The sequence below is a fragment of the Phocoena phocoena genome, chromosome 11, assembly GCF_963924675.1.
Source record: "Phocoena phocoena chromosome 11, mPhoPho1.1, whole genome shotgun sequence".
NCBI classification, from domain to species: domain Eukaryota; kingdom Metazoa; phylum Chordata; class Mammalia; order Artiodactyla; family Phocoenidae; genus Phocoena; species Phocoena phocoena.
Window position 1 is genome coordinate 92,596,167 of NC_089229.1, and position 144,179 is coordinate 92,740,345.

A 144,179-nucleotide genomic window follows, 5' to 3' on the forward strand; every position below is an offset into this window, starting at 1 on the left:
GTCTGGGAGGGTTGGCAGAGGGGTGTTCACCACCTCTGCCTAAATCCCACACCGGGGCGCATCTGTTTCAGGCCGCCAGGGAAGAGGTCAGAGTCAGTACGGGAGGCAGGGCGAGCAGAGGTCGACCGGCTTTCCCACCGATCCGCGACCCCGGCGGGCGGCCGCGAGGAGGCAGGGCGCGGCCCCTGCTCCGCCCCTCCCGCCGAGTCCCACCTCCCCGAGCGCGTTCCGAGGGGCGGAGCCCGAGGCGCCCCGCCCACCCACCCCGCGCCCGCCTCGCCCATTCGACACGCTACACCCTCCCCGGTCGCCACGCCCATCCGTCACGCCCCGCCCTCCCCCCACCCACTCCGGGTAGACCAGCTGACGCCAGCCGCAGCGGCCACCCAGCTTCTACCCGTGCATCCAGAGCGCCGCGGCGACACCATGTTGGGCATGATCAAGAACTCGCTGTTTGGGAGCGTAGAGACTTGGCCTTGGCAGATCCTGAGCAAAGGGGGCAAGGTAGGCCCACAGGGCTGCCGGGGACCGGAAGGGGGCCGCGCCCACCGCACCCTGTTCACGGCTGGAGCGTGGACAGGTGGGGCAGGAACGTGCCCGGGATTGTGCGTTCTGGCGTCTGCCGTGGCCACGGCCCTCCGATGCCCAGCGCTTGGACTGGGAAGGAGGGGAGTAGGAGGTCGGGTGCAGCGAGGCGAAGGGCTCAGCTGGGAGGAGGGGAGACAGTGAGGCAGGATGGGTTTGACGGGAGAATCCCAGCTTACCGAGATGGACTGCGCCTCTTGAGTGCATGCGTCCATTTAAACATTCCAAACTTTATGAATATTTGTTCGCTGAGAGGCCTTCGGTTGCAGGAAAGACTGGAAAAGTGCTTGTCCTTGAGAAACTCCCAAACTGTCCTTGGTGGAGAACTGAATATAAAAGAACAAGATCTGCCCTGCGAAGGAGGAAACTGTTCAAGTCCGGGAGCGCAGGCGAAGGAGCAGTGCGTTCAGCCAACGGGTGATAGTGGGGCCTGCGCAGAGAAGGTGCCGTCAGCTAGGCCTCCGGGATGTGCAGGAATGCACAGAAACAAGAAGAGCCCGTGCAAAGGCCCAGAGCTGTCAAATGGCTTGTTGGTCTATGGGAGTTGGAGTCCTAGAATACAGGATGAGTGAGGAGGGCATCATTGCAGTTTTCCCCCAAATTAACATTAGTGCTCACCCAGGCAAATTGGACTGCCCCCTGAAAACAAATCTGCCACTAGATGATAATCTCCTGTGGACAGGTACTTTGCGCACCTCGCGGCTGTATACTCAGCTCCCTGCCCAGTGCTTCGTCTGTTAAAGGACCGTGTTGTCTAGGGGGCCAAAGTCAGGTGCCCATTACATTGATCATCACACAAAAGCCCTCAACTAGAGTCTGGACTCTTGAAGCAGCTATAGCCAGAGACCTGTTACTTCATCTGTCTATATCTGTTTCCTTAGCCTTACATAGAATAAGCACTTTAGCCCTGATCAAAGGTGACCTATTCAGGTGCCTACAAGCAGCCAGGCACATAATGAAAATGAGTGACAAACTATAAGGCAGGGTGCGAACTGAGGCAAGTTGGAGACAGAGAACTCAAGTCCCCATCTGCAAAGGGTAATTCCAGGCAGTTGTCATGCAGTGATGTGAACCAGGGTTGCTGGGTTTTTAAGGAAAACCAGCAATCCAGACTCTTCATGTGAAATCTCTAAATTTAAAATTTATTCATTCAACAAATAACTGTTGAGTGGGCCAGGTACTCTTATAGGCATCGGGGATAAAGCAGTGGACAAAACTGGCAAAAATCCCTGTCCTCATGGAACTTCTCTTTTAGCGACTAGTGAACAAGTAAGTCAAATGTTTCATATATCAGGTGGTGATCAGTGCTGTGATCAAAAATAAAGCAGGGGGGCTTCCCTGGTGGCGCAGTGGTTGAGAGTCCACTTGCCGACGCAGGGGACACGGGTTCGTGCCCCAGTCTGGAAGATCCCACATGCCGCGGAGCGGCTGGGCCCTTGAGCCATGGCCGCTGAGCCTGCGCGTCTGGAGCCTGTGCTCCGCAACGGGAGAGGCCACAATGGTGAGAGGCCCGCGTACCGCATAAATAAATAAATAATTTTTTAATTAAAAAATAAAATAAATAAAGCAGGGAAGGGGAGGAGGGACTAGAGAGTGTTAGGGGTGAGGCTACGGTTTTAAGTAGGACAACTGTGTCAGGTTTTTTTTTTTTTGTGGTACACAGGCCTCTCACTGCCGTGGCCTCTCCCGTTGCGGAGCACAGGAATCCACGTGTTACCCACAGCTTGCAGAGAACTTTCCTTTCTGTAGTAGAATTGGGCTCACTTTGTCTTTGGCGTTAACAATTATTTGCAGTGCAGGCTGAGGGTCTGGGCTCCCAGTGGGAGGCACTAGAGGGAGATAGGAGGGCTAGAAGAAGGGAGAGGCCAGGGTATTTCTTCCCTGTCAGGTCTCTGGAAGCAGGAGCTTCTCTGGGGCTCCAGTTCTTGCTAGCCAGGCCACCATGGTTTGGGTTCTCACCAAGTGATCCAGGTATCTGAACTCAGGTAAAAGATCACCCTCCCTCTACCTCTGTAGGGCGCTTACTAACCTCAGGGTTGCTTCACTGTCCCTGTTGGGCATCTCAGCTCTTTTATGATCTGTGAAATCAGTTCTCTGAATCAAGGTGCCTCTGTTCAGAATACTCCAGCCATTTGGTTTTCTGTTAGCCCCTTATAGTACAGTGTCACCTGCCACTGATTTGGTGTCTCCAGGGATAAATGCAGCTCCCTGATCAGCATCTCCCCTCAACATTTGATAAGAATATGGAGCCATACGGGATATTGTTACCAGGCTGAAGCAGATCATTTAACCTGAATGAACCTCAGTTCCTGCAACTGTAGAAAGGGTATCAAAATATCTTCCCCATCCACTCCCAGAGTTGCTAGAAATATTAAATTGTTTAAGAAACATGAAAATGATTTGTAAACTAATACACCCTACAAATGTAGTAATATTATGTTGGAACTCATTTCAGCTCCACTCTTACTAGCTTCGTGGTCACAGCTCACTTAACCTCTCTGATGCTAATCATGAGAGAAAATAATAATCCACGTCTTATAACATTGTTTTGAAATTTAAAGGAGAAAACCAATTATAAATTGTTCAACAAAATACCTAGCACTTGTTAACTTGCCCTTAGTTTTCCAGGTAATTTGGGTTAAGTTACTTAACCTCTCAACCACTCTGAACCCTGAAATTCCTCAGCTGCAAGATGAGAATGACAGTGCCTTATGTGACAATTAATTAAACAGTCGAAGATTCTTGTAATCTTTTTTTAAAAAAAATATACAAATTCAGGGTGTTGTTATTGTGAAGAGAGCCTCTTTCTGAAATGATCTCTCTCTTCCTGGAAAGAGTCTGGGTCAGAAACCATTGTTCACTTTCCTGGGTAAATGAATATATTACACAGGGTGCCCCACGTAGCTCAAAGTCAGACTCAACCAGATGTTCAGGGCTGATTCCAGGCACCTGGTGGGGAGGCCCAGGCTGCTGCAGACCTTATCAGGTCCTTCTGCATTTCTTGGGGAGGGAGAAAGATGCACAGCTCTCTGTGTGGGGTTGGGTGGGTCTTGTGGGTACTGAGAGTAGGACTGATATTAGTAATGGACATCTTTATGGGATTTGTTTCCAGCCTGTGCACATCGATTAGGACCCCACTGCCTGGCTTGGAATCCTTACCCCACCTCTTGCCACTGTATCTTGGGCACGTTACTTAACCTCTTGTTTTCATCTGAAAATGAAGATAAAAACACTTACTTCTTCACAGGGTTGTTTAAAATAATACGTGACACATAGAAAGTACTCAGTTAGGTTGATCATTATTATAATAATTACTGTTGTTTTCTTAGAGTGAGAAAGCTGGCTTCCAAAATCAGCATGTATACCAACCACAGCAGGTGGCAAGAGAAAAAAAAAAACAGCCTTGCAGGGGACCTTGCGAGGCATTCTTGCAACATCTCTGTCTGGGACTTGAACTTGACCAGGGTTCCAACTGAATGCTGAAAACTTCTATTTGTGGCCACTGGCTGACATCCTCATCTAGTTACTGACGTGGGAGCACAAGCTAGCTGAATGTGGGGTGAGGGAAGGCCATTATGCCATTATTTTGTTACACGTAACAAGGAAATGCAGTCAAGATGTTAAACTTGAAGAATCACATGTGCTAACCGTGTTAACTTAGGTGCTTTGTTTTCTGCAGAAATAGGACTCTATTTAAATTCAGCTCCCTGGAAAATCAGAATAGTTGGATAATATCCATCTCTCAAAGCTAAATTTTCATAGTGATGCAGTGGTTCAAATGAGAAGTTACAGACACAGATGCTGTGAAAACAGGCAGTACCTGTTGGAGAACCACCTTCAGACAATGTGGCGCGACCTTCCTCCAGGATGGATATATATAGTTAGGCTAGGTTCTCATCTCTCCAGCCAGCTATGGCTACCATATTCCTTTTCATTAGAGTAAAGCCAGGCTTCACTCCACGGCCTCCTTTCCCACAAATCCTTAGAGAGGGCCTACTATATATATGTGTAAGACGTGGTCTTAGATGCTGGGAGATACAGCGGTACACAATACAGACAGTCCATGACCCCATGGGGCTTACGATTGCAGTTGGAGATTAAACACACTATTATTCCATTACAATTTCCACTGTAATTATATTCCACTATAATTCCATTGTAATTACAATTACAATATACTATGTTGTGAAAATACAAGGGCCTATAAAAATATCATGGGGAACCTGTTTTAAACTGGGATCCTCTCTGAGGAAGTGACTTTTAGGTTGCGACCTGTTGGGTGAGTGGGGATTCATTGGGCAGAGACAGGAAAGGAATCCCCCAGGCAGAGGAAGAGGCAGGTACGGAGGCCCTGGGGCAGGAATGACCGTGGCATTGAAGCAAATAGCAGAAGGCCAGTGAGGAGGTGCTCTGGGTATGGCCGGCAAAGTAGGAAGAAGCTCAGTGGTGCCTGGACCATCACAGATAAGTTAAGAACTTGGTGAATGACAGCATTTAGGCGGGGGATTAATTAACGTGATTAATTTATATAGAATGCTCTGTGTATGTTCCCCGGGCAACACAGCCTCATTCACAGCTTTGGTTGCCCTTTATGCTGATGCATCCTAACTGAGCCAGGCCCCTGCTGAGTCCAGACCCATGTGTCCAACTGTACAATGGACAGTTTGCTCATCTGTAACAGGAGACAGATAAACCAGTGGATTTGTAAGCACCCTTCCAGCTCTAGTGTCACCTGTCTTTGAAGTTCATGGGAAGGCAAGATCATTCAGGAAGAAGAGGTAGAGTTAAGCTCAGCCTTAAAGGATGGTAAACTTATCATGGGGGCTGGGCTCCCCGAATCAAACTGGATTCCTTTCTCTGCAGCCGTTCCTTTCTGGCCGTGGACTTTTCTGCCTCGGGGAACAAGCTGAGAACATGCTCACTCAAGACTCAGACACACCTGCAAAACCCTATATTTAGATTACAAAAGTAGGGTGAACTAATTTGGGGTAGATGAAATGAACTTGCTGTCAGATCACCATCACTGGACTAATGGTTCCAAAATCCAACTCCCTGTGAGAGCCTTCAGATGTTCGGAAATCTGGGTCCTGCCAGAGTCTCCGGCCTCCTTTCTGGCCATGCCCTGCTGGACCGTTCTTGCTCCAGTGGCAGTGAATTACTTATATTTTTCACCGTCATCATAAAGTTCTTCAGCTCTTTGCTTTTACCCCTAGGGTGCCCGCTACCTGAAATTGCCCTCCCTAAATTATCAGAGCATTTACTACACCATATAATAATTATGTAATGCTTCTCACCATCCAACGAGACTGCCCGTATCATATTAATCTCCAAATCTGTAGCACTTGGCAGAGGTTTTCAGTAGATGTTTATTCGATGAATCAATGCATCGGTGACTGAATGTCCAGTTGGATGATCTGTAAGCACCTCAAATTCAGCTTGGCCTACCCAAACTAGTCGACAGACACCCATGTCCCCCAGACTAACCTAGGTGGTCCTCTCCCATGCTCCCACACTGCCCTGGAGCGCCTCTCCCCTTAAACATATTATCAGGTTATAACCTGTTTTCCTGGCTACTTCTATTAGACCATGCCTCCTGATGTCAGGGACCATGTCTTTCATCTCTTTAGTTGTTGGTTGAATGAATAAAGGAAGGAAAGAAAACAAAGGAGAGAGCCAGCCAGCTCTTTCTCCCGTGAGAATTGGTCATTGGTTTCTTCATTTGTAAGAGAAGAAGCTGCATTGAATGACTTTTGATGGCCCTGTTCTGAGTGTGACACGAACCTACAAATGTCTGTCGTAAATAACTACCTCAGTAGCTACAGAAAGAGGTTTAAAAAAATACCCAATTCATCCCCTGTGGAGCATAGAGCCTTGTGGCAAGCATTAGACCAGAGTTTGGGGATTTGAATTCTGGTTCCAGCTTCACCACCCAGCAGCTGTGTGGTCTTGGGCAACTCAGTCTCTCTGGTTCTTCATTTCCTCTTTGGTAAAATTAGTTTGATTGGATGAACACTGAAACCTCTTTCAGGCTGAAATCCTGTGACTCACAGAGTGACACTTCTGGAATTTAAAACATTTTAAGTGGCAAAGACTCAGTGGGACCACCAAAGAAGGCTGGGTCTGGTCTCTGCTATGACAGAAGGAGCCAGAAAGAGCAAAATACCCCGAGTTTACGTAACACAATTTGCTACTGAAGGCTCTTTGGAAGTGTCAGACTCACTAAGGGGAGGGCCTCATAGCAGTCCTCAGAATTAGTAGGCACAGTGCCCCAAAGTCGAGGCCAATTTGTGGCCTCTCGATTCTTGGTCTGGTGCAATTTCCCCTGCCCCATGTGGAGGGAAGTATATAAAATCGGCACTCAGGGTTTATGTTCAGATTTCCCTGACCCTTTCTCACTACTCTCCTTCAATTTTGCATTACAAAAACAATAGGTGTTTTTGCATTCTAGGTATAAGATTATAATATTAAGTGTACTTTTTCAGACTGTATAGGCCACTCACAGTCCTACCCTCCTCTAGAGATTCATTATATCCCCTTGGAAGTTGAATCTTCGGTCTAAGATGTAGGAAGGCCTGTTTGACCAGCCCAGGGCAGCCAGGTCCTCTATCATGTGTCTATTTTTTATAATCATTAGTAAGAGAGGCACCTCCTTAATCAATAAATAAATATCTTTTGAGCATCTAACATGTAAAGCTCTGGGATATAGTTTCTGTCCACAAAGACCTAGCAGATTTTTCAAACTGTACTGGTGTTCCATTGCCAGATAGTAAAATTAATATAGATCAAGGTTTTTTTTCTTTTAGTGGACTAGACTAAAATTCACTTGAGTAGAGCAGAATAGAAATAAACAGGATAGAAAGAAAAGGCATGTCACTATGGAGAACCGTATGGAGGTTCCTTTAAAAACTAAAGATAGAGCTACTATGTGATCCTGAAATCCTACTGCTGGGCATATATCCAGAAAAAAACATAATTCGAAAAGATACATGCACCCCAATGTTCACTGCAGCACTATTTACAATAGCCAAGACATGGAAGCAACCTAAATATCTATCGACAGTTGAATGGATAAATGAGGTGTAGTGTATATACACAATGGAACATTACTCAGCCATAAAAAATAATGAAACAATGCCATTTGCAGCAACGTGAATGGACCTAGAGATTATCATACTAAGTGAAGTAAGTCAGACAAAGATATACATCATATGATATCGCTTATATGTGGAACCTTTAAAAAAATAATACAAATGAACTTATATACAAAACAGAAATAGATCCACGGGCACGGAAAACAAACTTATGATTACCAAAGGGTAAGGTGGGGGGAGGGATAAATTAGGAGTTTGGGATTAACATATACACACTACTATATGTATTAAATAGATAACCAACAAGGACCTACTATATAGCACAGGGAACTATATCCGATATTTTGTAATAGCTTATAAGGAAACAGAATCTGAAAAAGAATATATATATATATATATATATATATATATATATATATATATATCTGAATCACTTTGTTGTACTAACACAACATTGTAAATCAACTATACTTCAATTTAAAAAAAAAAGAAAAGACATGTATCATAATGCATCTGGTCCATAAAGGTAAAGTACTATTTTGTGAAACTTTGCTTCAAACGTGTATGTTCATGATAGGGTGTGGTGTAAAAATATATTTCTTGTTATGGATTGTGTTTTTTTTCTTAAAGTTTGAAAGCGCTGCCTTACAGTATGTTCAGGAATACAAAATTTTTTCATATGAGACATCAAATGGTGAAGAAGAGGAAGAGGGGTGAAAGAGAGCTGTGTGGGTCTATAGGGAAAGGGTAATGACCTTAGGACAGAGACTCAACACAGAGAGGGGATCACTGCCAAGGAGGAAGGGTTTGGGGGGGAAGTGACAGTGCAGCTGGTCATTGAGGGGCAGATTGGGAAGAGGAATTGCATCTGGGAGTACAGTGTGAAAAGAAGTACTCTGATTCTTCTTGAATTGCAGCCCTTCTACTAGATTGAGGCTAATCTTGGGGCCATAGAGTTTTGTGGGATGGTTGCTGTATTTCTTTGTTTCCTCCTTCGCAATTTTCTCTTCTCTTTTCCTGGGTCTCCTATTATTCAGAGGTTGGATCTCTTGGCTTGATCCTTTGATTTTCTTTTCTATTTTCTACTTCTTTGCCTTTTTACTTGACTTTCTAGAATATTTCCTTCAATATTCTCTTCCAGCCTTTCCACTGAATTTTTCCTGTCTGTTATATTTTTAATTTCCCAGAGCTCTTTGATCTCAGAACGGTCTATTTTTATAGCATTCTGGGGATGTTCTCGGTGGTTTGGGTTGTAATATCTTCTGTTATTTCTCTGTGAATATTGATTATATGAAGTTTTTTCTGCTGTCTCTACATCTGTAAGAAATCTCAGAATCTGTTTGTCATGGCCCTTCATACTCTGGCCTGTCTCTTCCCTGTCACCCTAGTTGGGCTCTTTATGGAAGGTGCCTTAGCAGTGTGTGCCTCTGGTAACTGGACTTTCACTGTTTCTAGAGTCATCACAGGTTGCTACTTTATATCTCTTAAGTGCTGCATATTCTCTGCCTCTAGGGAGAGGTCTCCTATGAGGAGAGGGCCTGTGAAGGTGGGAAGTTTGCCACAGTGGAAGTGACTGATAAGCCTGTGGATGAGGCTCTACGGGAAGCAATGCCCAAAGTCATGAAGTATGTGGGAGGCACCAATGACAAGGGTGAGTATCCCTGAAGGATTGGCTCTGGTCTCATAGGCCAGGGCTGCACAGTCTCACGTCCTCGATGGAAAACACAGGGAGGGACCACAAGGCCCCTGTCACTACCTGTTTCAGTGGCACGCGAACTTGCTGTGCTCCGTGGGCAGGGAGGCTCTGGGGAGACCCACGGACTTCATGCCAGTCTCCCCCGACTTTGTGGGATCCCCACTCAGTAGCATTGAGTTCATGCTTCTCTTCCAGGTGTGGAGACACAACGCTGATTGTTTGTTTCTTTATTTGTTATTTTTTAACCCTACAGTGCTTATCATGTCTTTGGGTTAGTGGACTGGGTAAGGTGTGCCCATGATAAGCCAGGCCACAGAACAAGGCCAGCTTCTGACATGAGACCTCTGCCCCCACGCTGGAAATCTCCAGAGTCAGCCCCCTGGTAGCTCAGATTGTGTGGGGATACTGAGGATCAGTGAGTGATGATTATGGAGGGTCCCTGGCTCTGTTCTGGCAAATAAAGAGCCTGAGAATTCTTAGGCTGCTCCCCCTCTTAAAGTCTTGGCAGTCCATGGGAATTCCCTGGCGGTCCAGTGGTTAGGACTCAGCGCTCTCACTGCCGGGGGCCCAGGTTCGATGCCTGGTCGGGGAACTAAGATCCTACAAGCCGTACGGCATGGCCTAAAAATAATAAACAAACAAACAAACAAATAAATAAATAAAAAGACTTGGCAGTCTGTGCTGGCTGCCTCCTTGTTTTTAAAATGAGAGGCCTGAAGTTTCAGTGTGCCTATTAGCATGTAAACCATATTTAAATACGAATTTAACTCTTTAGGTCTCTAATTTGTCCTGCACTTTGGAATCAGTGCAAACCCAAAATGGGTCAGAACACAAGGTGAAAAAAAGAGAGAATGTGTTGAATTTTTAGGATATGTCTCCAGTTGATAATTGAGAAAGTTAGAAACTAGTATTAACCTTAGTAACATTTACTAGGACCACAGTAATCAGGCTTTGGACGTAAGTTGACCAGCAGGAGGTCAAGAAGAAACCTCTTCCTTCTTAGCACTGTCATAACATTTTCTTTAGAAGAAAGTATGTGTAAAAATTATAAACTCATTAAAAAATTTTGAAAATAACAAAACAGCACCCCTAATCCATCTTTTCTAATATAATCATTGTCGTCTTCAAATGTATTTTTTAGGGCTTTTTAATAGGTTTTTAAAATGTAATCATAGTGTTCGTGCAATACATCCTGCTTCTGTCACATATTTCATAATTATTTTATACTGTAGCTAAACAGTCCTAAGCATAACCATTAATAGATAAATCAAATTGCATCATGTGCCTATCACTTACTTAGACATATTCCTATTTTGAACATTTATATGAATCCCAATTTTTCACAATTATAAATTCTGCCGCAAGGAAAATCCTATTACCTATAGCCTTTTCCGTATCTTGGATTATTTCATTAAAATCAACAGTTAGATAGGAAGTAATTAGATACTGATATCTTTACAGTCTTAAATATATGTTACCAAATAATTTTTTCCAGACGAGTGGAATCACTATGCTCTTACCTCCAATATATACAAACAAGAGGCATTTTGTCTGTGTCTGATATGTTTTAATGCCTGAAATACTTATTATGAATTTCAAGAACAACAAATATCGTCTTGGAAGAAGAATGAGACCAGCAGATGGTCCACGGGCCTGAGCAGGTTCTGTCTCTAACACCCACGTCCCTCTGTGGGGTTTTGTGTTTTCAGGAATCGGGATGGGGATGACAGTTCCCATTTCCTTTGCCGTATTCCCCAGTGCCGATGGGTCCCTACAGAAGAAATTAAAAGTCTGGTTCCGGATTCCAAATGAGTTTCAAAGCGACCCACCAGCTCCCAGCGATGACAGCATTAAGATCGAAGACAGAGAAGGCATCACTGTCTATTCCACGTAAGGAAAACTATTCTTTAGGCGTAGGGTAGCACTTGAGTCATCTGCAGTGAGCATTTGCATTTTCTTTTTCCAGTTTTGAGACGGAATTGACATATAATATTGCATTAGTTTAAAATACAACATAATGCTTTGATACATGTTTATCTTATGAAATGATTACCACCATTTAGTTAACATCATTCATTAAACAAAGTTACAAATTTTTTTCCTGAGATGAGAAATTTTATTTTTTTTTACAAATTTATTTATTTATTTTTTTACTTGGCTGCATTAGGTCTTCGTTGCTGCATGCGGGCTTCCTCTAGTTGCGGTGAGCGGGGGCTACTCTTCGTTGCGATGCGCGGGCTTCTCATTGCGGTGGCTTCTCTTGTTGCGGAGCATGGGCTCTAGAGCACAGGCTCAGTAGTTGTGGCGCACGGGCTTAGTTACTCCCCGGCATGTGGGATCTTCCCGGACCAGGGCTCGAACCCGTGTCCCCTGCATTGGCAGGTGGATTCTTAACCATTGTGCTACCAGGGAAGTCCCCATGAGAAATTTTAAGATCCACTCTCTTAGTAATTTTCAAATATATGATACAATGTACAATATTGTTAACTGTGGTCACTGCTGTACATTACATCCCCAGAACTAATTTATCTTATAGCTGGATGTTTCTACCTTTTGACCACCTTTAGCTAGATCTCCCACCCTCCACCTCCCCACCCTCTGGCAATCTCCAATCTGTTCTCTGTATCTGTGAGTTCAGTTGTTGTTTTTTTAAATTCCACATATGAGTGAGATTATACAATATTTCCCTTTCTCTGACTTATTTCATTTAGCATGATGCTTTCACAGTCCAGCCATGTTGCTGCAAATGGCAAGATTTCCTTCTTTTTATGGCTAAATGATATTCTATTGTATGTATGTACCACATCTTCTTTATCCATTCATCTGTCTATGGACCCTTACGTCATTTCTACACCTTGGCTATGGTAAATAAAGCTGCAGTGAACATAGGGGTGCTGATACCTCTTCAAGCTAGTGATTTCATTTCCTTCAGATATATACTCATAAGTGGAATTGCTAGATCATATGGTAGTTCTATTTTTAATTTTGTGAGGAACTTCCATACTGTTTTCCATAGTGGCTGCACCAATATACATTCCCACCAGCAGTGCATAAGGATTCCGTTTTCTCCTCATCCTTGCCAGCACTTGTCACTTCTTGTCTTTTTCATAATAGCCATTCTAACAAGTGTGAGGTGACATCTCATGTGGCTTCGATTTTCATTTCCCTGCTGATTAGTGATGTTGAGCACCTTTTCATGTACCTCTTGGCCATTTGTATATCTTTTTTGGAAAAATGTCTATTCAGATCCTCTGCCCACTTTTTAATCTGATTGTTTGGGTTTTTTAATTCTCGAGTTATATTAGTTTTTTATATATTTTGGATATTAACCCATTACATATATACGATTTGCAAATAATTTCTCCCATTTAATATGTTGCCTTTTTATTTTGTGGATGGTTTCCTTTTTCTGTGCAGATGGTTTTTAGCTTGATGTAGTCCCACTTGTTTATTTTTGCTTCTGTTGCCTGTGTTTTCAGAGTCAAATACAAAAAAAAGTCATTGCCAAGACCTATGTCAGGGAGGTTACCCTCTATGGTTTCTTCTAGGAATTTTACAGTTTCAGTTCTTATGTTCAAGTCTTTCATCCATTTTGAGTTGATTTTTGTGTATGGTGTAAGATAGTAGTCCAGTTTCAATCTTTTGCATGTGGCTGTCCAGTTTTCCCAACACCATCTATTGAAGAGACTGTCCTTTCCCTATGGTACATTCTTGGCTTCTTTGTTGTAAACTAGTTGACCATGTATGCCTGGGTTTATTTCTGGACTCTCTGTTCTGTTCCATTGATCTTTGTATCTGTTTTTATGCCAATACCATACTGTTTTGATTATGATAGCTTTGTAATATAGTTTGAAATCAGGAAATATGATGCCTCCAGCTTTGTTCTTCTTTCTGCAGATTTCTTTGGCTATTCAGGGTCTTTTGTGGTTCCATACAAAGTTTAACATTGTTTTTCTATTTCTGTAAAAAATTCCATTGAAATTTTAATAAGGATTGCATTAAATCTGTAGATTGCTTTGGGTAATATGAACATTTGAACAATATTAATTCTTCTAATCCATGAGCATGGAATATATTTCCATTTATTTGTGTCTTCTCCAGATTTTCCATTAATGTCTTAATAGTTTTCAGTGTAAAGATCTTTCACCTCCTTGGTTAAATTTTATTCCTAGGTATTTTGTTCTTTCTGATGCAATTGTAAATGGGATTATTTCTTTTTTTTTTTTTTCTTTTTTTTTTTTTTTGTGGTACATGGGCCTCTCACTGTTGTGGCCTCTCCCGTAGCGGAGCACAGGCTCCGGACGCGCAGGCTCAGCGGCCATGGCTCACGGGCCCAGCCTCTCCGCGGCATGTGGGATCTTCCCGGACCAGAGCACGAACCCATGTCCCCTGCATCAGCAGGCGGACTCTCAACCACTGCGCCACCAGGGAAGCCCAGGATTATTTCTTAATTTCTCTTTCTAAATTCATATTATTGACGAATTAAGAAATTCTGAGTACTGACTTTCTTCTTGAATTTCTTCAGCCTACAGCACACAAACATTTGCACTGTATCTAAGTAAACGCCTTTGCTAGTTGCCAAACTGATTTGGATATAGAGAATATCCCCTCAGCCTAAGCTGAACATCTACATTAGCCACAGCAGGGTTCTGGGAGATTCAGAGAATATCTAAGTCAATCTGTAGTTTGGGGTCATGAATATCTGGGGAGCATAAAGGGCTAGAGATACTTCGTTTTTACCCCACACTCCCCTTGAATGGCAGAAGGGCAGGGAGCATTTGCCAGAGCCGGACTGCTACCGCCTTAGTTATTCATGGTCTGTGGGCCTTTCAGCAGAGCACATGTGCCTCCTATTGTTCTAGTTCTGTTTCCAGGGCTTTACTTGGGGTCCAGTTCCCTTGATTTTAGAGAATAGCAGGTGCAAGTGGTTGCATGATTTTATCCTTTAGGCCTCAACCTCCCTTCAGAAGCCAGGTCTCTTCTAGATAATCAGTGACTCCCCAGTTGTTAAAATCCTCCTGTGTGACAGCAGCCTCCACCTCTTCTGTTCCAGCCCTCATTCAGACTTTCCAGCCTTCACTGCAGAGGCTGCAGAGAAAGCAAACTCTATTTAAAGAATACCTAGACTATCTTTTCCCAGGGCTGGGACTAGGGTAAGGAAGCGGGCGCACCTGTTGTGCAAAATTTAAGGAGACACTCAGTCTCACAGTTGTCCAAGTGTATGTAGGGGTGGCCCTGAGAGTGAGTACCTCCTTAAATCTTGAGCCCCAGGCGTGTCAGCTATCTCATCCTAGTTCCCACTCTATCCTCTCCATCCTCTTTCCTGCATCTTGGGAGGCAGCCTGGTGTAATATGATGAACAAGTATATTTTAGTTTGAATCCTGGATGACGCTTGGGAAGTTACTCAGCCTCTATAAGACTTGGTTTTCCCATCTCGTAAGTGCTGGTAATATCATCTACCTCATAGTATTATTGTTAGAGACTATCTTGCAGTATTTACTGAGATGCTATTTATAAACTGCTTAATGTGTATGACCTGTAGTAGGTTTCAGTAATTCTTTCTCTTTGCCCCTTCTTATTTCATAAGAAAGGAGGTTGACATGATTAAATCAGGTCACATAAGACTTTAAGCAGAACGGACTAGTTTCTAATCAATTTCTTTTTCCAAACCCAGGATAATAACTTGGTCCCATTTTTTTCTTTTGCCTTTTAACTTTTTAGTAGGGAAATCTTCAAAGTTATAGAAAGATAGAATAAGAAAATGAAACCCTACGTACCCATCACTCATCTTAAATGATAATTAACTCAAGGCCAATTTTGTGTCATGTGTATCCTCACAATTTCAACCTGGTCCCGACCCTAAATTATTTTTAGGCAAATTCCAGGCATTATATTTTTCATTCATAAATATTTTATTGTGACTACTGAAGACTTTTTAAAAATAGAAAAATAATATCTTATTATTCCTAAAATTTTAACAATTCATTACTGTTATAATCATTTTAAATATCCAGTGTTCGGTTTTCTCCTACTGGCTCATAATTTGTTCCTACAGTTTGTTTGAATCTGGCTCCAAATAAGATGCATCCATTGCAATTGGTTGGTACATCTTTTAAGCTTTTATTTATCAGTTGGTTTTCTCACCACCACACGTTTTCATTTTTCCTTGCCGTTTATGGATCATTTATCCTAGTGTTTCCCACAGTCTGAATTTTGCTGGTTTCCTTACTGTGGCATTTTAACATGTTTCTCTGTCCCTGTACTGCCTGAAATTAGTAGTCAGAACTAGAGGCATAATCAGATTCAAGTTTGAGTTTGGGGCAAGGATATTTCAAAGATGGTGTTGTGTATCTCCATCAGGGGCTCATGCTTGCCTCTGTTTTTGTGATATTAGTGACCTTAGATCACCATTTCCCAGACGCCATGTTTCCTTAGAGGTTGTCAAATGATAATATTCTCTGTTTTTCCTTCTTCATTTATTAGCCAGAGTACTTTGGTAAAGAGAAACTTCCCTTCATCCACTATTTGGTTTCCCTGAGATAGAGTTGCAGAAAAAAGGCCAGATACCTTCTCTTTAGCTTGATGCCTTCTCTTTATCAGTTTTCAGAATAATGATTTCATTTCTTAACATCCTCCAAAGGGGAGGCAGTGTTGATCTCTGGTTTTTGAGTACCAATATAAACATATGAATTCAAACATAATTGATGTGTTTCAGTTCTTTGCGGTTATTCTTCTCACTGATGCTCAAACTGTCCCATCTTTGGCCAGTGGGAACCTCTTCAAGTTGCTTTCTTGGTCCTTTTGACATGACCCTGGTAATCTTCAGTAACTTCCTTGGTTTCTGGTAGGACAGGATATTTCAAGCGCATCCTGACATTTCTTGCTCTAGAGCTGGAATTAGCCATTTCTCCAAGGAACCCTGGTTCCTTATAGTGCAAACGGGAATCTCTTTAAAAGCTACTATTCAAGCCAGGTCTGTCGAAGTTTCCTTTACTGCAACCTAAACAGAGAGGAGAGTGACAAAGGCGGCATCTAGCCTGGCTCAATGAATTCTTTTTAACCTGTTAGCATCTGCTCCTAAGTTAGCATCTGTTCATTCCTCAACTAGCCACTAGGTGTCACTGCACAGTCAAGTGTGCGTTTAAAAGTACCTTCCTGTGGAAGGCAGAGTTGACATAATAGAAGGCACAAGTGCTGTTTCAAATACACAGTGCATCCTTAACTCAGTCTTCCTTTTTTATGACCTTGTGAAGGGATGTCCAAAGTACTTTACCAAAGTACTCCGGATAATAATTTAAACAGTATTACCAATACTGTTTAAATGAATAGAAGGCTATGAAAAATTAACGTGATCAGAGTTTTTTCAGTATTCACAAGAGGCAACAGAGTTGTCCTCACACTTCGATGAGTGGCCTCATTCCAGACCACTGTCCTCCCTCTGTGCTCTATAAAGGCCACTTAGGTTAGAGCTCAGCCTCCTCAGTGCAACTGAACAGAGACCCACAGCCGGAGACGTTCGATGGTGTTAACAGGACTTTCATGATCTTAATGAAATGTCTGGTATAAAGGAAAGAGTTGGAAACAAGGAGCTCATTGTCGGGGTGACCTGTGCTCCAGGCTCAGCTCTACCGCTTAATGGCCAGAGGACCTTTGGCATCTCACCGAGCCTCTGTGTGACTCAGTGTCCTTATCCGTGAGATGGGGATAAGAGTAGTGCCCCAGGGCTTCCCTGGTGGCGCAGTGGTTGAGAGTCCGCCTGCCGATGCAGCGGACACGGGTTCGTGCCCCGGTCCGGGAGGATCCCACATGCCGCGGAGCGGCTGGGCCCGTGAGCCATGGCCGCTGAGCCTGCACGTCCGGAGCCTGTGCTCCGCAACGGCGGAGGCCGCAGCGGTGAGAGGCCCGCATACCGCAAAAAAAAAAGCCCCAAAAACAAACAAAAAAAAACACAAAAATGTTGGTAAATAAGGGGAATTCCCTGGCGAGCCAGTGATTGGGACTCTGTGCTTTCACTGCCGAGGGCGCAGGTTCAATCCCTCCTCTGGGAACTAAGATTCCACAAGCCATGCGGCCAAAAAAAGTAAAACTAAAATAAAACAGAACAAAAAGGGGGATTTGAGGGCTCTTTAAAAAAAATTTTTAAATTAAAAACAGAAAAGTTGATGAATAAGTAAATGAATGAAAGTCTTGGACCTTGCCTCCTGCTCTCCTCCCTCAAGATCTCGGCCCCTCCCGATAGCTTCAGCTGTCACCCTTCCATCAGTAACTCTCCTACCTGACCTCCATCCAGCTCCCTTAAACGTCTTACCATTCCTCAGACTCAATGTGAAGACAAAGGTGAGGCCATTTACGCATTCATTCATTCATTCAGAAAAATCACATCTTCATCATTCACTTACTCTGTGCCAGGAAGCGTTTTAGGTGCTGAAAATATAGCAGGGAACGAGCAAAGCGTCTGCCCCTTGAGGTGGGAAAAACATTGTAGTGGGGAAAACAGACAACAAGCAAATGCCTCGAGATATTTCAGGACAGCGTCATTCCAGAGATAAGAAGTGGTATCTGAACTGAAATTATAGGAAAGCCTCTTTCTACTCAAAAATAAATACATTCGGGGGCTTCCCTGGTGGCGCAATGGTTGAGAGTCCGCCTGCCGATGCAGGGGACACGGGTTCGAGCCCTGGTCTGGGAGGATCCCACATGCCGTGGAGCAACTAGGCCCGTGCGCCACAACTACTGAGCCTGCGCGTCTGGAGCCCGTGCTCCGCAACAAGAGAGGCCGCGATAGTGAGAGGCCCGCGCACCGCGATGAAGAGTGGTCCCCGCTTGCCACAACTAGAGAAAGCCCTCGCACAGAAACGAAGACCCAACACAGCAAAAATTAATTAATTAATAAACTCCTACCCCCAACATCTAAAAAAAATTAAAATAAATAAATAAATAAATACATTCGGGACTTCCCTGGCAGTCCAGTGGTTAAGACTCCACACTTCCCATGCAGGGGGCTCAGGTTTGATCCCTGGTCGGGGAACTAAGATCCCACATGCCATGCGGCATAGCCAAAACAAAAAGTAGAATAAAATCAATAAATACGTGTGTAGATACCTTCTGGCATAATCTGTCTCAGAGTGAAATGGACAGATGATGAGGTGCTGAAGCCCTAGCCCTGGAGGAATTCAGATACCATCTGAACGGATGTGCGACAGTTCTGCACGCAACATTTGTCCCAAGTGGCAAGTTTGGCTGATTTGACAAACGTTTATTGGGTACCTCTGCTATTTAAGCCCCTTCCCCTCTGAGCGCCCCGCCAGGGATAAGATTCTGTAACTAAAACCTAATCCATCACCGTTCACTCCCCCCACAGCTGCTCAGTTGTCCCTTTAGTCTAGTACTTGGAAGGGGCTTCAGTCACTATTTCCAGGTGGCTGAACCCGATCACCACGGTAGTGCTGCTGCCTTTTATCCCAAGCTCCCTGGGCAGCATCGCTGTGTAAACCTCCTGGGGCGGCTCCCAAATCAGCATGTCCGAATGGAACTCACATTCCTTCCCACATCTGACCCCCAGTGTTCTGTCTTCCCAGAGGCCCCTCCATCCTACGCATCCCGTCCACATCCATCCTGACTCCTTCGTCTTCAACTTCAGTGTTGGCCGAGTCCTGGTCACCTCCTGGCTGTGCCTTCCCCTCGATCCGCACGGCCACGGCCCTCATCACCTCTTGCCTGAACCGTTGACGAGGCCTCCTTAGCGTTTCTCGTCCCTCCAGCTCTGCCTCTGCTGAGAGGTCCTTTTGTCTCCGGCAGCCCTAAAGCACAGGACCGACCGCACTACTTCCCCCTGCTGTTGGGCTCTGCCCGAGGCACATCTGAGGTTTGGGACCAAGGCCAAGCTAGTAATAAGAAGGGGGATGGGTGGACTTTGGGTTGGGTCCCCAAATGTTTGGCCGCCGGGCAGTGAAGCCTAGTAAAATGCCTTGTTGTGGCGTGTACTGTCCTCCACAACACAGCCCCACTCCAGGGGTCCGCCTAGCCTCAGAGCATCCCACCCACACCTCCCAAGCCCTGCCTCAAACACACACACATACGATATCCACTCCCAGACCTTCACTCACTCACTCGCCCAGCTCCTCTCAGCCCTTCCCCAACCTCTGCTCATTGCAAGCTCTGTGAGGGCAGGAATTTTTGTCGTTGTTGTTCATTGCCGCCATCAGAAGAGACGCTCAAGAGATAGATAGCAGCTTGATATCACGTCCGTAGCATCCTCCCCTTCATGTTCTAAGTCAGAACCAATCCGTCCCTGTTCCCTGCCCCCAGAGCGTTCTGTGTGTACCTCCGTTCTGGTGTTTTCTCCTGCCCTGCCTAATCTTTATGTGTGTCTCTGTCCTGGCCACTACAGTGAGACCTTGCCCGGGTAGACAGTCTTCCCCGTCGTCTTTACGGCTCTATGGCTCTCGAGAGCGTGTGCTTCCCGCTTGAGCGATGCTCAACTCGATAAGCCTGGTTCAATCTGACTGAATGAAATGCCACAGGGTGTTAAGCTTCTTTCCTGTTGATGCGGAATTACCAGCTCTTCGGCTTATGCTTCTCCTGCTTTGCACAGGGCCATGTACGTGGCAGACTCTCCACAGATCTGTGCTGACCTGTTGATTGTGAAGGTTCTAGGCCACGTCGGATGGTCAGGCTCAGAGTCATTCCATCTCTCCTCTTCCTCGCTGCCTGCCTGCTCCAGGCACTCCCTGAAAGATAACACGTTCTGATTTTTTGGACCTCGGACCAAAGTCTCCGTCAGTTAACCCGCCTCAATGACACCTGCATCATCCCCCCCACACCTCAACTCTTCCAGACCTGTTTAGACAGTTCCTTTATTTTTTTTTTCATCTTTATTGGAGTATAATTGCTTTACAATGGTGTGTTAGTTTCTGCTTTAAAACAAAGTGAATCAGTTATACATACACATATGTTCCCATATCTCCTTCCTCTTGCGTCTCCCTCCCTCCCACTCTCCCTATCCCACCCCTCTAGGTGGTCATAAAGCATCGAGCTGATCTCCCTGTGCTATGCGGCTGCTTCCCACTAGCTATCTACCTTACGTTTGGTACTGTATATATGTCCATGCCTCTCTCTCGCTTTGTCACAGCTTACCCTTCCCCCTCCCCATATCCTCAAGTCCATTCGCTAGTAGGTCTGTGTCTTTATTCCTGTCTTACCCCTAGGTTCTTCGTGACATAGACAGTTCCTTTTGTATTTCTGGAATCCAGGGCATGTGTGTCCTTCCTCGGTCCCCATGGTAACCAAATTCTTGGGAATACTGAGCTCTGACTACAGAGCCCTGGTGCTGAGCGGCTTTGAAGAGGGAGACTTAGACACTGGTTAACAGGCTCGCAGAAATGATGTACAGACGTCCTGTTTCTTTCCTTTGAGAAGCTCAGAGCACTTTACGAGCATTCCTTAACTCAGACTCAGATGTGCCCGTGGACTTGGAGAGCTGGGGGTGCAGCATGGTTATCCTCCGAGCGCTGCGTGGAAGCTGAGCCCTGGGGAACGAGGCAGCCAGAGCTGGGCCTCCTTCACATCTTAGGGCTCTGCGCCTGGGAGGGTTTGGCTTTCTGGCTTGTTTGTGCGGTTCTGTGTTGGGGGTTCGGGTCAGCTGGTTAGACTGGCAGCGGGGAGCACACGCGGATCTGTTCCGCAGCTCATCCAGCTTTGCTCGTTTCCCAGTAGAATGCTTCCTTGATGAAGCAATAGGGACATTTTCATCCCATTATCAGCATCTTAGTCAGCCTGGGAAAAAATAGAAAAAGTCAAGGGTTTTTTTTTCTTTTTTGTGGTCATGGATTAAGAATCCCTGAACGATGACGTTCTCCGCCTCACTCTCTGACGGGTCTCCTTGGACTCAGGCGGGTCCTTCTCAGCGGCCTTTGCGAGTCTTCATCCTCCTCCCAGCAGCGGGGGACTAGGATCTCTGAGAACAGCCTGCCGACTTTCTGTACGCTCACCACCTGGGCCCCATCGCCCTCTTTGCTGTGACCAGAGCCGGCACCTACTCACAGGTGACGCCCAAGTTTCTGTCGCTAGACCCGTCTCTTTCCCCTGTCGTATCTCTGACTCCAGTTCCTGCCCAAGTCTAGGGAGATTTCGCAGTGCCCAGCACACACTTAGGGGCTCAATAATTGTTGCACGAATTCGTTTCATCGAGGCACCTTCATAGAAATATGCCCCAAACCAGATGAAAAACCCACCCGCCCCATTCCCTCTTCTGGTTGGCGGTGTCAGTTTCCATTCAGAGACTTAACTGGAAGCCCTGGAGAATCCTTGACTCCCTCCACCCCACCCCCGCCCTGGCCTCTCCCCACCCCACGCTCACCTCCCACATTGGCCTTTGTCCAGGCCTTCGTCATCTCTCCGGCAGCTGTTCCTGGCCTCCCATGACTCCCTTCCCCTCATCCCTCCACCGCCCAACCCCAGAGGGGTCTCTCCAAAATACAGTCCGATCACGGCAGTCCCTTAACTTTAAAACCCCTTCCTGAGTCCATCTCTGCATCTAAGGTCAGGCTCAGAGTCCTTAGCGTGCCCTTCAAGGCCCTTTCCAACACGGCCCCAGTCCATCCACTTTGTTTGAATCCCCACCACTGTGCCCTTAGTAGGTGCTTCAGATTTTATTCTGTGGGTGAGTGAAGATGGAGGCCAACAGACTTTGCCCTCATCCTTAGGCCTATCAACATGAAGACAGCGACTTCCGTCATTTCTCCCAGACGGTTCATTTAGCCAAGAGGTCTAATATGTGTGTTAGGTGCTCAGAATACACCAGTGGCCAAAGAGTGACAAAGATCCCTGCCCTCCTGGGGCCTGTATTCTACCAGGGGCCTCAGATCATAAACAATGAATAACTTTTATATAGTATGTTAGAAGGTGAGACATTCTGAAGAAAGAAAAGGATAGGAAAGGACGGAGGGAGGAAAGAAGGAAGGAAGGGAGGGAGGAAAGAAAGAAGGGAGGGAGGAAGGGAGGAAAGAAGGAAGGAAGGGAGGGAGGGAGGAAAGAAGGAAGGAAGGGAGGGAGGGAGGAAAGAAGGAAGGAAGGGAGGAAGGGAGGGAGGGAGGAAAGAAAGAAGGGAGGGGAAAGGAGGAATGGGGAAGGGGAGTGGGGTTACAAGATTGAAAGCATTTTTAGAGGAGACCTTATGGAGAAGATGAGGTTGTTAATTGAGCCAGTTCTTCATCATTAAGCTCTCTTGCTAGTTACTTTACATCACCATTATGTCTCTCACCTCGGGCATCAGGGAACTGAACGACTGTTCTGAGCAAATTGCAAAGTAACAATAGCTACTGTTTGCTGTGCGTTTCCCACATGACAGCAGGAGGCCACATGACAGCAGGAGGCTGAGTGAGGAGTTTGCGGTTGTTTTCTCTTTTTTGATCTTTACAACAGCCTTCTGAAATTGATGCCCTCATTCCTACTGAACAGATGAAGGACCTGAAGGTTAGAGAACTGCAAGCATTTGCCCAAGACCATGAGCTAGACGGTGGCAGAGGTAGGATGTGAGCACACAACTAGCCATTTTGCCTCTCAACTGATGAATGAAGGTATTTGAGGACCACTCCTTTGGATGTTTGTAGAAACCAGTAGCTAAAAGAGCCAACATCATCGATTTACACAGAAAACAGCTTAGCATCACAGCGTGAGAGGGGGCTGCAGAGGCATTTAACACCTGATCACCCCACCCCCATCCAGCATCTGATTCGTTTCAGACAGGCGGTCCTCAATCTATAGACATTCTTCAAAAATAAGCCCAGTGTCTTACAGGCTTTTATTGTCAGAACAATCCTTCCTTAATATTCATCCCCTGCCTCCTAATCCAGTTTTATCTCATTTGAGCCTCAATGAAGCTAGGACTCACCTTTCTCCATCTGCCTTATAATCTTTCTTCAAAAGACTTGAAGGACCAAGCCTCCTGTCTCCCAAATTGGTCTCAGCCCTGTCCATGTTCTGTAGCTATTGTCTAGACATTAGAATAACCAACTCCTTAGAGATGAAATCCTGGGTATTTTCAAAGCAGTAACCCTGTAATCAATGTGCTGAATGCTTAGCGAGCATGACTAACCGCTTATAAAAGAGCAAAGCGTGAGTCAGAGAACCCCACCCAAAACAGTGCATTTGGCCGAATCTTGGCTTGGTGCAGATTCAGACCTTTGAGTCATAAAGCTCGTTAGAAATGGGGATGTGTTTGACGCTAGTAAAGACTGTAATGCAGCCCCAGATTTAGAGTGGTATGTTTAGGGTAGGTCACAGGATGAATTTTGGAGCGAAGGCAGGTGACGTAGAGAATAATGGTCGTGAAAAGACAAACTTTATTGCTTCTCTATCTCCACCTTCTGCCATCAAGAGAAAGCCTGATTTGGAAAAATCATCTTTACTTACTAGAAAAAGAAGGCCTTCCTGATTTGAGCAGGAGAAGGGATCTATTAGAAGTGATTTCTCTTTTGCACAGGCTCCGGACGCGCAGGCTCAGCGGCCATGGCTCACGGGCCCAGCCGCTCCGGGGCATGTGGGATCTTCCCAGACTGGGGCACGCATCGTGTCCCCTGCATCAGCAGGTGGACTCTCCACCACTGCGCCACCAGGGAAGCCCTGAAGTGACTTCCTTATTTGGGGTAGGCATGCTTAAAGCTTGCCTAGGGGCCCTGCCTTTGGTAGCTCTGTTTTCTTTTGTTTGTTTGTTTTTTAACATCTTTATTGGAGTATAATTGCTTTACAATGGTGTGTTAGTTTCTGCTGTATAACAAAGTGAATCACCTATACATATACATATATCCCCATATCTCCTCCCTCTTGAGTCTCCCTCCCACCCTCCCTACCCCACCCCTCTAGGTGGTCACAAGGTAGCTCTGTTTTTTAACAAAGCTGCTACTTGTCCTTAGAACTGCTCTGCAGTGGGAGAAACTTGAGCTCCAGCTCCACCTTAACTCCCTTGGTTCTCCTCCCCGCCAGCTGGCTACAGGAAGAGAGGCGACTGGGGCAGCAGGGGAAGCTAGAGAAAAGGGTAAAGACATGGCTTTGGGAAAAGTCAGCCTCCCATCTCTTCAGGAAATTTCAGAAAGGGAAGGGAAGCTCGCCTATAGTACCGACTACAGTACTGGTTCCAGACTGGTTCCAGGACCCACACAGATACCAAAATCCAAGGATGCCGGAGTCCCTTATCTAAAGTGGTGTAGTATTCGCATATAATCTACATACGTCCTTCCACCTACTTTAAATCATCTCTAGATGACTTATAATACCTATTACTGTAAATGCTATGTAAATAGTTGATGGCACGTGGCAAATTTAAAGTTTTGCTTTTTGGAACTTTCTGGAACGTTTTTTTCCCCCCAAATATTTTCAATCTGCAGTTGGTTGAATCTGCGGGTACAGAACGCCCCAATGCAGAGGGCCGAATGTAGTGTGGTTCAGGCCCTGCGTTAGAGTTTTTTACATCCGTGATTGTAGTTAATGCTCATAACCGATTGGAAGAAAAAGGAAACATATCCCTGTTTTACAAACGAGGCTCACGCTCGGTGAGATTCAGTCCACCCCTGTAGGAAGGGGCAGATCTGAGGTCTTAACAACTAGAGCATGCTTGTCATAATAAGAGTAGTGAGTGACTCTTTTGAAGTCCCCCCATCTCTCTGAGACCCTGTTCTTTCTGAACCAGTGACTTGCTTTGTGTCCTCAGGCAGTTTGGCGGTTATGCCAAGGCAACTGACTACGTAGCTCATGCCGCGGAGCTGCGCGCCACCCTGGAGGGTACAGCCACCTGCCGGAGTGACTTCTACTTCTGCACTGGGTATGACCCTCCCATGAAGCCCTACGGACGTCGCAACGAGGTCTGGCTGGTGAAGAGCAATGAATAATTGGCTGAACTAGAGCTCCCTGGATGCTTGCGTCTGTGCCCACTTCCTCCAGGAGGAAATGAAGTTCCCTGTGCAGCTCCAGCAGGGCCGACTTTCCTTCAGAGCCAATCAGTCACTGCCAATTTCCTGAAATAAGCACGTTCCAGATCCTGAGGCTCCTGTTCTCGTGGAGAGAAATAAGGCACCCACGATACATATGCGTCCTTCTAAATGACTTAGAAAATTCCGTGGTAGACCAGAAAAACCCAGCAGCATTTTCCCCGCTCTCTGGATCCCTAAAAACTGATTTTTAAAAATTATTGAAACCGTATTTTTGTTATTGAGGAAGAAGTGTGATTTACGTGTGATCTTTCATCTCTGATTCTTATAAGAACTTTCTTTAAAAAGAAACTGGAAATAAAGGTCTTTGACTTAAACAGCTGAGACGAATCCTAAGTGTAGTTATTTTCCAAGATTCCACAGGTGTATAGATACTATTGATGGTGTTTACTGTCGCAGGAATCCCGTGTTTACAGTTCCAAAGTCCTTCAGAATAGAAGCCCAAAGATCCCAGGGAAGGAGGACACGCACCACATGCTTGATCGTCTCTAAACCACAGACACTTACCGTGACCGTGTCACAGTGGTTCCACGCTCTGAAGTTGAGGAAACTGTTTGCAGCTGTGGGCCACAAAGGGTTCCAGGGACCACAAAGATAGACCAAGAAGAAAAATCACTACCCCAGATGCATAATGGGTTGGAGACCTGCCCAGAGGGTTTATGCAGGATGATGAGATGAGGTTAGAAAATCTGGGGTCCAGTTTCATTAACTGAAGAGGATAGAAGTGAAAGAATCAATGTGCATCTTGGCCAGAAGAGAGGGAAAGGGGACTCGAGGCTGTGAGGGGCGGTGGGGAAAGTAGCTAAGCTGGAACCAAGTGCCTGGGTGAGCCAGTAAGGATGAGAGCCAGTGGGTCACAGCACTGGGAGGGCGTGCCATCCTTCCGGGGTGCGTAGGACCACCCCTGTCAACAGCTCTCCATGGGGTTTGCTAAAGAGGAATGAGAGCTATGTCTTCACCTTTCCTGGCCACCTTTCAAAACAGTGTTCTCTTCTAGGGGATGGGCTTCCCCCTTTCTGAAGATCATTGGGAAATCACAGTGGCTACCGGCCTTGACTGCTGTCAGAGGCCATGCTGGGTGCCTTCCATGCACACTTTATGAGGGAGGTGCTGTCATGACCCCCACGCACATGAGGAGCTGAGAGTCCCAACATTTGTAATGTTTGGACTTACTCATTTCCTTTTTTTCCATCTCTCACACTTGATAATATGTTTGATAGGAAAGAGGTCCGCACCTGCTTTGTTCTCCATTATATCCCCAGCACTCAGTTCAGGGTCATCCATCGTTTAAGAATGAATTAAGCTGTAAGTAACAGAAAACTAAACCAGCAGTAGCTTAAGCTAATAAAATTCTATTTTCTCATGGAGCAGGACATCTAGAGATAGGTCAGTGGCTCAGTGCTTACGTCTCTGTACTCGCCTTGCTCTTTCCCTCATGATTACAAGATGGCTGCAAGCTCCTGCCATCCCATCCATGTTCCAGGTTGGAAAAGGGGAGCAAAGGAAAGGCTGTATTAGCTGCTTCTGTCCCATTTTATGAGGAAACAAAAGCTTTCCCAGAAGTTGCCCTAGCAGATCTCCACCTACATCTAATGGACCAGAACTGACACTTGGAGCCACCCATACCTGCCACGGAGATGGAGAAAGTGTGTGTGTTTGGCTTTCCAGCCTCTATGGTGGGGAGCAGCAGAGGAGAATGATTTTCAGAATGGCTTTGGGGTAGCTAATCTCCAGGGTTTTCTGCAAAGGGATGATGATAGGTGTGTACATCTGGAATCAAGAGTTAGGGAAGGTGAGAAGTGAGAGACAGCTGGAGAGATGGGTTGAAGCCAGGTTGCAGAGGATCTTAAAGGTTTTAATTCTGCATTTTCATTTCCGAGCCCATGCAAATGGCTCGGGAGCACTTTGCTGCCTCTCTTCCAGTGTCTCCTGCTCCTTCGCTCTCGTCTATCCCTAAAAACCCCAAACAGTGGAGCATCATAGGGTGGAAAAGGGAGGGCTTCCAGGCTCCTGCCCCACAGTGAGGACACAGGCGACTGACGGGACGGCATCAAACAGTGAATTAAGAAAAGAGAGGGACAGGAGCCAAGGAAATAAGTTGTTTATCCTCATTCTGGATTAAATCATGAAAACTAGAACATCAGAGACCAGGGTTGCTAGTTGCCAATCTATGGACCAATGAAGCAATCTATTTTTTTTTTAAGATTTTTTTTTTGATGTGGACCATTTTCAAAGTCTTTATGAATTTGTTACAATACTGCTTCTGTTTTATGTTTTGGTGTTTTGGCCCCAAGGTATGTGGGATCTTAGCTCCCTGACAAGGGATTGAACCCACACCCCCCTGCGTTGGAAGGCAAAGTCTCAACCGCTGGACCGCCAGGGAAGTCCCTAAAGCAATCTTTTTTCCCAACTCCAACCCACTTTCTTGTCCGTATCTTTCCTAAAATAGAGGTCAATGAAAAGACCCCCTGGCCCCATCCCTCTCCTCCTCTCCCTAGAGGAGTAGAACATATGGCCGGTATTTTAGATTGTTGTATAATTAAGTTTGAAAACAGTAAACAGTAGAGATATTAGCAAATATTCAAACTGTGCTCTAGGTGTAATGCTCGGAATCACAGCCTCAAGGCGGCAGCCTGCCTGGAGCTGCACGTATAAGGATGCTCTGCCTTCCGCCACAGACCATCTTCCCGCGCCATTAGTATTCTTGTATGCAGCTCATTGTGTACGTGTACACAATGGAATACTACTCAGCCGTAAAAAAGAACGAAATACTGCCATTTGCAGCAACATGGATGTGACTAGAGATGATCATACTAAGTGAAGTAAGTCAGAAAGAGAAAGACAAAATATTATATGATATCACTTATACGTGGAATCTAAAATATGACACAAATGAACCTTTCTACAAAGCGGAAACAGAATCACTGACATGGAGAACAGACTGGTGGTTGCCAAGGGGGACGGGGTTGGGGGAGGGAATGGAGTGGGAGGCTGGAGTTAGCAGATGTAAGCGATTATATATAGGATGGATAAACAACAAGGTCCTACTGTATAGCACAGGGAACTATATTCAATATCCTATGATAAACTATAATGGAAAAGAATATTAAAAAAAGAATACATATATGTATAACTGAATCACTTTGCTGTACAGCAGAAATTAACACAACACTGTAAATCAACTATACTTCAATTTTTTAAATGTTGATAAAATTTTTAAACTTTTTTAAATGTCCCTTGTATGTTCTGTGAGCGCCACCTCATAAATTTTGTCCTGCACGTACCACACCACAATTCTACACCTTCCTGCTTATGTGAGCGCTTACAGGCCGTCAGGAGATTGTGTATAAATACCGTGAGACTCTTGGCTGAGCTCAGGGAGTTGGTCATCACCTGTTTAAGGAAGACCTCCCTCATTTACATTTGGCTTCTCCACTCTTGAGTAATGTTACATTGATCTTGAACACAGTAATTAGAGCTTCATAGCATGCCACGTGGATGGGTATTGATTTGGTCGAGTGCCATGGGTTTTGCCTTTGAATTTATATCCTTGACAAACTTTAGGTTTTTCCTTTGAAGTATTTGGTTTCTATAATAACCAAAATTCTCTAGGAATTAGGGGATAGTCTCAAGCAGTATCCACAAATGCAGAATCAAGAACCAATCCATGGGGACTTTCCTGGTGGCACAGTGGTTGGGAGTCCGCCTGCCGATGCAGGGGACACTGGTTCGTGCCCCGGTCCGGGAAGATCCCACATGCCGCGGAACGGCTAGGCCCGTGAGCCATAGCCCCTGAGCCTGTGCGTCCGGAGCCTGTGCTCCGCAACGGGAGAGGCCACGACAGTGAGAGGCCCTCGTACTGCAAAAAAATAAAAGAACCAATCCATGGGGACTTTCCTGGTGGTCCAGTGGTTAAGATTTCACCTTCCAATGTAGGGGGTGCGGGTTCGATCCCTGATCGGGAAGCTAAGATCCCACCTGCCTCGTGGCCAAAAAACCAAAACATAAAACAGAAGCAGTATTGTAACAAATTCAGTAAAGACTTTTAAAAATGGTCCACATCAAAAATATCTTAAAAAGAAAAAAGAACCAATCCATGTAAGGTGAAAATGGCCAGAGTCGACTGAAGGTGTGGCAGGAGTTGGTGTGGGCTGTGTAGAGCTATTGCATAATCAAGCATCAGGTACAACTTGAATTACCTTTTCCCTGGCAATGAATTAATTAGACCCTCATCAAAAAGTCAGTTTATGAGCTGGCCCACACAGCCGCTTCTCATACCATGCCTCTTCCTCTCTCTTGGGTTCCTTACCCTCCAGCAGAATGAGAATAAATGCTGGTTCCCCTGCACTGTCCCCCATTTTACTCGCCTTTACTCGCTCTGTTCCCACACCTAGAATCCCCCCCCACGTCTCCCTATCCATCCTCTACCCATCCCTCGAGTCCCAGCTCAAGAGTCTTTGAATTCTTCCCTGATCCCTCCATTTACACCCCTCTTCCTAGTGATTTAGAGTCCCCACGTCACCCCCTAGCATAAGGGAATGTGTACAGTAGACGCTCAGTCTTCTTAATGTAGATCCATTTGAATTTTTAAAAATAAGAGTTATTGATAGCTAACATTTATTAAGCATTCACTGTGCAAACTCATTACATGAATTACCCTATTTATTAGACACCACAGTCCTATGAGGCAGTCCCAGGCACTGTCATCTCTCCCCATTTACAGATGAACTGGAGCAGCTCAGAGAGGTTCATTAACACGCTCCAGGCTACACAGATGGTACCCAACTGAGCCAGAACTGGAACGCAGGCAGTTTAACTCCAAGACCAAATACTACTAAACACTCAGTTCAATGTCTGTTTTCCTTGTCTGGCAAGATAGGAAATGAGGCAGAATGTGACTCTACAAGTGAGTGTACTGGGTGGGTGCTCCCTCTTCCCTGTATCATTTATTCTGAGGCTCAGCCACAGGGGCAGTGATATAATCCCTATGTCCCTAGGGCATATGCCACTGCCTGGAATGTAGATAAACAAACTCCATGAACTTACAACTCCAGAAACAGCACGGAGACCCAGCAGCAACCTATTTGCTCCCTGTCACAGCAGCAGCCCTGTCTGTCTTCTCTCCCTCTATAGATTAAAAGTGAGGGCTTCCCTGGTGGCGCAGTGGTTGAGAGTCCGCCTACCGATGCAGCCGACACGGGTTCGTGCCCCGGTCCGGGAAGATCCCACATGCCGCGGAGCGGCTGGGCCCGTGAGCCATGGCCGCTGAGCCTGCGCGTCCGGAGCCTGTGCTCCGCCACGGGAGAGGCCACAGCAGTGAGAGCCCCGCGTACCGAAAAAAAAAAAAAAAAAAAAAGTGAGCTAAAAGAAGTTCTGGTGTACTAACACAGGACCATTGTCCCACCTTAAATAATGTCTACAAAATATGGACTCTTTTTTCTTCAGGTTTCAGTGAGATATAATTAATATACAGCACTGTAGAACTTTAAAATGTACAGCATAATGACTTCCATACATCATGAAATGATTATTACAATAAGTTTAGCGAACATCCATCATCTTATATAGAAACAACGTGAAATGGGAGCTCCCTGGTGGCCTAGTGGTTAGGACTCTGGGCTTTCACCTCCGGGGCCCAGGTTCAATCCCTGGTTGGGGAACATCCCACAAACCATGTGGCACAGCCAAAAGAAAAAAAGAACCAACGTTGAAGAAATAAAAATATATATATTTTCCTTGTGACGAGAAAACTTCAGGTTTACTCTAACATCTCTCCTGTGTAACAGACATCAGTGAGAATTATATTTATCCTGTTGTGCATGACATCCCCAGGACTTACTTAGAACTGGAATTTTCTACCTTTTGACCACCTTCATCCAATCCCCTCTCCCCCCACCCCACGGCATACGTGCCTCTGAACATATAATGCGTGTATGTAATCATGTTGTCTCCACTCCCAGAGTCCTTTCTTCCGAGCTGCCACGCTGTGGACTCACGCAGGGTATTTGCCGTGTGCGCAGACCCACAAATGAACGGGGTCTCCTAAAGCAGAGGCAGAGCCCAGCAGAGCCTCAGCCACTCTAAGAATCCGGAGGATCCTTCAGCACTTGGATGCATCTGCAAGGGCTCCGTGGAGGAAGGAGGGTTTGGGGAGTCGGTTTCATTCTTAGGAGAAGCAGCTTGGTACACAGTGGAGTACGCCTTCCTTGCCTCCTTGCCTCTCTCGAGGATGAGGTGTCCCACCTGCCAGCCAAGGCGAATCCTGTCACTTGTGCTGGGAGCCAGTTCTCTCCCTTCCCTCGGAATTCCCGTCTGTTTTACTCTGTCCTCATGACTTCAGTCTCTCCCTCTTCCGTGGCGCTTTCCTCCTACCACATAATCATGCCCACTCGCACGCTCCAATGTGAACAGACGAAAACCTTGCCTCAGTCCCATCTGGCTTTCCAGGCACCATGTCAGGGCTCTCATTTCCCCCACAAATTGCCTAACAAGTCACTCCGTGCACAGAATGTCCGTCTCCTTCGCTCCATTCATAGACAGGTACTTCCTCTGAAACTGATCTACATCCACAAAGTCCAGCAGGCACATTTTGGTCCCCACTGGGTTGAATGCTCCTCTGTACCAGCGGACACTGACACCTCTCCTTCCCCCTTGAGTTCCTCCTTTGGCACCTGTCACCTGTCAATCTCCAGGTGCACCTACCTCTGACCACTTCCTTACTTCCCTCATTGGCTTCTGTCTCCCGCCCAGCCCTTAAATGTTGGCGTTCTCCAAGGTGGGGGAAGGGAGGATGGCATACTCTGTCCTCTTATTACCGCATCACATCACTCTGCACACTCTCCCAAGATGAGCCCATCTGTGACGATGCAGATCACACCCACTGGTTCTCTGACCATCCATGTCCCGGTGACTCCCAAGCGTTCATTTCCAGCCCATCTCTTTTCCTGACTTGATTTTTTTAATGCATCCCATCTCCTTTCAAAATGTGACCCTCAGGCACGCAGAAATAAGAAATGGGTTCATTGCTCAGACATACTCTGAACTGTCCCTCAAGTTTTGTCCTGCATGTTTTGTGACAAAAAGCATAAAAACTTTGAAATAACCACTTGTAAGGTCTCATAAGGCACTGCTAAGATCCATTCTCTTTTGAGGGTCTCTTTCTGGCAGGAGGTGGAAGTATTAATTTATTCTTTAAGTTACGCACATCTCAGAGTACATAAATCTCAAGTATTTGTCAGCAAGTCTCACCAACTCAATGTGATTTTCCTGAGAGCTGATACTCAGTAGTATTCATTTTTGTTCTCTCAGCTCCCAGTAAAAGCTCAGTGTATGACTGTGGGATGGATAAATGAATGATTGTATTTCCCAATTCTTGCAACTGCTGAAAGCAAGCTGGGAAATGAGGATGGAGAGGGATAGCCAGTCCACCTGTGTGCTATCCAGCTTGGTGTATATCTACCATGCCAACAGGAAGTTGGACATAAAAAAAGTACAACAAGGCAGAAATAAATCTATAAGCTCCAGACGCACAGATCCAACGAACTGCTTGATGTATCCACACAAGTAATTCACAGATTTCTCAGACTCAACATGCCCAGAACAGAAAGTCTCGGTTCAGACTCTTCCATCCCCCCAAACCTTTTCCTCCCTCCATCTTCCTCGACTCTCTAAATAGCACCACCATTCATGAACTTGCTCAAGTCAAAAAACCAGAAATCAGGGCTTCCCTGGTGGCACAGTGGTTAAGAATCCGCCTGCCAATGCAGGGGACATGGGTTCGAGCCCTGGTCCGGGAAAATCCCACATGCCACGGAGCAACTAAGCCCATGCGCCACAACTACTGAGCCCACGTGCCACAACTACTGAAGCCCACGCACCTAGAGGCCGTGCTCCACAACAAGAGAAGCCACCGCAATGAGAAGGCCGAGCACCGCAACGAAGAGTAGCCCCCGCTCGCTGCAACTAGAGAAAAGCCCGCGCGCAGCAACGAAGACTCAACACAGCCAAAAAAAATAAGTATAAAAATTAAAAAAGGGCTTCCCTGGTGGCACAGTGGTTGAGAGTCCGCCTGCCGATGCAGGGGACGTGGGTTCGTGCCCCGGTCCGGGAAAATCCCACACGCTGCGGAGCGGCTGGGCCCGTGAGCCATGGCCGCTGAGCCTGCGCTCCGCAACGGGAAAGGCCATGACGGTGAGAGGCCCGCGTACCGCAAAAAAAAAAAAAAAAAAAAAAAAAAAAATTAAAAAACCCGGGGCTTCCCTGGTGGCACAGTGGTTGAGAGTCCGCCTGCCAATGCAGGGGACACGGGTTCGTGCCCCGGTCCGGGAAGATCCCACATGCCGCAGAGCGGCTGGGCCCGTGAGCCATGGCCGCTGAGTCTGCGCGTCCGGAGCCTGTGCTCCACAGCGGGAGAGGCCGCAACAGTGAAAGGCCCACGTACCGCAAAAAAACAAAAACAGGAACTCATCCTAAGAGACAAATCTTCCTTATTTGCTGGACTGTCCTCAGGCAGTTTCCCCTCCCCACGCAGCTATCATCTGAGGTCAGAACATTCCTCCTGCCAACAGGGCCATTCCCCGCCCCCCTCCCCGGGAAAGCCCCCATTTCACCTTGATGGCTTGGCCTCCCAGCGTCTCTTCCAGGAGATGGAGGGGCGGGTGGGGAGGAGTGGGGACCCTCTCCTGCGGCAGGAAGTCAGCCGCAGGGCCTCCAGACGTGCCCGGTCAGGAGTGGGCCTCTGGGAGAGCGAACGCGCGCAGGCCTTTTGCTGACTCCGCCTCTAAGTCTTCCCCCTTCGCCCTGCTTTAGCCTGTGCTTATTGTTTGTGATGTTTGGCTTCGCCCTCTGGCTAAACACCTTCTGAATTCCTTCTCAGCATTCATTCATTTCACGGGTATTTCCCGAGCCCTTGCCATAGGCCAAGCACTGTTCTGGGCGATTAGATTTATCAGTGAACAAAGCAGACAAAGACCCTTGCCGTTGTAGGGTAGGGAATAGAGAGAGTGAACAAGTCTTTGTTACGTTATATTTTAGAAAGCAATAAAGGCTGTGGAAAATTAAAAAGTAGAGCGAGGGGCTTCCCTGGTGGCGCAGTGGTTGAGAATCTGCCTGCTAATGCAGGGGACACGGGTTCGTGCCCCGGTCCGGGAAGATCCCGCATGCCGCGGAGCAACTGGGCCCGTGAGCCACCGCTACTGAGCCTGCGCTCCAGAGCCCTGCTCCTCAACGAGAGGCCACCACAATGAGAAGCCCATGGACCGCAACCAAGAGGAGCCCCCACTCACTGCAACTAGAAAAGCCCTCGCACAGAAACGAAGACCCAACACAGCCAAAAATAAATATAAAAATAAATAAATAAAATTTTTTAAAAAGTAGAGCGGGATAAGAAATTGGGCAGCGTTAGAGAGTACAGGATGGAGAGGGTTGTGTGAAACTTTGATGCGTATGGTCAGGGGAGGCCTCTTAGGGAACAAAGCCTTGAAGGCAGCCCTGTGGGGGAAGGAAGTACATTCTAGGCAGAGGAAACAGCCAGTGCAAAGACCCTAAGAAAGGCGAGCCCGTGTCATTATGGAACAGGTCAGAGAGGCTGAAACGGCATAAGCAAAGGCTAAGGTCAGAAAGGTAATGAGAAGGGCCTGGTCATTTAAGGCCTTAAAAGGCTACTTCTTCTTCTTCTGTTTTTTTTTTTTTTTTGGTTGCACCTGCAGCTTGTGGGACCTTAGTTCCCAGACCAGGGATTGAACCCAGGCCCATGGCAATGAGAGCACCGGATCCTAACCACTGGGCCCGCCAGAGAACTCCCTTAAAGGCCACTTTAAAGACTGGCTTTTCCTCTTATAAAATAGAGAAGCCTGCTACTGGATTTTAAGCAGAGGGCTGACATAATCAAACTCAACTTTTTAAAGAACCCCTCTGGCTGCTGTATTGATTATACACTGTAAGAGGTCTAGGGTCAGGGTTGCAGTTGGGAGACAAAAGTGGAAGCAGACGGCCAGTTAGGAGGCCACTGCAGCCATCAGACAAGAGATGGTAGTGACTTAGGCCCGGCTGGTGACATCAAAGTGGTGAGAAGTGATCACAGTCTGTATATATTTTCAAGATAGAACCAACAGGATCTATACATGCGGCATGAAAGAGAAAAGTCAACATGAGTCCAAGACTTCTGATTTGAGCCACTGGAAGGATGGATTTACGATAAATGCTGGAAGGCTGCTGGTGGAACAGGTTTATGGGTATCAGGAGCCCAGTTTTCCTTCATTCTCTGTCTCCCAACCACCAGCCAGACAGAGAGTCCATTTCCAAAGTGTCTCTTGAATCTTACTGGCTCTCTCTATCATCCCCACGCAACCCTAGGAAACTCATAGCCGCCATCACAGCTCACCTGGACTCTTGAGACAGCCTCCTGCCTCCTATCCTGATCCCCTGATCCATTCTCAAATGCCTCGTGTTTCTTATGAGGTTACACAGTCTGCAGCCAGAGTGATTTTTTTCACAGTACAATTCATCTTCCCTACTTAATACCCTTTAGTGGTTTCCTGTGACATCAGACTCTATTCCCTGGGTCGCAAGTGCCTGTAGCATCTGATGCCCACTTCCATCTCCACCCTCCTCCTTTGCTAAACCCTCCGTGATGCAGACAATGGGCTTCTCGCAATTTCTCAAATTTCCACGCTCTTTGGCACCTCCAGGCTCCTGCCCATCTTGACCTCTCTGCCTGGAACGCTCTTTCTCCCCCTCTGCATGGGCATGGCTGGTTCTTCCCCATCCTCCAGGTCTCTGCTTCTCAGAGAGGCCCCCCCGACCCCCCCAACAGAGGCACCCCTCTCCATTTTTCCCCATCACAGTATCTTTTATAGTACTTTCCACAATCAGTAAATATTTATATATAAATATATACATACATATACTCTTTTTTTTTTTTGCTGTTTTATTGGCTGCTCTCCCACCAAACTGTAAAGCTCACTGAGCACGAGAAACATGTCTCTTTTGTTCATCACTATAGCCACAGGTCGGCAGAATAGAGATGCTCCATAATGATGTGTAAATAAACATATATATAAATAAATATATTAAATGCAACGCAATATAAAGCTTAAACACAATACATAAAATTACTCTCCGAATAGCATCTGTACTCCTTAAAATACAAGGCCTGGGACCCTCTGTCTCCATCTCTCTCACCCATTGGTGCTTCCTCCACACTCACCTACTCGCCATGGCTCACGTTGGTCATCATGGGGGCTGTTTCCTCTGTCTGGAGCTCTCTTACCCCTCATTTCATATAGCTTCCCTCAGCTTAGACATCTCTCCCTCTTGAAACGTCTTCTCTGACCCCCTCACTGGTGTACACACAAAATATTTGCTGTTTTCATTACCTGCTTACCCTCTACTCACCCCCAGTCTGTAAGCAACTTGAATACAGGTGATGGGCCCTAAGCCTCATGTGATGTGATATTGTAATAGGGAAGAACCTTTATGTTCTATTACAAGTTAATCACTAAAGGGATGTTGCCTATGAGCTTAAATTACATAAAATGGCCCATCTCTTGGAACCCTGCCTCCCAGGTAATGAACTTATTTAAGCTAATACACCTTTGTTTAGCTTGCAAGAAACATACTAACCAGGCCCACATCTGAACGGCTGCAGGAAGAGTCTGGCAGGCACCAGGACTTTACCTCCACCCCTTTTGTATAAAGCCTGAATTCTAACTTGGGGAAGATGTTTCTTTGGGACACTTGTCCGCCATCTTCTTGGTCTGCTGGTTTCCAGATAAAGTCGCTATTACTTGCCCCAACATCTCGTCTCTCAATTTATTGGCCTGTCATGTGGCGAGCAGTATGAGCTTGGACCTGGTAACAATAGCTCAAGCACAGGCATGGTGGCTGGCACAAAATAGATGCTCATAAAAAGTCATTAGAAAGGACTTCCCTGGTGGCGCAGTGGTTAAGACTCCATCTGCCAATGCAGAGGACGTGGGCTCGAGCCCTGGTCCGGGAAGATCCCACATGCTGCGGAGCAACTAAGCCTGTGCGCCACAACTACTGAGCCTGTGCTCTAGAGCCCACGAGCTGCAACTACTGAGCCCACGATGAAGAGAAACCCCCGCTCAACACAACTAGAGAAAGCCCGCGTGCAGCAACGAAGACCCAACGCAGCCAAAAATAAATAAATAAAAAATTTTTAAAAGTCATTAGAAGAATGAACAAGCCCATGAGTGAGTTAATGCCAACAACACATTTCTAGGGAGAGGTTCTAGGAGTAAATAAATGGGCTACTTTAATGTGTAAGACCTAACATTCAAGTTTAACATAATACTTTGCACGCTGATAATTAAGGTATAAAAGTCCTTTAAAATTCGTAGTACTCTTAGCCTAAGCAGTCTTACTTAACTTTTGGTGTGGTTCATACCATCATGTTGCTTTCAAAACTCTAACTCAGCCCAGATCAAATGATCACAAAAATCAGTTTTTCCGTTATGTAGATATACCCACAGGGAAGAGGAAACATTTATTAAGCTTAAAGAAATCAAGACACTTGCCTAAGATCATAGCAAACATCCAACTCAAGTCAGAGGGTGAGCAAGTGCTCATTTGATGAGACTAGTATTTTTCAAGCTTCTTTTTCATCCCAACCCAGCATCAGAAATACATTTTACCTTTCAATCCAGAACGAGCGCTCACACACACACGTAACACATGTTTTATGAAAGGGTATTTCCCATTGCTACCAATGGTAAAGTAAAAGCAGAGTAGGGGAGAGAGGGAGGGATGAAGAGGTGGAGCACAGGGGATTTTTCGAGCAGTGAAACGATACATATGATCCTGTAATGATGGATACACGCTATTATACATTTGTCAAAATCCATAGAATTTACAACACAAAGAACAAATGTAAACGTCAGAAACAATAGACTTCTGGTAATAATAATGTATCGATATTAGTTCATCAATAGCAACAAACGTACCATATACTATTTCAAGGTGTTAATAACAGGGGAAACTGGAGTAGGAGGCGGGGAAGGGGGAGGATGGGAACTCTGGATTTTACACTCCATTTTTCTGTAAACCTAAAACTGCTTTTATTTTATTTTATTTTTGCGGTACGCGGGCCTCTCACTGCTGTGGCCTCTCCCGTTGCGGAGCACAGGCTATGGACGCGCAGGCTCAGCGGCCATGGCTCAACGGGCCCAGCCGCTCTGCGGCATGTGGGATCTTCCCGGACCGGGGTCACGAACCCATGTCCCCTGAATCGGCAGGCGGACTCTCAACCACTGCGCCACCAGGGAAGCCCTAAAACTGCTTTTTCTAAAAAGTCTGTTAGGGACTTCCCTGGTGGTCCTGTGGTTGAGACTCCGTGCTTCCACTGCAGGAGGCGTGGGTTCAATCCCTGGTGGAGGAATTAAGATCCCACACGCTGTGCAGCATGGCCAAAATAAATAAATAAATAATAAAAAGTCATTTAAAAAAGCATAGCAGGGCTTCCCTGGTGGTGCAGTGGTTGAGAATCTGCCTGCCAATGCAGGGGACACGGGTTCGAGCCCTGGCCTGGGAAGATCCCACATACCGTGGAGCAACTAGCCCCGTGAGCCATAATTACTGAACCTGCGCATCTGGAGCCTGTGCTCCGCAACAAGAGAGGCCGCGATAGTGAGAGGCCCGCACACCGCGATGAGGAGTGGCCCCCACTTGCCGCAACTGGAGAAAGCCTCGCACAGAAACGAAGAGCCAACACAGCCATAAATAAATAAATAAAAATTAAAAAAAAAAAAAAAAAAAAAAGCATAGCAGAGACAACATTGCATAGTATTTTATTCATATAGAATATAAAAACTTTAAATAACAACACAGAAACAAAAATTTAGACATGATTTTTATTTAGTGAACAAATGTGCTTACCTGCTTGTAAATTCATTCTGTGGACTACCAGAGGAGAAAGCAGTGTGTACATCTGGTACACTGTTGGACCTGGTCCTTTCCCTTTTTAAATCCAACCAAAATTGAAAACCCTAAAAATTCACCCAGATAGGTTGTTGTGATTAGTAATATAGTAATACTCTCTATTTAGCACCGGAAATTTTTCTTTAATCTTAATCCACGTGATAAACATAATGTCTTTTTATCATTCTTCAGTATAAGAATTAACTGCAATCATTTATTCTCTTCATTGTTCAAGTTTAATTCAATTATTGATTCACAGTTTTGAAAAGCAAATGGATTTTTTAAAAATATTTATTTATTTATTTGGTTGTGCCAGGCCTTAGTGGTGGCATTCAGGCTCCTTAGTTGTGGCATTAGAACTCTTAGTTGCGACATGCATGTGGGATCTAGTTCCCTGGCCAGGGATCGAACCTGGGCCCCCTGCATTGGGAGTGCGGGGTCTTAACCACTGCACCACCAGGGAAGTCCCTCAAATGGATCTTTTATTCAAACATTTTTCTTTCAAGCTTCATATTTTCCTCGAAAAAGTAATGATTGTGACCTTGAGAGAAAAGCAAAATGTAGCAATGCATATCTCTAACTTTATTTCATTCAAACTGACTTTATAACCTTCCATTCTATGTGTTACAATTATGTTGGGAACATACAGCAGCTAGAATTACCTTCTTTATAAGGAAAATTTAAAGACTTTGGAATGAACTTCCTTTTGATGGAATGCTGGTGCCTCTGAGATTACCTGATCCTATAAAGATGTGTGCCTTTGGCTTCGACTAGGCTATTTTAGAACTCTATAGAAATAAACTTTAACTTGTAGAAAACTCAAAGCAATGCAAGTAAGTCTTGCATTTGACATGTACATAAATCCTGTTTAGAGAAGGTTTAACTGAACCGCTGGAACAAGAGGATCCATTTCCCAACTAGCTTTTCCATTCCCACGTCTGGTGCTTTGGCCACGATGGCTGGAAGGCTGGACTCAGCTGGTGCTGTTGACCACAGAACCTACATGTGGTCTCTTGTGTGGCTTGGGATTCTAAGAACAAAGCAACTGTGTCTCAGGAGAAAGCAGCCAGGGACGAAGCATTCTAAGGGACCAAAACTGAAGCTGCAAGGCATCTTTTGACCTAGCCTTGGTAGAATTTGCACATCATCACCTCCACCCCATTTTATTGGTTACAAGAGAATCACTAAGGACAGCCAGGGCTTCAAGTGGAGGGGAATTCGACCCCATCTCTTGATGAATTACAGCCATCTTTTAAAACCACCACATCTTTTGGAATCCTTGAATGTGTTTGACATGTTAAAATATATCATGATTTTCTTCCAAAATTGTACTTAAGAATGTCCCAAAATCAGTTAAACGTGCACTTTTATTATCCGAATACCATGTACAAATATATCTGCCAAATGAGACAGTTTTTCAATCCAAGAAATCTACATCTTATTTCTGAGTGTATGTATTATGCTTAGCTTAGTATTTTACCTTCTAGCAACCAGGAATTCCACCATGTACGTAAGTGGATATAGCCAGCTCCAACATCTGAACAAAATATGTCTAAAGGTTTTGCTCACTGGCATTTCATTTGATTTCAATAAATTTGTGAGGTTCAAGTAAAATTTCTTTAGGTGCCAAAGCTTCATGATGAATAAACCATGGTTGTTAGTCCTTTTTTGTGGTCATATTTGTTGTCTAAGCTTGTAATTCCTCTACAGTTTTCCAGTTTAAACAGCTGAATTAACAACATACTTTTGGGCTTCCCTGGTGGCGCAGTGGTTAAGAATCTGCTTGCCAATGCAGGGGACGTGGGTTCGATCCCTGATCCGGGAAGATCCCTACATGCCACAGAGCAACTAAGCCCGTGCTCCACAACTACCGAGCCTGTGTTCTAGAGCCCGCGTGCCACAATTACTGAAGCCCGTGAGCCACAACTACTGAGCCTGTGAGCCACAACTACTGAAGCCCGCACACCTAGAGCCCATGCTCCGCAATAAGAGAAGCCACCACAATGAGAAGCCCGCGCACTGCAACAAAGAGTAGCCCCCACTCACTGCAGCTAGAGAAAGCCCGCACACAGAAATGAAGACCCAACGCAGCCATAAATAAATAAATAAATTTATTTAAAAAAATATATATATATATTTTCCAACTCAGAGACCATATCTAATACAGTTGCGAGTAAAGTTAAACACCACAAAAAAAATCCTTTTGTAGGAACAAAATTGTGTTATTTGTAATGAGGTGGGTGGACCTAGAGTCTGTCATACAGAGTGAAGTAAGTCAGAAAGAGAAAAACAAATACCATATGCTAAAGCACATATATGGAATCTAAGGAAAAACGGTACTGATGAACCTAGTGGCAAGGCAGAAATAAAGACTCAGACGTAGAGAACGGACTTGAGGACAAGGGGAGAAGGAAGGGTAAGCTGGGATGAAAAGTGAGAGAGTAGCGCTGACATATGTACACTACAAAATGTAAAATAGATAGCTAGTGGGAAGCAGCCGCATAGCACAGGGAGATCAGTTCGGTGCTTTGTGACCACCTAGAGGGGTGGGATAGGGAGGGTGGGAGGGAGGCTCAAGAGGGAGGGGATATGGGGAGATATATATATATATATATATATATATATATATATATATGTATAGCTGATTCACTTTGTTGTACAGCAGAAACTAACACAACATGGTAAAGCAATTATACTCCAATAAATATATTTTTTAAAAAAGAAAAAAATCCTTTTGTCACTCATATCTGATCTAATTGAAAGTGTTGGAAATTTATATCAGTGTTTTTATCAAGCTGAATCACAAACTCTATATCAGACTATAATTGCATTAAAGCGTTGCTTCCCTATGTTCTGCAGTAGTATGGATTTGGTGAGATATTCTGAGATACTAAGAGGTTTAATTTTCAACATGTCAGCTGATGTATCATTTTACCCTCAAAAGTCATACGTCCTATTCCATACATACTGGAAGAATAATCGTTAGCAGTTGTGTGACCCGTTTTCCTTTTTGCCACTTAATATGTTGTTAAATAGATTATTAGAAGTCTCTTTCATTCATAGCAGATGACAACTTAGAAATCATTGATAAATTTATGTATTTTCCCTTCGGAAACGTGAGGGACTTATTGACAGGTTACCATGTTATTTTCTCGGGTGTGTTTTTAATTTTGAAGATTTTAAGTTTTCGTTTGTAAAAATTTCATCACAAATTATATGTTGTCTCTCATTTTTGTTAAGCTCTGCATGTTTTATTAAATCACGCTTAAATAATGTTCATTATAAGACTTTGCATCTACTTCTTCCTTCTCAGAATGCAGCTCAAATAAGCTCTGCATGTTTTATTAAATCACACTTAAATAATGTTCATTATAAGACTTTGCGTCTACTTCTTCCTTCTCAGAATGCAGCTCAAATAAAATAAAAAATTTTATTGGATAGTATTTTTCTCAATATTGTCATGTTTACACTTCCAGATCGAGAAGTTGAACTTGAACATACCTCTACATTTCCCCCATCATCTTCTACTAATAATGATAAAACAACCCAGTATAAGAGCAATGTATATTCGTTCAATTAAAATGTTATAATAGGGACTTCCGTGGTGGTGCAGTGGTTAAGAATTTGCCTGCCAATGCTGGAGACACGGGTTCGGTCCCTGGTCTGGGAAGATCCCACATGCTGCGAAGCAACTAAGCCCATGAGCCACAACTACCGAGCCTCTGCTCTAGAGTCTGCAAGCCACAACTACTGAGCCCGTGTGCCTAGAGCCACGTGTGCAGGGCCCAGTGCACAATGAAAATGTAGGACCCTGCTTGGACATAAGTCAATCCCCCGTTTCCAAGGGCCCATCACCCCAACCCACGTCAGACAGGTGAGCCCAGTGGAATGTGGCAGCAGTCGAGAGACAGGGGCAGAAATGGGGAAACCAGGTGACCCAGTGCACCTGGGGTGGCATGGAGGGGTGGCTGAGAACCTGTCCCAGAGAGGCAGGGAGGCGATGAGACATAGACACCGTGGAAGGCAGGTCATGTATGAGCCGAGGCTCCAAGCCCCCAGTGCCTGCTTCATTGTCCCATCTGACTTCACTGATACAACACAAATTCAAAGATTAAATTAATAAGAATTTCAAAACAGTGACAGCAAAGCATTAGATTCCAAGTACAGGACACTTCTGTGTGTTGGGCCCTGAACAATGGCACTGGTGGCACCCCCATGAAGCCAGCCCTGGAGAGGGCAGTGAGCAAAAGAGTGAATGGCGTTCCCAGCTAACGCACCCCATCTCACACAGCTAGCTGGTCCTCACGTGGTTGCCATGACAGCTGTTTTGGGATGAAGGGTATGTGATGCGCTCTCCTAATCTTTTTTTTTTCTTTCACGTCATGACCAACTCATCACATCTAAGGGCTTATCTCTCTTAGGGCCTGTCCTCATGAGGTGAGAAGTGTCAGGAAAGCAACCTGGTACAGCAGCAAGAATGGGACCAGGAGTCAGACAACTGCTGGTTGTCTCCCTCTAACATTCCACACCTTGGGCATGTCCCTTTGTCACTCTGGGCCTCTGCTTCCTTATTGCTAAGTTCCTCATGTTACAATGGTGGCTTCCTTATTATTATTATTAATGAAAGGGTTAGACTAGGTCACCTCTAACATTCCCTCCAGCTCTGTTTCTGGGAGAAGGAAACAATGCAAATAGATGTTTGGCAAAAGGCGTTTGGCCTCTTGACTGTTTTATCTCCCTTTTCAGTGGACTCGTTGTAATCAGTATAATTTGATTTATCAAAGCCATATCTGAGCTGTGTGGTGTGGTGCTGTCACCACATAAAAGACAAAAGTAAGGAGGTGTGAGTAATTTGGATGTGTGTAGGCAAAGGAAGCTCTCATTTCCTTAGGGCCCAGAGCAGATAGGCTAATTCTATGACTCCAGATTTTAAAATAACAATAATTAGTACCTGTGACAGTTCTTTTATCTAAGGTGCTCATAGGGCTTTGTTGTCTTTAACTCATTAATTCACCTGCCTCAAGCCATCAGGGGGTCAGGAGGAATCTCCTTAGCAGACTAGCACACCAGGAACTCAAACCTCACAACAATGAGGAATGCCGTGACCAAAGGCCAGTCAGAACTGGGTGGGAGGAGAGACAGGGTCACCAAAATAGTCCTCTTGGAAGAATTAAATGGGAAATCTTCCTGTTGGTCTCCTAACAGCAATTTTACAGCTCACAGGGTCTTTGAGTGAATCCTCCTGGATGTCACATTTTAGCATCTGGAGAATTCCTTTACGCTTAACGTAAACTTTAGATTAGCTTTTACAGCTTCAGACAGACCGTGATTATGCCCAAAGCAAGTAAAGGGGAGGACTCTTCTTCCTAGAATCATCTTCTCTCAGAGGAAAAAAAAGCTTTTTAAAGTTAAGGACTCTTGGGACTTCCCTGATGGCGCAGTGGTTAAGAATCCGCCTGCCAATGCAGGGGACACAGGTTCGAGCCCTGGTCCGGGAAGATCCCACATGCTGTGGAGCAACTAAGCCCGTGCGCCACAACTACTGAGCCTGCGCTCTAGAGCCCGCAAGCCACAACTGCTGAGCCCACATGCCACAACTACTGAAGCCCGCGTGCCTAGAGCCCATGCTCCACAACAAGAGAAGCCACCGCAATGAGAAGCCCGCGCACCACAAAGAAGAGTAGCCCCCGCTCACCTCAACTAGAGAAAGCCCGCGCACAGCAACAAAGACCTAATGCAGTCATAAATAAATAAATAAATAAGTTTTTAAAAATAAAGTTAAAGAGCCTTTATATGATAGAACACCACTGCAGAATGAATTTGTCCAGGGTTTGTTAAGATTCTGATTTATTTGCAGGTGGTTTCCATTTAAAAGCATTGGTTGGAAAACCACACTGCTAAAAAGTAACTTCACATGGCCTGGAATTCTATCATTAGAATCCTTCAATTAATCAACCCATCCATCACCTAGGAGGTGCTCCCCACGGGGCCAGGTGCTATGGGGACATAAAATGTGGAGCCTAACCCCCAAGCAACTACAAGTCTAATCAAGGGGATGAGACCATTACAAATAAAAGTAATTAATAGATGTATTATTTAAATTCATTTATTGCTTATAGCTATTAATAAATTGATTAATACAAATAAAATGGGAAGAAAATATTATTTCCATAATTTTGGACAGCACAGACCCTACATGTTGTAGAGTTCCTGGCAGGAGTGATGAGTGAGGGCCAGAGTGATCAGGGAAGCTCACAGAGGAGGTAAGATGAACTAGACCTCAGAGGTAGGGAAAGTATATTTGGGTAGGAAGCAGGATCAATGAGAATTGAGCACAGAGGATAAGTGGGAGGAAAGCAAAAGGCAGTACAGGACAGGGACAACCCCTAAGAGAAGGCAAGCAGATGGGAGCGAGAAAACCAACCTGAACAAAACACAGGGTCAGCAGACCTGAAGGAAATATGGTTGGATGGGGGAGGGAGGGGCCAGATCACAGGGACACTTGAGACCACACTAACAAGCACTGATTGGGGTCTTCAGGAGTCCTCTGTCAAATGCAAATATCCGTATATTCAATACCCTGTAATAAGCCATAACAGAAAAGAACATGAAAAAGAATATATACAAACAGCAAAGATATATATATCTCTGAACCGCTTTGCTGTACACCAGAATCTAACATAACATTGTAAATCAACTATACTTCGATTTTTAAAAATTAATTGTAGATAACTAATAGGGACCTAATGTCTAGCACAGGGAACTCTACTCAATACTCTGTAATAACCTATACGGGAAAGGAATCTAAAAAAAGAGTGGATATATGTATGTGTATAACTGATTCACTTTGCCGTACAGCACAAACTAACACAACATTGTAAATCAACTATACCCCGATAAAAAAAATTTTTAAAGTAAAATTAAAATAATAGTTCATTTAAAAAATGAAAGCAAGGAAAACCTCCAAACATTTTTTTAAAAGGCAAATATCCAGGAAAAGAACCAAGGAGTCAAGTAAATTTGAAGGGGAGCTTGGGGGGTGGCCTGCAGTCAGTATAGCCTGGACCCTGTACTGCATGCTCTATTATACGTCACCACAGAGAAAAAGAATATGTTATACCAATATCAGCTGGAACTTTTAACTGCAAGTTCGTCTATCTTGGGCCCTGGGAAAGCCCCAATGGAATGAGACCCAGAAAGAGTACGTTCTGATGGGGGTGAGGAGAGCAAGGAGAGTGGGAAATTATACCAAAGGCTTTGGCAATCCTGGAAGAGCTGGTCCAGGTAGGGACCCCACTTGATGGGCAGCCGAAGCCTGAGGAAGCATCTCCACAGGAGAGGAAAAGAAACGGGCAGAGCAGAGAAGACAAATTTCCCCTAATTCACAGTGATGCCAACCACTGGCCCTTTTAATGTGTGTAACCCTTCTTTATGGCCCAGTAAACGTCTTATTCCTCTGGGATGGATGCTTTTTTGGATCTTATGATCAAGATGTGGGGAAGACTGGAGATGGCTTTTTAGGGAGCAGGTCAGAAGAAGAACGAAGTGTCCTCACGTGAGCCCAACAGAGGGCCTCTCGCAGCCTCCAAGTCACATCGGAGGCTGTGGGGAGGGGGCGGTCTTTCCTAAAGCCACACCCCTTTGTAGGCCCTGCAGGAACCCGAGTGCGGGCCTCCATCCTTCTGCCCGTTTGGGGACAGATTAAAGACGCTGAGGTTGTCTCCTTCTTACTCATTGGCAGTTACAACCTCGCAGCCACTACAGTCTCAGCCTCCAGCGTGCACACAGAGGAGGTAAGTGGGACTGAAGGGGCCATGCCCTCAGCTGTCAGCCTGGGTCACTTCAGGTAGCTGGCTTGGGAATAGCTGAAGGGGAGTAGAGCTAGGGGTATTCAGCTGCAAGGCACTTGTTTCCAAATGAATATATGTGATGTTTTTCTAGACAACCCCAGGCAAGGCGTAGAGTTTGGTGCTAAACTCTCCAAAAAGTTAATCGAAGGCAGAGACCGTTTTGTAAAATTCTTCGACAGACCAGCAGTGGGTATTTAACTGTGATGCGCTGTCTTGGATTGACTTGAATTAAAAGAAGGAAGAGTCATTAAAATGACTGGGAAAAATCATCTGCCTGTCTCCTTCGAGCAGTGCCTCATGTCTTGAATGATCAAATGGTCCAGTAATGTTGACAACCCTTGTCCTGGAGCCTGCTATAACTGGAGTCCTAACCATCATGCGAACGTTGTCACATGCCCGCTTTTTATGAAAAAGATCCTGCCTTAGCCCTCAAAAAGCCTTGGTGGAAATTATGACGTGAAAATTCATGAGTTATCTGGAGCCCCTAAGCGAAGATGGTTCTCCTTTCCCAGCAGGATAGAGCTAGGATAGTTTGGAGGGGTTGATAGTTTTGAGCTATTTCATTCAGTAGGTCCAGGTGTCTTCATGTGGGAATCAGAGACATTATAGTGTCCTGCCCAAGACTACCCAACAGGGGTTCTTGAGGGTGCAGGTAAAGTTATGAAGTTATGTTTGTTCCTTTTTTTTTGCACGGGAGCAAAAGACCATTCTCGTGAGGTCCACCTACAAGTCACCACGTATGAGGACTGCAAAGAGTCCACTGGGGACTATTACTTCCTCTGTGACACCACGGGAGCATGGGGCATTGTTCCGCAGTCCCTGGCAGTAATTGACATAGCAGTTACAGTTTTGCCACCCTGGCATTTCTCTTCCTCACGAGAAGGGTTCAAGACCGCAGCCAGTGGAATGTCCTCCCCACCCAGTTCCTCTTCCTCCTGGGTGCGCTGGGGCTCCTCAGCCTTGCTTTTGCCTCCCTCATCCAGCTCAGCAAGCAGACTGCCCCATCCGCTACTTTCTCTTCGGGGTCCTCTTTGCTGTCTGTTTCTCGTGCCTCTGGACTCATGCCTCCAACCTGGTGAAGCTGGTCTGGGGTCAAGGGTCCTCCTCTTGGACGACGATTCTGTGCATTGCTGTTGGTGTCAGCCTGTTGCAGGCGATCATCGCCACTGAGTATGTGACTCTCATCATGACCAGGGGTACGATGTTTATGGATATGACACCCTGTCAACTCAACGTGGACTTCGCGGTCCTCCTGGTTTACATCCTCTTCCTGCTGGCCCTCACGTTCTTCGTCTCCAAAGCCGCCTTCTGTGGGCCGTGTGAGAACTGGAAGCGGCACGGAAGGCTCATCTTCCTCTCCGTGCTCATCTCCATCATTATCTGGGTGGTGTGGATCTCCATGCTCACGAGAGACAGCCCAATGGGACGACCCTGTCCTCTGCATCGCCCTGGTCACCGACGCATGGGTTTTCCTGCTGCTGTACATCATACCAGAGCTGTGCTTTCTCTATAGATCGTGTCAGCAGGATTGCCCTCTGCAAGGCAATGCCTGCCCACTCCCAGCTTAGGAACGCAGCTTCAGAGCGGAAAATCAGCAACTCTCAAGAGGTACTTGCCTGGGGAGCTTGGGGAGGCTCTCCCGTAAGAGAAGCAGGAGAAAAAACAGGGCAAGAGGAAAGAAAAGGGAACGGTCAGAATTTAGGTGGGTGACGACATAGCTCAAGCCTGGAGACGGGGACACTCAGAGTCAAGGTTAAACTTTTCTAAATAATCAGTTCCTCCGAAATACAGAGATTTATGGGGAGAGGCCAAGACAGAAATGACTCAAAGGCCCTAAATAGAAAGGGTGTGGCTCTGAGTATTCGTGCTGGATAAAGAAAGGCACCCACTATAAAATGAGTTAACCAGCCCCAAATTAGGCTTGGGCCATGCCATTGCATGACACACCGTGCTAAGTGCAGATGTTTTGGCCATCAAGTGCGAGTGCAACCCTGGCACCGGTGACTGACGTTTTTCAAATTTAAGTCTCAAAGCCGACTTGCCCAAATATCATAACAGACCAATCTGCACGACTCATCACCTCATTAGAGTCTCGAAGCCCAACAACTTCTGGATTCCTACTTTGTAAATCATTCACTCCTTGAAAGCCTTCGAGGTTTACACAAAGTGGCAGGATGAGCCATGAAGTCAGAATTGTGAGCTAGAGTCTCAGATGCGTAATCATTAATAGAAATAAAGAACTTGCTTATGTGACATTTTCCTCATAATTTCTGGGTCGGATTTGTATCCTTATATAAGACCAAGCCACCTGACTGTGTACCGTTAAAGAATAAAATATATTATCCACGATAACAGGGAGGCTTGGACCCCAATAAACCGGGGCAATTAGTGGCTAATTTCAGTTATCTGGAAATACGTCAAAACTCATTGATCCCTGTCTGAAATATCTGGCCTATTATTCATAACCCAGCATCACAGTTTTACATCAGATTTTGTGTCTTAATAGGCATCTGATTTCTCACGGTGTATTTCTAATGTGCAAAGATGATGTTATATTATATATTGTATCACGCACATTATACTCACCAGGCTCAAAAACATTAATAGAAGGTTTCCTTTTAAATCAGACACTTTTCTGAGCTGTAATCTATGGCTAATTACATACTCAAACTCAATCCTGTTCAGAGGGAAGCATCCATTAATTCTTTTCAGTTCAGTTGACCACGAGTTGGAAATTGACACTATACATCCTTCTTTTAAGAGTTTTTCATTGCTTTTGATGATGTGAGGTTTGGGGCAGAATTGCAGAGTCTGTCTTTCTTTTTTTTTTTTTTTTTTTTGCAGTATGCGGGCCTCTCATTGCCGTGGCCTCTCCCGTTGCGGAGCACAGGCTCCGGACACGCAGGCTCAGCGGCCATGGCTCACGGGCCCAGCCGCTCCGCAGCATGTGGGATCCTCCCGGACCGGGGCACGAACCCGTGTCCCCTGCATCGGCAGGCAGACTCTCAACCACTGCGCCACCAGGGAAGCCCGGGTCTATCTTTCTTGAAACTACTTCTTATAGTTCTCACCGAAAAATGGGATAAAACTTCTTCTGTTTGCTTTGTTGCTGTTATGTTTCCAGGAAACAAAAGTCAGAGAGAGAGAGAGAAAGTTCTTAGAGTTTCATAATACCCAAAACCCACTGGGACTTGTAATGATCAATTTTCCATACGCCCAAAAGACCAGGCAGGTGTTTAAAGTGTTCTAAGAAGTGTCTTAGTGGAAAAGCAAGAGCTTTCAAAAGCACAGTGTTTCCTTATAACTATCCTTATTACTGGAGCATGGTTAGAAAATCCATTTCTGCCAGTGATAGTCATTGTCAACGTAGCTCAATATTTTGTGGCAGAAAAAAAATCGATAGTGTAGAAAAGAACATATAGGTTGCTCTCCAAAACTAGGCAGAATAACCAGAAACTTAAGCTTAGAGAAGGAAATCAGAATTTAGGTCACCTAGAAAAAGTACAAATATCAAAAATTAGAAGAATTGGGCTTCCCTGGTGGCGCAGTGGTTGAGAGTCCGCCTGCCGACGCAGGGGACACGGGTTTGTGCCCCGGTCCAGGAAGATCCCACATGCCGCGGAGCGGCTGGGCCCATGAGCCATGGCCGCTGAGCCTGCGTGTCCGGAGCCTGTGCTCCGCGACGGGAGAGGCCACAACAGTGAGAGGCCCGCGTACCGCAAAAAAAAAAAAAAAAAAAAAATTAGAAGAATGATTAAAATGCAAGAAAAAGTACAGGATGACACCCAGCTAGGAAAAACATACAAAGAGATACAAAATAAATAAGAGTCAGACCAGTACAGTATAATAACAGTAACAAAAAAAAATCCTAAGTGTTGCTGTAGGTCATGAGCTGACAGTGGGAGCGCAGCTCATGGCTGTCTGTTTTTGTTTGCCCGAGAAACAATCTTAGTGCTGTGTAAACAGACAAGTGGTCAGCGGGAACAACCAGGCCATTGTTCTCAGCACCTGTCAGTCTCTGACAAGAATACCCTTTCCAGCACTGAGATCCACTGATGAGAAGTGTGGGAGAGGCTGGGTGGAAAACCACAGAGATGATGAAGGGATTATAACGTCACACCTACGTGGAAAGGTTAGGACAATGAAACTGAGATGGCGGTTCTTAAGCTCTATGTGTCTTTCTCATGGACATTCAGGTTCTCTCTAAATTCTGTACTGAAACACAACAGTCCATGAGGCGTGCATCTGTCATGTGACTCTTCTGATTAATAGCTATGACTCCAGTCATATAATTATTTGATTTACCACTGGGTTGTGAGACCAGAATTATTCAGTTGAAAGAAGAGTTAGACAAGAGGGGATTAGCAGGGAATTTCACACGTATGAATACCTCTCTCCAAGAGGCTGCTGTCCTGCTTTCTGTCTCCAGCTAAAGACGAAGGGTGGAAATAGACTCAAATCGAAGCACAAAGCATTTAGATTAAATACGAAACTAAGAGTTGGTACACACTGAAATAGATGAGCAAAGCGGATTAAGGACTTCATTTCCTTGGAAGTCTTTCAAAAGATTAGTCTTTATCTCTCGGAAGTGGCTTAGGGACTTAGTTCGAAGATATAAAAACATCTTGATGGAGAATGAAAATGAAATCAGGTATATTACTACAAAACACCAAACAAATGGGTATAAATATTCCTTGCCCCATGTTATAAATGTGTTTCTTAAAAACTGTAGACTGGGGCTTCACTGGTGGCACAGTGGTTGAGAGTCCGCCTGCCGATGCAGGGGACGCGGGTTCGTGCCCCGGTCCGGGAAGATCCCACATGCTGCGGAGCGGCTGGGCCCGTGAGCCATGGCCGCTGAGCCTGCACGTCCGGAGCCTGTGCTCCACAACGGGAGAGGCCACAACAGTGAGAGGCCCGTGTACCGCAAAAAAAAACTGTAGACTGATTGAACTTTTAAAATCAATTGCTCTTTTAACTGAGAATTTTCAATGTGATATAATTTTCAAACACCTTAAATATAGAATATCAGCCATGAATCTTTGTTTATGAAGGGAAACTCCTGTTCTAATTATTGTCTGCTTTATCTGTTTTAGATGAATTAGAATATTGTTATATCAAGACCCCTGTATATTTTAAAGGATCACATAATTGTGGGCATTTTTTCTATCTTGTGTTTAAATATCTACAGACAAATCTAGTATGATTTTTTGAAGGTATTAAGACAGAAATAATGAGGCTATGAAATGTAAAAATGGGTCAATGAATATCAAATGATGTAAAACGAGAGAAAAATGTTCTTACAAACAGAGGTCCTTCAGATTGTTTTCCTTACAGCAAGTACCAGGCATACCAAGTTCTGGCAAACATAGCCTTTTTTTGGACAATTCTCAACATTTTTTGCTTCAAGGTGCCCACCTTACTAGGAGAAACCAAATTTGGATGGTCTCAGGCAGTGTCATTTTTGTTTGTTCTTTCAGGGGGACAAGCCTGAAAACCTCTCTTTGTCACCCTCTAGAGCTACAGGTCACAAAGAGTGAACTGGCGTAAAGTACAGAAGAAGACGTGGTCTGGGCAAGATTTGCTTGGTGTGAGGACAGACCAGGCAAGGATAATGACATTCTCCTTGTCATTATGCTTGGGTGACAGCAGAAAGGGTGCAGACCCTGTCCTCACATGCCCTGTCTTTGAGGCTCAGCTCTGCTTCTTACCAACGTTGAGACCCAACCAAGCTCCCCAACCTCTGGGAGCTCAGGCTCTTTGTAGTGAAGTGATGGTCATAGTGTCCCTGCCCCCTCCAGGTATCAATGTAAGGTCTTACTTACTCAACTCGGATCCATACCGGGAGCTGGTGGCAGGATTAATAGAGAGAAACACTCGACGGTTTGGTAAATTCATGAACAATAACTCAAGTTGGAGAATTAGGCTTCTCTGATTTATGATCTGGTCTGATGAGACTATTGGAGGAACACGGGTTACCAAGGGGCTGAGTGGGAAGGAGTCTTGTTATGCTGCAAGGAACAAAGTTAAACCAAGGATTCAGCTCATTTCTGCTGAAAGAAGAATGTTTTATCTTCACAGGATTCAATCTCTCTAAAAAACACCAGTAGGAGAAGGATGTCGGAGCATCAATTATAACTATACCACCAACACCACCGCCAATAATAAGATACAAAGGGAAGCACTGTGGTGCTTTCTATACTTCATGTACTATTCCAAGGGCTTTATAGATACTGATAGGTTTAATCTTCAAAGCAACCGTACGAGATAGATTGACTATTATGATCAACAGGAAACTCCCATCAGGAAACAGAGGCAACAAAACATTAAGGAACTTGACCGCAGGTAACGCAGCTAACAAGTGAGAGGGCAGAACAGTCCATGCTCGCAGCGCTGCAGCCACCAAGCAGGAACAAAATGACACGGCTACGTCCCAGACCATTGAAGGACAGCTATGTATCGAGCAAGGACCTGGTCTAAGAGACAGACACAGCTCCTGTCTTCACAGAGCTTACAGGCTTGTTGAGGAGACAGATATTAAACAGCCATGTGTGATTATTCTACGACAGTATAAAATGGTCTTTAAAAATTATGTCCAGTTTTTTTCTTTTCTTTTTTTTTTTTGACCACACGGCACAGCCTGCGGGATCTTAATTCCCAGATCAGGGGTCAAACCCATGCCCCCTGCAGTGGAAGTGCAGAGCCCGAACAACTGGACCGTCAGGGAATTCCCTATGTCCGGTTTTTAAAATTGAACCAAAGCTTGCAGAGTATCAAGCCTAAAGGGACTTTAGAGATGATGCAGTGAAGGCCTTTGATTCTACTGCTGAAGACAGTGAGATGCCCAAGGTCACGAAGGTGCCAAGACCCTGAGCCCGTGCTAATGCTCTTTCTGTAGAAAGTGATGATAAGCTTTCAGTCTCTTCAGTTACTAAACACAGATGTGCTTCTCCTGAGCACACAAATGTGATCCCTAGGCAACCTTCCTCAGAAGCTTTAAAAACACTCTTTAAAAATCACAGATTAGGGGCTTCCCTGGTGGCGCAGTGGTTGAGAGTCCGCCTGCCGATGCAGGGGACACGGGTTCGTGCCCGGGTCCGGGAGGATCCCACATGCCGCGGAGTGGCTGGGCCCGTGAGCCATGGCCACTGAGCCTGCGTGTCCGGAGCCTGTGCTCTGCAATGGGAGAGGCCACAACAGTGAGAGGCCTGCGTACCGCAAAAAAAAAAAAAAAAATCACAGATTAAAATACACACACACACACACACCCTCAGTGGAGACTTCCTTTTCAAAGGGTCAGGAGCCTCTTTGCAAGTCATTGAGTCTCTTAGTCCTCCTGTGCTGTTTCCAGGTGAATCCGTGACACTAAGCCAGCCCCTTCCCTCCTTTGACTTTCAGCCCGAGACAGTGATGGAGCTGAGGAGGGTGTAGCGGTAACTGAATATGGTACCCCCGACTCAGCAGCAGGTAAATGTGCTCATCTGCATTCTCCAGGGAAGCAGAGAGCAACTCACTCCTTCCTTAGGAGAGCAGTCAGTCTTCATCTCCAGTGGCTGAGCTGAGCGAGGAGAGGCAGGGCAGGGTCATCCCTCCAGGCATGGGGAGCTTGAGCCATCCAGACTGAATCCACACCAGGGCAGTGCAGTAAAGCTAAATCATGCCTTTGCCTCTGCAGGAGGCCCTCCCGATCCCCCATGGCGCTATATTCTGTTGCAGGTGAATGTCCCTGAAAGAAAAGGCAGCTTGAAGGGTTTGTGTAAGGGTGAAGAGATGCAAGCTCACGGCTTTTTGCCTTGGGGACAACAGGGGATTATAAATATGTATGAATGTCAGATCTGTTCTTATTATCAGTTGTATAAATGTATCCTCTGGGCCATGCTGGCTGCCTCTCTGAGTCACTGTCTAGCTCCAGCAGCCCAGGCTGCCCCAAGAACTGGGCTGCGTCTGTCAGCATCATCTGGATGCCCAGATGGGTGTACCAATTTTTTTAATTTTTTTTTTATGGTACGGGGGCCTCTCCCTGTTGTGGCTTCTCCTGTTGCGGAGCACAGGCTCCGGACACGCAGGCTCAGCGGCCATGGCTCACGGGCCCAGCCGCTCTGCGGCATGTGGGATCTTCCCGGACCGGGGCACGAACCCGTGTCCCCTGCATCGGCAGGCGGACTCTCAACCACTGCGCCACCAGGGAAGCCCGGGTGTACCAATTTTAATCCTTGCCTGCAGAAACAGAGGGACACTGCTGAGTAGGACTGGAAGTAACTTGGATTTATGCCGTGATGGCTTGAAGACACACAAATCCGAACAGTTAAAAATACCACTTTGGGACACAATTGTTTTATTATAAGAATCACAAGTCACTAAGATCCGAGAGGGAAAGCCATGCTCAGGCTGTTTGTTCAATGAACTGTACTAGGCAACTGTAACTAGGTTAAACCCTCTGGTCTGTTATCTGAGAATTTGCCTTTTCCTGGAATGACACACAGACCAGGACATAGCTATATCATTTGCTGTCATTAATCCTCCAGAGGGCCTTTACAGGACGAGAAAATCTTTAGTATCCCCACCAAGAATTTCTCGGATTATTTTCAGTTTCCAGTAATCCTGCAAAAACATTAATGGCTAAGAGGGAAGATGGTAAAGTAGTTGTGATGTGGATAGGTTCAACATTTTTTTCTTTTTTTTATTATCAAAAGATTAAATGATGGTGAGATGATAATATTTCAAGCATAGTTTTGGAGAGTATTATCCCCTGTGTTGCCTCAGAAAGCTGATGATGGCATTTCTTCTTTTGCAGACTGTTGATCCCACACAGGAGGATTTCATCCCTTGGGCTAAAGTAAGCCCTCAGCAAGATGCAGAATTATAAAGTCCACAGGAAACATGGGTAGTGAAAACCCAGCAGATCATCCTAACGTAGCCCTGATGGGCCACCGGGAAGCCCATCTGCCAGCAAAACATCGGCTCATCCTTCCTTCCCTTCCACACGGTCCTCTCCATCCATCTGGACCCTTCATCAGGAGACTGCCCCTTCAAGCATAATTACAATCTTGCTGGCCACCCTACTGTGACTATGTGTCTCTTTCTTCATTCTTTTTCTTTTTTTTTTTTTTTGGCTGCGTTGGGTCCTAGTTGCACATGGGATCTTTGTTCCGGCACACGGGATCTTTGTTCCGGCGCTGGAGCTCAGTAGTTGTGGCACACAGGCTTAGTTGCCCCACGGCATGTGGGATCTTAGTTCCCCGACCAGGGATCGAACCCGCCTCTCCTGCATTGGAAGGCGGATTCTTAACCACTGGACTACCAGGGGAGTCCCTCTTTCTTCATTCATGTAACTGAAAGATTCCCTTCCCTAGTAATGCTAGGACAAATTGGCACCTCTTACTAATGCGACCGAAAGACCTCAGTTTGATGAAATTATGGTCATGCTAATATGACAAATTATAGATGTCAGTAGCAGCTTAGTACTGGATTACCCCTCTAGTCATTTTTATAAAGGGCCCCTAAATATGATTGACCCAGAATTTGCAATAAAATTACAGCAGAACCCTCAGGATCCCCACAATTGTGCATCTCATGGGCTTGCAATCTGGCAGGTTTCTCCCATGATGTTAGCACCCTCATGACAGTGAGTACGGCAGCCGATGTGACTGAGGTCAATGACCTGCTTTCATGAACTAAAAACAGCAAAGGAAGAGCCACCCGAGTTGTTGCTCATAAAGGATTTCAGGTGTACATGAAAAGGAGAGTCCACCTGTCTTGATGTTTCTAATGCACTGATGCCTCTGCCCTAATTACTTTTCCTTCATCCCTCATGCAGCTTCACATCCTTCCCAGTGGATATATACATCCTTAAGACCCATTTGTTAGATATAACAGGTATAACAGGACCAGAATCAGAGGCATGTTGCCCTAAGGGTTTTTAGAGTCTAATTCAGCCTCCCACCTCGCAGATGAGAAAACAGAGCCTCAGAGAAATGGAATGACTTGTCCAAAGTCACACGGTAGTTTGTATTGGGCCAGGTCTTCTGATTCTCAGGCCACTCCTCTCTCACTCTACAGGCTTCTCCATGCCTGTATTTCTGTATTAACAAGTACGGCGTGCACCCTTGAGAATCAAATGTGATATTTCAGACCAGTGACTGTTGAGCGCCTGCTATGTGAAAACACTTTGAAAAGAAACTAAGACTCCATATATCAGGGGATAAAGCCCTTTTAATGACCAGTGCACAGCACGGATGAGTATTTCCCGAGCACCTGCAAGGTACCAGGAATTGTCCTCGGACTCAGTCCTCGGCAGACAAGGCACACAGCGCTGCTCTGACGGGGCTTACGTTTTTCGTGGGGGAAGATAACACAATGCAGAGAATTTCAGGAACACCACTCCCTCTGTTATCAAGTCCAGACACATACTGCTCACAGCACAGCAGCCCAATCGGTCCAGAGACGAAGTGCTGGGGCAAAGAACGGCAACTTTATTTGGAAAGTCAAAACACCGAGAAGATGGAGGGCTAATGTCCTAAAGACCATCTTAACTCAGAATAGAATTCAGGCTTCTTTTATGCTGAGGGAAAAGGTTCAAGATTAAAGGATAAAGGTGGATTGCAGGCTTCTTGGGGCCACCTGGCCTTCAAGGGAAGCATAACTTTGTTCTGCTTGCTCACGTAGGCTGGATCACGGGGCTTCTGCAAAACTTCAAGTTGCTAGCAGTGATTTTTACTTTACCATTCTTATCTCTGCTTAGTTGCAAGGTTTCTAGGCTGAAAGAGAACTTGTCTATAAGTAATAGCCATAACTAATTCAGATCCAGTCCGTGGTATAGAAACTTTCTTCAGGAACTTAATGAACTATTTGGGTACAAGTGACATTTCTCTAATGTTTAACTCTTGATGTGCGAGGCTAAAGTAATGGAATACACAGGCTGAAGAATGAGAGAGGCAGTTTCTACAGGGTGTTAGTTCTGTTCTTCCTCTGTTACACCTCCTTTTACAGACAAGGAAAGGGACTTGCCCAGGATAATATGGCTTGCTAGGGGCAGAACCGACTAGAATCCAGGTCCCCAGCTGCTGTTCAGGGGCTCACCCTCTACACAGTGTTCCAGCGATTTCATGTATTTTTCTGCTGTGCTCAGATGACCTGCTCCCTTTTAAAATCTGTGCCCTGAGCAATGTTCTCAGCACAAGCAAGCACCTAGGTGAACGACCAAAGAGTTTGACCTTCTGCCCTTACTGGTAATAAAAGAACAGAAAACGTCTAAACATTAAGGCTCTGACCGGTGGCATACTATTCAACAAACCACATAAGAAACCTAATTTGAGACAGAACAGCAAGCCATGCAGGCTTACACCTGCTCTGGAGGAAAACTATCATCACTGATCCTCCTAGATTTTATCCCCAAAATGATGACAATGACACCTTCAACGTAATTTTGTTTTGTTTAGTTTTGTAGGTAAGAGGTGTTTAAGTCAGCTGACAAATGTCAATCAACCTATTAAAGTCACATAGGATGGCTAATATTGTTTCCCAAAATGTTTTCCCTAAAATCAGTAAAGGTAAAATTGAACCTCTTTGTACCAAATTGCCTCCGAGGTTTATAGCACAATATTATCAAATTTTGGACCATGCATTAATATTAGTTAGATTTGGGGGGTTGTAAGGTTGCAAAGTATCTCCTTCAGGCTGTTTCAGGAATGGAGTCGTAAGGTTACATGTGGGAGGAGGGAGCGAAAACTCCCTCCGGGAACGCACTATAGCCGCCGGCTTCATGGAGATGGAATACTGTCAGGTGTTGGGTGGACCCTGTTGTCTCCTGCCCCAGCCCCACAATCCCCCTCAGCCACTTTGATACTTTCCTCACTATTTCCTTTTGTGGTATCTTCACATGTCCATCCACCCACTAGCCGCTGACTTATTCTCTCCCCATATGTCAGATTCCTGAGAGGGAGTCCGCTTGGGCCAGCTGATCATCATTGTCTCCGATTGGGTACTCCTTTGCCTTGGCCAGCCTCTTCATTTACATTCAGCCTGTGGATTGGATGCCCTTGGATCCCGTACCCACCATTGGTCCATTCGGCTATGTGTGGCTTGGTCTTGTGGCGCAGACTTGATTGTATATGTCTGCCCCCTCAGTGAGATGCTGGGGGCAGGGAATTATCCTCTGGGCAGCTAGGGAAGGTATAGCATGCACGATGAGTGACCTACTCTGGAGAGATTAATCCAGGAAAATATAATTTTATGAAATTATAGAATATTTTAGTGAAAATACCATTTCTTTTGAGTTTATGCAGCAATTCACGTAAAGCTAAAAACCTCAATAGTCTTCTAAGTTGGGATCCATGAGGAGCCACTTAAAAGAGGAGATAAAACTATTTGTGGGGCTCCCCTGGTGGCACAGTGGTTGCGAATCCACCTGTCAATGCGGGGGGCACTGGTTCGAGCCCTGGTCTGGGAAGATCCCACATGCCACGGAGCAACTAAGCCCGTGTGCCACGGCTGCTGAGCCTGCGCTCTGGAGCCCGTAAGCCACAACTACTGAGCCCGCGAGGCACAACTACTGAAGCCCATGCGCCTGGGACCCGTGCTCCGCCACAAGAGAAGCCACCGCAATGAGAAGCCTGCACACTGCAACAGAGAGTAGCCCCCGCTCGCCGCAACTGGAGAAGCCCGCGCACAGCGGTGAAGACCAAACGCAGCCAAAAATAAGTAAATAAAATAAATAAATTTTTAAAAAACTATTTATGATACGCATATTATACTCAATTAATTCAACATGGAGTATCTGAAGATCTGTCATTTACTGAACGCAAAAGCTGTTTATTCACTTAAATATTTTAGATCATCCTCTTCTGATTTTATTTTTCTGATTTTATTCATTTACCAAAAGAAAGGATATCAATGAAAAAATTCATTACAAAGTACCTTCCTGCTGGAGGGAATTCCCTGCTGGTCCAGTAGTTAGGACTCCACGCTTCCACTGCAGGGGGCCTGGCTTCAATCTCTGGTCAGGGAACTAAGATCCTGCATGCCACGCGGTGTGGCCAAAATAAATAAATTAAATAAATAAATAAAATAAAACAAAACCCCTTCCTGGTATAGCATGGCTGGTTTGCTCAGCAGAGCATGGTGCTAATGAAATACCTGCCCAGGTAGAATTAATATATCCTTCATCTTGATGAATTTTTTCCTCATCCAGAGCATCAAAGATTTGTTTCTCTCTACATTAAATTTCATGATCTCTCCATAAGCTTAAAGCGTCTTTTACTTATGCCTTATTTCAACCTGTGGTCTGGTCAGGTTAAAGTTTCCTCATTCTCTCTACCCATTATTCCTTCTTCTTTCTTTTAAACAAAAGCTCCCTTTTCCTAGGATTACATCTACTTCGTATTGGCCAGATTCATGCCTTCTTATCATTCTTTTCCTCCTTCCACAATCAGCTCCGAATCTACCTTTTCCCAGAAACTTTCTCTGATGACATGGAGACACAGGGCTGTCACATACCAAGCCTTACTTAACTTATGGCAGAATAAAAGTCTCTTTTTTTCTTCAAACTCAGATGGTAAACAAGATACTTCTGTTGCATCTTTCTCTGAATAAGCCTAATCATCTATTTCAAAAGTACACAATTCATGAGAAATAAACTAGAAAATCTTGTTTTTTCTTCCTTGGTACAAAAGCCTCTTTTTTGCATCTGAAAGAAGTGCTTCTCAGTTAACATTAAATGGGAGTGAACATCCTTAACTTCTGAGAAGTCAAGCTTGACACCTGAGTAAAGAAAGACTTTTTCTCGGAGTTGTTTAAAATGTCTTTTATTTTTAAAGGTATTTATTTATTTACATATTTTGGCTTAGTTGGTCTTAGTTGCAGCACGCGGGATCTTTCGTTGTGGTGCGAGGGCTCTTCACTTTGTTGCGATACACAAGCTTCTACTTGTGGCACGCGGGCTTAAGTTGCCCCGTGGCATGTGGGATCCTAGTTTCCCAACCAGAGATCAAACCAGCGTCCCCTGCATTGCAAGACAGATTCTCAACCACTGGACCACCAGGGAAGTCCCCGGAGTTGTTTAAAATGTCTTAATGGCTCAGACCAGTTTTAAGCTGCTGGTCTCCAGTGAGAGATCATGTTTGCTACTCTTCAAAGATAGATTCGTTAGAATTATGTTTGCATTTTAACCTATATCAGAACTTACTTATTCAAAGGACTTCAAAGTGACTACCTCAGGAGGCATAAAGATCACCATTACTTAAAGCATTATTAGAATGCCTTTCCTGGACTGCTTTCAAGAATGTCTCAGGGGGCTTCCCTGCTGGCGCAGTGGTTAAGAATCCGCCTGCCAATGCAGGGGACACGGGTTCGAGCCCTGGTCCGGGAAGATCCCACATGCTGCGGGGCAACTAGGCCAGTGCGCCACAACTACTGAGCCTGCGCTCTAGAGCCCGCAAGCCACAACTGCTGAGCCCGTGAGCCACAATTACTGAAGCCCGTGCGCCTAGAGCCCATGCTCCGCAACAAGAGAAGCCACCACAATGAGAAGCCCGTGCACCCCAACAAAGAGTAGCCCCCGCTTGCCACAACTAGAGAAAGCCGGCATGCACCAATGAAGACCCAACACAGCCAATAAATAAATAAAAAATAAATAAATTTATTTTTTTTTAAAAAAAAGAATGTCTCATTAAAATCAGAGGGATTGGGTTGCTAGGATGGCCAAACTGTCAGATCAGAGAGGTGAGTTCAGGAATGAATTTCTACTGCTGATCTCATCAATCACTCAAAGAACTACCAAGTACACTTTGGAAATACCACCTGCTATCTTTCTGGATTTTTTTGTTTAATCCTTATGTGCAGGCAAGGTACACACTTGCAAGGCATGTTGTTATCTTGCAGATGAAGAAATTGAGGATCAAGGAGATTAAGCCACTTGACCAAGGTTTTAGACAGTAAGAACCCAATTCTGGCCACGCCACGCAGCATGTGGGATCTAGTTCCCCAACCAGGGGTCAAACCCAGGCCCCCTGCACTGGGAGTGTGGAGTCTTAATCACTGGACCGCCAGGGAAGTCCCTGGATTTTTCTAAAGATAGTGGAGCTATTAGAACTTGAACCATATTTAGGATGTGGTTAAATCAAGTCTGGGTTTGGAAAAGAATCCTCTGGGCAGACTTTTTTTTAATGTGAAAATTTAGAGGATTATATTGACTTTTCTATGTTCTTAGAGAAACCCATGCCCATCTAAACGTCTGATATTTGATCTGAGATTTATTCACATTTTTACACATGAATTCTTTAATTGGAGGTTAACGTAATTTTTCATTTCAACAGAATTTTCACATGATTACTGTCACAAATTGTGGGGTCACAAGTTCTGTGTCATCACAGGATTCAAGGTAAACTAAACTGGTAGGAATTTCAGTTGCCATCCATTACTGTCCACTAACTGTAGGATAATGGAGTCTATGCTGTGAAGCAGATAGAGAAGAAGCTATCCATTTTAAAAGGTGTCAAACACAGACAAAGAAAAGATACAAATTAGGGCATTGCATATATATTTCAATTTGTAGAACTGACACTTCTTAACTGTAACATGTTCTTTATATGATATAAATGCACTAAGGGAGCACATTGCGCTTTTAAAATTCCTTTTTGAAATTCACCCCTTAATTGTTGTTATTAAGAGTCGAAGGCTTTGTAAGTCTTCCACCTGCGTATAAGGAAGGGGGCTGGGCTTTTTAAAAATATATGCCACAAAGGGAACGTTTGGCTGTAGTTTCCACCTGGACTTTATTTGCACGCAGAAGAAACTTGTATAGACTTCATCTTCAGCTCATTTTTAAATTCCTGACTGTCTAATTCAGTGGCCTCATTCCCAGGGCAATTTGTTTCTGGAAAAACTGAGCTTTCCAACTTTTGTTTGGAATATATAGCTGACTCAGACTGAAAGAATGTTTTCTGTGGTTCTGTTCTTATTAGGGGTTTGTTTTAAAAGCAAAGGAAAATCTATGGAAAAGAAATGAGAAGATGAGAAGACACCCATAGCAGGAGGAGATCTTAGAACATAAAGATTTGGCTTGACTGGTGGCAGTAGACTAATAATGCCTTTTTAAATAGAACTTAGTTTTTAGCATCTTACGATTTGCAAATGGATTTCACATCCACTGTCTATCTCATGTGATCTACTGGATGGATTAGACCATTTATTTATTTATTTATTCTTAAGATACTAAGAATCTAAAACTGCCCTTGGGCCACCATCACTCGGCTGTTTTGTACAATACAATCTGAACTATAAAATAAAATAGACACATACGTCCAAAGAATCCTTACTTATGGACAGAGATGTCACTGAAAGGTTTCCAAAACAGGCTGTGCTTTGGCTATAGCCGTTATTGCCATGTCCTGCTGTTGATTTTTCTGAAGGCCAAAACAGCTGGTAGAAATGGCTTATTTAGGAAATAAGAAGAGTCAGTCAATTTTATGGAAAATGTCAATTCTGGGAGTCAGCCGTGCTGGTTGCCAAATGTTTCCAAACTCTCCTGCCGTCCAGGCCCATGATAGGATGGCACTTTTTGTCCCTTTTGAGCTTGGGTGGGACCACACATTAATTCTGGCCAATAAGTCGGAGCAGAAATGATGTCATTTCCAAAGCTGATTCCAGGCAGAAGCAATTAATTGTTGGTCCAACAAGGTCAAGAACTTTTTTCCTCCACCATGTGGCAAGCAGAGCTTCAAACAGTGGCTACCGCATCCATCTGGGTTCCATGATGAACATAACGGTGTGAGCAAGAAATAGAACTTTCTTATTGTAAGCTGCCCAGATTTGGGGCTGTTACCTCCGCCTGCCCAGCCCAGCCTGACTGACTGTCGTAGCCACTGAACAAATTGTCTGGTACCTTAACGTAAAACAAGGAGGTACTTGTCTGAATGTTTTACTTTACCACTTGTTCTTCCAGTGTTCTACAAAGGCATCCTTAGATTAAAGAAAAACCATCCTGAAGTTAACTGATATAGGCCGGACCTCTCTGCCAGGCGTGTGGCTTTACAGCTGTTCACATAATTACACTTCACTGGGATAGCTGCCGTCATAAAAGCATGCAGAGGGCGAGGTGGTAACTTAGAGTCACTCTGTCTCAGAGACCGAGGGCAAGAAAGACTTCCCAGTAGAGGTCAAAGCTTGAGCTCTGTCTTACATGGGAGGTAGGCAGGAATTCATGGGGCAGATAACGTTGGGAATGATACTATGAGCAGCCGCTAACAGGGCGTCTTTGTTTAAATTAGAAAAATGTGCCCCCTCTGGGTGGATGAATCAGAAAACATGCCCGCAGCCCCCAGGGATGCAGCCTATGCTAAGGCCACGGAGCTTGGTAAGCGGAGCAAGGCTGAATTCCAACCCCACTCACCACCTCAGCCAGGTGTCTTGGCGCAGTGCAGAAAGCAACAACAACTATGCAACTGACTGCAATGACCCAGATTTGCAGAGGGCAGAAAACATGCCAGTGCAAAGGCGTAGCTGCAGAGAAAACCAAGGTGTATTGGAGAACTGCAAGGCATTCATTATTGCCAGAGCAGAAACACACAAAGCAGAAAGCAGTAAGAGATGAGGCTGGAGAACTGGGCTTCCTCGGCTCACACCGGGCTTATATCCCAAAAGCAGGAATCTGGATGTGGGTGTGAAGGCCGTGAAAGGAGCGGCCGATCAGCCTGGAAGCTCGGGCACGAGGCATGTGTACCCCTGAGCACGCTTATCAACAAATCCTCCCACATTTTGAACCTAATGGAAAAAGTTAACCAAAGCTCTCCAGTCAAAAAAAAATCTAGAGCCCTTCATAGCACAATCTGTTTACACGCCTTTGTCAACCCTAAAAAACCCCTGGGAGGGAGCTGACAGGCACACCAACCCCGGGAACCACAGCCTGATTGGAAAAAATTGTTCCTGTTGCAAAATAACGCGGGGTCGTGAAACAAACAAACCGTGACAGCCTGTTTTTTATAAAATGTCTCTGTGTTGTTGATCATGGACTTTTTGCACTAATTTTGGTTTTTCAAAATATTGTAATTTATCTTGATGACTGAGGGTTTTGGCGCTCCCTTGAATTTTGTGCCGGAGGCAAGAGCTTCGCTCTCCCCACCCTGGCCCCAGCCCTGCCGATGGATCAGATTTGCCTGGTGGGAAAGGGTGGGACTGTGGCTGGAGAGGGAACCCTGGTTGATGTTAGAATTACTTAGGAAGTTTTAAGAGCTCTCCATGGCCTGACCTCACCACAGACCAATTTAAATCAGAATTTCTGGGAGTGGAGCCCAGGCATGGGTATGTGTTTAAATCTTTCCAGATGATTCTGTTTTGCAGCCAGGCTTGCAAACCACTGCAGTTAAACAGATATTTAGGCTTCGAGGTACAGAATGAGGAAGAGGAAGGTGCCAGGATCCTGACCTGGGTAACTCGGAGGATGATGTTTCCACTTTGTAAAAGAGGTGACCCCAGGTGGAGGGTCCAGGAGGAGAAACAGATCTGGAAATGGAGAGGACAGCAGATGAGTTATTTTGAACCAGCTGAGTTGGAAGTGGAAATGCGCGGCTGAATACAAGGCCGTGGAGTTCCACCAGAAACAGAGAGAGAGTTTCGGGAATGAGCATAGAGGTGGAGGTGGGTGTTGTGAGGGGAGATGTGCTTTTATGGGGAGCATGAGGAAAGGGCCCCAGAATGCTTCGTGGTGGAGAAGCCTGCTCCATCCCTAAGGGGATTCTCTCCTGATGCCGGTTGCTTTCATAGCCACTTCCACCTTTAACACTGGGAGGTCTCCACCAAGATCCCTCCAGAGACGGAACCGGAGTCCTGTTTGCAGAATCACACTATAGCTCCAAAACAAGAGAGCAGACTGAGAGTCTTCCTCTGGATTTGAGTTCAAAGGTGGGGAAGGCAGCTGCTGGGGCTTGCCTGGAAGATTGGTGAATTAGAAAATGAGGACAAATGTGGCTAACTCTCCAAGGCCTTTCCCCAAACCTGCCCAATCAGAAGAATCATCCGGGATACTTGTTACAAATATAACTTCTCATACCTGGATCCGGACCTACTAAATCAGAACCTCCAGAGAGGGCCCTGGGACTCTGCCTTTTTAACAAGTTCCCATGTGACTCTTAAGATAGTATGAGTTTGGGAAGTCCTGCTCCGTTGACAAGAGAAGGCTTCCTCTTTGCTCTGGTTTGGAGCAAAGACTGCCTGGGCTTTTCCAGTTTGGCCCGAGAAGGCAGAATGTGATTGGCCTGATATGGCATAATCAATGGAAAGATTTTATGAGTCAGTCCTGTCCCTAGGAACATTCAGCTTCCAGTTTGCATCTTCTTCTCTCCCCTTGTCCGCCGACCCCACGCCTGCTGCATCCCTGCTGACCCTCGTCCACTCCCATCCAGTCCCCACCCAGGACACACTCACCCAGTTTTCCTAAGAGAAAATGTTGCCAGAAGCAGCTTACTGCCTTGAAATTTAAGAAGATAAATCCTTTCCGAGCCTCCTTGCTGACACTCTCATCTATTTCCAGCAGGGTCTATACAGTCTGAAAGGTCCTTGTTCATCCATTTGGTTCAAGTCAGTTTAGAAAAGGAATGCACTTGAAAAAACAACGGTTGCCATCGATCTCGGCAGGGCTGGGGAGGGGGGAATCAATCTAAAATGCTTCTTTGATTTTTGCCTTGGGGGCTGCTTTTCTCTTTTCTCATATTTGAAGTTTGTTCCTAGTAGTTCTCCTAGGAAACAGCACTTTCCCAAGCTTGACAAAGAAAAGCCTCAGGGAAATAAAACTTGGATGTGATGAAATGCACTCAGCCCAAAAAGTAAAGAATTTCCTTTCTTTCCTCCAAGCCTCAGGCTTGTGAATAGCTTTTATCACATTGGAGTTAAGTGTTCTTGTACAGAAACAAACAAAAAAAAATCGGATGGTTGATCAGCTGAAATTCATCACAATTATTTAAAGATAAATGACACCGAAGACACCAGAGCAAACTAGAGGGAATCTGACAGCCGGTCGGGCTCTCTGAGGGAGGTGCCATAATCCTAATTAGCCTGTGACACACAAAAAAATTACCTTTCTCCCCCAAAATTTATTGGTTCCTACAACAAATTCTCCTATGTGTGCAGGCACTGTGCTAGGCCCTGGGGCTACATGAGGAAACAAAACAATTTTCTGTCCTTCTAAAACATTCAGAATAGTGGGAGAAACACAAGTAAAAACACAGAAATATAATTGCAAATTATAAGCGTTCTGAAGCAAACAGACTGATGACTCAGAAGACCAGCTGCTAGGGGAGACCAGCATTAAATAGAATGGAGGTGGGAGGCCTCACTAAGGAAGCGACATTTGAGCTGAGATGCAAATGTGAAGGGGAAGAGCTGCGGCGGTGAGGGCAGGGAGACTCCAGTGAGAGGAGCTGGGCACCCTCGAGGGAAGAACTGATGGAGAAACTTGTCTCAGAAATGAGTGACTGAAACGTTAAGAACTCGGGGACTTCCCTGGCGGTCCAATGGTTAAGACTCCACGCTTCCACTGCAGGGTACACGGGTTCGATCCCTGGTTGGGGAACTAAGATCCCGCATGCTGCGCGGCACGGCCCGGCCGGGGTGGGGTGGGGGGGCGGAGGGGGACATTAAGAACTCTACCTGGAAGGGTCAGAACCAGATAGGACAGAGGCATTGAGTGGAACGGATGACAAGGGTGGCAAAATGTTGATTCCCTAGGCACTGGGGCAGCAGGCAGGGTTTGGGGAGACCAGAGACCCAGACTGGCTATGTGGGACAATGTACAGCAGTGTCCATTTACCCCTGTGAGCCTTAAATTATTTGTACCACTTCTAAGTGTCCCAATAGGTGAACTGATTTGAAGGCCCTACTTAATTAAGGCTTTAGGCCCAAACCGAACCATCTCGTGAAAACCTACTTGGGATTAACCTTGACTAGGTATTTAGGTTATATGCTCAAATTTCTTCACTGTATACGGAAAGGTTTTTTCAGACTGGAATGCATTTCTGGCTGATGGGACACTCTGAGAAAAGCAGGGGTCTGGGAAGCTGGAGGAAGTGGGGTAATGCCGTCTGGCTGTGGCCCAATCCTTAGGGTACGTGAGATTGTGGAGACCAAGGTCACAGGGATGGGTCATGCACCCTGAGTAAGGGACAGTGGTTGGCATGCATCCCTTCTCAGCTACGCACTCAGCAGCCTTCTGACCTGCTACTGATTTGAATGGAAATGTTTTCTTTGGGTGATAATATGTACGCATACAGGCAGCCACTGGGATCAAGGATAATCGTTTCGTCACGCTTGTGAGAATGGCTCTCCATACCTTACAGTTCCATCTGATCTGTGGCTATAGGCAAGGGTAGATTTGTGTATTGCCGGGGGGAGGGCTGGGGTGCACATGTGCTTACACAGGCAGACACCTCACACATGTACTGGGATTTCAGAGACTCCCATAGGCTGCTGGAAAATATATTTGGAGAGCATGAAAACTCTTCCATTTATCCCTTATGTGGACTTGATAAAGAACAATTTTTTTTTTCTTTTTAAACCAAGGCCATCTTTTTTTTTTGGCCGTGCCATGTGGCTTGTGGGATCTTATTTCCCCGACCAGGGATCAAACCCAGGCCTTGGTGAAAGTCCTAACCATCCTAACCACTGGACCGCCAGGGTATTCCCAAGAACACTTTTTCCCCTTATCCTCTTGTTTTCTCCTGAAATTAAATGCAACACACACACACATACGCATGCACACACCCCAGTGACCTGGGGAAAATAAACGGGTTCCGGTTTGGTGTGTCACTGCCTCCAGGTGTGGTGTGTCAGGGAAAGGAGGGGACAGAGGCCCCAGCCAGTGCCTTTGAAGGGGGTGCGGAGGGGAGGGGGGAGGGAGGGTCAGTGCAATCAGAAGAACCACATGCCGGGGTCTGTGCCTTCAGAGGCTGCTTCTCCTCACACCGTCCCCGTCTTTCATGATTCAGGGAACTTCTGGGAACTTAGAGGGAAAAACAGCCATCCTTCCTAGGAGGTTCTGTGATGAGGTCAAACCCATCTGCCCAATATCACAGACAGCTCATGACACTCTGGGAACTGGAACTTAATGTTTTCCTGAATTTCTGATTCTTAAGTCCTTAACTTTTATTTCACCTTACAATGCTTTTTTCTTCATTATTTTGCCATTATTTGGTTGATGTTACAACCCTTCCTCCTGCCTTTCAACCCTCTCTCCCCATCTCCTCACCCCCACTCCCACACTTTCTCCCCAACACAGCCCTGGTCCTCCCCCTCCCCTCTCCTCCCACTTCCTCCTCCTCCTCCTCCTCCCCCTCCCCCTCCCCCTCCTCCTCCTCTTCCTTCTTCTACCTCCTCCTCTCCCTCCCCTCCCCCTCCCCTCCCTCCCCTCCCCCTCCCCCTCCTCCACCTCCTCCTCTTCCTCCTTCTTCTTCCCCTTTTTCCCCTTCTTCTCCTTCTCCTCCTTCTCCTCCTCCTTCTTCTTCTTTTTCTCTCTCCCTGTCTCTCTGTCTCTGTCTCCGTCTCTGTCTCTGTCTCTCTCTCTCGACTAGCTAAGTACAATCAGATGCTCCCTCTGACCCTCATCCTGGTTCCCAAGTGTTCACAGACTTCATGGGCTCATGACTCAGAGGACTAAGCTCATGCTGTACAGGCGCAACCCACAAGCCTCTTTGATTTTGCTGAGCAATACGGATCATAGCGTTCTTATGCCATGAATCCCCCTTGAAGAACAACATGGACTAGTAGTTTTTGAACTTAAGACATAGTAGCTTTTGAGTAAAGAACTAAATCAGGCAATATTTCGGGCATGGAGTGCATGTACCCGAGGCAAGGGGTAGGGGCACACTGGTTTTTATAAAGTTCAAGTATCGACGCAGAGGGTTCTACATCATCATTATCACGTCCACAGTAATGCAAAATTAAACATAGCACAGACTCTTCACAAGGCACCTTCCATTCTAAAGCAAGGCTATGAAGAAGGGTTCTGTAAAATACAACTACCAGCCAGGGGATGGATTAAGACCCCCAGTAATAACACTTACTAAAAGGTGAGGGCACCAAGAACAACAACGCGGCAAGTAAAAGTCCAGAGCCCAGAGGGTTACAAGAGGTTATCTAGTCCGGCCTCATTCCTAACACAGAATTCCCCACATCGTCCTCAGCACCCTTGACCTTGAACACTTCCAGCAAGAGATAACCCACCGCTTTGCAGGCAGCTCTTCTGGGATACGTCTCCCTCGGATTTCTAACCCTGGAGCCGTCTGCTGTGCTGTCATGATTACAGGTAGTTGAGGCGGGCTGGAGCTGTGCATAGGAGATCCAGAGGTGGCCCTCCAGCTTTGACTCCCAGCCCTCCCACTTGGCAACTGTGTCACCTTGGACACTAGTTAACCTCTTAATGCTTCCATTTCTGCAGCTGTTCAGTAAAGGGAGATGATGATCCTAATAACTCATATGGTTTTTATAAGTATTAAATTATATGAAACAAGTAAAGCACTTAAATGGAGCCTGGCATAGGGGAAGCACACGATAAATGTTAGCTGTGGTGATGGTCATACACCCTGCAAAGTCTTCTCCTTTCCGGACGAAATATCTCCAATACCATCAACCATGCTGTATCTCATGTCGTTCTAAAAATAGCTCCTCCGTTAGAAGCTCCTCCATTACAGTGAGATGCACGGGAATGGATTTAATATTCTGATGTGGTATAACCTGCCCCGAGTTCAGTGGGAAGAGCACCTGCCTTGACCCAGATTTCACGATGGTATCAGGGCTGCCTTCGATTGAGTTGGCTTTTTGTCTGCTTGGTCCTTATCAGTCTTATAAACACCTAAAACTACCAGGCTTTTTTCATAAAAATTGCGGTCGAACCAAGCCTTTCCAACCTATACTTATGTAATTTATTCTGGAGGCATGAATACATTTACATCTATTAAACTAAATGCTTGGTCTGGGATCTTTATTCCAGTCTACTGCAATACATTTGTATTCTGGTTTCATTATTCAGTCTTTCCTAATTTTGTGTCATGTGCAAAATTTGAGAAATATGCTTTATTTTTATCCAAGTGGTCAAAAAAAATGTTACCCAAACAGATCCAAAAACAGAGCCCTGTGGGACACCACTGGAGACCTCAAGCTAATAAATGACCTTTTCTTGGATGTTTGACTTATGACTCAACCTAACTCTATGGTCATTAGACCTGCTTTTTTCATGAAGATAGCTTGTTCATAAAGATATCATGCTAGACGCAAACTATTGTATGTAGAATGGATAAACAACAAGGTCCTACTGTATAGCACCGGGAACCACATTCAGTGTCCTGTGGTAAACCATAATGGAAAAGAGTATGAAGATGAATATATAGATGTATAATTGAAGCATGTTGCTGTACGGCAGAAATTAACACAGCATTGTAAATCAACTATATTCCAATAAAAAAAATTTTTTTAAAGATACCTGCTAAAACAATGTATGCTTTTACTATTTCAATTTCTTGTGGGTAAAAAAAATAGTCGATCTGGAATTATTCCTCCTTAAGTGAAAGGAAGTAGCTTTACATAATCGCAGGGTATGGTGCGAACTTCTACCACCATGTCCCAGAGCTCAGGGCATAGCTACATGGGTTTCTCAGAGCTTTTTAAATTGAGTTGATAAAAATCCAGCAGGTTTGGTAGATCATATTGTGGAAGGGGATCTGACTCAAAGCAGCTGGTAACCAAATTTCATTCAAGTTTCATCTTCTTTTCTGTTGAAGATCGTGGTTGGATCTGGTGCTTGAGATCCACTACACACACAACAGCTCCTTGCAAAGTTTTCCTAAGGACTGCCTCTGAAATCTGCCATCAGAAACCGCATAGGGTGGTGATCATTTTGTAATGAATATAAATATGGAATCACTATGTCGCACGCCTGAGACGAATATATCGTAAGTCAATTATACTTCCATCTGAAAAAAAGAAAAGGAAATCGCATAGGGAGTGAGAGATTGCCAAGGGGATCTATAGCTCCAGGCAAAGGAAAAGAACAGGGGCTGGGTACGGGTTTTTGACACAGGCTGGGACTCAAGGAAGTGGAAGGATTATTACAGCAACCGGGAAGATGAACTCTTGCCTTCCCTTGCAGCCCCTCCTTTGACAGAAGGAGGCTTGTGTGGCTTGGAGGTTGCAGAGGAGTGACCTGGGGTGACCCAGAAAATGTCAGTCCTCATCCGGTCCCTCTCCCCACAGCTTCCATGCCCCAGGGGAGGGATGCCTGGAGGAGAAATGGGGGGGGGGGCGCGGCAGGAAAGGCATCTGGGGAGGCAAAGGAAGATGAGAGGAGAGCTTAAAATATATGCTGACCACAGTCCTTTTGTCTGATTCTTTCCTCAAACACCCCCTTTGGGGAAAAAAGTGTCTAAAGCAGACCACACAAGTGTTGACAGTAGAAGGAGCGCAGTACCAGAAATCCGAGCCCAGTTCCATTAAGTCCTTCAGGACTGAATTCCTTCCTCTGTAAAATGAGGGCTGTGGTTACCAACTACGGAAGCTCTGTGACCTTCTCAAACGCTAACGTTTTAGGCAGTGGAGTGTCCCACTCTGAAGGGTCAGGGAAGTGGTGGTAATAGGAGGTTGCAGAAACCGGGGTGAGGCACCCATCCTCTACCACACAGACTCCTCTGCATACCTGGAAAACCTGAAGCCAAGGAGGCAAATCATTATCTGCCCCGATGGAAGGGATGCCAGAAAATGACCACAGGTGGACCACAGAATTTCCAAAGGCAGCTGGCTATATACCCTGGAGGCCGAGTTCCCAGATCTGGGATCTCAGCAATCGACACCTGAGAAAGATTTTTCTGAAGCTGCCACCTCCAGTTCTAAAGTAATCTCGTGTTTCAGGTTGGGGCTGGAACAGTGGCAAACCTGCAAACCCGGTAGCAACAGGAGGAAGTGGAAAAGGAGAGAAAGATTGGCGGGGCTCAGTTCGGTTCTCAGGGACACTGACAAGTCTAGAAATGACGGCAGAAAACCCAGAATGCATGGGGAGGGGATTTCACCGCTGCATTTCCGGGGCCAGACCGTACCCTTGGTTTTGGCAAACTTTCCCTGACAAAAGCCAATGTTCTCACCACATAAATACTCTTCGACATTAATAACAACAGCCTATGAGACCAATATCTGTAAAGATGCCAGGCTGCATGCAGACGAGCTGGAAATACCTTGGAGAGTTTCACAAAGATGAGACACAGGGCAATGAAGCTCCGGGAAAGGAGATGGAGCGTGGATTCTTTAAAGAAGGTGGGAGGGAGAATGCAAACGGCTCACACGTTCAAGCCTTTTAAAATGGGACACATTTGCCTCAAGCCAGCTGAGTAGCTGCAGCCCTGCCTCGTACCCTTCACAGAAGAGCAGCTGTGGACTTAGGCTGAGTCCCCGAGGGCCGATACCTGAGGTGTCACTGCCATCCAGTGGAACCAGGGGGGATGGCCGCTGTGGACGGCCTCAGCCTAAAGTGAGAGGCAGAGGCGACACTCCGTCTATTTCTCAACTGACAGTGAAAGATGAGGGGAAGGTTGTGAGCTTCATTTCATTATCACCCATTTAGTCACAAGGGGATGCCGTTCTGGTTTCCAGCCATCCATCAACTGACGTCACTCAAGGACCAGGCTGGGCTATGTCAGCCCAGGTGGAGACGGGGACTTACAGGAGGGCTTTGAAACACTCTTCTCCAGTAGCATAGCGATCCTCAGATTCCCAAACCTCCAGTCCCTGAGATGTCCCTATTTTAATAAAAGCATTTCATTATGTCCGGAAGACAGAGACCTGAAGTCAGGTTAGCATGGGTGAGGGGACAGGGGTGACAAGTGCTATTTGAATGGGCAGCATTCTTCTGCCACCTGGAAAGTAAAAGAACTCAGTGAGGTGATGATCTACTTGTCCAAACTGTACTCCTTTCTTTTTTTAAATTTTTTAATGTTTTTGGCCATGCCACGTGGCACATGGGATTTTAGTTCCCCAACCAGGGATCGAACCTATACCCCCTGCAGTGCAAGCGTGGAGGCTTAACCACGGGACTGCCAGAGAAGTCCCCAAACTGTATTTCTTGGAGGAGAAACCAATCTCCAGCGATGGGTGCCACTTCCATGCCCTCTCCTGTCTTTTGTTTGTTTGTTTGTTTTTAATTAATTTATTTATTTTTTGGCTGTGTTGGGTCATCGCTGCTGTGCGCAGGCTTTCTCTAGCTGAGGCGAGCAGGGGCTACTTTTCGTCGTGGTGCACAGGTTTCTCATTGCAGTGGATTCTCTTGTTGTGGAACACGGGCTCTAGGCACACAGGCTTCAGTAGTTGTGACACGTGGGCTTAGTAGTTGTGGCTCGCGGGCTCTTGAGCGCAGGCTCAGTAGTTGTGGCACGCGGGCTTAGTTGCTCCGCAGCATGTGGGATCTTCCCGGGCCAGGGCTTGAACCCCTGTCCCTTGCATTGGCGGGCAGATTCTTAACCACTGCGCCACCAGGGAAGCCCCCCTCTCCTGTTTTTGAAGAGGCTTGAGGATGGCCATCATGGGCTACAAAGGCCTGGCACATTCTTTCCTTAGTAAGAAAGCAAATTCACAGTATTTTGTGGCTTTACCTCTCCCTCAGCCCCCTTTGCCTGGTTGACAGGCCAGAGACAGAGAAGGAGAGAAAGGAGGGAAGGAAATACATGTTTCTTGAGTATCCACACTGCAATAGATAATATCCATGAAACGATATTGTTTTCTCTTCAGAACAAACCTCACTGGGTTATGGCCTCTTTGGGAAGACTTGAATGGTCTAGAAGGATCCACATCATCATTTGTAATTCCCCTTTTCAATACAAAGCTGGGCTAATGTGAGTGCGAAATCATATGGGAGACAATCAACTAAATCTCCGTGGAATGTCAATATCCCTAATTCGGCAAGCCATTAATTCCTCTCCAACCTCTCCCCAGAAAACTGGGTTTTCTTTGTGATGAGAAGCCAAGCGTCAGGCTCTTAGGCGGTAACTCCCTAACTCAGCTATAATCTCGTAAAGGTCATTCAGTTTCTGTGCATGGGGATTTCGTTTTTTCTTCTTCACCCAAAAGCGAGTTTCAATTGCCCCGCCCCACAAAGCCGTTTCTGGGATTAAGCAAATGATCATTGTTAGGTACCCTTGTCTTTTCCGAGAGATATTATGAACCAATTCTGTCAAATTAGGGATCTGGATTTATCCCCTCCTACAATCAAACCTCAGACGAAACGAGAAACTGCCTTTGAGGTCTCCTCCCTGTCTGACCCGGGCTGCCAAACCCCATTCCGAAGTTGCCACTCCTCTGTTTCCTGGAGCAAAACCTCAGGTCCGTGACCCTTCCCAGCTTCCCCCTCACCTTTGCCACTCACCCCCAAAACTGGGGAACACACACTTGTCGTAGACGTAAGGAGGAGGAAAGAAAGGTCAAGTCCACACCCAGTGGGACTGAACCTTGAACGTCAGCTCCCACGTGAAGATGAGAGCGAGCCTGCAACTCTCCCCGTGTCCGGTGTCCACCGCTCACACTGCCACAGCAACAGTCCAAGAGCTGCCACCACACCTTTATTGCATCTCCAGTGAAGAACAGTGAGTAACTTATTTTACAAGGCACGCTCCCCCGAGTGGACAATACCCACTTCCAGAACACGGGGGGTGAACACGGTCTGAGGAGCGAGGGGATGGGAGAAGAATCAGTGCTTAGAGCACTGAGCAGAACTTAGAGCAACCCAGTGCCCACATTCTCCTGGCAGAGAGAAACTGGGCTTGTCCATGCTGGTGAGGGCTGGAGGGAGATCTCCCGGTGAAGCACAGGGGGCGGGGAAGTGAGCCTGGGGACCAACGGTGAGTCTGGGAGTGAATTGGCGCTGGGGACCCTGGTTAGGCAGCATCACAGAGGTTAGCAAATTTCGGGTGACTTTTAGCGCCTGCCATCCGGGCCTGAAGGGAGGTGTGGGTAACTTGGCTTCCAGTGTAGACGTGGGTGGGGTGATCTGAGAGACGGGCCTTTGCTGGTTTGCTCAGATAGGCAGCTCTGCTCTGAGCCAAGCGATTCTCACAGAATCAGCCCACAGTTGGAAAAGTTGGCTTCTGAGGCTGAATGAGCCAGTGTGTGGTCAGATGACCAGAGCCCGAGTCATGTGTAAGATGGCAGGGATGGTTAAGGGCCACCCTGAGTTGCCTGAGACGCCCACTCGAGAGAAGCAGCCTAACTATGGGACAAAGGAAACAACTACAGTGCTGCTGAGGACTGCCGGTCCCGTCGGCCCTCATTAACCCCAGAACAGAAGAATCACGGCTGAAGGCTGCAGGGAGGCGAGGTCTTCCTGTGATGTTCTGTACAGCTTCCTGGGAAGACTCAGGACTCAGCCCGCATCCCATGAACTCCCCGCTGGCTCTGCTGACTTGCTGTGTTCATCCCACCCTTTGGGACGTGTTAACTGACATCTTTCCTTCCTTCATAGTCACTGTAAGGGCTAACCCGAGACTGGGCCCGCGGAATGGAGAAATCCTTTGGGGAGTTCCGATTCTGAAAAGAAAACACTCGTATTGTTCAACCCACTCCACTTCCCGGCCATTTCCACAGCACTCTGCACTCCAACCTGGGCAGGAGTCTAACTTTCCTTCCCTTCCTCTAAGCCCTCCCCTGCCCTGCACTCCAGTCTCCTGTCCTAATCCCATGAGGCAGATTACAGGAAAGTAGACCCGCAATCCTTTCTAGGTGGCATCTAGGGGCCATCAGAGTGGCAACATCATCTATTCCCAAAGGACAAATGCTCCTGGGTTGCTAACACTGGTGAGGAAAAAAAGAGAAAGAGCTCATTTACCTGCAGCTGGAAATGGGTGGAGTACGGGGCATAGAACGTGTCACCTGTCTCTTCAGTACCTGAAACAGACAATGCAGATTAGGTCAATGTCAGGGTTCCCTCCTTGACAGCCCCCAATTGTGCTCGCCCCAGTTATTTATAAAGCACGATGCTTTATCCCTTTAATTTTCTGTCTCCCTGGTAGATGGTCAGTTTCATGTGGAGGAGACCGTGTCCTCAAGCCCAGGCACAGAGTCAGCCCAAAACTGGTTGAACAAATGAACAACTAGCTACTTATAATCACTAGGGAAATGCTTTCCAAAACCTCTCCAGAGCCCTCCTCATCCTAGGACCACTCCAAAAGCACATCTGACACCCATCTTTTCAGACATAGATCCGGCTGGAGGTGTACCTAGAGAGAATCTCACTGGAGATTTACCCACTTCCTTACCTGCCCAAACGGGGGGGGGGGGGGGGGGAAGTCACGATTTTCTTTGTGAAGGGACAGAACCTGTGAGTAATTGTTTTCTATGTATTTAGGGGAAATCAGAGGGATTTTTTTTTTTTTTTCGCCACACCACACAGCATGCGGGATGTTAGTTCCCCGACCAGGGATGGAAGCCATGCCCCTTGCAGTGGAAGTACCGAGTCCTAACCACTGGACCACCAGGGAAGTCCAAAATCAGAGGGATTTAAACTCAGGAACAGACGAGTAAACACATACGCTCATCATGAATACGATTTAGGGAATTCCCTGGCGGTCCAGTGGCTAGGACTCGGCGCTTTCACTGTCATGGCCTGGGTTCGATCTCCGGTTGGGGAGCTAAGATCCCTCATGCCGCAGGGCACGGCTAAATAAATAAATAAATACAACGTAAAGCAATCCATTTATTTCCCACCAAATTTACCTGTTCAGTTTACTCAATAAATACCTAAACACCTTCTGTCTGTAAGATATTGTGAGGAATAGAAGCATTAATCAGAATGATTCCTGCCCTGAGGGTGCCTCTGGAGAGTCCGGAATATATGACAGCTACACAAATAACTACGCAATGAGACAGACTCTGTTAAGGTCATCTCAAAGGTCTAGAGTTAGGCGGGCGGAGCAAAGACTGAGGGAGACTGGGGAATAGGGACTCTGCAAAAGGGCAAGAATAAGGAGGGACGCGTCAGGCGGAGGACAGACGCTCTTTGAGCCCAGACAAGCAGGCAGGAAATTGCAGGGACTTGGTTTCTTTGAACTGAGAGCACAGCTTCAGGGGTGGTGGGTTCAGGCTGTGAAAAGCCTCATCAAGGATTCAGGAAATGCAGTGGATGCTGGGGCGCCAGTGAGGCGTGTGGGCAGGAAGGGGCGGTGGCCAGAGAAGTATTTTAGGGAGGGGAGGCTGGCAATGGCCAATGGAATGAAGGGAAAGAAGGATTAAAGGAAGGAAGACTAGGGACTTCCCTGGTGGTCCAGTGGGTAAGACCCCAAGCTCGCAATGCAGGGGGCCCAGGTTCCATCCCTGGTTGGGGAACTAGATCCCGCATGGCGCAACTAAAGATCCCATGTGCCGCAACTAAGACCCTGCACAGCCTAAATAAATTAACGAATTAATAATAAGGGAAGGAAGACTAGTTAGGGACCAATAACACAGAGTCCAAGCATGAGGTGACAAGAGTGAGAGTGTCCATTGGGGATTCACAGGAGGGAGTGGGTGGTAAAATCTCCCCTCCGGCCCTCCCCCTCCCTTCCACCGCGCAGGAGAGGGACCAGGGCTGCAGAGAGAAACACCGGCAAGCTTTGCACTGAAGGCTTCAAGAGCAAAGAAATTTACTAGCTGGAGCTACGAACCTGGCCTTGGAGGTCCCTCACTCCTGTCCCGTACCCACTCCCCTCCCCCGATTAGACCCAGAGGCTGATATAAACCCAAGAGATCTATAGTTTCTGGCTATCAGTGCAGCCTGGCTGCTCAGGACTCCAGACAAGAGCAAAACTCCCTCCTGTGGGCCACGGATGGGCGATAAAATGTATCTCTTCAGGCTACATCGAAATCCTCAGTAAATTTATGGAGATTCCCACTGGTTTATGATAAAAGAGCTTTCTCCCCACTCTGTGCTCTGTGGTCACTGCACGGCTGGGTTCTGTGCACTCAGATCTACGAAGGCTCCACATTTCTGGAAGGATTGCCTCGTTGACATGTATAAAGAACACTATCTCGCCCACTTGTCTCGGGGAATTTATCTAATCAATCTTTTTCCATTCCTTTGCTCCATCTTCTTTTGATTCAGAGAAATCTACATGGTAGAACATACTAGATAAAGACCACCAAGGCCAGCTTCTAGTTCTACTTGTCTCTAACTAGCTGGATGATGTTTTCTTTTTTAAATTTTTATTTGTTTATTTTTTGGCTGCGTTGGGTCTCTGTTGCTGCGTGCGGGCTTTCTCTAGCTGCAGCGAGCAGGAGCTACTCTTCATTGCGGTGTGCGGACTTACTGCGGTGGCTTCTCTTGTTGCGGAGCACGGGCTCTAGGTGCATGGGCTTCTGTAGTTGTGGCATGTGGGCTCTAGAGCGCAGGTTCAGTAGTTGTGACACACGGGCTTAGTTGCTCCGCGGCATGTGGGATCTTCCCAGACCAGGGCTCGAACCCCTGTCCCCTGCATGGGCAGGTGGATTCTTAAACCACTGCGCCACCAGGGAGGTCCCTCTAGCTGGATGATTTTAAGTAAGATCTGAGCCTTGGGGACCTTATCTGTTCTATCGGGAGTATGACCTGATAATCTTGCATGTTCCTTACAGTAATAATATCTTATGGTTCTCCCCCATTTTCCCACAAGGGATTCTCTACCCAGCCCGGCTCTGTACCTTGAGTGATTCCCTCTTGAGAATAAGCTATGTTCTCCACACCATAGTTCTGTTTCATGAGCTGAGGTTTACAGAAAGCATCCTCCACAGGGTAATCCATGGGGTTCCGTTGCTTTGTGAGCAGCTGCAGCTCGGGGGCAATGTAAGCCAACAGGAAAACCCAGCCATTGGCCACCAAGGCTGAACTGAGGATGGTGTCATCCCACTGGGGGCCGGGGGTAGGAACAAAGAGCAGGGTGATCCACGTCACCCAGATGGCAATGGAGAGGAACATAGTGAGGTAGATGTGGGCCCCGTGTCTCTTCCAGCCAGTGAAGGATCCCCGAAAAGTGAAAGAGGCCGTGAAGAAGGTCAGCATCATCAGGAAGAAGACGTAGATGAGCAGCATGACAAAGTCCTCGTTGCGCCGAGGAGGAGAAAGCTCGAAGAAGATGTTGACGTTGGTCCTGTTCATGGTGAGGACCACATACTCGATGGCGATGACATCCTGCACCAGACTGAAGCCCAGGGCCAGGCCCAGCATCGCCAGCATGGAGAGGGGCTGCCTCCCTTGGACCAGCTTCGTCAGGTTGAAGGCGTGAACCAGGAGGCAAGAGAAGCAGAGGGCAAAGAGGATGCCGAAGAGGAAGAAGCGTGTGGGCCCCGTGCTGCCGTCAAGGCTGATGATGAAGGCGAAGGGGAGGCCAAAGATCCCCAGCACACCCAGGAGAAAGAGGAACTGGGTGGGGAGCACTTTGCGCCTGTTGGAGTCCTGGACCTTGCAGATGAAAACCAGGAGGGCGATCATGAAGGCCACCGAGGTCACAGCACCCACCGACGCCAAGGCCTCTAAGACGATACCCCAGGCTGCCTCCTTATCGCAGAGCCTGTAGTACCTGGGGTCCAGGTTCGAGCGGCAACCATCGGGGGCACCTGTGGACATTCTCGTCCTGCAAGAAAGCAAAGTTGCAGGTGGGGGTGAATCTCCCCACAAACTCAGGCACAGAGGACCAAAAACGATTCAGAAACTATCTTGTATATTTAGCCAGGGTTTTGCCCCTGAACTTACAACGTTAGATCAAGCTACTAGCTGTTCTCCACCTCTCATGGCAAATTCTAAAGGCTGATGAAGGGAAGAAACAATCTCATACCTTCCTCCCCGCAATTTAACTATACTAATATTTACCCTGAAGCCAGAGGGCCCAGGGCTCTGATGAGGTGTTTCAGAATCACATCTCAAAAAATACATCACAAATAACTTGCCAGGGTTCCTCATATGTTTGGCTAGTGTTTCCTTAGGAACTGGTGAACGTGGAAATACGTAACCATAAAGTTAACACTTTGGGAATTCCCTGGCGGTCCAGTGGTTAGCACTCAGTGCTCTCACTGGCGGGGTCCGGGTTAGATCCCTGGTCAGGCAACTAAGATCCCACAAGCAGGGCAGTGTGGCCAGAAAATTTTTAAAGTAAACACTTTAAACATGATTTGTCAGTCTCCAGTTTTTTGCCACCTTGGGCCCAGCCTCAGATATTATTTGTAAGCATCCCATTCTCTCATGGACAAGAGGAGTTATCTGAACTGTGGATTTCTCTGCGGAAGGCCAGCCTTCCCCTCTCAGCCGCTGGGTCCTCTTCTTCAGCTCTGATGTCACATATTATTTTCCCTTCTTAATTAAGGTTTGTAAGGATGGCTCTGCTAATCCAGAAAAGCAATGGAAGGGGTCTTCCCTGTCATAGGGTTGGCCACGCGTTGCGGCTTGTTGGATCTTAATTCCCCAGCTAGGGATCGAACCCATGCCCTCGGCAATGAAAGTGTGGAGTCCTAACCACTGGACCGCCAGGGAATTCCCCAGAGTGAGCTCTTAATTAGCTACCTGTAAGGAGGATGGCCTGGATGACACAAAAACAGTGGGTGACCCAACAAAAAATATTACCAATAGCTAATGCTCATTTTTACTATGAATCAGAAACCCTTCTAATCACTTCTCATATATATATTTATTAGTTTAATTTGATAGCAATCCTATAAGGTAAAAATGATTATCCCTATTTGACAGATGAGGAAACTGAAGCAGGGAGAGATCAAGTTACTTGCCCAACATCACACAGCCAGGAAATGGCAGACGCAGGATTTGAATCCAGGTTACCTGGCTCTAGGTGAGGATCCCTGGTCTTAACTACTATAGGTGCTACCTCTCCAGGGAGTTCTAACTGGCCTTAGAATGCAATCTGAGATATTCCCTCCCCCTTCTTTCCCTCATCAGATGCCCCATAAACCAGCTATTTGTGGTCCTAATTCTACTCTCTTAGTTCAGCCCCATGAAGGATAGGCGCTCCCAGGTGATAGATGATCCACAAAGCAGGTAATCTACTCACCCACTCAGGGATAATGAGAAATCAGCTTGAGGTAGAGCAGCTTACTTCCTATACATCTGTCCTTAATCTCCCAGATCTGCTGCCTTTTTTCCTTCCACAAGTTCCATGTCAATTTTAGACCCAGCTGATTTCCCAAACCCCATGAAATCAAATTCCTTGGGATTCAGGGCACACGTCGGAAGATGAGTTGGGAAATGGGAAGAGAAAGGAGTTTGTATATTTCCTCAAAATGGATGGTTCTCAAATTCCAAAGCCAGTGTCAGATAAGACGTTGAAATTCAGGACCGCTGTGGTTTTAACAGCTTCTCAACAAAACTATAATTGTTTTCTGAATTATATTACTGTTTATAAGTTTCTATGGCACGATTCTTTTTGATTTGTTGTATACTATTTATGCATGTAATCTTTTTTGTTTTCTAGTGTTTCTTTTTCTGATAGGATTGCTCACTCAACAGAGAAATCTTTTGAATTGACTAGAAGACAAATATGGGGGGGGTGGGGAGCGGGGGCAGAGTTAGAAGAAGGGAAGGCTCATTGAGACCCCCTCCATAGAAAAGCACACGTGAGAGCTCTTGGTCTCTCCTAGTGCCAAATTGGGAGAAAATGTGCATAAAGAAATCGGCAAGAAGAAGACAGCTAGGGTTGAGAAGCAAAACATACCCAGAGTCCTGCCTCTTTCCTTATAGCAGAAAAAACAGCTCAGAATTTCTGCACCACATACCCATAAATGCTTATAAACAAGATTTCTCGGGACCTTCACAGCACTGTAGGCGTGCTGTGATCAACCCAAGACGAAAAAGAACGCCCTCCCCTCCCCTTCCATCCTGTCTCTTCAAAACCAAATCACAAAATATGACACAAATGAACTTATCCATGAGACAGAAACAGACTCACAGACATAAAGAACAGACTTGTGGTTGCCAAGAGGGAGGGGGTGGGGGAGGGATGGATTGGGAGTTTGGGTTAGCTGATGTAAACTATTATATGTAAAATGGATAAACAAGGTCCTACTGCATAACACAGGGAACTATATTCAATATCCTGTAATAAATCACAATGGAAAAGAATTTTTTAAAAAAAGATCAAGGACTTCCCTGTTGGCACAGTGGTTAAGAATCTGCCTGCCAAGGCAGGGGACACGGGTTCGATCCCTGGTCCGGGAAGATCCCACATGCCGCGGAGCAACTAATCCCGTGCGCCACAACTACTGAGCCTGCGTTCTAGAGCCCAAAAGCCACAGCCACTGAAACCCGTGCGCCTAGAGCCCGTGGTCCGCAACAAGAGAAGCCCGTGCACTGCAACGAAGACCCAATGCGGTCAAAAATAAATAAATAAATTTATTAAAAAAAAAAAAAAAGATCAAATCACCAAGACGGAGCACAGCGAGGTGGGACACGTAATGAACAATTGCTGGCTGACTCTGCCGAGCAAACAGGCATATCCTCCTCCACGTAGACAGAATTCAAACACTGCTTCCCTTAAAGATGCAAACTATGGGCTACCCTGGTGGTCCAGTGGGTAAGACTCCACTCTCCCAATGCAGGGGTCCCGGGTTCAATCCCTGGTCGAGGAACTGGATCCTACATGCCACAACTAAGAGCCCACATGCAGCAACCAAGAGTTCCCATGCCGCCAACGAAGATCCCACGTGCTGCAACTAAGACCCGGCTCAGCCAAAATAAATAAATAAATTTAAAAATAATAATAATAAATAAAGATGCAAAATCATCTCTTCAGTTCAATGAGATAGTTGTGTCCCAGCATTGTTTTATTCCCATAGCCATTAGGAAAAAATTATATATATGTATATGCCACATACATACATATATGAATGACTATTATGTAGATGCAAGAATTTTATGTGCAGTGTGTTCGAATAAAATAAATAACTTAAATAATTGATGGCTTAAATCCATCTTCCATACTTTGTAATGAAATTTGCCTCTCCAAGCTTAACTTTTTTTTTTTTTTTTGGCCACGTTGGGTGGCATGCAGGATCTTAGTTCCCCGACCAGGGATCGAACTCGTGTACCCTGGAGGGGAAGCGCGAAGTCTTAACCACTGGACCTCCGGGGAAGTCCCTGCAAGCTTCACTTTGCAATATAGCCATTCATTCAACCAGCACCACTATGTGTCAATCATGTCAATCACTCTTCTAGATGCTCAATGGTAAAGGGGAAAACAGACATCAGACATGATCCTTGCTGTAGTAGAAGAAATGGACAGATGAACGTAATCTGCCACCACTGCCACGACCTTCCTGTGGCCTTCCCTGGCCAGGGGTCTGTCACCTGCAGTCCACTCCAGGGAAATGACACCCTGGTCATCCCGACTGCATGCAGAGCACAGAGCAAAGAGTGGGTTACGTTCCACCTCCCCAGGGCAGTGCAGAATGAGACACAGGAGGAAAAAGAAAGGCAAATGCACTTCAGATACAGGCAACCCCTGAAATACAAGGCCCCCCAAAGTCTGATACACTTGGCCCCGGGTGGAACCGGACAGGGAGAGGGGGCACGCCCCCTTGTCTATGCTGAAGATGCAGAAGAGGAAGAGCTGGGTCTAATTCAAGGGCAGCGTCACAGGGGAAGGGACCAGGATCCAGGATTCTCTTCACTCACCACCTCCCCACCTCACTCCCTCTCAGATTAATCATAAGGGCAGTGTCCAGCCGGAAAGGTATTTCTCTCACCTCCCTGCCCTTCCCCGGAAACTGCTCCTTCCCCACCCCTCAGGGCTGTGCTGTTTGTTGACAGGTGGTTGTTACCATAATTACCTGATAATTATAAAGGAATCTGAACTTGATGACTGTCAGTCTTGAGAGACTGATGAGGTTTTCACCTAAAGGAAGGTCCTGGTACTGCACAGAGGGATGGTAGGGCAGAGACTTCCTGCTCCCAACTTGGACCTCTAGGCCCTTCCCATCTGTGCAGCTGTGCAGGAAGGGTTTGTGTCTTGGGGCCTCCTGGTGCCCACAGACCAGGGTCCCACACTGTAAGCACATAAGGTAAGGGGTCCCTGGAGAAAGAGGATCAGGCATGGCTTTCTTGACATAAGAGAAGCCATTTTTGGCCTAAGTTGTTTTGTGATCTAAGCCTGGTCACAGTGCTTGCCCACGAACAGGTTTCAGAAATTAATGATCTTTTTTTTTTTTTTAAGATTTTTTTTTTTGGATGTGGACCATTTTTTAAAAGTCTTTATTGAATTTGTTACCCTATTGCTTCTGTTTTATGTTTTGGTTTTTTGGCCAGGTGGCATGTGGGATCTTAGCACCCCGACCAGGTATCAAACCCGCACCCACTGCATTGGAAGACGAAGTCTTAACCACTGGACCACCAGGGAAGTCCCAGCAATTAATGACCTTAAGGGAACAAAAGAATGCAGAAATAAGCAACTGTGATCAGGCAAGAGAAGTACCAAGAGCAAAGCTAATGGATCAGTTGTAAAGACTCCCAGCTCTGCTCAAACATTAGCCTGAAGTGCTCAACTACCAGATCAACTGGAGTCTAGGGGTGATGGTGTTGACCTTTTCTGACCCTCACGACTTCAGTCAACAAAAGCTTGGACTCTGTGGATGCCTGAGCCCCTTCATGAATACGCATGGAGCCTTGGCTTGAAACTTCCCCAATTTTGCCATTTGGGGAGACATTGCTTTGGGCAAGATCCCTGGTGCTCTCCTTACCTGCTGCAAGTAATAATAAATCCTTCCTTCTCCAGAACTTTGGCTTGCTTGTGTCTTTTGGCTCAACACCCACTAAGAAGTGAATCCAGTTTTCCAAGTAACACCATGAGCAATTGACAGTGGGTATGTAGAGAAGAACCCCACTTCCCCCAATTTCACCTCCACCTCCCACCCCCAATCGTGCAAGGGAGATGGAGAAACAGTCCCTGAATTACCTTTAAAATGCTTTTTTTAAACTAAAAATAGAAATACCATATGACCCAGCTATCCCAATACTGGGCATATACCCTGAGAAAACCATAATTCAGAAAGAGTCATGTACCACTATGTTCATTGCAGCTCTATCTACAATAGCCCAGAGATGGAAGCAACCTAAGTGTCCATCAACAGATGAACGGGTAAAGAAGATGAGGCACATATATACAATGGAATATTACTCGGCCGTAAAAAGAAATGAAATTGAGTTATTTGTAGTGAGGTGGATGGATTAGAGTCTGTCATAGAGAGTGAAGTAAGTCAGAAAGAGAAAAACAAATACCATATGCTAACACATATCTATGGAATCTAAAAAAAAAGAAAAAAATGGTTATGAAGAACCTAGGGGCAGGACAGGAATAAAGACGCAGACGTAGAGAATGGACTTGAGGACACGGGGAGGGGGAAGGGTAAGCTGGGACGAAGTGAGAGAGTGGCATGGACATATATACACTACCAAATGTAAAATAGATAGCTAGTGGGAAGCAGCCGCATAGCACAGGGAGATCAGCTCAGTGCTTTGTGACCACCTAGAGGGGTGGGATAGGGAAGGTGGGGAGGGCGGGAGACACAAGAGGGAAGAGATATCGGATATATGTATATCTATAGCTGACTCACTTTGTTATAAAGCAGAAACTAACACACCATTGTAAAGCAATTATACTCCAATAAAGATGTTAAAAAAAGAATAAATTTTACCAAGATAAAGATAAAAAAAAACATGAAAAAAAAGATGTTTAAAAAAACACTTTTTTTAATGTTTGTTTTTATTATAGAAAATTTCAAGCATACTCAAAAACAAAGAGAATAGTATAATGAAGGCCCATCATTTGGTTTCAAAACTTACCACTATTTGGCCAATTTTCCTTCATCTACATCCCCGCCCCACTCACTAGATCATTCTTAATCTAGTGAGAAATCCCAGACATCATTCTATGCATATATGCTTCAGTATGTATCTCTAAAAGATAAAACCCTTTAAAACTTAACCCCACTTTAAAAATTAACGATGGGGCTTCCCTGGAGGCGCAGTGGTTGAGAGTCTGCCTGCCGATGCAGGGGACGCGGGTTCGCGCCCCGGTCCGGGAAGATCCCACATGCCGCGGAGCGGCTGGGCCCGTAAGCCATGGCCGCTGAGCCTGCGCGTCCGGAGCCTGTGCTCCGCAACGGGAGAGGCCACAACAGTGAGAGGCCCGTGCACCGCAAAATAAATTAAAAAAAAAATAAAAATAAATTAAAAATTAACGATGACCCTTTAATATCAAATGTCCAGTTAGGGTTCATAGTTCTCAGTTCTCTCAAACGGTTTTTTTTTAAAACTTCTGAGAAAGTAATTTTTTATCTGAGTGACTAATTTTTTTGGAATTATCCTTCCTACTTCACCTCTCCTCCACCCTCTTCCACCTAATTCACCCTCCTCCACCCCTTCCCCAGCATGACAGCGATTTCGCAACGGGTCTGAACTGTCCTAAGCACTTTGAATTTTGTCAGAGAGAAATCAAACTCACCAAACGCGCTCACAAGCAGGTCTGCACTAAGGAGGCGCTGGGTCACATAGGGAATGGCCCAGATGAGCCACCAGGAAGGTGGCTGGGGACGAAGGACAGGGTTCTGAGAAGCTGAGGTCTTCTAGCAAGCAGGGTTTGAGGAAGAAAAGGGAAGCATCAGCATTTAGGATTAGAAACCGCCAGGAGCTAAAGCAACAGCCTCAGAGAAGAACCTAAGGGCTGGAGCAGAAGGAGAAAATGAAATGGAACTGGTGGTCATATGGACATCGTATGACCCGAGTAATAACCAGATTCTGGTCCAGTTATGTCTGCTCATAACCAGAGTCAAGGGTAGACAGACCTATGGGAATTCCCTGGTGGTCCAATGCTTAGGGCTCTGCGCCCTCACTGCCGTGGCCCGGGTTCAATCCCTGGTCGAGGAACTAGGATCCCACGAGTTGCAAGGCACAGCAAAGACAAAAAAGGGCAGAGAGACCTAGGGTCCAACCAAGAAAGGACTTGCTCCTACAAAGACCAAACGGGGGGGCAGCCCTGGCCGCGGCTGGGCTCCTGTCTAAGTGACCCCAGGTGTCTTCTCTAGCATGGATTCTGAGCAAGCAGAGTCAGTAAGCAGAGGGATTTACTGGAATCCAGTCATTCACTCCCACTCACTTCCCTGATTGACTAAACCCTGCACTCTGGAGGGAGATGGTGAGGTTTCAGCGTGTGCAGCCTCTGGCCTGAGACACGACAAAGGACTTTGAGTCATGAGGGTGAGACCCTCTTCACTTATTACAGCAGCTGAGCCAACTACCGCCGTCCAATAATCCACCAACACCCACAACCAAGACCCTGACATCCCTCAGCACTGCCTTAAGCCCTTTTCAGGTGAGCCAAGGCATGACAGAAAGGTTAAAAAAACAAAAACGAAGGAGGGAGGAAAGGGAGAGGGAAAGGAGAAAGAAGAACCAGAAACCGGGGCTGAGGGGGAGGGGAGGACAGGGAAGGAGGGAGTCGCTGCGCTCAATTCCCAGCCCTGTGACTCCGCCCCTTTAGGAAAAAGGGGTTTCAGCGGCCTCTGTGTGCGGACACCGTCTCCTGGAACCTCCGTCCTCTCCAAAGCAGGGCTGGGTGCTGAACGAGGGGGTCTGAGCCCATGTCCAGTTCCTCTGTTCATCCCTCCAGGGAACTCCTTGTAGACAATTTCCAAATCACTTTCTCCCTCCCCCTCATCCTCCTTCCTGCCCCATTTCCTGTCATTAAAAGAATATGTGCTGCAAACTCCTAACCAAACCCCAGACCAGGGCTGGAGGTGAGATTGAAGGGTCTGAGTAGGGGCTGGGCTCAAGACGCAAGGTGAACGCTCACCTGCCAGACAGAGCCACAGGGGTGCTAGAGCAGGCAGGACTGGCCCTAGACTGGCCTTGACACACAGCACTGACTGGGATGCAGGGACAAATTCCAGCATGTGAAGGGTCTCTCAGCTTCTCCTTTGCGACCTCTGAGACTCCTCTTTCCCCAGAGAGGTGGGGAGGTGTCTGGAGTTACTTACGTCCAGACCTAGTAGGTTTTCGAGCTGACTGTATGCGGCCCACCCCAGATTATCTGAGCAGGAATTACCCGCGACCCTGAATCTTGCCCAGAGCTGATCTTATGTTCCTCCTTATGAGATCTGTCTCCTTCTGTCATCTGAAAAGAAGAAGACGATACATGTATAACTGATTCACTTTGTTGCACACCTGAAACTAACACAACACTGAAAATCAACTACATCCAATAAAAAAATATTTTTAATAAAAAGAAGAAGAAGAGGACGATACTGACCTCTTAGGACAACTGCCTGCGGAATGATACCAAATAACTCAAGTGTTTGTTAAAGCTGGGCCTTCACACCATCCCGAGCCAGGCAAATTGGCAATTTTCTAGCATTTTAATTTTCTCTCTATTCTTGGAATTGCCACATTCAATCAGTAGCAATAACAATAGTCACAAGTATGATTAAAACTAATGACAACTATTGTCACATACTGAGTCCTCTTACGAGCCAGGCTCGATGCTGAGTGTTTATATGTTTTTCTATGTGTGTTCACTCATTTACATGCTTTTACATCTATTTTCTTATTTAATATTCCTACAACCCATTTTATAGGTGATAAGACTGACTCTTGGAGAGATGAAGTTACACATCCAGTGTGAATTAGTTAGGAAGGATATCCCTTTATGAGTAGTCTTAATTAGAATTTAATCTTTTGTTTCACCTCTAAATCACTATTATGCTCTCTGAAGCTTTTCTCCCTGACTCCAGCTTCACTCTATTTTTTTTTATTTTTGAAATTGAAGTATAGTTGATTTACAATGCTGTGTTAGGTCCTGGTGTACAGCAAAGTGATTCAGTTATACAAATGTATATATTCTTTTTCATATTCTTTTCCATTATGGTTTATTACAGTATATTGAATATAGTTCCCTGTGCTATACAATAGGACCTTGTTGTTTATCCATTCTCTGTATAATAGTTTGCATCTGCTAACCCCAAACTCCCAATCCATCCCTCCCTTACACCCCTCCCCTTGGCAACCACAAGTCTGTTCAAGCCTCTCTCTATTTAAACCACATCCAAGAAGTCTCCAAAATAAGCAATCCTGCATTTGGTCAATCTCTCCGCATTTGCTGTGGTAAGTATACAAATCATGCAGACCCGCAGACAGAAGGTGTGGCCGCTGCCCCTAGGAGCGCCAACAGAGTCACACTGATATACAAATAAGGCTTGCAGAGTGCGCAGGAATGCTGAGGGCACACGGAAAACAGTGACCCGCTCTACCTAAAGTGTTAAAAAATAAAGAAAGAAAGGCTTTAGAGAGGAGACCAGGGGGAGATGAGGCCTGAAAGATGGGCAGGGAATGGTGGGAGATTTTAAGAAGGTAGAACCAAATGGAGCTTAGAAATACAGGCTCGTGAGGAGAGATATCCAGTTTAACTTTGTTAAATCTAAGATGAATTGGGAGGACTTCCCTGGCAGTTCAGTGGTTAAGACTCCACGCCTCCACCACAGGAGGCACGAGTTCGATCCCTGGTCGGGGAACTAAGATCTTTTTTTTTTTTTTTTTTTTTTTTTTTGCGGTACGCGGGCCTCTCACTGTTGTGGCCCCTCCCGCTGCAGAGCACAGGCTCCAGACGCACAGGCCCAACGGCCATGGCTCACGGGCCCAGCCGCTCCGCGGCATGTGGGATCCTCCCGGACCGGGGCACGAACACATGTCCCCTGCATCGGTAGGCGGGGTCTCAACCACTGCGCCACCAGGGAAGCCCCTAAGATCTTTTTTTAAATTGAAGTATAGTTGATTTACAATGTTGGGTTAGTTTCACGTGTACAGCTAGGTGATTCAGTTATAAATATATTCATTCTTTTTTAGATTCTTTTCTCATATAGGTTATCACAGAGTATTGAGTAGAATTCCCTGTGCTATACAGTAGGGCCTTGTTGGTTTTCTATCTCATATATAGTGAGGGGTGTGTGTGTGTTCATTCCAGATTATGCCCTCTTTTTACAGTGGAGGAAACAGAGGAACAGAGACATTAAATAACTTGCCCAAGATCACCTGGCTCTTAGAAGCCAGGCTCCTGGGAGTTCCCTGGTGACTCAGTGGTTAGGACTCAGCACTTTCACCGCCACGGCCCGGGTTCAATCCCTGGTCAGGGAACTGAGATCCCACAAGCCGAGTGGCACGGCCAAAAAAAATTTTAAATAAAAAATAAATAAAAGCCAGGCGCCACGACACCAGATTGTGCTGACCCTGCGTGCTTGAACATGTGAGTCTGAGGCTCAGGAGAGGTTTGGGCTATGAGCACAGATGGGGGGTCACGGGCTCATAGCAGGTGTCGGAAGGCTTTGGAGGAGACCAGATCATACAGGGAGCCTGCACGGCAGCAAGAGAGCCAAAGACAGAACCCTGGGACACCGTCTCATGGAAGCAGGAGTCAGCAAAGGTTGTTCAAAAGAAATTGCCAGGGTTAGTACAAGAAATAAGCCCGGCTGGTTTCCTAGAAGTCAAGGAGCAGTTTCCCAAAGAGTGGTTGATGGAGTTAAATGCTACAAGGGCAGCAAAGAAGAGAAGGCGTGGGAAGGAATCTTTGGGTTTAGCAATTTAAAAGCATAGCGAAAGAAAAATAAATAAATAATTAAAAGCATATTAATTAAATGCATAATTAAGAGCATATTAATTAAAAGCATATCATATTAATCATATTAATTAAAAGCGTATCAGCGCCTTTTTGTCTGTTACAACAGATTCGGCCTCAATGTGAGCTTCAAGGCTTTTCTCCAACTGGTCCTCCCACCCACTTTTTCCTGGTTTCCTAACTCCCCTCCCCACATCTGTGCAAGGTAAGCAAAACTTCCAAGAGTATTTTCTATCTGGAAGGGAACTGGGGCTCATCTAAGACCCTCTCTTACAAAGTCGCTCTTTCCCTCAACACATGCATTATTCTCCTTGCCAAAAAGACCCTTCTCCTAGTCACAATTCATGTACCATGTTTCGTAGAAACTTGACCCAAAACTTACCTCTACCGTGAGGGGTTTTTAATTATTAGTCCCATCTCATTCTAAATTTGTAGATCTCTTCGTAGTTTTTACAATTAAGTATTTCTCGGCACTCAAGTTTTTCCATATATATGTCATATATTATACATTAATATCAGTGCTAACTCGCCTATCAGATAACAATCTTCTTAAGGAAATAGAGCAAGTCTTCTATTTGTTGGTATCTCCCTATGTGCTCTGCACAGTGGTTGTTGAGCAAATGTTTTGGACTAAAACTGAGCGTGACTATAACTCAAAGCAAGTTATTCATTAGCAAGTATGAGTAATGGGGAGGAAGAATTTGGGGAGCTGAATATGTGCTGATGCTAACCCTTATATTTTTATCTGGCTGAGCTCTAAGATGAGGCTGGAGTCCCACAGAAATTTCTCTGCCCTAGGTGAAGGATTAGCTGTAAATGGAAAGTGTCTACAGGGAAATGTCCAGGATCCCCTCTTCTGGGTAAGCCATCCGTGTTCTGATGACATAAAAGTCTGAGTTGAATTTCTATGTAGTAACTGGGAGAAAATAAATCCTCATTCCACCACAGGCAGATATAAACAAGTATAACAACAGTGTTCATCCCAGTTTATTCACTTTTGGAGGCATTACCATCTTCCTCTGTTCTAAACAGTGCATGTGAACTTTAGATAAATTACTGAAATATAAAATAAAATACTTGAAATCCCCTTTTTTAACTTAAGATTTTGAGTGAAACTACTAAATCTCTTAGGCCCAGAATTTTAAGATATGAAATTTCCAGGAAATAGGTGGATAAAGTGAAGGCCTCTACTGGTATACCACCTCAAAGCTCTCAAAGACACCTTCTTTCAAGTATTTTATTTCAACATATGAAGGTAACATATTTATGTTCCCAAGCTAAACTTATCTCTCCTTACAAGCCTTTATTTCTAAACCCTGAGAATGGTACTACCATACACTCAGTGTATCTAAAAATACAATATAGACTATCTAATGTGGGGGAAGATAGAGAGAGCAGACCACATGGCCAAAAATTAGATGACAATAGCAAGCAACTATTATTAAAATAATTGTAAATGGTAATTTTTTATTTTGAAAAGACTAAATTAAACCATATTATACCTATAAGAACCTCACCTAAAACAACGAGATTCAGAAAAGTTGAAAGCAAAAGAAAGGAAAAAATGAAAATAAGTGCAAAAAAAGGAACAATAACAGATATGTTTATTTAGCAAGTATTATGTATCAGGTACAAAGTTAAATAATAGCTTGCTTAAGGTAAGAAAATTAAGTAAGAGTTGAGTTATTAATATCACACAAAGTTTAGTCAAGACAAAAATCTATTATATTGACCTAAAAGCTTTTTTAATAGTAATTAAGAATACTCCACATTGAAGATACAACCATCATAAACTTTTATGCACTGAATAATACAGCACCAAAATACCTAAAACAAAAGCTACCAGAAATACAAGGAGAAATCAAAAGAAATACTATAGTTACAGAAACTTTAATACTTCTTTATCAGTCTTCAGCAGATGAAATAGAAAAAGCAAATAGTAATATGGTGAATTTTTATAAATGTTCTATGGATCCTTTAATATGCCCTATCTTCATATTTTATTAGATCTCTACTATTAATCATGTAATTCAGATCCTCTATATCTGTGATCAGCAAACATTTTTTGTAAAGGACCAGATAAGGAACTTAGAAAATGGCTTTGCAGGCCATTTGTTTGCAGCTGAGAGCAGTCATAGATGATACACAGACAATGAGCATAACTGAGTTCCAATAAAACTTTATTTACAAAAACAGACTGTGGGAAGTGTTTAGGCAGGAATGTAGTTTACCAGCCCTCTCTATATGATTTCTTTTATAGAAGTGGTCATGGAATGTTTATAAAAACAGCATATTCTAGACCACACCAAAAAAAAAAAAAGCCTGAAATAAGAAATGTACAGGAATAATGCACAGAAATGTATATAATCTGACCACAGGCAATAAAAATAGGAATATAAGTAGAAGCAAAAACACCAAACTACTCAGAAAATTTGAGACTCCTCAAGCAAAATTATTATTCGATTCATTGTTTTTAAAGGCCCTATCATACCAACACATCATTTCCTACCCATTTCCTCAGCTCAGTCTGTGGATTTTTAAATAGCAGTGGACCTGAAGACAAACCCCCAGAATGAGAATAAAATCACAGTCAAAACTCTTCTTCACGCCCTCTTACCTTCAATTCCCACTAAGGAGTGGAATACAAAGAAGCAGACTCCAATGAGGACGCCCAAAGAGACACATACAGATAGAGACCGGCTAGAATCTCAGCCCTGGGAAGGAGCTGGGGGCCTTTCCAAGACCCCTTAGGAGGAACTCAAGGCCCAGCCCAGGCCTCCTCACAGCTACATGGCCTGCAGAGCTGGGATGAGAAATCAGGCTTCCTGACTCAAGGCTCAGAGCGCTTCCCTGGAATGTTAGCTCGTTCTGAGTTCCGCTCATTCCCATCTGTCTTTGGAGCACCCACCTACCTCTCCACACCCCAGAGCAGCCTCTTTCCTGGGTGACACCTCTGCTGGCCCTCCTTCCCCGCCCCCCTCCATTTCTTCCCTCTCCTAGGAGAAGCCAGCACACAGACCGGAGGGCGGAGTTCTGAGCCCCCCTATCCTCACCCCTCCCCAGGCCCCTCCTATCTGAAGTGGCTCAAGTATTCCCCTTCAGGAATGAGCCCACAGGCCTGGCTGATTCAACCAAACCCTTCAACAGGTGTGGCGTTTACAAAACCCTCAGAGGCAAAAATCAATCTGGAAAGAAGTCAAGAATGGAAAGTCCTTCAGATTCCTCGAACCGGAGCTGCTTCCCCTTCCTTCCCCCATAGATGTTTAAGGGACCATCTTGGACAGTTTGGGCCCATTCCCAAGTCCCATCTGGTGGGTGCCTGAAAGTGGGCTATTACTGGACATTCAACCCAGGGGATCCAGAGCAATTCAAGGGACAGCAGAGGAGGGAATGCTGCAGAGCTGAGGGCCACACTCACGTCAAGAGAAGGGACGGCTTCTAGAATCTACTTCCCAAAATTCAGAAGGGCACACTTGTCGTGGAAGGACAAAATAAATGGACACTTTACAGTACCTGGGGAAAGTAGCAGCGGTCACCATCTCCCTCTTCCTGCGCACCCACGCAATTCCCTGCCATTCCTCTAAGATCTTCCTCCTACTTTTCTCTTCCCCTAGACTGACCCCAGAACTGCTCACCTGCCGGGCCAGGATTCCACCTACTCAGTTTGTTCAATGTGGCTGAGCAGAAACTATTTATCCTGATTATCTTTTTGCTCTCTGCCTCTTAGCCTGGGAATGGGATGGGGGTGTGGGATCTGAATTGAATTAAACTACAGGAATTCCTTTCCTGGGATTATTTTTTGCTCCGAGCCAGCTGCAGTCCATTATCAGGGTTTCTTTCCTCTTGTATCCCCCCTCCCAGCGCCGCTCTCCCACCCCACCGCGCGTTTCCCTCCCCCCGGAGGCTTTCAATCCCGAGGCCGGGCGCGTTCTGTGCTCAGTGCGCCTCACTTACCCTGGTACCTTGGCTTTGGCGAGCGAACTTGGCGCTGCTTCCCGCGCACAGAGGCAGCACAGGAGCCCCTCGGTGCTAGCGGAGCCCGCGGGCAGCAATCCCGCCCTCCCGGCGCGGAGCAGTTATAAAGGCGGCTGTCGCCGGCGGGAGGAGGGAGAGAAGGGGTGAGCAGAGGCACAAGGGGCGGGGGAGGGTCAGGGTGGGGTGGGGTAGAGGACACGCCTATTCCAGTTCCACGGTACCGCTTGCTGTTATGAAAATAAAGTCCCCGTGCCAGGGAATGAGCCAAAAGCCGCCTGACGTCAGCAGCACAGCCACCCTTGAAGTAGGTGGTAGTGGTGATGGGAGGGGCCACCCAAGGCACCCAACCCGCCCCACCCCGCGCACCAGCAGCTCAGGACGTCCCAGGGCGGGGGGTGGGGGGGGTAAAGAAAGGGGTCAGAGGGGACTGCTCAGTATCCGTCCTTCCTGCTGTCACCTCCAGGAGGGAGCCACACCTGCCCTTGCTCCGGGCACTCCTGTGCGCCCAGGGCAAGGGCTAGACAGCTTGCAGTGCCTGGGGCCCCTGGGAAGCTAGGCCCGGGACAGGAGGAGCTGGCCACCCTCTCGGATCTCCTCAGCCAAGGCAGGTGAAGCCAAGGAAAGCCTCCTTCCTGGGCCCAGAGTCAGCTCTGCAGTTCCGCCGGTCAGAGCTGCCCCCAGACAGGCACCGTGAAGGCTGCCCCAGTGCAGAGAGATGGGGAGATGTTTCCCTCTCTACTTTCCTACCTCTCTTAAAGCCTTGATGATGCAGGTGGAGGAGAATGTGGGTGCCAGATAAAATTATGAAATCAAGGAATTTGCCGTTGGTGTCTGGTTCCCCCTCCCTCCACTGCCCACTCCTTGGCCATGATCAAGCCAGTGCCACTGAAACCTGTCTTTATTGACTTGTCAGACAATCCCTGAGTGGCTGCCTCCCGGGTGCTGGCCTCAGGCAAGGCCCTACCCCACTGCCTGGCAGGAGGGCGCTGCGTGCTTTTAAGGTGCTGTTTAGTTAGCACACTGGTCAGCTACCTGGGATACTATGCATATAAAGAACGGGGAGGCCTAGGGCTCCCCGGCTTTCTCCTCACGTCTCCTCACACCCCAAGTTTCCAGTCTTTTTAAAGGTGACTTTTTGGAGACAGTGCCTCCACCTTTGTTAGGTTTTTATTTCTCTCTCTCAAGAAACCACAGCCAATGTCTTGAGTCCTGGAACACTTCCCTTGAGGCCTGCAGCTCAAGTCCACAGGCTCCTCTCCCAGGCTCCTAGGCGTGCATGTGCCTGTGTGTGTGCCTGTGTGTGTGTGTGTGTGTGTGTGTGTGTGTGTGTGATTGTCAGGGACTGGAAATGACGGTTCTTTTTAGTGTGTGCCATCTGCTAAATCAGGTCTCCTCTCTTGACCAGTTTTCTCATCTGTTGAATGAGGAAGTTGAACTAATTCAGCCTTGTCCCATAGATATGTCATTCAAGCCGCGAGGGTCAGCCACATGTGTAATTTAAACTTTCTAGCAGCCACATTAAAAGAAATAAAAAGAAACAGGAGGAATTAATTTTCATGATGTATTTTACATAACTCAAGAGACCCCAGACATTATCATTTCAACATGTAATCAATATTTTTAAAAATATTAATGAGCTACTTTACATTCTTTTCTTTTCAAACTACATCCTCAAATGCCCAGTATGTGTTTTATGCTTTCAGCCCTGACCAGATTGGACCAGCCACAGTTCAAGTGCTCAAAAGCCCTGGACCAGCCGTTTCTGAGGGCTCTTCGGGCACTGGCATTTTAGGGGTCTGGATCACCAAGGCTAGGGTGAGGTTCATGACATCAAGAAAAAAATATCAGGGCTTCCCTGGTGGCGCAGTGGTTGAGAGTCCGCCTGCCGATGCAGGGGACGCGGGTTTGTGCCCGGGTCCAGGAAGATCCCACATGCTGCAGAGCGGCTGGGCCCATGAGCCATGGCCACTGAGCCTGCGCGTCCGGAGCCTGTGCTCCGCAACGGGAGAGGCCACAGCGGTGAGAGGCCCACGTACCGCAAAAAAAAAAAAAGAAAAAAAGATGTCAAATTGGAGGAGGGAGTGAAAGCAGAGGGCTCATCACTTTGGGGATCTGCCCCACATCCCCCTACCTCCAGTGTCCACAAGAAACTCGGGGAAACCTAGTGAGAAAGGGGTGCATGTGTTTTGTTTCTCCTGTTGCTGCCCCTTCCCTAGTGCCGGCTGGCAGGCGGGCTGGCGGGTCCAGGGCTGCGTGCAGGACAGCTTTATGGGGTTGCGTTTTGAAGCCCTGCCCTTGGTCGCCTGTGCCTATGAGTGTCCGCCTTTCTGTTGACTTCAGATTCCCCACCTTGTCCTCTTAGCACTCTCCCTTCTACCTTCCTTTTAACCTTTCCTCCTCCCATCCCTTTATCAGTAGCCAGCCCAGTGCCAAGCCAGGACTGGGGTGAGGCACTCAGGGCACAACATTTAAGGTGACACTAACACAGCCCTGAGACTGGGCGCCCTCTTAAAATCTGAGCCCGGGGTGCCTTGCGCTGCCCCAGAATCCTTGTGGGTCCAGCTGTCTGAGAGGTGGGGTAGGGCTGGGAGGTAGACTGAGGAGGGTGGGGTAGCTGAGTAATTGTGAGACGCCCCCAAGGAAGACAGGGAGGGACCCAGTAGCTGAAATAATTCATTTGCTGATGGTCCAGAGAACAAGGTTGAGGCCCTTGGAAATCAGTGAGAGAAAGACCATAAGGGGAGTCTGGAGACCCAGGTACAATCCAACTCAAGTCCTCCTCCTCTGAGTGTTACCTGGCTTCGAGTGACAGGTGGCATTGTTGAGGGACACAGAAGGGAAGCTCAAGTGACTGGAAATGAGAAGAGAGAGGCTCACAATAAGGGCGCTTGTTCCAGAGGCTGGAGAGCACCTTCATTCAGCTGCAAGGCCGGCAGAGGTCACTTTCCATGAGGAGGGGCCTGGGTCTGCCTCCCTCTGGGAGCCCCAGAACCAATCCTCGCTGACGCTTCCCTCTCCCGCCCAACTGTCGCCGCCAGGACCCCATCCTTGATTGCAGGACTGAACCGGGAATGCGATGGCTCTCCCAGTGCCCTGGTGCTCTGACCCCTTCACCAAGGCCACCTCAGCATCTGGGGCTGTAGAACCTCAGGGCAGGGGCTGCCCCTTTCTCTCCCCACACTTCCTCACCAGCAAAATGGAAGGTGCCATCTGCCTGCCCCCCGCCCCCCCACCTCCATGAAATCCCACTTAAGAAGCGCAGTGGACTTCCCTGGTGGTGCAGTGGATAAGACTCTGAGCTCCCAATGCAGGGGGCCCAGGTTCGATCCGTGGTCAGGGAACTAGATCCCACATGCATGCCACAACTGAGAGTTCTCATGCCACAACTAAGGAGCCCATGTGCTACAACTAAGGAGCCGGCAAGCCACAGCTAAGACCCAGTGCAACCACATAAATAAATAAATATTTTTTAAAAAATAAATAAGCCTGCTCCCTTGGGAAACCTGTAAGCAAGCGGACCCTTGTGGAAGCGCCAGGTGAGGTTGAAGTGGCCTTTTAAAACAACAAAAAAAGGAAACATCTGAGGAATTCCCTGGCGGTCCAGCGGCTAAGACTCCGATTTTCCACTGCAGAGGGCACGGGCGGATCCCTGGTCAGGGAATCCCACATGCCATGCCACGAGGCACAGCCAAAAAAAAAAAAAGAAGCATCTGAGTTGGAGGAGAAAAACACAGGGTAATTTTATGTCCTCAGGTCATTACACTCATGGAATGGAGGGGATCACTGAACCTCAGCTCCGACCAGCTTCCTGCTAATCGTGGCTTCTCCACCCAATTACTAAACTGAACCGGAAGCAGCTGAGAGCCAACTACACACCAAGCATTGCGGGGAATGTAACACATGTATGAGAAAGAGGCTACTCTGTCTCTACGCCTGAAAGGAATCTCAATGTTTTTTACAGCCATTTAGCAGCTGAGGATGAACTTCTATATAACATGCTAGGGACTCATAAGCAAACTGCCTTGAAGGAGCTCAGTCTGGAGGAGAGATGGATGTAACGAAACAAATGTATGCATTGTGTTACATGTTATGCTGAAGGCAGGAACACACGGGGCCACAGCTGGGCATGAAAGGCCGCAGCGTTCAGGGTAGCCCTCCCCCGGGGGGTGAGGCTTCCAGGAGGAGTAAGTTTTTCAGCTAGAACAGCAGGAGGGCGAGTGACAGCCTGGAGGGCCTTCCAGGCTGAGAGGACAGACTTTGCAAAGGCACAGAGGTTGTGACAGCCCTGCCCATCAGTACAGCATGGACACCGAGTGTGGACAGCGGGAGATGAAACCGGACAAGTAGACAGTGGCCAGCTGGAGTGTGGAGTCCCAGACTCATCCTGGAAGCAGAAGGGCACTGCAGCAGGAAGCAGGTGGCCCACCTGACCTTTGAGAATGTGTGAGATGAGCAGCCCCTCCGGCGACCGGTGTCTTTTTTTATTTCTTGGCCGCTCTGCATGGCATGCGGCATGTGGGAGCTTAGTTCCCCGACTCTGCAATGGATGCGTGGATTCTTATCCAACGGACCGCCAGGGAAGTCCCAGCAACCGGTGTCCTTATAAGAAGAGGACACGGAGAGATGCACAGGCACAGATGAGGCAGAGACCCAGGGGAGGAGGCCACAGGAAGGCAGAGGCAGAGACTGGAGTTATGCTGCCACCAGCCAAGGAGCACCAAGGATGGACGACAGCCACCAGAAGCTTCTCCCTCAGAGCTCCAGAAGGAACCAGCCCTGCCCGCATCTGGGCTCCAGAGTTCCAGCTTCCAGAACCCTGAGAGAGTAAACTTCTGTTGTTCTGGTCTGACATACTTCCTTACACAGCCCTGGGAAAGTAAAACACTCTGAAGTGGAGATGATTTTGCATCAACCAGCAGGTCCTGGGAGCTGCTGAGAAGAGCCCGCCTAGCGCAGCAGGAGTCCCAGGCCTTCATCCTGACATGGCCTTGGTTCCATCCTCCCACCTCCAGGAGGTGGAAGCAAAGAAGTGGAACACACAGAGGGTAAACACGTGTAGCACGGGAGACACAACACTTGAGGCCCTGGCGTGCAGCCTGTGGGGAACCTGAGCTTGCAGTCAGCACGCTGGCCGAACACCAGCCCTGCCTGTCCCTGCCTGTCCTCTGCCTCGTGTGGTCGGGCCATTAAAAATGCTGGGATTACAGCTCACACTTGCCCACCTGTTCTGGGACTGACTTTAAGACTGTACTCATACTCAGGGTCTTGATTCCAAGGAGAGTCATGAGCTGAAGCTGCCATGCGCACCAGAGAGGTGCCACCAGTGACCCCAAGGCTGGAGTAGAGAATCCCATTCAGTGCCCAGACGGGTTCGGTGACTGAGAAACCCAATGCAGCTGGTAGTCTCCTCTTTCAGCTTCCTCGCACCTGCCCAGTGGATCTGCCCTGACCTCCCTCTCTCTCTCTCTCTCTCTCTCTCTCCCCCTCCCTCCCTCCCTTTCTCTCTCACTCACTCGCGCTCTCACTCTCGCTCTCGCTCTCTCTGGTTGTACTCAGCCCAGGGCAGGGAGGCAGTGTCCAGGGGGGTTCACATTGTAATGAATTTGAATGGCGACCCTTGGGGTCAGGAAGATCTGCTCTGAATCCTACAAACAGCTCCAAGGTCTATTTCCTTATCTGAAAGAAGGAAGTTCATTACATTGAATTCACAGCATTCACAAGCATCATTTAGAGTTTCGCAAGGCGCGTAGGAGACATTCAGTAATATGCATCCACTCACTCATGGATTTCCGGCACTGAAGGCAGGAAGGTAGTTTCCTGAGCCTGTACATGAAAGACAAGTAAAACGGTGAAGCTGGCAAAATTGTCCTTCAGTATCTTGCCCTTGTCAATCCTCTCCCTCATGTCCAGTTACCCGAACGCCCTTATATTTTCCATCGGCTGCTCAATCAAAAAAACTCATTCGAACTACAGTATCCAAGGACTGAAAGGATTGCCTTTTGCCCCTCCTGGGAGTATTTTCTATTAAAAGAAAGGCTTACCAATTCCATTCAGCAGTAAAGAGAAACGAACCACTGGTACATACCACAACACGGATGAATCTCAAGAAAAACATACCAAGGAAGAGGAGGAAAGAGTACAGACTCTATGCTTCCAGTTCTATAGAATTCTAGAACAGGCAGAATTTATCTGTGATGACAGAAAGCAGATCACTGACTGTCCAGGGCCAGGGGTGAGGGCTGAGGATTTCCTGCCCACTTTTTTGGGGCGATGGGAATGTTCTAGATCTTCATTGTAATGGTTGTTACACAGCAGTATGCATTTGTCAAAACCCAACAAACCATACCTTAAACATGGATGCATATATGTAAATTATACAGCTATGAAAATGATTTTAAAAGAAAAAAAGGAGTCTGTTAAAGAGGTTGATCTTTTTTCTTTTTTAAATATTACTTTCTTTATTTATTTGGTTGTACCAGGTCTTAGCTGCAGCAGGCGGGCTCCTTAGTTGAGAGGTTGATCTTAACACTAAAAAGAATGAATCCCTCAGAACAGAATTTTAAGGAAAGTGAAGGATGACAGAGCCAGGCCGAAGAGGGCATTTCAGGAGAACGTTTTGGTGAGACAAGATTATTTGGTGTCCCTTCCAGGCAAAAGGAGCTATTTGGGGAATGTGGTTAAGACACGGAATATTTAGGATGCAGTGATCACCCAGATCACTACCTGTTCGTTCTTCACTCCCTGGCTTGAGGCTAGGATATTGAATCATTCAAAAAGTACGTATTGATGGGCTTCCCTGGTGGCGCAGTGGTTGAGAGTCCGCCTGCTGATGCAGGGGACACGGGTTCGTGCCCCGGTCCGGGAAGATCCCACGTGCCGCGGAGCGGCTGGGCCCATGAGCCATGGCCGCTGAGCCTGCGCGTCTGGAGCCTGTGCTCCTCAACGGGAGAGGCCACAGCAGGGAGAGGCCCACGTACCGCAAAAAAAAAAAAAAATACGTATTGAATATCTCTAAGTGCCAGGAACCCTTCCAGAAGGTGGGGATTCCATCCTGAACAAGTCAAAATCTCTGTGCTCATGGAGCTGACATTTTAGCAGAGGGAAGAAAACAATAAGCAAGTGAATATGTTATGTTCAGCAGAGTTGGGAGGTAGGGTTGGAGGAAATAGATGCTGTTATACACAGGGGGCCAGGACAGCCCTCTGGGAGAAGGCAACATTTAGGCAGAGACCTGAACGCAGTCAGGGAGTGAGCCTTGCGGATCTCTAGGAAAGCATCCCAGGCAGAGGGAACAGCTGGGCAGGGCCCTGAGCTTGGCACGTTCATGGAACAGTAAGGAGGCTGAGAAAGGTGCAAGGGAGAGAGTGGGGCAGGAAGAAGGTGCAGATCAAGTCCAGCCTCGGAATCACTGTGAGGTCTCTGGCTTTCACTCTGAATGAGAAGGGAAGCCGGTGGCAGTGAGGAGGGACATTTTATGAGGGTCACCCTCTCTGTGCTGAGCATGTGCATGGGGGGGTGCTGGGGGCAGGGCTGGACAGTGCGAGGCCACTGCTAGGCAAGGAGGCTGCTTGGAGCAGGCGTAGCAGTGGGAGTAGTAAGAAGTGGCCAGATCCTGGATACATTCTGAGGATAAAGCCAACAGGACTTGCTAGTGAATTGAATGTGGGATGTGAAAGAAAGAAAAGGAATCAAGAATGATTCCAGGGCTTCCCTGGTGGCACAGTGGTTGAGAGTCCGCCTGCCGATGCAGGGGACGCGGGTTCGTGCCCCGGTCCGGGAAGATCCCACATGCCACGGAGCGGCTGGGCCCGTGAGCCATGGCCGCTGAGCCTGCGCGTCCGGAGCCTGTGCTCCGCAACGGGAGAGGCCACAACAGTGAGAGGCCCGCGTACCGCAAAAAAAAAAAAAAAAAAAAAGAATGATTCCAAGGTTTGAGGCTTTGGATATAATTGAAAAGAAATTCCTTTTGTTCTATATGTTATCAAGAAACAACTAGGACGCTTATTACTAAATTCTTCTTTGAAGGACCATCTTTTCAAAATAAGAAATGGAACAATGCAGACAACCGAATGTTTTGTGGGGTTTTTTCCTCATTTCTCTTCTTTCTTTTAACATCTTTATTGGAGTGTAATTGCTTTACAGTATTGCGTTCGTTTCTGCTGTAAAACAAAGTGAATCAGCTATATGCATACGTATATCCCCATACCCCCTCCCTCTTGCGTCTCCCTCCCACCCTCCTTATCCCATCCCTCTAGGTGGTCGCAAAGCACCGAGCTGATCTCCCTGTGCTATGCAGCTGCTTCCCACTAGCTATCTATTTTACATTTGGTAGTGTATATATGTCCATGCCATTCTCTCACTTCATCCCAGCTTACGCTTCCCCCTCCCTGTGTCCGCAAGTCCATTCTCTACATCTGCATCTTTATTCCTGTCCTGCCCCTAGGTTCATCAGAACCATTTTTTTTTTTTAGATTCCATATATACGTGTTAGCATATGGTATTTGTTTTTCTCTTTCTGACTTATTTCACTCTCTATGACAGAGTCTATGTCCATCCATCTCACTAGAAAAAACTCAATTTTGTTTCTTTTTATGGCTGAGTAATATTCCATTGTATATACGTGCCACATCTTCTTTAGCTATTCATCTGTCAATGGACACTTAGGTTGCTTCCATGTCCTGGCTATTGTAAATAGAGCTGTAATGAACACTGTGGTACATGACTCTTCTTTTCTTTTTTTTTTTTTTTTTTCTGTGGTACGTGGGCCTCTCACTGTTGCGGCCTCTCCCGTTGCGGAGCACAGGCTCCGGACGCGTAGGCCCAGCAGCCATGGCTCACGGGCCTAGCCGCTCCACGGCATGTGGGATCTTCCCAGACCAGGGCATGAACCCGTGTCCCCTGCATCGGCAGGCGGACCCTCAACCACTGTGCCACCAGGGAAGCCAGACTCTTCTTGAATTATGGTTTTCCCAGGGTATATGCCCAGTAGTGGGATTGCTGGGTCATGTGGTAGTTCTATTTTTAGTTATTTAAAGAACCTCCATACTGTTCTCCGTAGTGGTTGTATCAATTTACATTCCCACCAACAGTGTAAGAGGATAACCTTTTCTCCACACCCTCTCCAGCATTTATTGTTTGTAGAGTTTTTGATGGATGGTCATTCTGACAGGTGTGAGGTGATACTTCATTGTAGTTTTTTTTTTTTTTATTGTAGTTTTGATTTGCATTTCTCTAATGATTAATGATGTTGAGCATCTTTTCATGTGTTTGTTGGCAATCTGTATATCTTCTTTGGAGAAATGTCTATTTAGGTCTTCTGCCCATTTTTGGATTGGGTTGTTTGTTTTTTTTTTGATATTGAGCTGCAGGAGCTGCTTGTGTATTTTGGAGATTAATCCGTTGTCAGTTGCTTCATTTGCAAATATTTTCTCCCATTCTGAGGAGTGTCTTTTCATCTTGTTTATGGTTTCCTTTGCTGTGCAAAAATTTTGAAGTTTCATTAGGTCCCATTTGTTTATTTTTGGTTTTATTTCCATTTCTCTAGGAGGTGGAGGAAAAAGGATCTTGCTGTGATTTATGTCATAGAGTGTTCTGCCTATGTTTTCCTCTAAGAGTTTGATAGTGTCTGGCCTTACATTTAGGTTTGTGATCCATTTTGAGCTTATCTTTGTGTATGGCATTAGGAAGTGTTCTAATTTCATTCTTTTACATGTAGCTGTCCAGTTTTCCCAGCACCACTTATTGAAGAGGCTGTCATTTCTGCATTATATTCTGGCCTCCTTTATCAAAGATAAGGTGACCATATGTGTGTGGGTTTATCTCTGGGCTTTCTATCCTGTTCCATTGATCTATATTTCTGGTTTTGTGCCAGTACCATACTGTCTTGATTACTGTAGCTTTGTAGTATAGTCTGAAGTCCAGGAGCCTGATTCCTCCAACTCCATTACTCTTTCTCAAGATTGCTTTGGCTATTCGGGGTCTTTTGTGTTTCCATACAAATTGTGAAATTTTTTATTCCAGTTCTGTGAAAAATGCCATTAGTAGTTTAATAGGGATTGCATTGAATTTATAGATTGCTTTGGGTAGTATAGTCATTTTCACAAGGTTGATTCTTCCAGTCCAAGAATATAGTATATCTCTCCATCTGTTTGTTAAGTCATCTTTAATTTCTTTCATCAGTGTCTTATGGTTTTCTGCATACAGGTCTTTTGTCTCCTTAGGCAGGTTTATTCCTAGGTATTTTATTCCTTTTGTTGCAATGGTGAATGAGAGTGTTTCCTTAATTTCTCTTTCAGATTTTTCATCATTAGTGTATAGGAATGCAAGAGATTTCTGTGCATTAATTTTGTATCCTGCTACTCTACCAAATTCATTGATTATCTCTAGTAGTTTTCTGGTAGCATCTTTAGGATTCTCTATGTATAGTATCATGTCATCTGCAAACAGTGACAGCTTTACTTTTCTCTTCCAATTTGGATTCCTTTTATTTCTTTATCTTCTCTAATTGCTGTGGCTAAAACTTCCAAAACTATGTTGAATAATAGTGGTGAGAGTGGACAACCTTGTCTTATTCCTGATCTTAGAGGAAATGGTTTCAGTTTTTCACCATTGAGAATGATGTTGGCTGTGGGTTTGTCATATATGGCCTTTATTATGTTGAGGTAAGTTCCCTCTATGCCTACTTTCTGGAGGGTTTTTATCATAAATGAATGTTGAATTTTGTCAAAAGTTTTTTCTGCATCTATTGAGATGACCATATGGTTTTTCTCCTTCAGTTTGTTAATATGGTGTATCACGTTGATTGATTTGTGTTTATTGAAGAATCCTTGCATTCCTGGGATAAACCCCACTTGATCATAGTGTATGATCCTTGGATTCTGTTTGCTAGTATTTTGTTGAGGATTTTTGCATCTATGTTCATCAGTGATATTGGCCTGCAGTTTTCTTTTTTTGTGACATCTTTTTCTGGTTGTGGTATCAGGGTGATGGTGGCCTCTTAGAATGAGTTTGGGAGTGTTCCTCCCTCTGCTATATTTTGGAAGAGTTTGAGAAGGATAGGTGTTAGCTATCTAAATATTTGATAGAATTTGCCTGTGAAGCCATCTGGTCCTGGTCTTTTGTTTGTTGGAAGATTTTTAATCACAGTCTCAATTTCAGTGGTTATGATTGGTCTGTTTATATTTTCTATTTCTTCCTGGTTCAGTTTGGAAGGTGGTGCTTTTCTAAGAATTCGTCCATTTCTTTGAGGTTGTCCATTTTATTGGCATAGAGTTGCTTGTAGTAATCTCTCATAGTCCTTGATATTTCTGCAGTGTCAGTTGTTCTCCTTTTTCACTTCTAATTCTGTTGATTTGAATCTTCTTCCTTTTTTTCTTGATGAGTCTGGCTAATGGTTTATCAATTTTGTTTATCTTCTCAAAGAACCAGCTTTTAGTTTTATTGATCTTTGGTATTGTTTCCTTCATTTATTTCTGATCTGATCTTTATGATTTCTTTCCTTCTGCTAACTTTGGAGTTTTTCTTGTTCTTCTTTCTCTAATTGCTTTAGGTGTAAGGTTAGGTTGTTTATTTGAGATTTTTTTTGTTTCTTGAGGTGAGATTGTATTGCTATAAACTTCCCTCTTAGAACTGCTTTTGCTGCATCCCACAGGTTTTGGGTCATCATGTTTTCATTGTCATTTGTTTTTAGGTATTTTTTGATTTCCTCTTTGATTTCTTCAGTGATCTCTTGGTTTTTTAGTAGCGTATTGTTTAGCCTCCATGTATTTGTATTTTTTACAGTTTTTTTCCTGTAATTGATATCTAGTCTCATAGCGTTGTGGTCAGAAAAGATACTTGTTGCGATTTCAATTTTCTTACATTTACCAAGGCTTGATTTGTGACCCAGATATGGTCTATCCTGGTGAATGTTCCTGAGCACTTGAGAAGAAAGTGTATTCTGTTGTTTTTCGATGGAATGTCCTATAAATATCAATTAAGTCCATCTTGTTTAGTGTGTCATTTAAAGCTTGTGTTTCCTTATTTATTTTCAATTTGGATGATCTGTCCATTGGTAAAAGTGGGGTGTTAAAGTCCCCTACTATTATTGTGTTACTGTCAATTTCCCCTTTTATGGCTGTTAGCATTTGCCTTATGTATTGAGGTGGGGGATCTGTAGTTGTGGCATGCGGACTTCTTAGCTGAGGTATGCGAACTCTTAGGTTGTGGCATGTAGGATCTAGTTCCCCAACCAGGGATCAAACCTGGGCTCCCTGCATTGGGAGCGTGGAGTTTTACCCACTGGACCACCAGGGAAGTCCCAAGATTTAGAAATTAATATAAACTTTGTCAGTCCCTAGAGTGGTTTAGAATAAGTCATTCATCATTTAGCCAAAGGGGGAAAATATCAGAGGAGCATAAATGATAACTTTTCCCATCTTGTTTTTATTCTCTTTGGTACCATCTTCCAAATGTTTACCATCTTAGGGTTTTTTTTCACAGTTGTTCACAGTGTTGATTCATTTAGATTCTCATGGAACCACAAATTTCTTCCTCTGCCTTCAATCCATAACATTTATCTCCCAGCAAATTAAATAAGATGAGAAGAATGAAATCATTTCTACTGACATCGATTGAGACACTCCAGAGTTTCTACCTGGACAGACACAGATGACCTTCACTTCTAAAACTGTTTCCAAATAAACTAACTCCCCAAATGCCCAGATTTACCTTTGTCCCTAAAGGCTTGGCTAAGACCCATAGAAGAAAGGTGACTTGTCCAAAATTTACTTGACGAGACAATGGAACACGGGAAAAATATCCCTAGCAAGATAAGAAGGTCAGTAAATGAAGTTAATTCTCCCTTGAGTGCAGAGGAAATATTTAGCTTTCCAATACAGACTGGCCTGAAGTTTTTAAATATACATATGTTCTTTACTGCAGCCTCCATCATGATTTCCTGAGTTATCAGGAGAAGAATGAAGTACATGAGGGGAGAAAGAGATAAGAACCAGCTATTGATCGAAGGCCTATTTTGTGCCAGCTCTTTATTCAGTGCAAAAGGACTAAGCAGAACTATCCATGTATCCTCTGTATAAACTTGTACAAAACACCTACTGTGTGCCAGGTATGTATAGTGTTTCAGATGAAATGGAATCAATGAGTAAGAGGGCTTCACCCAGACCAATAAATCACCTCTACATCAAAATGTCCTTATGGGTTGGAAAATTAGCAGATTATCACCTTGTGTTGCCTGTCCTTTGGTTGCTAAGTGTATTCAGTGTGTTGGAGGGGGACTGTAAGGAATATGGCCCAAAGGGCTAATGTCCCACGGGGCTGGAATGAGAGGGGTCCCCAGTCTGCTTTCCAGCCCCCAGGCCACATCCCCGTCTGGTTCTGACCGCATCCCAGAGATGGGCAATGGCTAATTCCCAGGACAACACAAATCCAAACCGGAGTGAAACTCCTGTGGAAAGATTCTGGGCTGGCACTTGGGCAACACCCCGGGGCCCCCACCAGCAGAGACACACTGCCGTGGCACCTCTAAACCACCCTGGCCCACGGCAGGTGCAGAGCAAACTAAGGGTGCTGTTGGACCTGCCACCTACGTGCCAGTCACTTCCTTATTTCTCTGGTGCTGTGCCAAACCATGACTGCTTGAAACGTCTCTTCAAGAAAATGATGGGTGTGACCCTGGGAGGGAACCGTGTAAATAGGTACCTACAAAGGTGAGTATTGAGGAAAGAAGACGATTTTAACGGAAAGTGGGAGAAGACCAAGCTGCCTTCAACTTGGTAAAGGCATTTCTGGGTATGACTACTCAGTTTCCCAGAACCAAGGCTTGTCTTGGATCCCTTGAGAAAGAACTTCTGAATTGAGACCTAAGGAAATTTTATTTTCCCATTGTAAAGAAATTTGGCTCTCCTCCAACAGAATAATAACCATACTGTGTGTATGTGATATACATACATATACGCAGGCTTTGCAATGTTGAACTGTTAGTTAATAATATTTGGGGGTGAGGGGAACACTTAGCATAATGTGTCTGGCGCATGATATAGCATCAGTAATTAGCAGCTCTAGGTGGGAATAAGCTTGACCAATAATAGGACTGAAGTTCAGAGAATGAGGGACATATCTTAAGTCCCAAATCTAGTGAACTGGGGAGTCAGAACTAGAACCTAGGTCACCAGACTCCTGTTCAGGCGTCCAGCGGTTGTATCACCCTAATTCCCCTCTCATGACTTATTTAAGGATAACAACATACATAGCAAACCCTTTTGCATCTTGCATTTTTTTAAATCTTGCATTTTTACTCCCATCCACCAAAAAAAATGGAAGAAATTCCTTGATATTCTCAAGGACCACCAACATTCCCTATTTTCAGTAGCACAGGGGTTCATGGTCCATGGACCATAGACACACAGACACACACCAGGGATCCAAAGATGGATTTCAAGTTGAGAACCCCTCTCCACTGTCAGAAATACATGTGCATTTTCCTTGAGAAAGTGCCATAGGGAATTCCCTGGTGGTCCAGTGGTTAGGACTTCGTGCTTTCACTGCCTAGGGCGCGGGTTTGATCCCTGGTCCGGGAACTAAGATTAAGACTCCATGCTTCCACTGCAGGTGGCACGGGGTCGATTCCTGGTCAGGGAACTAAGATCCCGGGCATGCTGAGCAGCACAGCCAAAAATTAAAAAACAAAAAGAGTACGGTAGTGATATACCCACAAGACTACCCAGGATCTTTTCACTAAAATACATAACATCATGGAATATAAATAACATCACGGAATATACATATGAAGGAATGGTTTCTTTTTTTTTTTTTTGAGGTACGCGGGCCTCTCACTGTTGTGGCCTCTCCCATTGCGGAGCACAGGCTCCGGACGCGCAAGCTCCGTGGCAATGGCTCACGGGCCCAGCCACTCAGCAGCATGTGGGATCTTCCCAGACCGGGGCACGAACCCATGTCCCCTGCATCGGCAGGTGGACTCTCAACCACTGTACCACCAGGGAAGCCCGGAATGGTTTCTTTTTAACCAGTGTAATGGACTTGATGTTTGTGTCCCCCCCGCAGATCCCTATGTTGAAGCCCTAACACTCAATGATGGTATTTGGAGGTGGAGCCTTTGAGGAGTAATTAGGGTTAGGGTCATGAGAGTGGGGCCTTCATGGTGGGAATAGTGCCCTTATAAAAAGAGACACCAGAGGAACTTCCCTGGCGGTCCAGGGGCTAGGACTCCGCACTTCCACTGCAGGGGGCATGGGGGGTTCCATCCCTGGTCAGGGAACTAAGATACTAAGATCCCACATGCCACACGGTGCAACCAAAAAAAAACAACTGAGGTCATGTGAGCACACAACGAGATGGTAGTCACCTGCGGGCCAAGAGAAGCAGCCTCGGGATGAAATGACCTTGCCGGCACCTGGATCTTGGACTTGCAGCCTCCAGAAGAATGAGAAAATAAATCTCTGTTGTTTAAGTCTCCCTGGGCATGGTATTTTGTTAAGGCCGCCCGAGCAGACTCAGACAACCAGTTTACTTTCTTTTTCATGATCGGGACACCTGCTATCCAGAATTTTCAGTTGCTGCAGCACGTGTGTTTTCTGTCTCATGTTCTATCTTTCCAGAAACTCTCCAACGTGGGTGTTATCATCCTCAATTTACAGATGAGGAAATCGAGGCTCAGAGAGGCAAGCGACCTGCACATGGTTCAACCTTCAGAATGTGATGTCACGTCCACGCAGCTGGGCCCTCCTCACTCCAGAGTCAGGCCGTCTTTGGGGCCTCCCTCTGCCCTTGGCCTCCTGGTCCCCCTGCGGCTGACTCTGCAGGGACCTCAGGGCTGTGTCTCTGCTGTGTTTTCCCTGGAGCTCTGGCGGTCTCCCTGCTGGTCTCGCCCTTCTGAGCTCATTTGCAGCTGGTGTTGCCCTGCGGCCTTCAACAGCCTGCTTTTCCACAGTTTAGGTCTGGCAGGAACTGCGGCTCCTCCCTTCGTTTCTCTTTCCCAAGTGAAAAGAGCTGACAAACTGACTTCGCTGGGGCCAGGCTGACATCTCTGAGCAAACACCTCCATTCACCACTTGTTTTCCGTGACTCGGATTTGGTGCTACTGCTGTATTTCTACACATTCTGAGATACATCCCTGGGCATTAGTCAGGGACTTTACCTCATTTCCTGGTTGCAGCTCACCTGGAATCTTAAAGGCTTCCCAAACAAGCTAGGAAGGGGAGGCTCCCTGTCCTGGGTCTCCTGTCCCCGCCCCCCTACCCCCCACTGATTCCACATTCCCTCCCCATAGCTCTTCAGTGTGCCAGAGCACCTGCCCCGTCTAATCTGCTCTTCTGTTTTGTTTTCTGTTTTCAGCTTACATCTGTTGGGAACCTTCTTATGCCAGACACAGCGTTATCTCAGTCCTTTACATCCATTATCTCAATCCTTTCCCCCTCCCAGGAAGAAGCTGATAAACACATTTACGACAAGGAATATATAGGACAGATAAGGTTTAATGGGTTAACCCTGGGACACTTTAGTGGAAAAACAGAACTTCCACCAAAGCTGTCTGTCCGCTGTAAATACAAAAGTATTTACAGTTAAGGAAGGCAGTGCATGGTTTGATTTAGTTTGATAGGAGGTACCTTCCTTTAAGAGCTTGAATCATGTTATCAGGTGCTCAGTCACTTGTAGCCTCTTTTGCAAGGCTGTTTCCTTGGCATGTATCATTACTCAGTAGATTCAACACAATGGTACTTACTAAGCACCTGCTGTGTGAGGGGATTATATTACTCTGGTAACACAAAGGAGGCTGCTGAACTCTTTTTCTTTTACTTAATTTTATTTTTGGCTGCGTGGGGTCTTCACTGCTGCCTCAGGCTTTCTCTAGTTGCAGCAAGCGGGGGCTCCTCTTCGTTGCTGTGCGGGCTTCTCATGGCGGTGGCTTCTCTTGTTGCAGAGCATGGGCTCCAGGCGCGCGGGCTTCAGTAGTTGTGGCTCAAGGGCTCTAGTGCACAGGCTCAGTAGTTGTGGCACACGGGCTTCAATTGCTCCATGGCATGTGGAATCTTCCCAGACTAGGGATCGCACCCGTGTCCCCTGCGTTGGCAGGCGGATTCTTAACCACTGTGCCCCCTTGCCAAACTCTTGAAACTACAGAAAGTTCATGACTGTCTCTTTACACCCCTCAGGGAAGAAGTTTCATATCTTTCTGAGATTTTCAAGGACCTTCAAGTCACTTGTGGTTCAGAATGACTGCTTTACAGATTTCAATTATAAGCCCCCAGGTGTTAAGATACTTTGTAAAAAGAATGAACGTGGAAGCAGAACTAATATGTAAACACATAGAAAAATGAAGTCCCCTCTCTCTGTTACCATCTGTCATGGAGGCATGCTGTGACCTTCGGGAACAGAAGGACCCTCTCCTCACTTGCACTCTCTCCTCTGCTCATGGAGCATCAATCTGGACTAAAACAAAATAAGACACTTGACTGAGTCGGAAAGGCCCATGAACTGACCAATCTCTTCTTTAACCTCATCCATTTGGTACTGTTACTCCTTATAAATCTACTGTTTAGTGTGTTTTCTTGGCTAGATTTGCCCTGAGTGAAGGGACTCATCGAGAAAAGCAATTTTTTAAGTTCAGGCACACAAACACACACTCAGACACCCGTGTACATATTTATATTGTAATTTAAGTCAACAGACACCCTGCTTAGCCAACCGGTTCATTCACTCATTCATTAAATAATCAACATTTATCGTCCTACCTGGAACCAGGCTCTGGAGTTAAGGACAGAAGTAAAATAGGTTGCATCCTTAAGGCTCTCACAGTCTAATGAGAGACAGACATCTAAGCACTTGATTACAAGACAGTGAGTTAAATGCAAAGAAGTAAATAATTGGAAATTCGAAAGAAAGAAAGCAATTTCTCCTGGAAGGATAAAGAAAGCAGGAAAGGTTTCACAGGAAAAGTGACTTATGAGCTGACGAATAAGTGAAGACCAGACTAATAAAAAAGACACAGTGCGTGCTGCCCCTCCAGGGGGCCACCTCATTCCTGTAAAGCACTCACCCAACACACTAATCCAACACCCATGCGCGCTATGCACTAACCATACAGCCTTCAACTCTGCAACGGCAACAACACACAGTCAAAGCACCCACGGCCTCTCCCCCTTTCCCCTTTCCCCACGGAGTAAGAAAAACTATTTGCATTGCAAACATCTAGGCTGGGGTGGCAGACACTTTACAGCAGGGGTTGGTGAGCCCAGGCGCTTTATAAGTCCAATTCAAGCCTACTCCCATTTCTGGCTAAGTGAAAGCCAGACTTTGACATAAGCTGTGTCAGGAAGGCCCATCTACCCCCCAAATCTCCTGCCAGAAAGAACCTTGTCATCTGCCTAAAGGTGGACCGTGACCATTAGTAAGAGTCTTACTTCGATTTTTTGGGGTTTTTTTTAATTTTTGAATTTTATTTTACTTATTTTTTATACAATCGCCCAATTCATCACCCCACCACCCCCATCCCCCCACTGCTTTCCCCCCCTGGTGTCCATACGTTTGTTCTCAAGAGTCTTACTTTGAAATGCCAGGGTGCCATGAAACATCAGTATTTTTTTTTTCATTTTTAAATTTCTTTTTTTATGTCTTTATTGGACATAAAATGCTGTGTTAGCTTCTGCTCTACAACAAAGAGAATCAGCTATATGTGTACATATGTCCCCATATCTCCTCCCTCTTGAGCCTCCCTCCCACCCTCCCTATCCCACCCCCCTATGTCATCACAAAGCATCGAGCTGATCTCTCTGTGCTATGCAACAGCTTCCCATTAGCCATCCATCTCTCTCACTTCGTCCCAGCTTCCCCTTCCCCCTCTGTGTCCCCAAGTCCGTTCTCTGCGTCTGATGGAACATCAGTATATTAATCTGGTCATTAGATGATTATTTTTCATACCTTGTGTGTAAATTATAATTCAATTCTTCTCTCCTTTTTTTAAAATTTAAAAAAATTTTTTTTGGCCTCACGGCATGGCAACGTGGGATCTCAGTTCCCCAACCAGGGATGGAACCCATGCCCCCTGCATTGGAAGGGCAGAGTCTTAACCACTGGACCGCCAGGGAAGTCCTCTCCTCTCCTCATAGTTGCTAGATATCATCCCCCTTTGGGGCCCACTCTGCCTGCACCTGTGAAGAGGCAGCAGAATCTGGGCACTGATGCCTCTCCATGGCCCTGAACCCAGGCCCTGCTGTCTGCTGGAACAGGAGTTTGAAAGCCCGGGTTGGTCCAGTCTCCTCACCCCTCACTCCCAGGCAGACTGGCAGGGCCCCACCTTGCCTGGAGCCTTCCTTTGCCCCGTGCGCTGTCCCCTATCCCCCCTGAGAGCACTTCCTTAGGGATCCTGCCCTCGAGCTAGCTGTACCAAGGAGCTGAAGAGGGAAGATGGAAAGGCCTGGACAATACATTCCTGCTGTTGACGGTGTTTCCTGGGGAGGCCCTCTGAGAGGGAACACAGGGGACTGAGACACCATCTGTGGAGAGTCATGGGCAGGGGCTTCCCTGGCGGTCCAGCGGTTAGGGCTCCGCACTTTCACTGCTGAGGGTGCGGGTTCCATCCCCGGTGGGGGAACTAATATCCCGCCAGCTGTGCTGTGCAGCCAGAAAAAAAAAAAAGTGATGGGCAAAGTATCCCAGGGACCCATGTTGTTTTGTTTTTTTAAACTTTTCTTTTTGTTTGCCCTGTAGATTTTAATTCACCTTTTCGAGTTCCGTTGTTTCATTTATTTATTTGATATTAATTTAAAATTGTTTTTTGTCACTCCACGCAGCTTGCAGGGTGGGCCGTGGCAGTGAAAGCTCCGAATCCTAACCACTAGGCCACCGGGGAAGTCCACCAACGTTGTTACTGGTCCTCATTCACGTTCCTGTCTCAGGCCTTTAAACAGCCCACAACCGTGGCTGCCGTCCACTGCATGCCGGGAGGAGGCCCATGCACACGTTTTCTCATTTAATCCTCACCACAACCCCAGGAGGCAGGCGTTACGTGTCTCCCCACTTGACAGGGACAAAATGGAGGCTTCCTAAGTTTCAGTGACCACAAACCCGGCCAGGAGGAGAACCAGGACCCACCCCAAGTCGCCCTGACCAGAGACAGGGCTTTTCAACCCCACCGTTGAGGTGAGTGGTCACTCTCTCCAAGCATTTCTGTGGATTGAAACTAGACCCCTAATCCCGGAAGGGAGGCCCAGCCCAGCAGGTCTGAAGGCTCCTGCTGTCCCCAAGGGAGCTTCCTGTGCACCTCAGTCCCAGCCTCCTGCCATGGGGCCTTCAGAGGAAACCAGGAAGGAAGAGGTTTCTGACGGTGCCACCTGGAGGGGAGTAGAGGCTCCCGTGAGGTCCTACTCTGAAGGGGCCAAACAGAGTAAGCTTCCGCATAGGCCCTTGCTCAGCATTTACTGAACAATCTGTTACTGGACATCAACTAGGTCTCACGTTCTGTGCTAGGCCCTGGGGTCACCGAGATTTAAATGAAAACAAAAGCATAGGCCCTGCCCTCAGAAAAGGTCATAGTCTCACCTGTAGAGGGGACAGGTAGGTACACAGGTGCTACGAGGCAGGAAGTGATGACACAGGAAGCAGCTGGGAGCCAGACCAGCTGGGTTTTAGTTCTGGGTGTGTTCGGCACACGAGTGCTGTGGGCCTTTTTGAACACCTGTGCGTTTCTGTTTCCTCAGCGGTAAAACGGGGCTACTAGGACCTACCTCTTAGGGTTGTCGGAAAGATTGAAAACAAATGTAAGGGAACTGTTAACTGGGGACCGTTCCCACTTGCCTCCTGAACAAAGGCCAGCCTTCACAAGCTTGGGCAGGTGACTTAACCCTTTCCTCCTCAGCTTCCCAATCTGTAAGTTAGAGCTAACACACCCTCCAAACTTCTAGATCTGTCCCTCAACAGAGGTTGCCTGAAAACTCTGAGACGTGTTGTGGCCACAATGGAGGGAAAACCATCAACCCTCAGAGGGCTTCCAGTAAAGCTGGGAGATGCTCGGAGTAGCGTCCTGTTGGAGGAAGAACATACACAGCATGTGAGTAAGGGCGGAGTTATATGGCGCCTACACTTCCTCTGGGGTTCTTTAAATGTTGGGGGCGGGGACATAGGTGTGAGGCAGTGACCCACAGGGGCTAAGGGAGCGAAGAGAGGTTCCCACAGACGTGGGACCTGAGCTGTGCCTTGAAGGATGTGTAGGCCCCATGTGGAATCAGGAGCAAGCATGGGGTGTTCTTGTGGCTCCTGTCAGAGGCTATTTGTTTATTTTATTTATTTATTTTTTAAATAGACACCTAGCCATTTTATTTTATTTTATTTTGCCACACCACGCAGCATGCGGGATCTTGGTTTCCCAGCCAGAGACTGAGCACATGCCCCCTGCGGTGGAAGCGTGGGGTCTAACCACTGGACCACCGGGGACGTCCCTGTCAGAAGTTATTTAAAACATAATCTTAGACCTTCAGGGTCCCCTAGTTCGGTGGATGAGACGCCATGAGGCTCATTCTTTGCCCAAGGTCCCCTTTGCTGCCTCTGGGGTCCCCTGTTCCCAGCTGTTCTCAGACCTTCTAAGAACTGTGGGCTCCAGAACCAACTTGTGTCTACAAAGAATATTTGAGAATCACAGCTTGAAAGGCCAAAGATACCCCAGCAGAGTAGCCAATCCGACCTTCCTAGTGTTTTACACACCAAGTAAACCAGAAAAAGCAAATAAACACTGCCAGGCTGACCCAAAGGAGAACAGATGAGGCAGTTATGAAAGATGGGGTGTGACCCTTCCAATACAGCTGGGAAAACGCCTCTCCTTCAAACAGTCACTCACCTTGCTCAGTCTCCCTTGAGGGCAGTGGTGCCTGAAGCAAGCTGTTTATTATTAGCAATTGCAGGTGTAAACAATGGAGATGTGACCCATACCTCCCAGCTACACCATCTCTGCCCATCTACTTGCGGCTACTTATCTGTCTCATCAAATTATACGCATTAGACTGGTACCTAAATAAACAAGGGGGAAATGTTAATTTCCTGGCAGGAACTTCCTGTGTAATTAGTCAGCAGCTCCAGTTCCTGCTGTGTCACTAACCAGCACTGTGACCTTTAGCAGGGCCACGTCTCTCCAGCCCTGTAACCATCACCTTAGGCCAGGCCACTTTGTCCCTCTCCTGGACCACACAGCTTCCTACTGATCTCTGTCTCTAGTTTTTCTCCTTCCCCTAGTCTTTCCCACTCTGGAGATCTTTAGGATAGAGATCTTCCTAAATCCCAAATCTCATCAAGTCCCCCCTCCTTAAAATCTCTTCATTTACTCTTGGATAAAATTCACACACCTCTGCACCACTTACAAAGCCGAGCTCCAGCCTCTGCTTATCATTCCAGACGCCTATCTCCCCCTTCCCTTTTTGGAGTCCTATGTTCCAGCTGTGTTTAACCTCCCACGTTCCCCTGTATGGTACTAACAATAACCAATGTATTGAGTGTTTTCTATGTACCAGGTATTGTTCTAAACAACTCTTTGTGCATGAACTAACTTAATCTTTATAACACTACTGGATAATGCTGTGATCCATCTCCATTTCACAGATGAGGAAACTGGGATGCAGAAAGGTTAAATAATTATCCAAAGTCACCCGGCAAGTAAGTGGTAGAACGTGAGTGCACCGTGCTTACCGTCCCCTCGTCCCCTCTTCTTATCTCCAAGTCTTTGTACACGGGGTCCCTTCCACCTGGAAGACTTCTCTTCCTACCCTTTCTCTTCCCCAGCCTTTCACCACTTGGCTAACTCCTACCCTTCGTCTGAGATTCCCCATGTATGTATCTCCTCCTCTGAGCTTTCCCTCCCCAGACTGCCCTCTCCCAAGACGGCCCCCCACGAATGATGTCTCCTGACACTCATGCCCTGACGTAGTTCCCTCACGTATTTAATCTCAGCTGGCCCTGTGACTCACAACAGAATATGGTAGACGTGATGCTAACTTCTGGGCCTAGGTCGTAAGAAGCCTGGCAGCTTCTACCCAAATCTTCTGGATCACTCACTGTGAGATAAATCAGACACTATGAAGGAAGTACCTCATGCTGTGGGGAAGCCAAGGTAGCCACATGGAGATAGAGAGGTACCCAGCCAATCCTCAGCTGTTCCAGCCATCCAAGGCCATGCACCAGGTGGGTGATAAAGCAGGTGTCTTGGACGTCCAGCTTGGTTGAGCTTTCAGATGACACCATCCTCAGCCACCCACTGACTACAGCTCTATAAAAGACCCCAAGAGGGAGCCACATAGCAAGTCCAGTCAACCCACTGAACTGTGATTTGTTATTTTAAGCCACTCATCTTTAGGGTGGTTTTGTTAAGCAGTAATAGATAACCAGAATGATGGGGATACAGTGGTGAACAATAGATTGTGTCTACCCTCAAGGAAGTCTCAGTCTAATGCCAAAATCAAGCAAACAGGCAAGTACAAGATGCAAGGACAACACAGTGTGATGAGTTTGAGTGGCGGGTAAGAGCAAGGGGATGACTGTCCAGTCCTTAGCACCATCAAGCTGAAAACCAACAAAAGAAAGCAGAATGGTGTGGGTGATAAAAGCATGGGCTTTTGAGTCAAAAGGAGGTCTTTGAATCCTGGCCCTGTACTTGCTTTTGGAGTGACTATATTACATATATATCACATGTGATTAAATATAGTTAAAGTTAATTACAGAAAAAGAATATGGTCCAACAATAATCCAGGCTTGTCAAAGTTCACATCAAACTAACACAGCGGAAAATTCCCTCTAGACATATGACCTTATCTCCAGGCTGTACATTTTATGACTAAATCATTCATTCTATTCCATTTACTGGAAAACCCATATCTTTGGGAAGAGCATGAAGAGGGGGATTATTCCTTAGACTTTGGTGCATATTAAACGGGAGACTGGACTGGTCACTGTTTCAGGGAGAGAACTGAATCTTGCTTATCCTCGGTTCTCCATGCTGATAACAGCATCTGGTACGTGGTAGCTGCTTACTAAGGGTAAGTTGAACGAATGAATGAGTGAATGAATGAGTGAATGAATGAGTGAGTGAAGGAGAAGGAGAACTCACAACATGAAGTGCGAGATCTAGGCTGAGAATTTTACCTAGAATATCTCACCTACTTCTCATAACCACCCTATGATATAGGTTATGTAGCTACTTCTGATCGAAACCACTCTCCAGCGTTCAACACCTTGCTTTATATTACTTGTACCATGGACTCAGGGATGATCTTTCTCATCTATTTTTTTTGGCTGCGCCACGTGGCATGTGGGCTCTTAGTTCCCCAACCAGGGATCAAACCCTCAACCCCTACATTGGAAGCGCAGAGTCAACCACTGGACCGCTGGGGAAGTCCCCAGGGATGATCTTTTTCAGAAAGGAAACGTGTGGCTTGACTTAACTAGCTAGAGAGCACTTTCACTGCCACAGAGAGTTTATCTTCAAATCATTACATAAATATGTAAATAACCTTTGAAAGGTAAGATAAGTGGGTGAAGGCAATCTAGCTGAGATAACTGTCCAGTAACTGGAGCAGAATGAGGGCCAGGCATGTAGATACCCTCAGAATCATAACTGAATATTTGCAATTCATGGATGAAAGGAATCTCAGTCTGGTAGATCAAACAAGTTATCAGGAGACAAAGAACCTCTTTAGTAAAACAGAAGGCTCTGAATTTTAACTTCCGGTCAAAGAGGGGATGTACCTATATCAGTCTGGGTCCAATCAGGAGGCAAAAACTACACAGTAATTTAACAGGGGAAGTTTAACATAAAGAATTATGAGGCTGGGCTTCCCTGGTGGCGCAGTGGTTGAGTCCGCCTGCCGATGCAGGGGACACGGGGTTGTGCCCCGGTCCGGGAAGATCCCACGTGCCGCGGAGCGGCTGCGCCCGTGAGCCATGGCCGCTGAGCCTGCGCGTCCGGAGCCTGTGCTCCGCAACGGGAGAGGCCACAACAGTGAGAGGCCCGCGTACCGCCAAAAAACAAAACAAAACAAAACAAAACAAAGAATTATGAGGCTAAGATAGGAGCGTAACTATAAGATGTAAAGAGAACTCTAAAGGGTACTTTAGGGAATTCCCTGGCAGACCAGCGGTTAGGACTCAAGGTTCTTACTGCCAAGGGCCCAGGTTCGATTCCTGGTCGGGGAACTAAGATCCCGCACGCCACGTGGCATGGTCAAAAAAAAAGGAAACGTAGTTTTTATTTGTCCAGCTAAAAATTAGAGGATTTATTACCAAGAAAGAATGGATGGAACAAATATTGGAGTACAATTAGCTGTCTCTGTCACAAGGATTATCAAAAAAAGGATTTGATTAGATAATACATGCAAAAGATTTGGCATACAATACGCACTCAGTAAATATTAGCTATATTTTGACACAGAGTTTTCTCAGTGTATGTATTCTTGGGAGCTGCTTGTCCTCTGCCTTGAATGCTTCCTCTCACCTCTGCAACTCTTTTCTATCATTAGGCCCCTCCATGTTCTAGCTCCACTGTGGAGTCTTCCTTAACGTATCCTTCAACTCATGCCACAAATATTCATTGAGCGCCCATTATGTGCTAGGCGTGTTACTTGGTGCTGAAAGTACAATGATGGGTAAAAGCATATTCAGTCTTACCTCTCATTGTGCTTATAAAGTAGTGAGAGAAATAGATACCACTCAAATAACCAGGCAAATATAATACATGACAAGTGTTAGTTACCAAGTTACCAAGAGATGACACTAGGAGGATTTAACCTAGTCAGTGTTGTCAAGCAAGACTTTCCTGAGGAAGGGTATGCCTGAGCTGGGATCTGAAGGATGAGTAGAAGTTGCATAGGTGAAGAGAGCAGAAGAGGAGAGCAGGTAGAGAAAACAGCATGTACAAAGGCCCTGTGGCAGGCAAGAGCTTTGGGACTGAAAAAAGACCCGTGGGGGAGGAAGGACAAGTGAAAGAGTTGCTGGAGAGGTCAGTGGAGCCATGTAGAGCCTTGTAGGCCATGCTAAGTGGCTTTGTATTTATTCTTTCTCCAAAGAGCAATGGAAAGACAATGAAGGGTAGATGGGTGGGTGGGTTAGTTTTTGGTTTGTCTTTTTGAGGGTTGACATGTATTGCTTCACCTAGCAAAGAACTCTGGGAAAAGACCAGAATTAGTGACAAACCTCTACTTGGGCTGACGTTGTCTGCCTCCTCTGGACGCATCTACTCTGAGTTGTTTTTGTGCCCCCTTCCCTGTGCAACCTTGAGCAAGTTATTTGTTTGAGCTTTAACTTCCTCTTCTGAAAAGAAAGATACTGATAGTAGCTACCTTTGAGAATTTTTGTGTAAATTAGATTAAATTAAATCATGCATATAAAGCACTTAGAAAAGCATCTGATAATAGCATGGGCTCAGAAATATTAGCTGTTGTTATTTTACTATTACATTGTAAGCATTATATTATTTATTGATCCATTCTTTAATTATATGCCATATAACCAGCACTCCATTTTAATTTTCTTGAATCATCCTTTAATTGTATACTTAAAGTATACAATTTAAGACTGAAAGCTCCTTAGAGGTAAAAACTATTAGCTCTCTCGTCATCTGACATGCTGCTGACCTAAATATTTGTTGATTGATTAGTTTTTCAGAGTTTGATCTGCATCTACTCCCATTTATTTATTTATTTTATTTTTAAAATATCTTTATTGGAGTATAATTGCTTTACAATGGTGTGTTAGTTTCTGCTGTATAATAAAGTGAATCAGCTATACATATACATTTATCCCCATTTCTCCTCCCTCTTGCGTCTCCCTCCCACACTCCCTATCCCACCCCTCTGGGTGGACACAAAGCACTGAGCTGATCTCCCTGTGCTGTGTGGCTGCTTCCCACTAGCTATTTTACATTTTGGTAGTGTGTATATGTCAATGCTACTCTCTCACTTCGTCCCAGCTTACCCTTCCCCCTCTCCGTGTCCTCAAGTCCATTCTCTACGTTTGCGTCTTTATTCCTGTCCTGCCCCTAGGTTCTTCAGAACCATTTTTGTTTTTGTTTAGATACCACATATATGTGTTGGCATACGGTATTTGTCTTTCTCTTTCTGACTGACTTCACTCTGTATGACAGTCTCCAGGTCCATCCACCTCACTGCAATGTTCTTGGTTTGGAAGAATCAACATTGTGAAGATGACTGTACTACCCAAAGCCAGCTACAGATTCAGTGCAATCCCTATCAAACTACCGATGGCATTTTTCACAGAACTAGAACAAAAAATTTCACAGTTTGTATGGAAACACAAAAGACCCCGAATAGCCACTCCCATTTATTCTGAATGATGGAGGCAGCATAGGAAAGTGGAAGAATGGTGTGGGCAGGTGAAAAGAGGTTGGAGAAGGGAATTTGGTTCTGATTATGAACGTTGATCTTCAGAGTTGAGTGGTCCAAAGTGCACATGCCAGGGTGCACTCAGAAACTGCTCAGGACCCAGAAACAGAAATCATCATCACCATCATAATTAATATTTACTGAGTGTCTACTACGAGTACATGAATTAATTCTTTCAATCCTCACAGTAACCCTGCGAGGGTGGTATCATTACTGCTACCCCCATTATACAAGAAGGAAGGTACAACAGTGCAGAGAGCTTAAACACCCAGTGTGTTACAGCCCACACGTAGCACAGCCATATCACGGAAGTACAGAGGACTCGAGGTTTCTGCCACCACCTTGGGTCTCTGCAGGACTCCCTTTGCCTTCCCTATTCCTTCACAGTCTCTCCTGCATCGGGCTTGCACCGCAGGCAGCAGGGTGCTGCCCAGGTCAATCCTGGTTGTGTTCTGCTCCACCTAGTTAGAGGTCTAAGGCAAATCACCTGAATTCTCCATTTGCCGTTTCCTAATTTGAAAAGCAAGAGGTGAAAAGAAGGGACTCTCATCGGAAATCCACACTTCAACAGCATAGAAGTGAGCTGTAGCTGTTCTCCACATTTACCTCTCAACCGTTGGGATAAGGTCAGACATGCTTCTGTGCCATACATTTTCCTGAGTTTTCCTGGCCTCCGTAATCCCACTGCACCCCCTGTAGCTAATGACTTGGTTTAATGCTGTGCTTTGTACAGTACTTTGTGCATTTTGGCATCTGATAAAAGTTAAATTAGAAAACCTTATGTGGCATCACTGCATTTATTTTGGCTTTTTAAAAAATTATTTATTTTTAAAAGTTTATTTATTTATTTTTGGCTGGATTTGGTCTTCATTGCTGCACGTGGGCTTTCTCTAGTTGCAGCGAGCGGGGGCTAGTCTTCGTTGTGGTGCACGGGCTTCTCATTGCAGTGGTTTCTCTTGTTGCGGAGCACGGGCTGTAGGTGCGCAGGCTTCAGTAGTTGCAGCACACAGGCTCAGTAGTTGCAGCACGCAGGCCCTGGAGATTGTGGGCTTCAGTAGTTGTGGTGTGTAGGCTCAGAAGTTGTGGCTCGTGGGCTCTGGAGCACACGCTCAGTAGTTGTGCAACGGCTTAGTTGCTCCGCGGCATGTGGGATCTTCCCGGACCAGGGCTCGAACCTGTGTTCCCTGCATTGGCAGGTGGATTCTTAACCACTGCGCCACGAGAGAAACCCTATTTTGGCTTCTAACTTGCAGAAGAGATCCTCATTTTATTTTTCCAAAATCAGGTGATGAAGGGGAAAATGAGCCAAGCCACTCGAAGTTGAATTGACAGAGAGCTGAAAGCAGAGATGAATGAGTATTTTTATCACCCACTTAGGTAGCTCTTCCAAAGGAAAGTGGGAGAGTCATGCACCATTTAACATGGCGGCAATCCTAGGTTTAGGTTCAACACCAACCAAACCTGTCTCTGATTCACAAGGTGTGGCAAAAGAAGATGCTGCCTACGGGGCAACCTGAGTTGAAAATAACAGTACAAATTCATGATTTTTTCCTCTTGAAAAAAATATACAAGGAACGGCAAAACAATAGGAACAGAAAACAAATGAGCATTAGGAAAACTTCGGGGGTTATAAGTGTTCTAAAACTGAATTATGGTGATGGTTGCACAAATTACCAGACCAGAAAGGGTAAGGGTGAGAGGTAGGATGGTATGTGTACGGGAAGGGAAGGGGTGTCTGGAGCAGAGCCAAGCTCAGCCTAGGATCCTGAATCTGCTAATCAACAAAAGTTAAATGTCCCAAACCATTAGGAAATGGGTCATATAACTAACAATAAACCATTTGTGAGACGTTGGCTTCTATAGTTTTTCATCTCCCTTTGATATAGCAATTATCACTGCATCAATTACATTATAGTAATTTGCATACTTATCGTTTCACTCCCACTAGGTTATAATCCCCTTAAGTGTAGGCACTGGGATTAACTGTTTATGAACTCCACAGTGCCTAGCTAATTGAGGATATTCATTCAATAAGTTATATTTACATGTTACTTATTTTTATTTGTTTTTGATAGGTATTCACATTGTTCAAAACTCAAGTTACTTAGGGGCATATATGATGATTTTCCCTTCCTCAGCAACCCCAGATCTACTGGCAACAAATTTCCTCCATGTTGTCTGAGAAAGTCTTTGTTTCTCCTTCATTTTTGAAGGATAATCTCATAGGGTACAGAATTCTAGGTTGGTGGGATTTTTTTTCTCTTAATGCTTTAAATATTTCTCTCCACTTTCTTCTTGCTTGCATGGTTTCTGAAGAAAAGTTGGATGAAATTCTTATCTTTGTTCTTCTATAGGTGAGGTATTTTTTTCCTCTAGCTTCTTTCAGGATTTTTTCTTTATCTTTTTTTTTTTTTTTTTTTAAAATAGAGGGCCTCCTGCCTTTATTTTTTTTTTTTTTTCGGTATGCGGGCCTCTCACTGTTGTGGCCTCTACGGTTGCGGAGCCTACAGGCTCCGGACGCGCAGGCCCAGCGGCCATGGCTCACAGGCCCAGCCGCTCCGCGGCATGTGGGATCTTCCTGGACTGGGTCACGAACCCGTGTCCCCTGCACCGGCAGGCGGACTCTCAACCGCTGCGCCACCAGGGAAGCCCTTTTCTTTATCTTTGAACTTCTGTTATTTGAATATGATATGCCTAGGTGTATGATTTTTGGCATTTATCTGCTTGGTGTTTTCTGAACTCCTTGCATCTGTGGTTTGGTGTCTGACATTAATTTGGGGAAAATACTAATAAAGAGAGAAAACCTAAAAAGAAACCAAAAACAAATTATAGAACTGAAAAGTTCAATAACTGAAATGAAAAAATTCATTAGAGGAATTCAAAGGCAGATTTGAGCAGGCAGAAGAAAGAGTTAGTGAATTTGAAGAAAGGACAATGGAAATTATCAAATCTGAGGAAAAGAAAGAAAAAAGATCGATGAAAAGTAAACAGAGCCTAAGGGACCTGTGAGACACCATCAGGAAGACCTGTATACACATAGGAAGAGTCCCAGAAAGAGAAGAGAGAGAAAAGAGGGCAGAGAGAATAGTTGAAGAAATAACAGCTGAAAAACTTCCCAAATTTGATGAAAGACATGAGTATGAACATCTAAGAAGCTTAATGAACTCCAAGTAAGATAAACTCAAAGAGATGCTCACGGAGACACATTATAACCAAACTTTCAAAAGGCATAGACAAAGAGAGAATATTGAAAGCAGCGAGAGAAGTGAATCATCACATACAATAAGAGTATTAATATTATTGATCCTCAATAAAATAAGATTATCAGCATAGTTCTCATCAGAAACTTGGAGGCCAGAAGCCAGTGGGCTGATAGATATACTCAAAATGCTAAAATGACAACAGAAAACCTGTCAACTATGAATTCTAAGTGGCAACTGTCCTTCAAAAGTGAGGGATAAGTTAAGACATTCCCAGATAAACAAAAGCTAAGGGACACTGTGGCCACTAGACCTACCCTGCAAGAAATGCTCAACAGATTCCTGCAAGGTGAAATGAAAGGACACTAGATAGTAGCTAGAAGCCATATGCAAAAATAAGGACCTCAATAAAGGTAAATACATGGGCAATTATAAAAGCTAGTATTATTATAACAATGTTTTGTAACTATAATTTTTGTTTTCTACATGATTTAAGAGACTAATACATTTAAAGAAAAAAATTATTTGTGTAAAAGCTATTATTACTATAACTTTGGTTTGCAACTCCAAATCTTGCTTTCTACATAACTTAAGAAACAAATGCATTTAAAAGAATTATTAGCTCATGTTTTGGGGCACACAATGTATAAAAGTCCAGTTTTGTGGCATCAACAGCAGAAATGACTGGGGACAGAACTGTAAAGAAGCAGAGTTTTCGTATGTTATTGAAATTAAGCTGGCATAAATTCAAATTAGAGTGTTATAACTTTAGGATTTTAAGTGTAATCCTCATGGTAACCACAAAGACAACAGCTAAAAGGAACTGAAAAAGGAAAGGTAAACACTTCGTTACAAAAAATCAACTAAACACAAAAGAAGACAGCAATGCAGAAATGAGGGACCAAAAAAAGCCATAAGGCATATAGAAAACAAACAGCAAACTGACAGAAGTCCCTCCTTATCAGTAATTACTTTAAATGTAAATGAGTTAAACCCTCCAATCACGACAGAGATTGGCAGAATGGATAAAAACACATGATCCAATCATATACTGTCTACAAGAGACACACTTCAGCTCCAGAGACACAAACAGATTGAAAGTAAAAGGATGGAAAAGATATTCCATGAAAATAGTAACCAAAAGAGAGCAGAGATGCTATACTAATATCAGACAAAATAGACTTTATTTATTTATTTAGGCTGAACCGGGTCTTAGTTGTGGCATGCAGGATCTTTGTTGCGGCATGTGGGATGTTTAGTTATGGCATGCGGACTCTTAGTTGTGGCATGTGGGCTTCTTAGTTGTGACATGTGAACTTTTTTTTTTTTTTGCGTTACGCGGGCCTCTCACTGTTGTGGCCTCTCCCGTTGTGGAGCACAGGCTCCGGATGCACAGCCTCAGCGGCTATGGCTCACGGGCCCAGCCACTCCGCGGCACGTGGGATCCTCCCAGACTGGGGCACGAACCTGCGCCCCTCGCATTAGCAGGCAGACTCTCAACCACTGCGCCACCAGGGAAGCCCCATGTGAACTTTTAGTTGCAGCACGCATGTGGGATCTAGTTCCCCGACCAGGGATTGAACCCAGGCCCACTGCATTGGGAGTGTGGAGTCTTACCCACTGGACCACCTGGGAAGTTCCAACTTTAAATCAAATAAGTTTACAAGAGACAAAGAAAAGCGTTATATATTATAAAATGTTTAATACAGCAAGATGATGTAACAACTATAAACATTCATGTACCTAATGATAGACCATCAAAATATATGAAGCAAAAACTGGCAGAACTGAAGGGAGAAAAACTTCTACAATAATAGTTGGAGACTTCAATACCCCACTCACAATAATGGATAGAACAATGAGACAGAAGTAAGGAAATAGAGGACTTAACAAAATAATCCAACTAGCTCTAGCAGACAAACACAGAACACCCTACCCAACAACAGCAACATACACATTCTTCTCAAGTGCATGTGGGACATTGTCCAGGATAGTCCACAAATTAAGTCTCAGTAGACTTTTAAAAACAGATATCATACAAAGTATGATCTCTGACCATAACCAGATGAAGTTACAAATCAATAACAAAAGGAAAGCTGGAAATTGACAAAATTGTGGAGAAACTAAACAACACATTTTTAAACAACCAATGGATCAAGGAAGAAGTCACAAGGAAAAGTAGAAAATACTTACAGGGTAGTGAAAATGAAAATACAACTTACCAAAACTTATGGAATGTGGCAAAAGTGGTGCTATGGGGAAACTGTACAGCTATAAACACATGAAAAAACAAAAACAAGAAGGAAAGAGGAAGATAAAAATAGGATCAAAAAACAAGTGCAATGATAAGAAAATAGTTACACATGGTAAATGTTCATCTAGCTATATTAATAATCACTTTAAATGTGAATGGTCTAAACATACCAATTAAAAGACAGAGAATACCAGAGTGGACCAAAAACCAAGACCTAGTAATATGTTGTCTACAAGAAATCCACTTTAAATATAAAGACACAGGTAGATTAAAAGAAAAGCGATAAAGAAAGGAAAAATAAAACCAACAAAGACCTCAAATCAACAACCTAATTTTACAACTTAAGAAACTAGAAAAAGAAGAAACTAAACTCAAAGCTATCAGGAGGAAGGAAATAATAACGATTAGAGCAGAGAGAAGCAAATATAGACTAGAAAACAACAGAGAAAATCAATGAAACCAAAAATTGTTGCTTTAAAAGGATCAACAAAATTGACAAACTTTTAGCTAGATGGACTAAGAAAAAAGAGGGCTCAAATTACTAAAATCAGAAATGAAAGTAGAGGGACTTCCCTGATGGCACAGTGGTTAAGAATCCGCCTGCCAATGCAGGGGACACAGGTTCGAGCCCTGGTCCAGGAAGATCCCACATGCCGTGGAGCAACTAAGCCGTTGCACCACAACTACTGAGCCTGTGCTCTAGAGCCCACAAGCCACAATTTCTGAGCCTACACGCCACAACTACTGAAGCCCACAAGCTCTAGGGCCTTCATGCTGCAACTACTGAGCCCGTGTGCTGCCACTACTGAAGTCCGTGCACCTAGAGCCTGTGCTCTGCAACAAGAGAAGCCACAGCAATGAGAAGCCCACACACAGTGACAAAGAGTAGCCCCTGCTTACTGCAACTAGAGAAAGCCTGCATGCAGCAATGAACACCCAATGCAGCCAAAAATTAAAAATAAAAAGAAATGAAAGTGGAAACATTACTCCTGATTCTTCAGAGATAAGAAGGGTTGTAAGAGGTACTATGAACAACTGTATGTCAACAGATTGGATAACCTCAGTGAAATGGACAAATTCCTAGAAACACAAGACCTTACGAAGACTAAATCATGAAGAAATAGAAAATCTAAACAGATCTATAACTAGCAAGGAAAGTAAACCAGTAATAAAAATCTCTCAACAAAGAAAAGCCCTGGACCTGATGGTTTCACTTATGAATTCTACCAAATATTCTTTAAATGACTTTAAACCTCTTTCAAGAACTGATACCAATCCTTCTCAAACTTTTTCAAAAAACTGAAAAGGAAGGAATACTTTTTTTTTTTTTTGCCATGCTGTGCAGCTTGCGGGATCTTAGTTCCCCAACCAGGTATTGAACCCGGGCCACAGCAGTGAAAGCACCAAGTCCTAACCACTGGACTGCCAGGGAATTCCCAGGAAGGAATACTTTCTAAGTGATTATCTGAGGCCTGGATTACCCCGATACCAAAGCCAGACAAAAACACTACAAGAAAACCACAAAACAATATTCCCCATGAACATTTATGCAAAAATCCTCAACAAAATAGTAGGAAACAGAATTCAGCAGCATATTATAAGGATTACAAGTGACCAACTGGGATTTACTCCTGGAATGCAGGAACGGTACAACGTTGGAAAATTGATGGATACAATGCGCGACATCAACAGAACGAAGGGGAAAAGACACGTGATCATATAATTAATGCAGAAAAAGAATCTGATACCCTTTCATGATAAAAACATTCAGCAAACTAGGAGTAGAGGAAACTACTTCAACATAATAAAAGCCATATATTAAAAAGCCATAGCAAACCTCATATGCAATGATAAAAGACTGAAAGCTTTTACTCTAAGACTGGGAACAAGGTAAAGATGTCCACTTTCACCCTGTCTATTTAACATAGTACTAGAAGTGCTAGCCTGAACAATTAGGCAAGAAAAAAGAAGTAAAAGACACCCAAATTGGAAAGGAATACATTATCTCTGTTGCAGCTGATTCAAAACTGAGCAAAGGACTTGAATACTTTTCTCCAAAGAAGATATACAAATGGCCAGTAAGCACATGAAAAGATATTCAACATCACCTAGGGAAATTCAAATCAAAACTGCAATGAGATTCCACCTCCCACAAATTAGGATGGCAGCTAACAAGAAGCAAACAAAAACCAGAAAAAAACAGCTTTTGGCGAGGATGTAGAAATTGGAACCCTTGTGCACATGTAAAATGGTACAGCTTCTGTGGAAAATAGTTTGGTGCTTCCTCAAAAAATTAAAAATAGAATTACCTATGATCCAACAATTTCCCTTCTGGGTATATATACCCAAAAGAATTGCAAGCAGGGTCTCAAAGAGGTATTTGTACACCCACGTTCATAGCAGCCTTATTCACAATAGCTAAAACATGAAAGCAATCCAAGTGCACACTTAAAAGACGAATGCATAAGCAAAATGTGGCTATACGTACAAGTGGCCTATACATACAACTCTTTATTGTCTTCTTTAAAGGAAGGCAATTCTGCAATATGCTATAACATGGATGAACCAGTCACAAAAAGACAAACACGGTATGATTCTACTTACATGAGGTACTTAGTCAAAATCATAAGGATGGATAGTATAATGGTGGTTGCCAGGAGTTGAGGGGAGGGGAGAAAGGGGGGTTATTGTTTAATGGGTAGAGTTTCAATTCTGCAAGATGAAAAGAGCCATGGGGATGGATGGCGGTAGTGGTTACACAACAATGTGAATGTATTTAATACCACTGAACTGTATATTTAAAATGGTTAAGGTGGTAAATTTTATGTTATGTGTATTTTACCACATTAAAAGAGAAGTAGGGGGAGGAAAAACCTGCACAGGAATGTTTATAGCAGCTTTATTCATAATTGCCAAAACTTGAAAGCAACCAAGATGTCCTTCAGTAGGCGAATGGATAAACTATGATACATCCAGGCAATGGAATATTATTCAGCGCTTAAAAGAAATGAGCTATAATGCGATGGAAGCTAACCGGAAAGGCTATATATATACTGTATGATTCCAACGATGTGACATCCTGGAAAAGGCAAAACTATGGAGACCGTAAAAGTATCAGTGGTTGCCAGGGTTTCAGGGCACAGGGAGGGACAAACAGGTGGAGCACAGAGGATTTACAGGGCAGTGAAAATACTCTCTGATACTACAATGGTAGATACACATCATTATACGTTTGTCCAAACCCATAGAAGGTAGAACACCAAGAGTGAACCCTAAGGTAAATTATGGACTTCAGGTGATTACGATGGGTCAGTGTGGGTTCAGTGATTGTTAACTGTACTGTGGTTAAATGTGCCACTCTGGTAGGGGTGTTGATAACGGGGGAAGCTATACAAGCATGGGGACAGCAGGGTATATGGGAAATCTCCGTACCTTCCTCTCAATTTTGCTGTGAACCTAAAACTGCTCTTTAAAAAACAATTTTTTTAACTGTAAGGATATATCAGAGTTTTGTTTGAAAATTAATTTCAGAATGAAACGTAATTCTTCTAAAGGACTGTTGTCAGAATAATTTCCTAGGGCTTTAGTCTCCAACTTTCCCAATAGTGCACCCCTATTTAACATTTTTAAGATACTTCCATACTTGTATATGTTGTTATTAAAATAATATTTTATGTGCATTATAAAAAATATACAAGAATGGAAATTCAAAAAGGATGAGTTAAATATAAGTAAAAATTCTAGTGTCTTCTTCTCATACTCCGATAAACTGTCATGCACTCCCCTGGATGTCTGTGCCCCACTGTGGCCACTGCTCCTCGAGGTCAGAGGAAAAAGAAACGAGCCCTGGCCACGGGCCACTGACCAGTGAGTGACTCAGGGGGTCTGCAGAGTGGAGGAGAAGAGGCAGGAAATGACGGTACTCCTGCCAATACCATAAACTCCGCAGCCTACGTCAGGCTGTCAATCTCAGGAGATACACTCACTCCTTCTTTCCTCTCCCTCCCCACACCCTACCCAGGTGATCAGCCCAGAGGTGGCTCTTCTCTCTTTCCCACGTAAACTGCTGGCCTGAACCTTGTCCTTTTGGGGCTTTTGGCCTCCTTCCAGGCCGCCCTTGGTGATCACATCAACTATAGTTCACCTGGGCAAAGATGTTAAAGAGGTGAGCTATGAAATATGACTTACCCGTACTCCTCCCAAGATAGCACCTGGAACCTGGTTGGGGACAACACTGGCATTCGTTAGGAAAATTAGGCTAACCAGGGCCATCTAAAACACATATTTGTGCCTCAACATCTTCCACCACGTTTCTCAAAAAGGAGACTTCAGTCTTAAGCTATTATCCTGAAAAGCAAGCGTTTTTTCCCTTTAGGCAGGTATTATGAACAAAATTCCATCAGAGCTTTTTTTTTTTTTTGGCTGTGCTGCATGGCTGGTGGGATCTTAGTTCCTGAAACAGGGGGGTCAAACCCAGGACCTCAGCAGTGAGTAGAACTTGTTTGAAGAATAGTGTCTCTCTTTAAATTGTTATAACTTTGTGAGCATGTTATAAAACAAACACAAACTTACACATTGTAAAACATATACAAACTTACAAAGATACACATACTGCCTTTAAGTATCCTCAAAGGAAAAATGAACAATCTGGTTGACCACCAAGGTCCTCTCAACCCTGAAATTCTGGTTTGGGGTGAGGTTTCACATGAATATTATGACAGAGTCCAAACATCAAATTTATTAATTTTATAGAGACTTGGTGAAAATATAAAGCTATGGTGAAGAGAGGCATCTCTTCCACTCCCCCCTCACCCTCAGGCCTTTGGATTCTACCAGATCAACGAAATGGACAGAGAAGTCACAGATTATCTCTGATGTGATCAAATCTCTATTTCATTTTGTCAGCATCAGCTCACCATGCTAATTTCCTGAACAGTTTTGGATGAATTTAACAAATCATGGAAGACAAAGAATAAGGAGTGACCAGGTTGTGATTTGAAAATATCACAAACCAGCTTTTCTGTTTCCTCAAGAAATGACTCATTATCTCCAGTAAATGGAACAGTATATGCCAAGCACCCAGCAAATGCCTAGCACACAGCAGGCTTTCCACATCCTTATGTAAAGAGCAACAAACAAGCCATTACAAATATACAAGCAGAAATATGTCAAATAAGAAGCCTTCTCCTGGTCCCTACTGTTTTGACCCACCCAGAAAACACAATAAGGATGCTGGTTTGAAGTCGGCACGGGATGGAACAGCTTGGGTTGGAGAGTTTCTAAGAGGTCAGGTATTGGGCAGGAGTCACCAGTGGACTCCTCCCCCAAAAGGAATGTGTGAAGAAAGAGCCAGCACAGAAACCAGTGACGGTGGAGTTAGCTCCGTTATTTCTGACCACCACACCTGAAGGCTGCTACCACTCTTCTGGAACCAGAGGGACAATGGCCCATCACTTGGAGCTGAAAGATAATGTCTTTAGGACAGAATGAAGGCACAAGTGGCTCTCCAGCTAACCAGCACCAGGCTTATCTGACAGAGGAGTGAGGGCTATGGACAAAGCTTACTAGATGGATGTGTAGTAAAAGAGAAGGTACAACAGAAGGGGGGTTCATGGCTCGGCAAATTTACACTCGGAAACACGGACATGTAGTGGGAGTACGCAGTGATGTTGGGGGGAGAATAACAGTACTCTGAGGTTACAGACTGGGGTGGGAGCTGGAGGGGGCATAAATGGAGGACAAGGGACTTAAAATCCCAGGAGGGAAGGGCAGACTTTTCAAAAGAACAAAGCTGCTTGCAGGCTGAACAGTAGGGAATGCAGGCTGGGAATGTGAGGAAGAGCTAATAGTGGAATGCAACTTCTTCTTCTTACTACATCTGAGCCTCAGTTTACTTCTATCCCCAGTCCCCATCTTCTGGGTCGACCTAGTAGACCTTCTTGAAGGCTGACACCTTCAAATACCTGAAGGTAGTTCTCATACCCACCCTGACGCCCGGGCCCTTAGTCACCGTGGGCCAAACATTAGACAAAGAGCCCTTTTAATCAGCCACTGTGAAAACTCCTCCCATTTAGGGGTATCTTTTCTCCCTTCTGCCATCTACTGGTGGAAATGAAAATGTCATATTCCCCCACCTGGCCGTTCCAATCTGCAAATATTGAATCGGCTGGAGTCCGAAAGCTCATTGGTGTCATACTTGTTTGTTATGTGGAATACATTTTTCCAAAGGAAGAAATTACAAATGATGGCTCAGTCTTCATGCAATAAGCACTTGCTGAATGAATAATATGAAATCACACACACACTTAACACACACATAGTGTATTTCGCATAAAGAGTAGAGGCTTGAAATCAAATTTGGTCCATTACACGCTGTATGGCAAGCTGTGTGGGCAAGCTACTCAGCCACTCTTCCTCTGTAATAATAGGAATAATGACAATCACAATGGTTAACACTTACTGATCATTATGACGACAGCCGCAGTGCAGGTCATGTAAACCTCACAAGGTAGGTTTATTACTATCTGTGTTTCTTCAGATAAGGAGATTGAAACAAGAAGAGGTTGAATACTTTGCCCAAGGTCTCACAGCTGGTAAGCAGACTGGATAGTCCGGCTCCTTAGCTTATAATGGGAACAATAACAACCACCTTTCAGGATTGAAGGGAACTAAAGACACGAGTGAAGATGCCAATACACAGTTTCAGAAAAGGACAGATATTGAACCTTCACTGTGTGCGGGGCCCTGCAAGATGTTAGAGTCACACCCACGAATAGGCCCTGCTCCCTGGGCAAGCACGACCACAATACCACGCTAAGACTGAGTTCATCCAAGACAGCGTCTGACCTTTCTCTTCATTGTGGTCTTCCTGGTACCTGGCACAGTGGCTGGGACAGCGCAGACACTGGAAGGGAGAGAGGGAGGGAACAGAATTTAAAAATCAATAAAACCAGCTTCAAGACTCTGAGGCAGATTGGCGAGATGCTCTTATTTCCGTATTAACAAGTGAGAGAAATCGAGGTTCAGTAACTCTCACGAGGTCACAGAGCTACAGCGTGAACAAGTCTCTTGACTAACACTTTCCCCACACTTCGCTGTTCCGCATCCCTCCAGTTTCTTCCAGTCCCTAGGTAGCATCCACAGATTAATGAAGAATTATAGTTTTGGAAGGTATTGGGTGGACTACAAACAGATAAAAACTTCAAGAATATGAAGACATCAGGGCCCACCAACTAGAGATTACAGTCTCTACATGAGCCCATTTTCCCCCGTCTCTCTTCCACTGGGCACAAATCAACTCTTTCTTCTAGGTGAGACTGTTCAGTGTGATTTCCCAGAGTTCAGGTTTCTGCAGTTATTTTTAGTGCATACCTGGGACAGGTGAGGCATGAAAAAGAATGTGGGTGTGGGTAGCCCTTGAGTCTCTAGTGCCAGGGTCTGGGTCTCTCATCATTCCTACTGAAGAGGGGTGACTCACACCCTGATTTATTATCAGCCCTGAGGCTAGATTTCACCTTGAGAACTATGTGGATTAAAACTTCTTGTATACTCTCTAATTCTGCATTCAAGTCTTTGGAGCGTACTTGCTTGATGTTATTTTGTTACCTGCTTTTGATAACTTGGACGCCTTCATTTTCTGTAACCAATACCACAGCCTGTGGTTCTTTCTGGTCTCATTTCCCAGGGCTTTGAGGGACCTGGGGTACACAGAGTCTTTGATTTGGATTTTTGGATATATCTGCAGGTAGGAAGCTACCTGGAAAACACTCTGGCTGTAAGCCAGATGTCTTTATAGAGTCAGCCAAGTTCTAGGATATTCATCACATTTTTGAGGGACTAAGAAAAGAATCATCAAGATCTAGTTGAGTCTAGATCCCTCTGGGCAACTACTAGAATCCTGAGTGCCCTTAAATTCGAGAGCCTGGAATTCTGGGCCTGCTTTTAAGCCTAGAATAGCCTGCTCAGCTGAAACTCCATCACTGGGATCCTAAGACCCCTTCACAAGGTAGAGATATTTTCCTCATCTCACTTCAGCTCTGTACAGAGGAAGTAAAACCACGTTAGCTAGTATCATGAAGCTATGATACAATGAATACTGTATAAAGTGGTTTTATGATTCGGATGAGAAATAAGGGAGAATTTTCTCTGGGCCAGCATTCTTAATGACTATCGCAAGATACTCCCTTTAAATCATAAAAGTTAGGTGTGGGAACTGTTTGCAATTGGGGGAGGGGGAGAGGTTGGTTGGTTGTTTTGAAGCCCTCAGTTTCTTAAATCAGGAAAGCAGAACTAAGGAATTACACTAAAATGGGACAGGAAGAAAGGCCGGAAACCTCCTTCTCCATTTCTAAAACGAGACCCTTTGGGACCTTGACTACAAAACAATTTACATTTCATTTCAGAGGATGTCACTGTAAATTTCTCTACTTCTACCCATCCTGTTTCTGAAGACCTATCTCCTGTCTTTTCTCCACTTTCTTTGTAATTAACTCTATCTACCACTTGTATTCCACAACACAATCTTAAACCCCCCAAAACACAACAGTCCAGAAAGATGGTTTGTACTGGGCTAAATGGTGTCCCACCCCCCCCCAAATTCATGTCCACGTGGAATCCCAGAATGTGACCTTATTTGGAAATAGGGTCTTTGGGGAGATAATGAGTCAAGACAAGGTCATACTGGATTAGGGTGTGCCCTAAATCCAATTATCGAATCCTTATAAGAAGGTCATGTGAAGGCAGACACACAGGGAAGGTTACGTGAAGACATGGAGGCAGAGACTGGAGCTACGTTGACACAAGCCAAGGACCCCTGGCCACCACCAGACGCTAGGAGGCAGCAAGGACAGACCCTTCCCGAGACGTTTCAGATGGAACCCTGCTGATAACTTGGTCTTGGACATCTAGACTCCAGAACTGTGATCCAACTAATTGCTGTTTTAAGCCCCCGGGTTTCTGGTACTTTGTTTCAGCAGCCCCAGGAAACTCATACACACCTCGATTAGGGTTTCAGCCTCAAGACTTCTGCAATCTTGCCTTTGCATACAGGGAGCATGAGAACAGTTCAGATTAGTGATACAAACCAGCAGCTTTGCCCTCATTTACTACTAGATCGCATTCAGTTATTTCTGTGCCTCCTGCCCTTCACAATGGCATTTTACCTGTTCTGCTTGGGACTCTAGTTTATGGTCTGGGCCTACTAATATGCCCGAAGACACATCATCCACCTTTCTCCCCTTAGAGTCCTATCTTCCCATCCTAGCAAAGCAGAATACTTCAGAAACAACAGATAAGCTTTAGAAGAGGTTTTTAACCTTTTTAGTCTCCCCAGAAATATGCATCTACCTCAGTGGTCCACAGACCCTAAATTAGAGATCCTGTCCATTTAGAAAGTTCAGACTCCTTCAGGGTAATTCCAATCCCTTCTTACCCACCACCCATAACCCGATTCACATTCAGCTTGCTTCTGAAGTCTTCCACTGAGCTGAAACAGCACCCATCCACTGGCTTTTACCCACCAGCCCAGAGGGAGAGAGAGTTGCTATTAGCTAACCCACTCTGGAGAGTCCCATCAGGAAACAAATGAAGAAGTAGCCCCCCAGAGGTAGGCACCCCACCCCCTATTTTTATAAAGATCTTCCTGCAATCAACATCCACACTTGACTCCCACAGAGAATATATTTTTTAAATTTATTTATTTTTGGCTGTGTTGGGTCTTCATTGCTGCATGCGGGCTTTCTCTAGTTGCAGCGAGCGGGGGCTACTCTGTGTTGTGGTGCGCAGGCTTCTCATTGCAGTGGCTTTTCTTGTTGCAGAGCACGGGCTCTAGGCGCGTGGGCTTCAGTAGTTGTGGCACGTGGGCTCAGTAGTTGTGGCTCGCGGGCTCTAGAGCACAGGCTCAGTAGTTGTGGTGCACGGGCTTAGTTGCTCCGCGGCACGTGGGATCTTCCTGGACCAGGGCTCGAACCCGTATCCCCTGCATTGGCAGGCGGATTCTTAACCACTGTGCCACCAGGGAAGCCCCCCACAGAGGATTTTAATCCAGGGATGCGAATCTATTCAGGGATCTAAGAGATTCTGCTCCATCCCCAAGAGAAACACAACCTCCTTTCAAGCAGGACTTCCCTTTCAAAGCCATCCATCCTCTTGTTTCTTTGCTGATTTTTTTAAAGTCATAAATAATGGTTACCTCAAATTAAGGACAACCAATGAATCTGCCATGGAATCACCACTGTCAGTTTCTTACCTATTAGGAAGATCTTACTAAATCTATAAAGTCTGTAACCCAAAAAGGTCCTCAAGGAGTTTCAATTTTTTTTTAATAATATTTATTATTTCCCATTTGGTCTCACGAAACACAAGCTGAGACTGCGGAAGCATCACTGTTTTTAGATCTAGAAGCTCCTTTCCTTTACAATCACAGGTCAAGGGCTTCATTAGCCCAGTCCTTGACTTGCAGCTGAAAAAAGCACACGTCTGTGTGAAGGGATAGGAGAACATATCTTACTAGCGTCAGGAGCAAGGAACCAAAGCTGAAGAACAGTCCGAATCTTGACATCAGCACTTCAAAAATATTCTGCAGGCAACGATGTTCTAACACACGGAAAGGGGGATGAGCACTGAGTGAGCTGGGCAGATTCTGGACACAATTCTGATGGATTTCGGCCTGCAGCACTCTGGAGGGAGAGGTCCCATTCTCTCCTTCAATCCTCTTTACAGAACAGAAAGCAGAAGTCAAGTCTTTATAAAAGAGATTAATGGCCTTTCCGTTTCTTCATTTTTCCTCCAGCCACCTTGTTCCTGACACCGATTGCACCCTCCCTATCGTCACCGTCCCCAGCAGCCTCCCACGAGCGCTTCTTCTTCTCTCCATGCTCCCTTAACTCCTGCAAGAAACAGAAAGGACGGGATTGAAAATGAATGGCTGTCACTGACAGTGACACATCCTAGTCTCTGCTCCTTAAAATCAAACACTAAGTAACTCCCTAACACCTCACATTAGCAAAGGAATAAGACCAAAATCCCAAGATACAAAAATGTTAATCTTATTAGTAATCAAAGACAGGAAGATTAAAACAATAAGCTATTATTATTATTCTGGCAAAGGTTTAAGAGAATGGTAATACCTAGACCTGGTCAGGTGTGCGGACAGTCACATACACTGTCGCTCATCGTGTAAAAGTGCTTTAGCTTTTCTAGGGGGGCAGTTTGACATTATGTATGAATTCGAATTTTAACTGTGTATTCTCCTCCACCCAACAATTGATTCTACTTCTAGGAATTTATTCTAAGGAAACAAGACAAGTGTGCAAAGCTGTACGTATCAGGATGTTCAACAGAGTTCTAGTTAAAATACAAAAGACCGGGAAAAGCATAAACACACATCAATGTAAATCACATTATATATTCATGACAGAATTCTCTGTAGCCATTAAGAAATGATCCCATGAGAATTCTAAGATGCTAGTGTCTAAGATATCAGTTTCTAAACTTGCAAGCAGTGCTATTTTTAAAAAACTTAATTCTCTCCCCTCAGATTACCAATTTTCAAAACATTGGAAAGTAATAAAATATACCTAATGCAAAGTCTAGAAGACCCAATTTGGTTTCCCTTGACGAGTCAGAAGGCAGTTAAGGACCTTGCAACAACTCCAAGAGATTACTCCTGCCACTGGTGTTTAGGAAAGTTTGGTAACTGAATCGATTCAGGGCTAAGACACAGCCTAGATGACATTTTTTGAATAAAGTTTAAAATGTGAAAAAAAAAAAAAAAAGAAGTGATCGCATGATTCTCTGCTAGTTCAAATAGAAAAATGATATACATTTAGATAAAGTCATATACAATTAGATAAAGTCTAATTATGGCTAAGGAAAGAAAAACAGCCAACTGTTATCAATGGATTTCGGCGGGGGGTGGCTTACGTGTTTCACTTACTATTTTAATCCTTTGTGTATTTTCTAAAAATGTTTCCCAATGTACATGTAATATTTTTATAAACAAAAATACCAAACAAAGAATTCCATGTGGGGAGAAAAACAAAAGCAAGTCCACACCTCAGCTACTCAGAAAGCACCCCACGGGCGAAGTTTCTTCACCCCTCAGACCAGCACCCCAGAGAGCAGACGGCACTTGCAAGGGGCTCCTTTAGAACCTTCTCATCGCCACTCCTACCGCCACCGCTACTATCAGTAACTACGCTGTTTACATCAGCTTGATCGATGCTCATAAAACCCTGTATTCAAGGTAACTATTTATTCCCAATCTACAAATGAGGAACTGATTCTGAGAGGTTAGACACCGTGTCCAAGCTCACAGTTCACAGCTGCACCTCCTGATCTGATCTCAAGTCCAAAGGTTTTTTTTGCCTCATGTGAAACATGAACAGTGGCTGGGAATGTGGTCACTGTGGTCAGACCGAGTCCAAACCCTGATTCAACCATTTAGTCGTACAGTCGAAAGCAAACTACCTACATCTGCACTTTAGTATGCTCATCTTAAATTTGGAATCAAATATTCCAAGTTGAAGATTAACACAATAAAGTGTCTTGCATGTAAGTTAATTTCATTTGCTGGTGAGAAAATGCATTGCATACCATTCGGGCAAATCTTTGGGCCTCAGACACACGTTCTGTCAGCATCATAACCTCGTCATCCTGGGTTGGAAAGACAGGCAATTTCTTCCCAATTAAGTGTTCTATGCGCTGGAAGAGTTCCACGTCGTATCTGAAAAAGGAAAATTGCCATGGCTCTGGCTGGCTGACAATGCATGTCTGTCCATTCCAAAACTATGATGCAACAGGGGCCACAGTTTTCAACAATATCGAACCTATTCCTTTTCAGAACCTATTCCTTTTCAGAATACTAACTAAATGCAATCTTCTGTGCACAGCCCAGCAGAAAACCACCCAACATACCCCTTACTCCCAGAAAAGCCCTGGGTACATAACAATTTATTCCCTAGAAAACAAAATCAGAAATAGTTATTGTAATACTGTGAGTTGAGGGAATGGTCACTGTTCTCTGGCTCCAGCATTTAAAAGAAATAACAGGGTTTTTTGTGTGTGTGCTTCTATATGCCAAGTACTATACTACACATATGTAGTATAGTATATGCTCTTTACATATACAGCTCCAGTCTTCATTAAAACCCTGCTAGATCGGTATTATTATTTCTATTTTACAAACAATGAAGGCGGGATGAGGGAGGTTAAGTGACTGTTACAGTACGTGGTGAAGTCAGGTTGCAAGTCTGTCTGCCCCACAGTTCTGCTCTTTTCTCTACATTGCTCTGCCCCAAAGTCAGGTCACTTACTGTGTGACAAAAGTAATAGACTTCCCAGAGCGCCCTGCTCGAGCTGTTCGACCTACTCGATGGATGTAATCCTGAAACGAAAACGGTAAGTAACTTTGAGTTAGCTGGAAGATGAATTAAAAACTGTATGTAAATTCTTCCTGCAAACCTTTGAAAGAAAACAGATTTGTGTTGGAACGTGGAGAGATGAACTGGCAATCTGTTACAGAGATAAATCTACTTCGCTTTTCTTATTCTCCTCACAGCACAAAACTGACCCCCTTTTTCCTTTCTTTTATATAAAGACAAATCTACAAAGCAAATCTCCACGGACATAGCACAGGCAGAGGAAAATGGCACTAGATCTAGAGGCAGACCTGGGTCACAGATCTGCTTTTCCCACCGACCAGCGACACAACTGTCTGCAAGTCCAGAACTTCTCTGAACCCTGGTTTGCATCTATAAAACAGGGACACAAATACATGGCCAAACTCACACAGAGTTACTGTGAAAATCATGAGACAGGACCCTGTCTACAGCGGTTTAATACGAAGTCGAGACACACTAGTTGTTCACAACTGGGGTCAGTTTCATCCTCCCCAGCGGGCATTTGGAAATGTCTGGAAGTATATCTGGTTGTCACAATGTCACCTGTGAGTAGAAGCCAGGAATTCTGCTAAGCATCCTACAATACAAAGGACAGCCCCGCAATGAAGAATTCCCAGACCAAGGTGTTAACAGTGCTGAGGCTGAGAAACCCTGGGACACGCTGAGGACCACAGGCTGCCATCTCTCTTCAGACAGGCCGACAGAGGTGAGCACGCAGTGCGTCTACGCCTCCGACGGTGAGCCTCTAACCCCTCTCCTGGGCTCCTTCACTCACATTCAGTAATATCAGATCCACAGGCATGTGCAAGATGAGGAGAATGCAAAGATCTAGGGCTTTCCCTATTTTTGACACTTAACTAATCAAGGACACACACACACACCAAAAAAACTCCAAGACTGTAACTAAGGAAAGACAGAAAACATTCCATTAAGAAATACACTTTGGATACGATGGAATAGTATTCGGCCATAAAAAAAGAATGACATCTTTCTATTTGTGACAACATGGATAGACCTTGAGGGTATTCAGCTAAGTGAAATAAGTTAGACAGAGACAAATACTGAGATCTCACTTATATGTGGAATCTAAAACACAAACAAAAAAAACTGAGCTCACAGATACAGAGAACAGATTTGGTGGTTGCCAGAGGCAGGGATGGGTGTGTGTGAAATGGGTGAAGGAGGCAAAAGGTACAAATTTCAGTTATGAAATAAATAAGTCATGGGGATGTAATGTACAACATGCTGACTCGAGTTAATAATACTGTACTGCATATTTAAAAGTTGCTAAGGGAAAATGCTAAGGGAAAATTCTCATCATAAGAAAAGAAATGCGTAATTATGAATGGTGACGGATGTTAACTAGACTTACTATGACCAATCTGCAATATATACGAATATTAAATCATTACATTTTACACCTGAAACTAATATAATGTTATATGTCAATTACATCTCAATTTTTAAAAAAAGAAAAGAAAAGGAGGAAGGAGGAGGTGGGGGAGAGAGAGAGAAAGAGGAAGGGAGGGAGGGAGGGACGGAGGGAGGGAGGAAAGGAGGAAGTGAAAGAAAGGACAAGAAAGGAAAGAAAGGGAAGAGAAGGGGAAAAGAAAAGAAAAGAGAAAAGAAAAGCACTTTGGGGCTAGAAAGTCAGGTCAGCAACAGGACTCACCTTGGAATGGGTGGGAATGTCAAAGTTAACAACTACATCCACATGAGGTATGTCCAAACCACGGCTTGCAACATCAGTTGCTAAAAGAATGGAACGAGCTTTTGCCTTAAATTTATTAAGGGATCCTAGGCGCTTGCTCTGAGACGATGAAAAGAAGAAATTTTAATCATCTTGAAAGAATTTTAATCTTGAAAAACTTGGAATCCAAGACATACAAACTAGACATACTAAATAAATACAAGAACCAAGAGAGAAATTTTTAAAAGGATGTTTCCCCCTTAGTCTGAACTAGGCTTCACAGGTCAAAAGGAAACATGGAAGAAATAAAAAGATATTTAAGACTAAAGCTAGAAAGTACTAACATGAAACAGAGTTTGTTAAACATAACAGAAAGATAATTGAGAACTAATTTACTGAAAGTCTTTAGAGACGAGAGTCACTATTACCATGAGGGCTGAATAAATCAACTCAATAGCTTCCATCCCAGACAACTACCTGTGGAATATTTTAATTTGAGCCTCTTGCTATCC

General features: G+C 45.4%; 4 protein-coding genes across 5 annotated transcripts in view; 2 read left to right on the plus strand and 2 right to left on the minus strand.

Annotated features, from left to right (window-relative positions):
- Window positions 1–402: 402 nt before the first annotated feature.
- On the plus strand, window positions 403–25,673 carry HEBP1 (heme binding protein 1). The gene is made up of 4 exons (XM_065887468.1): window positions 403–504; window positions 9,189–9,327; window positions 11,082–11,262; window positions 25,080–25,673. The coding sequence occupies exons 1-4, from the start codon at window positions 427–429 to the stop codon at window positions 25,255–25,257; spliced, it is 576 nt and encodes a 191-aa protein (XP_065743540.1). The 5' UTR covers window positions 403–426; the 3' UTR covers window positions 25,258–25,673.
- Window positions 25,674–44,625: 18,952 nt separating this feature from the next.
- On the plus strand, window positions 44,626–56,010 carry GPRC5D (G protein-coupled receptor class C group 5 member D). Its single transcript, XM_065888209.1, is given in 8 exon segments — window positions 44,626–44,638; window positions 46,942–47,087; window positions 47,862–47,994; window positions 47,997–48,146; window positions 48,149–48,563; window positions 48,565–48,752; window positions 54,543–54,599; window positions 55,928–56,010. Coding segments are annotated over 8 exon segments (1,185 nt in total).
- A 20,579-nt stretch (window positions 56,011–76,589) lies between these two features.
- GPRC5A (G protein-coupled receptor class C group 5 member A) lies at window positions 76,590–95,803 on the minus strand. Of its 2 annotated transcripts, XM_065887884.1 has the most exons (3): window positions 79,806–80,727; window positions 76,981–77,039; window positions 76,590–76,682 (listed from the first exon to the last, which is right to left on the minus strand). In XM_065887884.1, the coding sequence occupies exons 1-3, from the start codon at window positions 80,725–80,727 to the stop codon at window positions 76,590–76,592; spliced, it is 1,074 nt and encodes a 357-aa protein (XP_065743956.1). The 2 variants fall into 2 exon arrangements, with proteins under 2 accessions (XP_065743956.1, XP_065743957.1); XM_065887885.1 differs by lacking the exons at window positions 76,590–76,682; window positions 76,981–77,039 and adding an exon at window positions 95,714–95,803 and having other exon boundaries at window positions 79,648–80,734.
- A 43,093-nt stretch (window positions 95,804–138,896) lies between these two features.
- Window positions 138,897–144,179, minus strand: part of DDX47 (DEAD-box helicase 47) — a 19,811-nt gene continuing 14,528 nt past the window's right edge. The window contains exons 9-12 of the mRNA XM_065886928.1: window positions 143,650–143,787; window positions 141,891–141,961; window positions 141,172–141,301; window positions 138,897–139,463 (exon numbers count right to left, since the gene is read on the minus strand). Of these exons, the coding sequence (XP_065743000.1) occupies window positions 139,332–139,463; window positions 141,172–141,301; window positions 141,891–141,961; window positions 143,650–143,787 (471 nt within the window). The 3' untranslated portion in view covers window positions 138,897–139,331. The remainder of the gene's footprint in view (window positions 139,464–141,171; window positions 141,302–141,890; window positions 141,962–143,649; window positions 143,788–144,179) is intronic.

What these genes read in the sequence shown, in the direction of transcription:
- HEBP1 (XM_065887468.1), top strand. Translation starts at nt 427, where the DNA reads ATGTTGGGCATGATCAAGAACTCGCTGTTTGGGAGCGTAGAGACTTGG. An exon ending in GGGAGGCACCAATGACAAGG is followed by an intron (nt 9,328 to 11,081) that starts GTGAGTATCCCT and finishes TTGTGTTTTCAG; the next exon opens with GAATCGGGATGGGGATGACA. An exon ending in GGCATCACTGTCTATTCCAC is followed by an intron (nt 11,263 to 25,079) that starts GTAAGGAAAACT and finishes TTGTGTCCTCAG; the next exon opens with GCAGTTTGGCGGTTATGCCA.
- GPRC5A (XM_065887884.1), bottom strand. Translation starts at nt 80,727, where the DNA reads ATGTCCACAGGTGCCCCCGATGGTTGCCGCTCGAACCTGGACCCCAGG. An exon ending in TCAAGAGGGAATCACTCAAG is followed by an intron (nt 77,040 to 79,805) that starts GTACAGAGCCGG and finishes TGTCTGTTTCAG; the next exon opens with GTACTGAAGAGACAGGTGAC. An exon ending in CCACCCATTTCCAGCTGCAG is followed by an intron (nt 76,683 to 76,980) that starts GTAAATGAGCTC and finishes TTTTCTTTTCAG; the next exon opens with AATCGGAACTCCCCAAAGGA.